This window comes from Pezoporus wallicus, unplaced genomic scaffold (genome assembly GCF_028554395.1).
Source record: "Pezoporus wallicus isolate ANWC-B61680 ecotype Strahan unplaced genomic scaffold, APGP_CSIRO_Pwel_v1 contig_7722, whole genome shotgun sequence".
In the NCBI taxonomy this organism is placed as follows: Eukaryota; Metazoa; Chordata; class Aves; order Psittaciformes; family Psittacidae; genus Pezoporus; species Pezoporus wallicus.
In genome coordinates this window covers 192,762-336,940 of record NW_026635420.1, presented here as the reverse complement: position 1 = coordinate 336,940, position 144,179 = coordinate 192,762, and positions in this window count along the sequence as shown.

The window sequence follows — 144,179 nt, the reverse complement described above, 5'->3', positions numbered from 1 at the left end:
TGAGGCCGCTCTCAGCTGCCTGTAGAAGGCCTCGTCAACTTCCTCACCCTGATCCAGTGGTCTGTAACAGACACCCATCTAATGCTATCCATTTCTGTTCAAATTTCTCAAATTGCAGGCTCCATATGCCCTATGAAGATTTTTGGCATACAGCCAATCTTTTCCATGCTCTCTACACACTGTCACTGCTAATTAAAAGAAGATAACCCTCTTTTCCCAAAGCAAAGCCAAGAATGTATTCTACAGCTGCTGATATTCCAGTTTACTCAAAAAAGCATACATGCCACTTAGTTTAGCCCATGCTCTTTGCATTAATGCACATACCATCTGTCATTCAAACCTCAGATTTTGTTTTCAGAAATCTCCATAATTCTCATCTGACATATTCACATGTATGAAAACCAAATTTCTCAGCCACAGCTGCAGATTATTTTCAACAGTTTTCTCATTAGTTTTTAAGTGTTAAGAACAATTTACACCCTGAAAGTGGACATGTTTCTACAGGAAAAATTATTTTAAGTAAGGATATGTGAGATTTGAGAGATATTATGTTTATTTACCAGGTGATGGTTGGAGTATGTAACTAAAACTGATTATATGGATTACATTACCTTCAGGTTTACCATGCTTGAAGCAAAAGAGTTTGGCCACGCTTGCTATATAGGGACAACCAGATCACCTCCAGTTCCCTCTGTTACAGGGTAGTAGTGGTTTTAGTTGACCTAGGCAATTTCTGTTTTCAACATCAAATGCCTTGAAGTAATTAACATTTAGTGTCTTGGTTGTTGACAGCTGCAGATCAACTAATGTTTTGCCATAATTAGACACAATTTTAGTGCATCCACTGTTCCCACCGTATGCTTAGCAACTTTTGTGAAGTGCATACAAAAAAGTATACAACACATGGTACTTGCAGGTATTGCATTGCCAATGTCACATTAAGCACTCAACTTGTAAGCAGCTCCTAGTCCAGAAGTGGAATACTTTTACAGTGTTCTGCATCTTTCCCAGGTCTGGGTAAAGACCATAAAATGACAGAGGTCTCTGAAAGTCCCTACTTCTCTGAAAAAGACAGGATTGAACCTAGGGCAGGGCAGTGCTACAGACACAGCAGAGCAGGCTTGAGGCTTCTCTGATGTCTAAGATGCATAAAAGCATCTCTCTTCCAAACATTCTCCACCTGTGCTGAGTTGGGAGTCTGGCCTTTATCTGGAAAAAAAAGTACCATTTGTGGGGTCCAGTATAATGCACGAAACTCTCAATTTTCTCTGTTTCATTTCCTAGTTTTAAACACAAATGTGCTAATGCATTGAATAAAAGTGATAGTATCAAATATACTAGGAGCTATAATTGCATGGTGTTTCTGCAGTGTAGCATTATAGTGCTTTTCTCATGTAACTTGGCAACAGCAGCACTGTGTGAGAGGGGTTTCAGCCAGTGAGCCCTATAAATCCCAACAGCATTGCCTGGATCTTTTGGTTAATATATCCCTCCCTTGAAAAATGAGAAGATTCTGTTCTGTAGGAGTGAAGTCATCACCAAACCAAGGTTTCCATGGTTAAAAAATATTTACAGTTCATTTGCTTATATTCAAATATACTACTTCTTCCCAACTAGTAAGAGATTCTGAACTAAATGATAACTTTCAGTACTAACTCCCAAAACCTGCAACAACAAATTTATTAAGAAAAGGGAAACAGTGAAAAGTGAACTTCCATGTTAAAAAATATGCTCGGAAAATTATATTTTCTATAATTTCATCACACCAAACTGCATTAGCCAAACAGTCCAAGGGGTCTCTGGGACTATAAATAAAGATTGATTTCTTGTTTATTGACTCCTTGTTTCTTTATGTGTTAGCGATGGACTGATAGATAAACTCTTTAATGGGTTATTCACTACAAACGTGACCCCTGGAGTGACAGAAAACCTCAGGCTGAGGGTAGCTTCAGGGAGAGGAGCAATACTTTGGAGGAAAACACTAAGTAGAGGATAAGGAGAAAGTGGACATTGAAAGGAACAAGGGATAATGAAACAGGGTAAAGGGAAAAGGCAGTGGGAGAGACAGGTTAAATGGAGGTGAGTCCATAGTACCTACAGGTCCAGATCTCTCCTGCATAGGAAGTTCTCCAAATGCTCGAAGAACCCTCCTTAGGCTACATCTGGAGCTGCCCTTGTAGCTGAAATTTCTTACTGCATCTTCCCTTTGAATTTCACCCTGGAGGATGGGTAGGAAAGGAGGAAGATGATCTGAATATTAATTTTCCCAAAAGTCTCTTGTATGGTTCTGGGATTAGAGTGATACTTAGCAAAGTAAAATTTACAGCTGGGGCCCATCATATCTCTTCTCCTCCAGGACAGATGCCCATGCCATCTGGTAGAAATGCTGTTTCTACCTCACACACATTCTCTCTCACCACACAGTTACTAACAAGGACTGTTTATTCCACTGTTGTAGCATATTCCCTCCATTGCATTTTTCTCTTCCCACCCATCATTTATTCATAACAGATGACATCGTTGCTGGACAAGTATATGGTGAAAGTATATTCAGCCTGTGTAAAACTCTAAAGCATGTGCAAAAAATCCATTGACAGAGTCTTCATATTTATTAGCCTACGTTTGTAAAAAGCTCTCCCCCTCTGCCTTTTATTGTTTCCTTTTGCTTTCCTTCCAAATAACACAGTCTACAGAGATGTAACCTAAATTTTAGGACCCCAATCTCTCAAATACAATCCATGCCTGTTCATTTTCTTTATGGAAAGTAAGGCTATTATTAGACATGAAATAACTGTAGCTAATAAATCTGCTCGCAAGGACTGAGTAATCTCATTACAAGTGGGAAATGGCGGTTTATTCATCAACATATGGAGTGCTTTAGAAATGTTGGAATAGCCAAACTAATGTGCAGAGGCAGGGAAATTCAGCTTGAAGAAAGGAAGGAACCTCCAGTGATATTTTACATATGTAGCAACTTATGTGAGAAAGAAAAATAATTTATCTTATGTCTACCCTGGAAAAAAGGCTAATGTAAAGTGAAGATCTTCAGGGTGCAAGGCCTGCATAAATGTTTCCCATTACTATAATATGTTCATTTGAATGTTCTTCATAGAGATGAGAACATATGTTATATGTGGTAGAAAGGAGGTATAAGTGTCATTTGGAGGTGTATTTTCAGTCTGCTTGGAAAAGTCAACAGACCTCTTTTCTGGCATTTCAGACCTCATGGTGAAGTGTCAGTATGGTGTTATATGAAATGCAAGATTTACTTCCAGAAATGGGATAACTTTTGAGCTAATTGTGTTTTTGCTGGTTTAATTCAGTTTGTGAGAAAATGAAAGCTCTGCAATTTTCCAGAGACAGAATCAATCTTAAGAGTTCATTTCTTTCTTTCATGATTCAATACAATGCCTATAATGACAGCTGTATCCACAGGAATGGAAGCTGCAATATCAGCCCAAAAGAACTTCTAACTGTTGACACTCAGCATGCTTTCAAGAACCTTGATTGCCAAACTAGCACGTTAAATTATCACATTTTTTCTCTTTTCATCTGAAAAATGTGTGTGCAATTTTTAAATTCACATAATGAAATATGAACAAAAATCAGGCCTTAGCTTTCTTTTGTGTATTTTTTTTTAAGGCTGGCTGTGGGCTGGTGCTTGCTTTTGGGGGTCAGAGGTCATATTCCTTCATCAGCTGTGCATGAATTGAAATGTTTAACTTTTTCATTGGAAAATAAAGTGCTATGAACGTCTCTCTTGGAGCTAAATTAAATGTCAGCTTTTATACCTGTCAGCTCACATCTTTCATACACTAATCACAAAGATTTTTTGGACAGCTGCCAGCAAATATGTTTATAAGCTGTGAATATGTGAATTGTTCTTTCTGGAAGTAGATGTTCAAATGGAAGAAGCTGTTGAGCTCCTATCCAGAATAAGACAACTGCCACTCTCAAGGCCAGAGTTCCAGATGTGTGTAAAGTCTCAGCAGAGGTTGTGCAATGTGGGTAAAGCTGTCTCTACAAACTGATGAGTGCACAGAACTGGGTATTTTTTGGTAGAAACGGGCTGCTTTTTCAGAAACAGATAGAAATTAAATTCTGGAAACAGTAAGAGAAACAAGTGTGGCCCTGAGAATGTGCTAAAAAAAGAAAGACTGAAGAACTGGAAAATGTGAGCAAGGAAATAGTCTCCGTTTACCTTTCCAAGGAAATGGAACTTGGTATTTACTGTAAATAGACTAGATTTTGTCAAAAAAAAAATCTGTCTTATGAAATCATGTTCTCTTTACTGGGGGGAAAAAAACCAACCCAAAGTTATGCAAAGCCCTGAATGTTGGCTAACTGCTCAGATTTCTTAGGATAACAAATGTTTTTACAGAAACTAGTCATCATAGAAAGTAGTAATGAAACAATGCTCTCTGAATTTGTACATAACATTTCTTACACAGCCAGAATAGGGAAATAAATAGAATATCAAAGGCCAAATGAAATTTAGAGAACAATCATCAAAGAAGCTCAAGAGAGCATGCAACTGAATTCTAAGAAAGTGAAGGAACAGAAACTCTTGTTAGGAGGGAAAGGAAATTGTCCATATTTCCACAGATCCACAGATCCACAGAATAGTTGAGGTTGACAGGGACCTGTGGAGATCATCTATTTCTAAACATGAAACTGCCAGTGGATTGTTAGACGCTAAAGGTGAGAGGAAATCCAAAACCAGACCCACATTTAAGTGTGCCTCATAAATTTTGCATGTGACCATTGAACTAACACCCACATTGCCTTTGAGTCCAATAGATGGTTAAATGTTCAAGACTTAAATGAGAGATTGCTGTTTATTCATAATAAGCTGAATTTGCTGTGAAGCTTGGAAACTTGGAAAGACCACCCAAAAAATCACATATGTCCACAAGTGCCTTGTAGAAACTGCACATTTCATTGCGGTGTGCTACTGATAAAATTTAAATTTCATCTTGTTAACTTTTAAAGCAAAAACTATCATTCGCCTTCTCAAGGATATGACTATAAAATGGCAGATACCACAAAAGAGCAAGGAAATTGCACAGGAGATTCAGGGCTCACAGACATCATTTTAAAAACTAAATACTAGTTGAAATTCTTATTTTCATTCATGCCATTCTTTCACTCTTCTCTATCTGACACTGCAGTGAGTGCAAAGATCTAAGATGTCTTGAGCACAAATTCAACGGGGGGGGGGGGGGGGGGGGGCGGTATTTTGTATAATTTACTTTTATTTCCTTTCTTTGGGATGGATCAGATCAATAATCCTAATCAGTCTTTGACAAACTAAAGAAATTATAAAACCTTTCACTCTTCCCTAAATCTGAAGCACTGGGTCTTTTTTACATCTACAGAATTTTCACAAGTTTGAACTTAGCCAAAGATATCTTGTGAGAACAAGCTGTGATGAGGCCCAGACTCAAGCACACCAAACACAAGAACAACTAAAAAATAGATAAATAAATCGTAATCCACATACTGTATCAACAATTTCCACTGGTGAAAAACTCCCACAAAAAAAGGCAGGGCCTCTTCCACAAACAATTTCTTAAGGCTTTTCCTTTGCAACGGAGTAGAAAGCAAAGCTATTTCAGAAATTTGGAATACTGAAGCAGTACAGAGGGAAGAAGGATATGATGGCAATAACAAATACAAACTCTCTTGTTTATGAGACAGAAAATATGCTAAAAATAAATGTCTGGGAAGTCCTGGTGCTTACTGCCTAATGCTTGAGCCAGTGTAGGCAATAAATAAATAAATATTGCTACACTTTGCCAAGCTGACGGGTAAAATGTTCTCACAGTGTTTCCAGTACTTTATGCCTATGGCTTGTTCATAGACCACAAGTAAAACTTTTCCATGAGCATTTTGGAATTTCCACTTCTGTGTGAGATTAGGAAATGTAGAGCCACCATCAGTACAGGAAAAAGGAGTTTCGGGAAACTTCTACCAAAATTCTGCACCAAAATTGTTTGAGTCTTTGAGTCATTTTGTTTTCATACAGTGTGTGTCACCTATAGCACTCCATAACTCATTATGGTGACCACACAGCCACAGAACCATCCATAGCAGGGTGATCCTGAGGACTTCTACCTGGATGGGAACTAAAACTTCAAGAAAAGAAAATGTCCAAGGCTGCTCCACAGAGGCCCCACACAATCTCAGAAAGTGAAGAAATCGTGGAATGATCAAAGTGGGAGCAGAGGGTAACATGTGAGAAGGACAGGACAGCTACAGTGGCACTGTAGGCACAGGTTTGTTTTCTCTGGCATCAGAGCTACTGGTAGGAGCCTTGGTCAGACTTCTTGGATGGCAGAGTCAGGGAGAAAATGGTCTTTCTCCTCCTGAAGAGATTTCTTTTCCCTATCTGACTGGCTATGCCCAGTTTCTGCAGTGCCTGGTGGGTGGCAGGGGAAGGCATGGTCCATTCAGGCTCCACAGGACTGCAGGACAACAGCATCCTACTGCTTGGCCCACCTATAGTGAGCTTCGCCTACACCACATACTTTGGGCAGCTGGGCTGCTGTGCAGCATGGTGCTCTGATGACCATCTTGGCTGCTTTGGGTAGCACCCTTTCAGTACTTAATTTCTGCTTAGTATCAGGTAGTGACATCTTTAGAAACATCCTTCTTGCATCACTGGCAGGTTTCAGGGCCTGTCCCAGTAATGTTTCTTAAGGCAACACCATGGAAGCAGGTGGCTGGAAGGTGCCTCAAGAGGTCAGATGTTCAGCCTATCCCCATATTTGGGGCAGCTTCAAGAGTATCTATGCCATATAGACATACGTGCATTTGAAATATATATTAGATATATATATATTAGATGATTAAAGGGATCCTGCAATTTCTCTAAGTAACTATATCAGTGTTCACCTAATCTGTGATCTAGATCTGTCTTGCTGCAAAATAAACCAGTTTCTGCAGGTCCGAGTCCCCATGATCCTGGAATCCAATCAGTCACTGTCCTCTGTGTGTGCCTTGGCATCTCTGTTATCATTTGCCTTTTCAACTCATTTCCAGACTAAACAGACCCAGCTTTCCCAGCTTTTCCACATCAGTCTTATTTTCCAAATGTCTGTTTAGTAGGAAACCACAGGCCAGCTTACAGGCTTAAATTTGAAATGGAGGATTAAGCTTCTATTATCTATGTACTACAAATAACAAGGTAATATCATATATTGCAAGATAACTGACAGGATATTTCAGAAGGGGATTTCACAGCTTGATAGCACCTAAAAAGCTCTTACGCATACAGGGCTATAGTGCTCTGGATAGTCTCAGACTGGTAGATGGTGAACACACAGGGGAACTCTGGAAATGCCATGTTTGCTACGTTGAAAAATAACCTCTCCTCCCAGGTTCCTGTCTCTCTCTAAATTCTGCAGACAATTTCAGTTGCACAGAGTAAAGGAAACCTACATGTAGAAGCAGAAAACTGAAAAGCAGTAGGATCTCAGAGGCTTTCCCTCAATCTGCCCTGATGCTTTACATGTTACAGTGTCTTGCTCAGCATTTGCAACGGTCACTCCACACTTTATGGCACCATTGCACTTTCTGCTTCACAGAGGGTGGTGCTTGTCATTGATGATGCAACCAATGTCAGCAATTGTCTGTACTGACAGGGTAGAGCTTTTACAACCTCATAGTCTTTATCAGTATGCGTCATTTTTCCCATGTGAGAACTCCTTTCACTGATTTTTTGATCTTGCTCTTGTCTAGAAACCAAGTGCAGCAAACAGCATGTGTGCCCATTGTCAAGAGCAGACAGAAGCCCTTGTATGAAGCTGTCAGTGTACGACTGCAGATGCAGGGCTGCTCATGACCAAGCCTGCTGTGTAAATTTTGAAAGTGGCTGCTCACAATAAGATTGCGTCAATCCACAAGGCAGCCCGTGATGTCTACAGAAGATTGCCACAGACATCCCAGGTTTTTATGAGGTTGCCATAGAGCTTCCTCCAGCCTGAACGGGCCCTCACACTGGATAGGAGCTGCTGTGTGTAGACAACTGGGGAGCCACAGCCGGCACTCTTGTCCCCTCCCTGCACTGCAGGTTGCCTCCACTGACAGCTACCATCAGTGCCACAGTGACAGCAAGATGAGAGAGTGTTTGCCCATTGGCCCCACATCAGCCATGGTGTGTGGGGGAAAGGATTCCCCCAAGTATGATGGAAAGGAATTTTCTAAACCCATCACAGGCTGTGAACAGCAGGAGAGAGAGGAGGTCCTACTGCCATGTTTTACATACATATGTTCATGCTGAGTCTTGGAAAGAAGTGCCTAGTTAGATGTCTCAAAAAAACTTAAAAGGGAAAAAAAGAAAGAGGTGTCTGACCCAGAAAATTTTATGAACCTTTTTAACAAATCTTCCACCTTGTGTCTGATTTTAAAAGAAGGTATGGATGTCCACAGTGCATCAGGATAAGCACTATTCCCACCCCAGAGTGCTCAGTGATCTGGAGGAGAAATCCCTGCTCTCACTCATGAAACTGATGTGTTTCTCCCATGGTGTAAATGCCTTCCATCATGCTTAATTCCCTGTTTCTTCAGGGGTCAGGGAGCTAATCTAATGTTTCTCTTTCTAAGCCACATGGTTGTTATTTGGAGTCATAATTACTTCTGAATCTTCCAGTACATTTTTTACTGTGGCAAGGGAGTGAGACTACAGGGAAACGCCAACATTTTGTAATTTCTAACAAGGTTTCTGAGATAAATCACAAACATGTATAGTAAATACTAGCTATAGCAAATTAAAATACTTGGAAGAAAACTCTTATGTGGGGCTGCCACACTTCTCTCTCGAATTTCCTCTACAGAAGTTCAAGTGTCTGTGCTGTGTGGTGCACCCAAGTTGTGCACATTTTACACTACTACTCTATGCACAGTAAATGTAATGATTTCAGTACACTAATAATGAGCATAGTTACTCATCTCTGAAGCAGATACAAAGTAGGTCCAGACCTTACCAGATACATGTAGGATCATGATGCAATACATTTCACCATGCAGCTGCTTAGGGATGTACCTGAGACATTTGGATATGTGTCAGTGTGGCTGGAGTTTCTGACCAAGAGCAATCACATCTCATCTGCCAGCACTATCAGGTGACTGCTCATCTGATAGCACATCTGTAGTACCCATATGAACATTTCTAGACAAATTTTCATTTTCTATGAAAAGTAAACATGGTAGGGAAAATACAAACATATACTCTCTCTCCCTCTTCATCTTTCCTTCCCTCCCCACAAGTTACCTGCTATTAGTCTATTTTTTTCAGTTCTTTAATCTCCTCCATCTGCCCCCTCCCTCCCTTGCTCCCTTCCTCCTTTTTGAGTCTGCAGAAGCCAGCTAGCACATAACACAGGTTTGCTCTTTATAACATCCTCTATTGTGGAAGATATAGAAATAACAGCAGCTTTGAGGTTTTCCAGGGTTATGGAGCTGTGATTCAAGCAGATCATGTCTAAGATATCACTGAAATGATATCCTGCACCTTTTTCAGTCAGTTTTCTTCTCTGCTTGGCCTATTTGATCCACGCACCTCCAATACCTTTGTCCACTCATGATATGCCAGCCAGGCCGACAGCATACTTCAGGTTGTCCATGCTTGACCTTTAAATTACTTCCTTTTCTAAAAATTAAATCCATATGATCTTTGTCTTTTTGCTCCTTCCCTAGCCCTAATTTCTGACTAAACTGGAGACAGGATGAAGGCCCTGTTGACCCATGACCAGGCTCTGTAACCCAGAACACATCTGGTAAGGAAAAGCAAAGCGATATCTGGTCCCAGCTATGCCTGACATCCCCCTACCTCCCTTGCCTGCTTCATTCCTCTTTCTGCTGTTCTGAACTTCTAACCCCATTTGCCCTTTAACTGCTCCCTAGCTTCTTATTCCATTTATTCTCCTCTATCCCAGCTTTGGGAAAGAGTCTCTCACTCTTTCCCAAAGCTGCTGCTTGATACTCCTCCATCACTTCCCATCCAGCTTGTACATGTTGCACTTTCTTTCTTTTCACACCCAGCTTCTGGTTAGCCAGTAGACTGATTATATTTCTTCCATAGACACACACCCCACTTTAGCAGAGCTGGATTTTAGTGAAATGCCTGCAGACATTTCTCAGATTTCAGCCAACAGCAAGGTTTAGATTTAGATTGCTTGGGTGTGACATGAAATCAGCAACCAAAGTATGTTCCCTTGAGCAATTAAGTTCTTACAACCCCCAGCTCATGGGCAGATACTTTCTGGGATATTCTGCTTGCCAACACTCACTCTAATTCATCTGGTGCCTGACACCTAGGCATACGTCTCTGTGAAAATGAATCTCTTTTCCTTCTTTAATCTTATTAAACAAAAAAAAAAAAACAACAACCAAAAAAACCCAAAAAAAGAACAAACAAAAAACATCTCTTTTTGGTCTTTCTTCTTTTTTTTTTTCCTATGGAAGCAAAATTATAAACACCTGAGAGTACACTGGGTAGGAGTGAAACAAAGCTTTGTGAGTGTCCATAGGAGCTTACATAGCTGTCCGCATGTACACACAGCACCAGATTTCACCTAAGAAATAGTGTTTTTTATACAGAAAGTTGTACCTTAAGAACTTCTTGCTTATTGAACCCAAGGTCTGAACCACAAAACCAATCCTGCATCATGAGCCAGCATGTACAGTTCTAGGCAAGACCAGCAAAAGTTTATGGTCTTTCATGAAAAAATTTGCTAACATCATGAGTTCTCCACCTTAGCTACAACAAAACTGGCAATGTACTATAATAAAGCATTTGAGGGCTCTGGCAGTTGCAAAGCAGAAACATAAATGCAGTCCTGCTTTTCTAACTTAAGCACTTTAAAAACAGTTCTGCTGTAATGGGTAAAAGAGCTGTTAGAAGAGAGCATCTTTGATTAAGAAATCTTAAACCACATCAGACTTACCCTATTGTCTCATAACAACTACATTCAGAAAACTCACAACATGGCTTGTATATGCCAAGTACAATGCCTAGGATGGCCAGCCACTATCACTGCCTTCCCTTTGTGATCTGGGACTGGGAAGATTGGCCTCAACCTTTCTCCTCTTAATGACTCACAGATGACTTTGCTGGCGTTTCAAGCAGTTCCTCCCAGAAGAGGTTTACGAAGTGTTTAGGGTTCAATTATTGCTGAATCAGTTCATCTTCATTCAACAGGAAAAGAGAAATTCACTTCCATTATTCTCTTGCACTGAGGTTAATTAAAAGCAGCTCTTCAGCTGGTTGGGGCATGTTTGCTAGTTTGACACATATTGCCAGTGCTTCTGAAAGCAGAAGTTCTGCTTGTTTATTGGGGTACTCACATATCTGGTAAAGGCGGCTCTGCATACGAGTGTTTAAAGCAAATGTCCTTGTGTCCCTGTGCTTATGAACATGTATATGCATATGTGCATGTATGTTTGTGTACACACACACACACACATATATATATATATATATATATATATATATATATATATATATATATATTCTGGGCCTTATTCCCTCATGTCCTGTAGTACACATAATCATTCTTATCAAGGACAGTGTATCTAGCCATATTTCCATAGTGGATGTGATCTAATTTCTGGTTGAGATCATGAAAACCTTGCTGCAAATGAGCAGGCCTTGATATTCAGATTTCACAGTTGTGGCACTCCACTCACTTTGAGAAAGCCACCTCCAGTTTTGCTCTCACGTCAGGCAGACTGGTTTAGAATACCCTCGAATACTTCCTATTAAATGGCAAGGATAAAAAAAGTATCACAAAGATTTTGCAGGGCTACACTCTCAGTCTTGTCAGTAAGAGCAAGCAGCCATAGTGCTGTGGTAGTTTTTTTCAGATGTCCTGCATGGGAACCAAAACTCCTGCTTGCAGAGTTCTCCCACTGCCTTCTGTATGGTTTTACATTTTCCTTGCAGATGGATATTTGAAAATGTCTGCTAAAACTCTACAGCTGCAGTAAACATGAAAGACTTCTGCAGTTAAATTGCACATATAACACTGATTTTGGTTTGGTTTTGTTTTTAATATGAAAGCAACAAACATCCCACAGCCAATTATACACACCTTAAGTAAAGTTCAGAGCAGAGAGAGACCCTGATCACCAATGCTGTTTAACTCTCTTCAAGCAGCCAACTCACAGAACTACAGATGCAGATAAAGAAAGCCTACAGATATTCCACAAAAATGCTGAAAACAAATGCTTGGCCAGCCCACTGGTCTAGCTTCAGTAATTCATGTCATAGAGTTAAAGGCTGCTGTTCATTCTTTCTCCAGAGTGCTGGTTTTACAAAGGGAAGAGTGGTGAAAGTTACTCAACATGCAGACCCTGCCTTCAAAGATATTGCTACTGATTTTGGCCCCAAGAGAGGTTCATCACCCCCTGTTTGATAGTGAGAAAAGTCTATTACCATCCAAGCTCATATGATGGAAGGTATGCAGAGCATCAAAGGAGTGGTTTCAAGAATGAAACGGAAAAAGATCAAAAGGACACCATTTGGATTTGTCTTTAGTTGAGGCTCGACTTGGAGACTGCTAACAAAGAACCTCTTTGATCTAGCATCTTTTATTACTGCACAGAATAAATGTAAGGAGCAAAATATTCACCTTAATTATTTTTCTCTCTTCCTCTCCCCTGCCCCAGGAAAGTGAACAATTCAGAGTCTGATGTAGGTTTTAGAAATGCAACCATGAACTGTATTTCAAAGTTCTCATTTCTAGCAACAGCCACAAAAGCTAAAGATTGTTAAAAAAAAAAAAAGGGTTTGGGCTCATGCTAAAATGAAAGACTGATTCTCTAGAAAGCTCTGAGGCAAAGTAAACTGTGCCAAGTGTAATTCCACAGCCTTGCTGATTGTCCACTTTCTTCGGCGCAGTCATTCATTTGCTCTGTCACATGTCCCAGATTATACGAACGTTATAAAGAACATTTATCAGAAAGTTTCTGGCCCATGACTGTTAATGACTATGTGGGTTTCTCTGGAAGTTTCCAGACTTTTTTATTCTTTGTTCCTAAAGATGTATCACCTATTTCTATTTTTTAAGAGGATCTGAGATGTTATTCCTGTAATTGCAGAGACTGTTATTGGGTTATTCATACTTCCTTTTGCATCAGCACAAATAAAAATCAGCTTAGTCAGAATAAAATTAATCTGATAATGTAGTGAAAAGATAGTTTATGCAGAACTACCCAGAACTTGTCTGTTTCTAGTTGACAAAATCTTTGCCAAGGGCAGCTATAACCTGCTAGTAAATTTAATAGGAGCTCCCTGGTTTTCCAGGGGCTTGAGTAATGCAAAATTGCATTTGAGGCTTTGACTGGGATAGGGCTGAGGTAGATGCTCCGCTTTATAAGTTAGTATGACATATTAGTCATTTTTGCCAGTAAAGCTTCAAGTGCAGAGCAGAATTTATCCTTTTATAGTTTTAGAAATTCCAAGAAATTGTATCTGGATCCTTTAGCTTCTGTGAGGCAGAAGACAGCTTGCTCTGAAAATAGATTCATGATGCTTCCACAAGGACCATGAAGTCATTAGAATTTACACTGCATAAAGGGGAAAAAAAATCCCGTTTTTTAAAGTAATGCTAGATAGGCTTTCTTCTAGCATTAGGAATGAGCTGGATAAAAAATCCAGAGAGAGATATGATTTTTTCAGTTTAAGTAACAACTTAGTTGTTACTTAGTGAACAAGACCTAGTTGTTCTCCAAAGTCGTGACCTTTTGCTTTATTCTCTATTTATTCCTCTGCTGACATTTTTCTATGATAGATGTCCAGATGTTACCCTTCAACAAAGTCTGATATTTTCATTATAAAAACTGCTGGCCTGAAGAATTCTCATACATTCTCACATCTACAAGGTTGCTGGAGAGGGACTATTCACTAGGGACTGTAGTGATAAGACAAAGGGTAATGGGTTAAAACTTAAACAGGGGAAATTTAGATGGGATATAAGGAAGAAGTTCTTTACTGTAAGGGTGGTGAGGCACTGGAATGAGTTGCCCAGGGAAGCTGTGACTGCTCCATCCCTGGCGGCATTCAAGGTCGGGTTGGACAGAGCCTTGGGTGACATGGTTTAGTGTGAGGTGTCTCTGCCCATGGCAGGGGGGTTGGAACTAGATGATCTTAAGGTCCTTTCCAACCCTAACTGTTTTATGATTCTATGATTCTAAATCGGGTCTTTTGCAGGATGAACCTTGGTATCATGTAATCTCTTATTCAGATATAAATGTAGTAGCAAACAAGCAAAGGAACTAGAACATTTTAGTTTCTTAGCTGTAAGAGTGGAATACATGACTTGTAGTTTTTTACTATATCCATTTTAGTGTTTGACTCAGTTGTTGCCATTGTAGAAGCACAACTGGCAGAGCAGCTGCATCCCAAGATGTAGATAAGACAACAGAGCACACTGGAGAGCAGCCAGCCAGGAGCTTTCTTACATGACTGAAACGAGGAACTCTTAACAAATATTTGGTTCTGATTCACTCCATTTTGGTCCTGACACTGGCTTACTGTAGAACTCAAATGAAGTCAAATTTTGTTCTTGTTCTGACAGCCACAGACTCCCTCTGTAAATGCCAAACACTTGCTGTGATGTAACTAATAAAGTTTGAGTCTTCATTTTTTCTTCTGCTGTTTATATAGCGGACTTTTGAAGAAATTCAGTTTAAAAGAAAGCCCCATGGATTGATCTTGGCAGTTAATCACAGGCTATGAGCAAGAAGGGAGCTTCTACTTCACATTTCTTTAGATCAGTTGCTGAATCCTATTTCCTAACAACTATGCAGCTACTGCTGTCAGTGTTATGAAACAGATATCCCAAAGAAAACTGCTCTGTAGAAATTTTTGAGGAAAATGTTCTTCTTTCCCCACCATGATTTTGAGACACCCATTTTACATAAGAAAAAAACCTAGTCTTTCCAGAACTATTGTTAAAAGTATATATATTTTCCTCCACATGCAATATAATATAGGATGGTATTAACATATGGGATTATTTCTAGAAGCCATTTCCATTAAGGACTGAATAAAGAGAAAGGAAAATAGGAATTTGGAGCAAGTTTTACTCAGTCAGATTTGAGTTCAGGCTTGCAGATTTTTGTGCTTTTCCAAATAGAGTTTGATGGCATCACTAATATGTAGCACACTGGGAGACAGAGACCAGCTGTGCTTTGAGAGTTAATCTCATAAACTGCTTCCAGAGAAGGTCACTGTCAGAGCCTCGAGGGCTTCCAATCTGTTCAGACTTGAAAGGTATGTCAAGGAGGAACTGATTTTAAACCATCCTATTTTAACACACAGTTGGGCCCCAGCACTGTGAATACCCTGTGCACACAGCAAAACACCAGTCTACAGAGCATGTTTAGAACCAGACTCCCTCTCTCAAATTTCACATCTCCAGGAGAATACATGTAATAACCAGATATCCACAAAACTTAGTGATTTATTTGTCACCGTACCACCTATGACCTTTAAAAGGTGCATTTCCTCTTACAGAAGTCATATTGTTTGCAGTGCAAGTACTCTCTACAGTATGTAGGTTCTGCTCTGATTTGTTAACTCTTGCACTTCACTGCTGTTTTCAAGCAAAAAGCCCCTAAAAATGTCAGGCAAAAGTTCACTTAGCCTCCAAATACTTGTCAAAAGGAAAAAAAAAAATAAGAAAGGAAGGGAAATTAAAAATTCATTAGAATTCAGGCAGTATATTATAAAAGACCAGCTGCCAATTTGAGATTTAGATTCAGGTACAGGCAAAAAATCCAAGAAGGTGCTACCCAGCCTCCTTTTTTGCTCACTTTTAGATCCCTTAGAATTTTAATAATGGTTGCATACTCACAGAGGAAAAATATCCAGAAAGATTCAGTAAAATTCATTCTTTCTAAGGTTGCGAGGTGCTTCTTACTAACAGTTAGTCCATCTCATTTGAGCCAGAGGAAAGCTACTAGTAACAAGATTCTTCTTTATGAATCAAAAGGAGACACTTTCACAGACTGAGAAAAATCTGAGCCTCAACATGGACCATGGAACCTGAACAGGGAACTGTCCCAGAAGAAAAGTCCATTGCTCACAATCAGATTTCATATCTTGCATTCATAGGAACAGGTCTGTATACCGGACTCTGGCCTTTTGGTGTAGAGCAGTATTCAAATGCCTGCAGTGGGTATTGCAATACAACTGCTCAAGGAGACAGGAAATATTCATTCTGCAGACTAAGATAGCTAGAAGTGCAGATGAGAGGAATTATTCCTCGTTCAAGGGTTATTTAGTTGTCAACTTGGTTCAGGTATTGCAGCAATTTAAAAAGAAACCAACCTTGTTTTCTTCTGTTCTTGAATATCATTGTGTAACACCTACATGTTTCATGTGGACATTTCAGGTCTGGGTTACTAGCAATTAAGGATGATAGCATTCTACTATTTGAGATTAATTGATGCTGCAGATAATCTCAGGGGATTTTACTTATTTGAAGGTAACAGCATAGTACAATTAGCGAGTGTAAAATTCACACTATGCAAAGAAATCAACAAAGAAAAAAAAAAGTTTAAATTACAGTTCCCAGCTGGCATCACTCTGAAATTATAGCCACAAAGATGTTTCCACAACATTTCCAGGTGTCTTCACTCATACCCATTTACAGAACTTGTCTCCGTATGTCAAAGCTATGTTAGAAAGATGAAACAACAGGATTCTTTGTCTATAAGGGATAGGATAAAAAACTGAAGAATCACAATGAAACCGAAGGACTGATTCCCCTTTCCCACCTGTGTTATCCTCGGAACAGAACAAGAAACTGCAAATGGGGAGTTCAAAAGTTTTGTCTTATGCTTTTCACAGCAACTGAGATACCTTGCTCACATGTTACACAACAGGAACTAGGTGGTTATGGCACTAAGGGGTGAGGAGTTTCATTTCATCTGATTTCCATTTTCTGTAAGTTGAGTGCCCAACATAATCAGTTATGTGTGCAGCCTCTCTAGTGCATGGACAGGGATAAGCAGTTATAGGAAGTGATTTACCCTGTTAATGATATAGACCTATATTAAGATGAATCCATTACCACATGGCAATGCAGTTTCATTCCACAGACCGCAGAAGAATAGATGGCTAGCTAAGGCTGGATACGCAAGATCCATAAATCACATTCCTTAAGTACCGGAAACCCTTTAAAATCTGTCCCTTGCACCATCTTCCCACCCAAAACAGCACTGCAGTGTTAAGCTACAAGGAATACTTGCTATTGCAATATCAAAACCCTGCAGCCAGGTCCCCCTCCCATTCACATACTGTTCCTTCCACATGCTGTACGTGCTCAGTGACAAGAACCATGCCTGCATTGATTTATAAAAGGAAGGCAGTAATTATACAACTCATCTGTCCAGGATCTCTATCCTTTACAGGCTATCTAGGATATCTAAGAACAATATGAGAATGAGTATTTTTACTTAGGGGTAGTGTGAGGTTGCTCCTTCATAAACATTCTTCTGCGAGGTCAGTTTACCCTTGTCTGTTGTAAGGAAGTGAAATCTGTGGCACATCTCTTAGATCAGTTCTCCAGAATACAAATATACTGTGTTTAAGCTCTGTTTCAAAGCTGTGCTTCATGGAATTCTCCATAATGAAGACAGATTCAGCTGTCAAACATTCTTCCAGACTCCAGAGACCTGCTCAAGCATTGGGTGATGTTCTGATTTGTCTTCAGACATTTCAAAAATATTCTAAACTATCTTAAACTTTATATATATTGAAATCTTTTATCGTTGACCTTAATGGCAGCACAATGGAGTCTTCTTCTGTTTCCATGTTGAAAATTTTGCCAGTTAAGCTGATCACTTTACTTTTTGCATTTTGAAATTTGCAAGCTCAGAAATACAGCTGCATGGAACTGAGTTTCTTGAGATTTCATAATGGTCCTAAGACTTCATAAATTTTCTCCTTATGCCAAAGAACAATAGGAGAAATCGCAACATCCCAAAATACTGACTTTCTGGAGAAGTGAGGCAGTAGCCTGTCATTTGATAAACCCAAGATGAAGTATCACTTGGGACTAGCCCTAGGACTAGCACAAAGCATTTCCATTCCAGTGTGTGTGCCTAACCACCAGGCAACTGAATGTGTGTGGGCTTTCCTGTTTCTCTCTTTCACACTTGATCAGCAATTCTATCCTGAACTTTAAAAAGGCTTTCTTAATAAATATTATTTAAATAGCACATTCCTGTGGAAAGGCTTATTGTCAGCAAACAATTTGATGACCAAAAAGAATATTAGGATATCTGTTTGTCAAAGAGGTTTTCTGACAGCTCTATTAGGACAAAGCAACCTAATGCCACTTTTCAGATTACATGAGTATGCTATCAGGAGTTTTCACTTGATATATCAGCTCACACTTCAATGGGTGCCCTCATGCTCTTCTTAAAAATTTCCTTTTGGGATCCCTAAAAGTAGGACATGAACATCACAGTTTTGAAGAACTGCCAGCTTTCATGATATTAATCTAAGCATACAATACTCGATGTTCTCTGCAAAGCCTCAGTCCAGTGAGTTTAATACGAAAGTTCCTTGAGGTGTCATGTAAGAATTGCATCCTATTTCTTAAGACAATTTGTAGGCATGCTGCTATTAAAAATAAAAGACATAAATTATCACTCAGGATCACTCTGAAAGCACAAAAAGCAGAAGGTAAGCATGAACTTTACAAGTATATCTTCCAAGTTTTTTCTACTTATTGCAATCTACTATGGGTTTTGACCAAAAATTTGGCAATTCTGTTTTCTTTTAAAGTAGATTTTTAACAAAGACCTTTGGGAACATTTTGTTCATGGTACAGACCACAGGGCATTTCACAATGTTTCTGAAATCTACGCAAGAAAGTTTGCGGCAGATGTCACTGTCCTCTGTGTTACTTTCCTTATTCTTTTCACACTTCCACTTCCTCTCTTGTAGTTCCTCATGTATTTAATCCTATCTGAATCTAATCCAACAGTGGATAGGATGCCAAGTCTAAGGAGGAGCAGCTATACATACATATGTCTCTATATGTAGCCACATTCGGAGATATCTGAGAGTGTATTTCCAAATTTCCATCCCAGCTCCTCTCAGCTTGCCTGAGAAACTAAAGAGTTCCTGCTTAGGAGTACACGGAAATACTTCTGCAGCATAATTCTGAATCTATTTTTGCCATGGAAATTCCAACAACACTGCTGTCATTGCTCTTTACTGAGTCTGCCCATACAGCGCTGGTTTTACTTTCATATGAGAAGACCAAGACCAGATTCCTAAGTCTAAAACCCAGCAAGTTATTTTTTTACCCTTTTGATTTTCCTTCTCCATAGTACATGTCTACTGTTTTCTTTTCCTGAGGTCCTCTCTGACATTGTAATAAACACAAAGCAGCATTTAAGAGATTAAATAACCAATACTTTCTTATTGTCCCGGTGTTAGCAACTTCACAGGAAGTGTGAGAAGGTTTCACTGGGCAGATGAGAGCTTAGTGAAACAGCATACATTGTAATTTGCTGTTGCTTTATGCAGTGCCAGAAAATACTTATAAAGCATGTGGTCACTGGGCTTGGGACAGGCACATGTGATATCTAACCAAAATTTCCTGGATGCTTCAGCTTTTTTTTAACCTCAATCTACAGAACTGCTCTAGAAACCAGAGCTATACTGTGCAGTCAGAGGGCTCATAGTTTATAATGCACTACTTGGCTTCTTAGGATCAAAAGGTAAAGGACCAGGAGAAAATAAGATTAGTAACTTTAAACAAGCAGTTAGGGAAAATAGGAGCAAATAGGGAAAACCAGGGCAAATAACACTTGTCACTGCATTAAGCAATTCAGTGTTTGTCCAGATGCTTTGTGTTGGCTGTTATTGACTGCCGCCAAACTGTTCTCAAAGCACTTTTCTGCTATCACTTTTTTTTTAATTCTCTTTCAAGCTAAAATAGGGATATATGGTGTCTGTTCTCCTTTGAGCTGGACTGAGATGAGATGCACTGAGATCAGTTGCTAGGCACTAAAAGCAGTAGCAGTGAAGCTGCTGCAAGAAAGGTGCTCTCCAATTTTAGCTTTGAAAACATGTATTTGGAGCTAATATTTCTGGCACCAGGAATTCTTATTATGAGCCTCCTAAAAAGCTCCCAAAGGCCAGGATGGTCAAATGCAACGCAGACACGGAAGCAGGTTACAAAAGAGGGGAGTAACATTGCCCTTGAAAATGTCTTGAACCATGGTGTTCCCCTTCAACAGATTTCCAAGGTGGAAGGACAGAATATTTTTCTTTTATGTTCCTATATTTATTATTATTAAAAAAGTTTATCCAAGCTTTTAATACTGCTTTACTAAAATGTCTTTCATATCTGTCTTCCCTCTTCATCCTGTATGTCAGGAGCTCTTGTCAACTGCTTTATACAGTCCGTAGAAAGACTCAAGGGAAAAAGCAGCTGGGGGCATGGGGTCCCCCTACATCAGTTTTGGGGCTTTCCCCAGATGTTGCCAGGATCCTGATTGTCTTACTCCATTAATGAAATAAAGAATTTTGTGAATGAAATTAATGAAACTTCATTCTCCCTAAGTATTACATTAGGGAGAAAATTCTGATGTTCTGCTCTCCCAAAATCCACAGTGAAGTTAACATGAAGAAGAAAATTATAGCCCTGGACAGGAACAAAAAACAAAACAAAACAAAACAAAACAACAAAATGGGCTTCTTCCACCACCCCTAGAGTATCTGACGGAAACAAGAGCAAAGGCTGTCTTAGTAAGGCTGGTGGAGGGGAAAAGGCGGGGTCCAAGTGTAATGGGCTGGAAACTGTTGAATAAGAAGGTTATAGCAGCACCTCAAAGGGCAAGCACCACGTGCAGGAATAACATGAAACAGATAAAGAGAAGGATGAACTAGGTTATATGCTCCTCCAGTCTCAGACAAGGCAATAGCCCAGCATTAGCCAGAGGATGCCAGTAGCAAGGTGCTACTATGGGACTTGCAGTTTTGGGGAGACACCCTACACCTCACTCCATCTCCCTAAACCCCCACACCCCTCAGCCTGTTTACAATGCAGCTGAGATACCCTGCAAACTGGGTTGCGAATATCACTGTACTGATTTATGTGTGGGCTAGGAGGTGACAGAACACAAGCGCGCAGAGCTCAGCTTTGTGGCTCCAGGCACTGCATCACAGAACATCCTGCAAGCACAGGAGTTGGCCACTGAAATCCCCACTGTTGAGCAGAAACTCAGCAACACCATTGCTTCTGAACTCATCAGCCAGGTTTATGTAGTGATGAGCCATCGGCTCTTTCCCTTCAAGTACTGCATCCATTTACGTGGCATAGTAGCAATCTGGCTTTGACGGGGAAAAATGTGAAGGAACGTGTTCCCTGGGGAGTAGTGCAATATACAGACAATGTGAACAAGAAGGTGGCTGTGCTACTAAAGATACGCATTTCCATCCAGAACATTCTTATTACTCTTGGAACTAAATTAAAGTTTCCATTCTCATTTGCTGAAGGTTAATCCTAATTTTTATGAGATGTGCCCAGATACAATCTCTTTAATGAACTGCTCTGCCCATTCATTTCTTCAGCTTTTCTGTTTTCTCCCTCATTGATGATACTAGAAACATATGGAAAAGAATGAAAAGGGCATTTGAAATTAAAAAAAAACAAACTCAGACTAACAGATAAAAATACTAGGATTGTCAGTTACAATTTAAATACAGGACTGCCTAACGTTTCTACACTAAGAGCAAAATGCAAATTATAATTTAAAAAATGCTTAATTGTGTAACAGAAATATCTTAAACATCTATTTTTCAATCTCTTTTCAATCTCCTAATTAAGAAATGTCTTTTGCTTTTTAAAATATTACCCTTTAGAACATAAAAAAATATAAATATTTGCTACAATCTAATTTCATAGTGTAGCAGCTGATATTATGCAGCTTGCATTGTTACTGTTTTTTCTGCAGCTCAGAATATCCACTGTTCAGTCCTTTCAAAATTTCTAGGTGTAGATCACTCTTTTTCTTTCTGAATTTGTTAATATTTTTCCCATTATTCTTCTTTTTCACCTCATTGATCTCACACTTATTTCCTTAAAGCAGTATGTCGCAGGCAACATCCCAACAGAATCAACTGGTAAAAACAGATGTTTAAAAGCCACCTATCAACTCCATAAACTTGTTCCCTTCCTTAAATGCTTATTAAGATTCCTGAGGCTCCAATACACCTGATTATTCTCTCTCAGACTTCCTGATTTTCAGACTGAAATATTTTGGTTCAGTGTCTTCAATAACTTTCTTAAACCCTCTTTATTTCCATCAGACATTTTATGTCTCATGACATACATTCCATTTCACTGACTTAATCTGATGGGATTTCCAATTTATGGAATAATATTGCTTTCCCTTACTGGACGTTTTCAGTGTTCCCATTATGTTTTGTTTCTGGATTTGGTGTGTTCTTTTTGTGTTATAATAATGAGCATGCTAGCAACATTTATTATCTCCCCATCAGACAAGACCACGACTAAACCAGCAGGGTCACTCCAGAGTTTCGCACCTCTGCTGGTAAGTGCGCATCAGCACAAGAGGGAAAATATTTCAAGAAAAATCTGACTAATTCTGAAAAAAAGAAAATCTAATAAAAACACAACTACTGCATTTGGAGTTTACTGCTGTAAATCCAGACAATCAAGTCATGTATAAAATGCACTAGAGATGATACAGGTCCTACAACATTATTAGATCTCCAGTTCTGGTTAGCTTTTGCAACCCTCAAGATCCTGTCAAATCCGTTGTTATTAAAGGTGTAACTGAGATTTCAGTTTTCCTAAGCATAAGGCTGGTCAGACAGCCGGAAGACTGAGTGTCCATGGCTGAGCCTTTCCCACTATTCAGCGGTATTTTTCCCATGAACTAACTGCTGGAGACAGAGAATCTAGTCCTGACAGCAGAGAAAGGTTTTTTACGTATCTGAAATTTAAGTTCCATGTTCGAGGTGCCTTACATTTTCAGAGGGCCTGATATTTTCATTAAAATATTTTCATTTTCATAATGTAGGTATCCCATTCAAATGCAGCTATAGAAAAGTTATACATCTAATCTAAGTTATTCATTTACGTTCTTCCTGTAACCAATGCAGAGAGAGAAACAAAGGTTCATCCCACCTGTCTTAGATAACTATCCTAGAATAAAATTAAATAAATCTGGACCTGGTCTCTCCATTGACCTTAAAGAAAGCTCACATACCTGTCTTTTAGATATCTAAAAGAAATGACTCCACTTAACCAAAATTGTCTAACTTGAGCAGTGCTACTACAAACCCAAGTGTAAAAAAACAGTTCAGACTTGTTTTTCTTGTTATTCTCCTATAAAAGAAAGGTAAAAAGAGTCCCACAGCTTTAGCTGGGCATCTATATTAAACGGTTTACATGTGGCCTAAAATTTTCAGCTGGTACAGGTGAGAATAGTACTGGGTCTGGAAGGTGAGCAGGGAAGATCCTGTGGACTCTATTCCTCACCAAACTCACATAATCACTTCTGCAGTTAAACAGAAGGGCCTCCTGATCCTGTTAAAAGGCTCCTTTGCTATTTCCAAATCTGGTTTAGGTTTGTTTTCTTTTTTTTTTTTTTTATTTGGGTTTTGTTGTTGTTTTTTTTTCTCACATATTTTCCCTTCTCTCCCAACTCCTGCATTGCTAACATCCACGGGAAGGAATACAAGGCCGTTAATGAACTATGGTTGCACTCTTATGTGTCACAAATATCCTCCCTAAACCCCTACCGGTCTCTGTTCCTTCTCTATATATTTTGCATCTCAACTTGTAGTTTCAGTTACTATAAAAAATATTCCAAGGAGGCACTGTCTTTAGAGGCTGCATCTGTTAAAATGGGCTATAGCCTGCTCTATGGGCCAACAGTCAACTGCAATGGCAGCTGTAAAATATGTTGTAGTTACATGTTCTGCTGAGGCCACACAGCTAAACCCTCTCTGGCCCCATCATCCAAACATCATAGATTTATGCAAACTATTTACCAGGAACAGGATTTCGCCCATGCTATCCCACAGGCTCTTGCACTGCTGGAGAGGTGCTTGTAGCTCATGTCAAAACTGTGCCCTAGACACTGACAAAGAAGTGGTAGGAATAAGTGTCTCTTGCAGAGTTTTAGCCTAATTTTACCAGTATAGGTATATCCAGAGTACACAGAAATGCCACTAAGTCATACTAACCCAGTTCTGCTGTCATACTAACCTCGAATCTACTGCCTAAATCTATAAGCATCACGTCTGTGTGAATGAGAATATGAGCTCTAACACTTTAATGTTTAATATACATACTGAAGAGGGATAGTCTTATCCTTTTATTCTAACCTTTCAGTAGGATGTATTCCTGTAAGTTCCTTGCCCTCATACATGTATGTTTTAATTGTGTGTCATTTTACAAAGATGGATGATGAAAACATTTCACCAAAATTTTAACATCACAAGTATCTAATGTGTAGGTGGATAAATTCTTTAAAAAAAAAATAGAAAAGCAGAGAGAAGGACTCTTTTCTCAACAGGAAGACAAAATGGCCCTAGCATTCTTGCACTGAATCAAAAATGTGGATAAAATGTGCTTACTGTGAAAAAGTTTCCATCAATTTGAAATAAATGTCAGGTTGTATCATGACCAACAATTTCTGTTCCTATTACATCACAATTTCCCTGTCCTAACTTGACAGTGTACATTAACAGGCTATTTATCAACATTACCGGTTTTACTTTATCCATTTTACTTTTTCCCATTTGGATTTCTTTTCTTTTCTTTTTTTTTTTTTTCAAATGCTCCATCCCTGGCAGTGTTCAAGGTCAGGTTGAACAGCCTTCGGTGAGATGGTTTAGTGTGAGGTGTCCCTGCCCATGGCAGGGGGGTTGGAACTAGATGATCTTAAGGTCCTTTCCAACCCTAACTATTCTATGATTCTATAAATCTATGAATCTATGATTCTTTCTGGAATATGATCAACATCTAACTCAGAAGCTCTCCCAGATTTCAAAAATTGACCTTAGGGTTTAATCAGGAGTGAAAACAGAGGCAGGTGGGAAGAAACTTTGTATTTTGTTTACAAGCACAGATTTTCAGAAACCTCATGTGAACTTAGTGGAAACATAAGTTTCCTCCTGAAAAGGATGGATCACATGAGGTTGCTGGAAAATGATCCACTTCAAATATCTGACTGCATGCTTTTGAGGCCTGTTAGAAGACTGTTAAGGTCACGACATCAATATGTCTTTGTGTTACAGTTCTTGCACCTTAATTGCATTTCTGAACAAAAGGAGCTACAGTCAAAAGTAGGGTCATACTTAATCAGTGCTTCATATCATGCAATCTTATCAGGCCCTGGAAGTCACCCTGCTTCCCATCAGAAGTCTTATAATCAAACACTTGCAAGAATGGCTGATACCAAAACAACAGTAATTCAAATAGTGCCCTATTCAAAACTTGGTGTATGCAGAGCTTTTTTATAAGCTTTGGAATAAAAACATGAAAGATAACAATGTAAGAGTTTGTATCACTTTAAAAGGAAAACTGCTGTAGTCCTAGCTAGGTGCTTTGTCTTTACTGTTTCCACCATAAACACACACTAGAGAATGATCCTCATTGGCTTCAACAGGGTAAACAAGCTTTTAAAGTTCAAAGTAATGGGTAATTAGAACTTACTGGAAAGGTGACTGTGGCTGAATCAGAACAAACAAACAAAAAAAAAAAGGTTAGAAAATCAGAACAAAATTATGCTTAGAAGGTATAGGGGCCCTACCAAAAGTTTCAAGGTTAAGCTTTGGGTAGTCAGGAGAATTTTTGATGCTTGTGTCAAGACTGGGTTTTTGAAGTTATCAGCTGCAACTCGTGCATCTACTTAAAACACAAAAATACAACAGATTTAACAAAATAAAGAAAAAAGTTCATTCACTATGATACCCTCACAAATTATTGTTTTAAATAGTCTAAAGTATTTTCTTGTATTGGTATATTTTGCAATGCCATGTCTCCAACAAAGTCAATCTCCTAGGGCTACTTACAGAATATCAGATTAAAGTGCTATAAAAATAATTGAAATGCATTCGAAACAGTGATAGAGATGCCAAAGCAGCACAGTTCTTTCAACATTTTTATATTATGATTACTTAAACAACTACACTGGCTAGTCGCGAGTGTAGTGAGTCATTCCTGTGTAGGTCAGTGTGATTATTTCTTGAATAAGGCATCATAAAGTACCCAAAGGGTGTTTTGAGCTAACCACAAAATTGAGCTGAGAACACCAGTAGTCTCAAATTAGAAAAAATGAAACAAAAAAAAACAACAATCCACTTTTATAGTGTGGCACATATCTTTTATTCCTAGCTATAATAAAAGCCTTTACCCTTACAGACCAAAATATTTGGCTTTATAGGTGTTTTCCATTTGCCCAAAGAACTGCCAGAGGAATAGGTAATGAAGACCTAATTTATCACTTCATTAGACCAACTGGGATCAAAGATTCCTTTTGTGGTTTTCTGAGACATGAAAAAGAAGTAACTATGAAAACTAACTCCTAACTTTTCATTATTTTTACGGTTGCTTTTTCTTCTTTTCATTTCTCAAATGTGCGTAACTATGCAGGTGATGAAAATAAAGTAACTTTGGTGCTTTCATATTCAGAAAAAAGAAATCAGTATTTTCCTGTTTTCAAAGTAATTGAAAAGGTAGAGGAATATAGTAACACGAGCCTTTTATATTTCTGTTGTCACTGCTGCTGTTGTTGCTGTCACTGTTATTGATTGCTAGCCAGTCAGCGTGGTGGGCCTATGTCATTTTCTTGAAATGAGACCTCAGGACTATAAGAAAGCCTTTTAAACTCAGAAGATAGAGTTTTTGGTGGGACGGAGTTGGAATGTAAAAATGAACTTTTCCTGAAGAAAAAAAAAAAAAAAAAAGGAGAGAGAATTGAAATAGAAGAACATAAATCTGTTCTCTTTCTCTATCCATTCCTTCTTTGCAGGACAAGTCTTTTCCTCCAGACCTTAGTGCAGCAACTCAGGGATCACCAGGGTTACAATAAACTCAAAAGTCCCTTTGAATCCTTAGGAAAAGTCTAAGGAAAAGCCTAAGGATTTTATGATCCCTCTTTGCCTGCTTCCAAAACTATTGCAATTTAATGTTTTTTGTCTGATTTTTTTTTTTTTTTTCTGTCCTTATATACAGTTTCTGACTAATTTTTCTCCATCCTCTTTCTGTCTTTTCCTAGGCCTTTAACTGAAGGCATGAAATACTCAAGAAAGAAACACTGGAACAGCTGTACAACAGCCTAGGGTCCCCTTTTCTGGGCACCTCATACAGGTAAAAGTCCAGTCCCCTATGCAAGGGAACTCTGTACTAGCATGACTATCCAGACATAGCCTATGTGGTAGAAGAAAGTAGATCAAAGGACAGAGGTGATGAAAATGAAGTTAATGCTTCCCAATTTGTAAGTGCCTGATATTATATTTAGGCATAATAAGTCTAGAGAAGCCTCCATCTCTTGTACGAAGTTCTGAAAGCTGGTAATATCACACCTACTGCAGAAGACTGAAATGTAGCTTTTCCTTAATTTCTCCTATTTTTCCCCCTGCACTGGGCAGAAGGGTATTGTGCACCAAAGGGGATCTGGGACAGGCTCTGCATCAGTGCCTCTTCAGCAGGAAAAATAAGCGCAGCTGCTCAGGTATGTTGTCTGAAATGCCCCTCCCCAATTTCACTAATCACTGCTTAATTGCTTCCTTTCCCCTGAAGCACTAGGGAATGACAGTAAATGGAAGACATTTATGAATCTACCAGCTTATCTTGGACTAACATAAAGCAAGATGACTTCTTTTGAAACATTGCAAGTGCGTAAGACTGCTGTGTATACAGATGCTAACATATCTGCTGTGACACGGAGAAGTCCATGGAGTAATGCATATTCTGTTTGTGGGAAGGACTTGTCCAGGATCCTGACTAAAGCTCATGAAAGCACTAAAATACTCTCTGGAAATCACATTTAAAACTTACCTTTTTATAATGAAGAAAAATTAATTCAGTGTTTTTAACAGTGGAAGCCTGACTGAAGACTATACAGAGCTTTACATAAGCTTAGACCTCTAAAGTAAACAAGGTACTATCTCTCCACATTGCCCATTGAGTTGAATAATTCATACCAACAATCTCATAGTATAAATGATCCTAAACATTCTCACTATTTGCCTTCTTTTTATTCTCATACCAGCCTCCTCACCACTAACTAATGCACCATCTCTTACTACCTGGAAATCCAGAGACTTTTTTTCATAGGTACAGGTTCAAACTCATAGGAGATGAGTGGTTCTCCTGCTCTGCTGTTGGATACAGTCACTCTCCATATACATTTTGGCTTGGAGAATTAAACTTTCATTTAACTTTTAGTTATGGCATTGGACTTCTAGATTTCTACCTTTATGGAGTAGGTTTACTTTATATCAGGAACCTAACATTAATTGCATTAGTCAGCTAGAGACTGAATGGTGTGACTGGGTGTAATCGAGTGTGTAGCTCAAGATCTTATTCAGCCTGATTTGGCAAGCCTGATTTACTACATACCTGAAGAATACTATGATGACCTCCACCCCACAACCACAGGCAACTTTAGCATATATCTCTGTCTCTCTGCTTCATCTTGCTTTTATTAGAAATGCCATCCAGTGGAAATGCATACCACTATATGTCTTTTTTCAGATACAGATCCACTTCCCGAGACTTTTTTAGCAACTTTATAAATTTAATAACAGTAATAATAATAACAATAAAAATATAAAAATAATAACCCCCCCCACAACAGTTTAAAAGCTTTTCAGTTGCCTTTAATGGTAAGAAAGTGAAGATTTATTTTTAACTGAAGCTTTTACTGAAGCAGCAATTCTTTTTATTTTCAACCAAGATAGGAGTGTCTGGAATGTTACTTTTTATTTTTAAAGTAAGTCATCATTTTCACCATCAGCACTCAGATAGGAGTCACACTGATCACAATGCTAGTGGTTGAAAGGCCTGAGAATTTTTGTGGTTTGTTGAATAAATATCAGTAATTCAATTTTGGTGTTCTCAAATTTGTGGAATGTGATATTTGGAAGGGTATGAGAACTGAAGATCATTCTAGTCCAGGAAACAAATGCTTTCAATCTATAACACTGAATGGAAGAAAGGCTTTTTGGTTTACTTTGTCTTTTCCAAGACAAGAACAAATAAAGTCTCTGTAACGCTTAACCAGCAATTCAAAAAAATGTATTTGCTGATTAGAAGATTTTTTTTCTTTTAGATATGCTGATCATCAATACTCTCTGTTCTGTCCAAGAGTAGCATTCAGTCCTGATACTGAAAAATGTCTTCTGTGAGGGACTCAAGTGAAACAAGCTTATAGAGCTGCTAATTTTATTTTTTTGGGAAGGGGATATGGGGGTTTCCAGCCTCACACTCTGGACTATCTTCTTTTGCTCAGTGTCTCCAATTCATACTGCAAAAATCCGGTCCAAGTCACCAAGCAAATAGTGCAGCATTTATTTTCTGTGTGGTGTCTGAAGACAAAAAAAAAGATCCTTTCAAAACTGAAAAAAAAGAAAAAAAGACCACACTTGGCCAGATCTGTCCTTACAGTTTGCACTGTGAAGCATTCTGTATTTTCTGTTACTCAGCTGGTGTCACAAGAACTCACCTCTGCAGCTCTACCTATTGCCAAATGGGATGCATTCACAAAGAAGCCACATTTGAAGAAAACAACATCTGGGAACACTACATACAGTAACTGTGCTGGTCAGGGGCAGGGTTTCTTCCCTTGGATGATAATTGTCATGTAAGTGCCAAGAACGCCTGGAGCTGGAAAACTGTCATATGGCCACAAAATAGGGTGACTAATGTTCTCTTTGGTACTGTTTAAAGGATCCAGGGCCCTTGAGACCCTATAAACACCGAAACCTACTATTTCTGGAATAGTGTCCATAGCATTTGATTATTTAATTACATATCACTGTTAAAAGTGTTGCTTATGAGGATTTAGTTTGCCCTAAACTGCCTAAAGCTGATGGTCCAAAGGGAAAGGAAAGAAAACTGGAAGGATCTGCTATAGTCATTGAATTTGGTTTCTTGGTACCATTGGTTATTCTCCATGCAGCCACCCCCATAAGTGTCTCTAGCTACAAAGAGTGATCAGGCTTTGCAGCCACTCCTACACCTCCAGAGCATTCATTCTTGTAACTATTCACATGGCATATTTTCATGCCCTGTTTTTGCGACTTCTTTTCTAGTGCAAAGAAAAAAAGTGCTGAAGCAAAAGAGGAAGCAGAGGGGAGTTAACAGAGGAGACAAACTCACATATACACACACAAAAGCAAATAAAAGAAAGAAACAGGGAAAGGAGAGAGGGAGAAAAGAAAGCAAACAGTGTGGAGATAACAGGGAGACCATACTTGCTCACAGAATGAGACCAAGAACTGCAGGAAATACCATACAGTAGCAGTTAAATGCTCAGTGGAGTTTGCACCACTGACATCTCTTCTTCTGTACAATGTCCAGATCCCTTTTGGAACCTAGAGATGATGTGAGAGATCCAAGTGGGTGACAACCTACCTTCCCACCCACCAGGCCTCACTGATGTGGCACTGGGAACCCTCTCCTGACCTGTGAGATGATCCGGACTACAGAGTCAATCAGGACACTCGACTTGTCAGTACCAGGAGTCAAGCATTCATCTGGTCAGCCACAAACAAGCAGCTGGCACCCTGCTTACCCTCTATAACCCCACAGGAGGATCAAGGGTGAAATAACTGCTAAGGGAAGATTTGAGAGCTTTTAAATTACATCTAACACCATTTCTTTCACCTCTAGCTACAACTTTGCTGTGTAAATATCATGCTGTGAAGATTTAAACAGACAAACGTGTTGACCTGACTCTTTTTTTCTTTTCAAAAAATGTGAATTCCTTGAGGAAGAGCCTCCTCCCTACACAGAAACCCAAGTCTATAGCTTTCTATTTCAATACAAAACCTGACAGTAAAATAAGTAGCAGCCTATATCCATTCCAGATAGGGGTTACTGGCAAATAAGCAAGTTAAAGGAAAACAAACTCAGAAAGCAGTAAAGACAGTGGGGTGGAGGATTATGGGTGGAGAAATACAAGATGAGAGAAGTCCAGGGGTGGGGGGTGTAGTTTTTGATGGTTAAACAAATTGGATTCCAGAATGAAGGCATGACTGTGAGGATGGATACTATCTGGTACTGATTTACTGATTGGGGGAAAACAGCAGCAGCAGGGAGATGAGGGGGAAAGGATATCTTTGTATATTTAGCTCCAAAAAATTTCTGGAACTAGAGCTACTATATGTTCCATTTTAATTGCTATCTTCCTTCTCAGTTTTGTAATTAGTTCTTTCTCATCCTTCCTTGCATACAATGAGAACTAGGATAAGCAAGTGTGACCATAGTAAAATTTTAGCATTTCACAGGTATTACACAGGTTCAGGACCCTCACAACCCCCTCAAGCCTCCAAAAAAGACCAAATAAAATGTCCAGAGTTTCACACACAGGTTACACAACATTACAAGTTATCCTTTCCTCCATCAGCTGCTTTATTTTCACAAGGGAGCGACACTGGGTACAAGGTCTGTGCAGGGCATTGCAGTAAAGTGTGAACCTGGGTTTTCAGTTGCTTTGCATCACTGTGAAACCAGTGCAAGGGGAACAGCTCCTAGGGGGAAGTCTGCACCTCCTTCTGTGGCCAGCTTCACAGTTACAGTCTGGTAGAAAATAATGTGCTAGAGATAGCCACTGCTATTACTGCTGTAGTAGAAACAGTAAACGTTGATGTGGTTTATTTTCATTCCATTTAAATTTCAAGATTCAGAACTACCTGGCTTTGATGAACAAACAGTATCTGTGGCTATCATAGCCTTTACACAGGGGCTTCCTTTTCTTGCTTCTATTTTAACAAAAAGCCTCTGAAAGTGATATTCCTCTGGCAGCCAAGTTATGCATGTGTGTATGTATGCATGGAACAAAAGGGTGGAGAGGAGCTCTGGGCTGTTACTACTTGGGGTATGTCTGCTTTGTACTTACTAACCTTATGCTGCTTCCAAGAACAGCTCAGTAAATCATGCCTCTTCCACAGAAACTGCATACACACCACTACATTTTCAGCAGGGATCCAGATGTGAGCAATTAGGCCACGCTGTGCTATTATGCTGCCTCCCATATATGAGACATGGCTAAATAAGAATAAACCAGCTCCATCTTAAAAATGTGCACAGTCCTTCCCAGACAGGCAGCGGTTAGCCCTTGCTGGCAGAGCCAGCTTTCCAAACTCATGGTCTAAATACATGCCTAGACAATGTCCTGACTGTGTTGGGAAAAGATCTTATTGCCCACCAGCCCTCGCTTCCATCTTGTTCTGTCAATGTGCATTGCTTTGGCTCCCAGGCTGGCAGGCAGCTACAATGTGCAGCACCCCCTTCCTCCTCTCACCCCATAGCCACCCTATTTGGAGAACCAGGAAAACAGAGCACTCCAAAGCATAATACACTCTAAAGTCCAGAGACAGCTATTTGGACTGAACCCACCAAGCAGTGTGTCCAGGGCTGCTCTCAGTCCCTCTTGGACATGAAGTTTGCCAGGATATCTCAGAGGAAGCCATCATTTCTACTTGCTGTCAGTCCTGTGACGAAATCCCAAGGAAAAAAAAAGCTCACAGCTAGAGAAAGCCAGTCCACTGGAGACAAAGGTTTAGGTCTTCAGTAATGCCTAAACAAATGGCAACAAGCCACTCATGTTGAGTATTTTTTCCTCGAGAGATTTCAGACTGTTCTGAATCCTGTAAACAAAAACTGCCACTGGGAAAGGCAGACATATTTTAGTTTTCTCTTGAAAAACATCTGTTGTAGATGTTATTCTATGTTCTGTGGTAGAGAAAATGTTTCTTGAAGCAACTGGAAGGTCCCCGTCAGTGAGATGCTGAGAGAAAGGCTCTAAGAAAGCAACTTGATTGCTCTTGAAAAAGCACTAGAGATGGATAAACACTACAGAGACACTACAGACAGACTTTAAGACATTAAAAATAACATTCCAGCCCACTTTCAAAACTGTAACACTGGATTAGCTCCTTTTTTGCTCACTATGATATCTAAAATGTTGTTCCACCACTGAAGTTATTTGACAAGTCCACTGGGCCAGACAGCCCATCCTAGCAGATGGCTATGGTGAGGCAGTTAAGCCATCCTATGTTTCTGTCCCTAGATTTATTTTTGCAGTGTGTAGACACACACAGAACTGTGAAAGGGGCAAAGCCAGCTATGATAAAAGACAGCAAAGGCAGAGAGAGAAAAAGCTATTTACAAGGAAGTTTTATATCCTCTAACTCTCTGTTGTGAAAAAACTACTTGGAAACCACTGAGAAGAAGGGAGCAGTCACAGGCTGCTCATGACTGCTGAGTATTTGGAGGGCAGGGGAAGAACAGTCATTTAAATGGATGCAATGACTTCAGTAGTTTGGAACAACTGTATCGATTTACTAAAACTATCACATACACAAAAGGTGTATTTTACCTATCAAAAAAAAGTTGGTCCTTTACTTCCCAATGTGTGTACATCACTTCCATACAGAGGCTGATGCACATTAACATCCTAAACATTTCTGGAGTTCAGACATCTTATACCATAGTCATACTTTTTTGCTAGATCTTCAAAGAGCTGGCTGCAGCAACGCCTTTCACTGTCTGGCTTGTGAAGGTTTTGGACATCCTTCACAGCTACGCAACAGAGGTTTGGCTCTACCTGCTGGCTCATCTGCCACCTGCCCTTTCCTTTTGGTTCAGATTCCTGGTTGAACCAATCAAGCAGCAGGGAGAACTCCTCCTGTATGCAGCAGGGAGAACTCTACAGGAACTTTCAGTTCCCCCACAGGAATGTCTGGGGCTGGTCCTCAGGAAACATCCAGCAGCAGGCAGCTGAGGAAGCAGGGAATGTGCTCCTGACAGCCAGCACACCCTCCAGAAACCTTAATCTCTAGGTCTGGGTGTATCTCTTTACTGCTTTGATCGGCCTCTAACAGTAGAGCCTTCTCAGTAATGGTGGATTTCATTTACAGCACCCTTTCACTGTCTAGATTCCTCTCACCCTTCTCAGCATTGCCACTCCACTAGGCCACTTAGAAACTTCAGCAACATTTTTTCTTGTGCTTTTTCGTTTTCTTCTTGTATCCTTGTGTCTTCTCTTTCAGATAAAGATGAGATGGTTATCCACAAGCAAATAACATCCACTTTGTTCCCTTTTCTTGAGAAAACGCAGGTTACTAACTCTAGGCTTAGAAGAAAAGAAATGTAGGCAGCCTCTCCCTTTGGCTACCATGCATACTGCATGTCTGTAGAGAGCAGTAACAGATGACTTTTCAAACCTACCTATGCTAAGGTCATAGCCAAAGGCAGTATGAGGAAATATTTTTTTTGACTCTTTCAATGGACCTTGAATCAGATGGACCACATAATCATGTCCATGGACATGGAGCATCTACAGCATAAGACAATTATGTCTATCCCTACCTATTCTGACCTTTGAACTTTCTCAACATCCACCAAGTGATCAGTAAAGAGATCTCCCCTTCCTGACTGCTGCACAACATGCCTTTCCAAAAGTCCTGCTCTTCAGCAGCTACTTGCTAGGCTGGTTCTTTTGTCACTGAGTCTCTAATTTCAGTTAACTTCTCAGCTACCCAGAGTTTAACCTTGTGGTGGCCCCTGAGGCGGGTTTAGCGGTTTTTCATCACATTCATTCACTTCCACACAGCCAGTCTTACCCCCCAACCAGATCTCTTTGAAACAGAGGAAGAGTTGAACCCAAACTTCAGGACTGAGCCCTGCCAAAAATTCTTCTTAAGATAAACATGAACGCCCCTCAGCTTCTGCTAACAGCTGTTACAAGAGAACAGAGTTCCTCATGCAGGGCAAGAGGACAAGCTTGTGTTTCAACTCTTCTGGCAGTATGATGAAAACAGGGGGCTGGTATGTTGTGGAAGATTTGTAAAACTGAATGTTTAACTACAGAGTCTTTCTTCATCTTTTTACATTTTTATTTCAGCTGCAAACTAATGAATAAAGAGGTAGTTTAAAAGCTCTCCAAAGCTGAATGCATGGAACATTTCAAAGAAAGAGTGTATAAAAAAGCATCATATTTATCTCATGAAGTTATAACGTGGGCAGTAATTTATCAGGAACCTTCCTCTGTCATTTCATGCACAGTTCTTTCCAGTCCCTGCTATGTGGTATATTAACGATACCTTTCTATCCAAAGCAGTGGTCAGACATGCTTCAAAACAGGGCACTTTTCTAAGACTTTGTGTGACCCTTCCATTTTGTAGGTCTTCCCAGAATAGGATGATGAATACAGTCTAGCTTGTTTGAATGTTGGAAGTGGTCAACAATGTTTCTGTGGCATGTGGTGACTGCAAAGCCTGCTATAAAATACATGGAAGGTTGTTGATATGAGAAGTTACAGTGCTGGTAAAACTGGACAACTGTAGCCCTAAAGAAGTCTTCTGCAAAGCCACAATAGGGGAAAAAAGCACGTATCAAATCCAGTTAAAACCCTTCTGATTGGCTTGGGAACCCTACCTACAAGCATAGTATCTTCTGACCTCACTTCTGCCAACTCAGACAACCAGGCAACTCAGTAAGATGCTGGGCACACAGCGATAGGGAGGACCACCACAGCATTCACTACCCTTTGGACTAATATCTGTGTTCTCTCTTCTCTGCATTTCATTGAGAGATCTGGTTTTGTTTAACCCTGAATTGCAAAGGGAATAATCTAGGTTTAAAACAAAACAACTACAGAAGACCCCCTCCTCCTCTGTCTTCAGACACTTCTGTAGCAGCAAACCTGAGTGTGGTTTTTTTCCCATTCAAAGCCACAAACTGGACTCAGTTTGCTAAAACCTGGGTTAGCACAGATGAAACTTCATCCTGCCTGTGTCCTGCCCTGCGGCTTGAGGAATTCAGGACTGTTCAGCCTATTTCCCCCTCGGAGTCCCCCAAATTTGCTGCCAGCACCGGTGGAGTGTTTGCGAGCCCCAACACCGCCCCTGCGTGGCTGGAGCCGTCCTCCTGCACGGGGCTGTGCCTCACACACTGAAACTGGAAAGCACTGGTGTGTTTATGGAAAGGGGTGGGCTCCGTCGGCCATCCCACCCTCTCCCCCTAAATTACAGTCTTGAGCAGGAGATCAGACCAAACGGGCTGTGTGTCCTCCTCCGAAACAGACTGTTCCTACTCCACCCTGCATCCATGCCTTATTCCTGAGACGGCAGGAGCTCCAGCTGGTCACACAGCCCTTTCGTGACATTTTATCAGCTTTCATTCTGTTCTCTGAAAACCAAAGCTCTGCTTATGTCTGCAACTGCCTTCTCTTCCAGGCAACGTGGCACAGCAGACTGAGTGCACGTGTGCAGGGCAGGGATGGAGCAGGGCAAAAGTGCACGTAACACACCTTTGCATCTCCTCACGTTCGTGGCAGGACCACACTATAAATTAAAGCACTTGCACAGTTGTGCTATGCTACGTTTTTCAGAAGCCAAGAATACTCAGCTCCTAGCCCCCTCCCAGCCTAACCATGACCATCGCCCATCCCTACCCAAAAGCTGCCAGAGGCGTGGAAAAGAGCCATTTTCCCTACCTCTCCCTGCCTAGGATCCCACTCTCCCTTCATCGATCCAAGTGTGAATCACCAAGGGCCACCACCAGCAGCACAGTCCCTTCACTCTGCTGGGGTGGTAGAAACACAGAGCACTCAATCCCTTATTTGGGGTTTCATTTCTCCATTGAAACTTGAGACACTCTGGCATGAACAGTGCAACCAGATGTGGCCAGGCTCTGAGATCCTCACATATCCCAGCACATCTCTTTAATGTAATGACGGGATTAATACCTGAGCAAACATGTAAGGCTTTGCTTTCACTTGCCTAGATGGGAACACCTCTTGCTCCCCATTGATGAAGTGAGGATGTGTTTCATGACTCCTCTGCTCTCTGAGGCAGGCTTTTGTTATCACGTTTATTCTTTTCCAAGCCTTCTGCATTTCCCCCGGCCTGAGAAGCTGATGGCTCCTTTATCAGAACCAGTCAGTGCAAACTGCTGGATGACACAAACCAGACGGCCTGCATCCGCTGCAGACTGGGACAAAAGATGGAAGCAAAAGATAATAATGAAGCACAGCTGGCTGATAAGCATGTTTAAATTTTGCAGATATTAGCTGTGAGAACAGGAAGGAGTTCTTTCTCTCCCTCCTGCTTGTTTAGTATTCTTTAATTGTTTATTTTCAGGATGGAAAACATGCTCCTTCGAAGTTATCAAGCAAGTTAAAGCAAGGCACAGGGAGAAATTTGTCTCATTAAAAACATGAAAGCCCCATCGCAGCCAAAAGTAAACAGGACTTTCCATTTCCCAGAGCCACGTAAGCCGCCTCCTGGCCGTCCTCGCTGGCGTTGGCCGGGAGCTGGGGCCGGTGGGGAGCAGCGAGCTCAGCCCGTGGGTCCGCCTGGCTCCCCTGGCTCCGCGACAGGGAGAGGGAGGGAGCGGGACTGCACAAGCGCCTCCTCACTTACAGACGGGATACAGCAGTGCGGCAGGTTTCGTAACTGCTCTCTGCACGGCAAAATGCTCCCGTTATTTCTGTGAGCCGTTGCGGCGCGCACTGTAAGTACAGGTTATTCAGCAGCGAGCCTCTGCTGAAGTCTGCGAGTGAGCGTCTGTGCCGGGCTTTCAGATGTAAAAACAAGTTCTGGAAATGAAGAGGTTTCGTGAGGGGAACGAGCAAACAAAACACATTTGAAGGGAGTGCTGCAGTCTGAGGAAATGAGACTGCTGCAGCAGGGTGACATGGAAGTTTTCCTGATGTGCTGCAAAGTGGGGTGACCCCATTGCAAAATGGGGTGTTTCACTGGCCTTCCTTCCGCTGCCTGCCTTGTGCTGAAAGCCCCGTCCCTAGATGTGACCAGCCTCTGATCAGTTCCCACACCTGCAAACCTGCACGCCTTCTGTGGATCCCCACTGGTGCGAAAGCTGCGGGACCAGATCAGTGTTACACAGCATCTCAGTTCTCCTTACTTTCTGACCAACAGCACACACAGGAGGTCCTGCGTAACACGCTTCTACAAAGGTTAAAGCAGACACTCTATCCAAGCTGTTCACACCTGGTAATGGTACAAATGAAAAAAGAGGCAGCAGGGTCAGCTGTGCTCTTGAGTGCCTTATGCTATGAGAAGGAAGGCTGTGGTGGAGCTGGGCTTCCCATGGCAGTGCATCTGTGGGGTGCTGCCAGGCAGACAGGGGTGCTGCCAGGCAGACAGAGATGTGCCACTGAAAGTGATCACTGGCACTGCTAATGCTCAGGAACTCATAACACTGTTAGAAGACTTTGGTTCAGACCTTTAGGACTCTTCTTTCACTGGTCACAAGGGGCTGAGACAACACCAGACCAGGAGGGTGAACCTGTGGTGCTCTCCTGTTACCTTACCTTTAAAATAGTACCAGCATGAAACGGAGAACAAAATGGAGCTATTGAGGTCAGATATGCATTCCCAACAGTCATCTTCAGTGGAAGAAAAATTTTGTTCTGTTTTTCAGGATATATTAAGGCTGTTATATGTGGACAAGGAAAGTACAACTGACAGAAACAATGTGTTTCTTGTATTTTAAATGATGTGGTTTGTTCACGAGCCATCCTTTCACATGGCTACACAAACCTGTTTGCAAGACTCACAGTGCAGAAGTACAGAAACCACCTATAGTCTTAATTTTGCTTAAAAAAAATATTAAATCTCTTGTAGTTGAGTAACATCTCTGAAAGCTGTAGTTGGCTCCAGAATCCCCTTCAGTGCAATGATGTTGTGAATTTTTGTTAATCCTAGCGGCACTGCAGCCTCCAGAGGGTTGTGCTGCTTGGCCACGTTGCAGAGCGAGCATGCATGCGGTGGCCAGGGACTGGGGGGGGGGGGGTCAGCTGGCTAACACCAGCACACACACACCAGCTCCCCCCAGCTGTGCACAACTGCCTGGATGCTGCAAGCACTGCAGACATGTAGCACATTGTTTCTCTGATTTAATTACAGAAGGATGATGAGAATGATGATTTATTTCAATAAGTATAGCAGCTGGTGGCACCTGTTGAGACTGAAGCCTCCCAGGTAATTATAAACAGCAGTAAAACACAGTGTTTGCCCTAAAAAGCTTCCTATTTAATTATAGATATTACTCAAAAATTATTAAAAGCTTTTTTTTTTTTTTTTCTGTCTGAGTTCATTTATGTAAATTACACATATTTTAATAAGTACCTTAAGTACATATCAAAGATTCAAAATGACTTGAGGAATTGCAGGTGCTTTGTACTTCCTGTAGAATCCCATTTTTATGACAGCTCATGTAAGATGGAAATATGAATACACCATGTAAGTAATTCGAAGGCTTGCACATTCCCAGCATTTGTTTTGCCATTTCAACATTTAAAAAAGTAAATCAGGATGGATCAAATTCTCACACTAGTGGTACTTATGTACTTTGCTGTAGTTGCTGCCTCAGAACCCAGAAGATGTGAGTTGGCTTGTATAAAGTGCTATTTTTCTTTTCTGGTAGTGGATGGGATGGAAAGAGCAGATTTGAGTTGCCAAAAGGTGAAGGATAAGTACTGCTGCAGAAAAACAAAGCTGCAACCAAGAAAATTACCAGTGGGTCCGTGTGGTTGCTGTGAGACCTGGTTTACTGCCTTTGTATGAGGTGTGTTTCCACACAGGAGAAACAGTAATAGGAGCTCTGATACTCCACAGCCTAAGATGTTGTAAATAAATAATTGAATTGGTAAGACAATGAGGTATAATACCTAATAATTGTGCTTTTTTATTTTCATTGTTTTAAATAGGTCACATCTTTCCACTCTGACTCTGAATCGAATTTTCCTCTGTGCTGAGGGCCAAACATGTGACTCTTTGTAGCTGTAGAAAAGAAAGCAGCAGCAGACCCTTAGGGTATAGAGATATTACAGCAGCCACGCAACACATTTCTGCATTCAGAAAAGCTTTAGTGTTGGGTCAGGCAACGGCTACTAAGCAGGGACATAAGATTATTTATTTTTTCATGTTGTCAGAAGAAAATGTGGAACTGATAAGAAACACCTGTGGAAATGGAAATCCATCTCAAAACCCAGGGTTTGTTTAGATGATGAAGAGATAAAATCTGAAGGCATGTGTTGCAAGGCAGGGTAACCTTGAACAGAATGTCTGTTTAAAAAAAAGTAAGGAAGAACAACTAGTAGTACATTTCAGGTAGTCGGCTTTCTGTGCAAAGAAAGGTCCTAGAGGATCATAAGGCATCATTGGTGCAGTGTGTAAAACTGCACGAGCTACACGGATGTTGTTCATTCATTTTTCTTCATGGAAATATGATTCCATTTACATTTTATTTGCATCTTGTAAATATTTTCTTAGAGCCCCAGCAGGACACTGGAAAGCATAAAAGCACACATTACCAGATGAGCATATGTAACCGAAGTTCTCTCTTTGCTTGCAGCTCAGCCTATTCTATGTGCTCTGATTTAAAGCCCTGTAATACATTTACCACATAGGAATTCTGTTTTGCCACATTTAACTTTTTTTGAGGGGAGATTTGTCAGTTCATTTGTTTTACTTAATGCATGTATATTTTCAGGCCTTTGTCCTCCTTGATGTGAAATAGGCATTTTGTAAAGGAAGTCAACTTTAATATTTCTTTTCATAGTCTGGAAAGCATGCGGTAGTTAAAAGATAAATACTGGGAAATGTGCTGTACGGTGTGGATTTAATGGAAACAGTGCCAAGATTCTACGCCTCAGTGTTGTGGCATTAAATCAGAAGACACAGGCAGACTGCCGGTGTGTGCGATGCCCAGAGGAGGAGGCAGTTCCAGTAATAATTTTAGAGACTGTAAAGTGACTCTAAAATGGAAATCTCATCAGCAGTTCTAGGAGGGCCCAGCTGAACAAGATTCACAAACACATGACCAGTTTTAAAGACACAAATAGTCCTAAAATCAATGAGACCACCCACAGGCTTACAAAGTCTTTAAGAATTGAGCCTTTAATTGCTCGGGAACGGCTGCAAAAAGAAATGAAGTTTCCTCTGTATTACTTATTATTAAAAAGGGCTTTGACAACATAAAACACTGAAGAAGCCCAATCCAAACAAAATGGATGAAGTGAGGAACCAGTCATGCAGGAGGGCCGCCTTTTGCTAAAATTCTCCTGTTTCAGCCCACGTTATGTTGTTCCTCCTGCTGAGGTTCAATTACAGTTGCTTTCCACTTTCTGTGATGAGCAACTGACAAGTTCTGGAGGTGTGGGGATAATGTTTTTTGGACACAAAGTCCTAATCAACTCCTTGTTAGTAAAAAAGTTGTACGTGTAGGCAGATTTGTTTAAGACCTACTGGGGGATGCCAAGCTTCTTGGTCTGAAAGGGCTTTTCTACAGCTTCTCAAACTGTGTTATGTGAGTGGCAAATGGACTTTAACAAGCTGATCCTTTCACAGTGTATGAGGCAGGGAAGTGTTAATATCTCTGCTTTACAGATGGACAACTTATCTGCAAGGGGTCAGAAACCTCAGCTGCAGAAAATCCAGAAAGCTGAGCTGACTTTATTGGAGTTGTGCTGATTTATACCAGCTGAACATATGGCCCCAGAAGATTAAGTAGTCTGTGAGAGAAATCTGTGGCACATCTGGAACACTCCAGTGTCCCAGTCACAAGATCATCCTTCCTGCCCATAACACTTGCAAACATGCCTCTACTACGCAGGAGCCTCTGCTAACTTTTTCTCTAAGCTCCTGGCAAAGCAATAATGAAATTGTTTGAATGACTGAGCCCAGGGAAAGTTGGGGTTAGTTTATGATGTTAATAAAATTGCTTTCTCTGGTTACTTTGTGCTTGACATAATTTTGTACAGGTAAGGCAAAACGATATAAAATATTGGATTATTGTATTTGCAGTCATATTCTAACCAAAGACATAGCAGAAGAAATTTAGGAAAGAGTCTGTCAAAATCTCACAAAATGGGATCTGTGTTTCCTTTTTGCCTCAGTCCTGTGTCATGCTGCATGAGAATACACCACTGCAGAGGTGTTTCTCTGCTTTTTTTTAATCATCAAGGGCTTTACGTAAGCCCCGCACTGGCATATGCACATTTTCTTAGCTATTTTTTGCCCAGGAAAGAGGGAATTTTTGGAAATACAAAAGGTCTGAATAAAATCACATGTATACTTTAATAGGCTATTGAAGCACGATCCTTTTGTAACGGGGACAGCTGTTGTAGCCAAAGCAATATTTATTTAACTATTGCTCCAGGATAGAAAAACAAAGCAAAAGTTAAATTACAAACCCAGTCTGTATCTTATTCAAACAGGTTTCCAAAGAAATATACTGGGGCAAAGCCTGCACAGTCTGTGGGGAAAAAAACAATGAAGCTGTTCACGTGCAGGCTTTGGTTGATGTGTAGGTTACAATGGTACTCCAGGCATGGCTTCCAAATGATACCCTGTTGACTGGTTGCAGTGTTCATGTTACAATGATAATTTCAGATAGTGGTACTAGTGAGAAAGGTCATGGCACCAATCAGCTAACAGTAACAGGAAAATACAATGAAAACTAATTTAGAACTTGGTTTATTACTACATTATATTTAATTAGCAAAACGTTTCAATATTGAGGGGAGCAACATCGCAAACGACATGAGGCAGTCATTCATAAATACACAGCACTACTCAGTGTTCCTAATTCCCAAGGAGAAAAGTAGAATTGAACTGTATTTAAAATGAAATAAAATAAAAAGAATTAATAAAAAAAAGGAACGATATTCTTGAATAAAGGAAAAGAACAAACACATACCCCACAACACTAGTTTGGAAAATGAATGAAAAATGTAATCAAACTATTCCAGAAGTTACAAAACACAAAACTTCTTTATCAGCTTCCACAGAAATATGACAGACATCTTGCAAGATTTTTAAAGGATTAAATACATCTTATGCAGTGAGTTATATTTATCCCAAACTCCTGAGTATTTATTTTAGCAGGATTTATTTTTAACACATACTTTCAAACATTTGTTAAACTACCTACTGAAAAGCAGTAAACATTCAGTGACCCTCCAATAAGGAGGAGGAGAAAAAAAAAAGGAGAAAAGTTTGCTCAGCATCTATTTCCAGCCTGTTATTCAACAACGAAGCAACATCTGCAAGCAGTTTCTCAGGCGTTTTGCGTAACCCAGCACCACCACCTGCTGTTTGGGAAGGAAGATTCAATTTCCCTTGTCTTGCACATTAAATTCCCAGTACCAGGCATGCAAAGAGAAATCGCCCATTTCAAGCATTCAGAGAAAACGAGGAGGACAAACAAACAAAACAAAAGAAAACGAAAGCAGAATTTCCCACCCCCAGTAATGTTTGGGAGAGGCAGCTCTGCCCGTTGTAACAACGGGGCGATCTTTCATCAGGTATGGGGTGAAGAAGCTGAGCTGGTCACACCAGCTGTAACAGCACACTGCTTCTGCTCTCTTGGCTCACGGTGCCTGTGTGATCTTTATAGATTTTGGCAGTGCATATCACTTGCCTCCAGTGTGCTACCTGTCCTCCCCAAAATCCCGTAGCTTGCTAGCAAAATAGATTATGTTAGCTGTGTTTCGGCTCTTCTGCCTATGGGGGCTGCTGAAATTTCTTTGCATGATGCTTTCGTGGAGAAGGTCAATTGAATGCTGTCCTCCCAGGTTTATAAACGTGGATTATGTTAAGGTCCAAAGCTGTTCCTTCAGTAAACCTGGTGAGGAAGCCCCTCACCCCTTCCCATTGGTGGGATGGAAAAGAGAATCTGTGCTGTTTCCTTTTATTTAGTAATGGACCAAAAAGAAAGAAAAAGGGCTGAGTAGGACTTAAGAAAGCCAAGGGAAGATATTCAATACTATTCTTCTATCGGTATCCAAAGATGCAGCTACAAGCTGTGTCAGTTGCACCTGAGAATTTGACCTGCCTCGGAACTGCAAAAGAAACTGAATTCAGCTGATGGGAACAGCTGCGGGGGAGCCATGTTTCACATGGGCTGCTAAATCACAGCCTGAGAGCTGCCTCTTTTTTATCACCAGCTTTCCCTTTAGACAGGTAAATCTCCAGCTAGCCATTTAGGTCTATTTACATATCTAATTCTTTCCAGGACCGATGCTCTGTCCTGCATCTTGTGCAGACACGCACAGTGCATGATTAAAAGGGCACATCACTGATGAATGGCAAACACTTCAATTCCTAACAGATAGTAAAACATCCCCTGCTGCTAAGCAGTACTGTCACTGAACTGTGATGTTACGCATGTGCATTTCTGTGTCAGAAGTTTGGTGAAACTCCACATTTGGCTGTGGTGTCCACAGTTCTCACTCACCCAGAAGAGGAACGGTTTGAGGTTTGAGGTTTGGGGTTTGGAGAAGGGGAAGAAGGTGGGGGATGTTGCGATTTTTGTAGTTGTTGCTTCCTTCCCCAAAATGATAAGTCTTGCATGCTCTAAGGCTGCTATTTCTGTATTGTCTGTTGCCATTCAGCTCCTAAGTCAAGGTGACTAGGTTCAGTTTTATCTGCATGCTGAGCACACACCTCATAGAAATAAGCCCATTATTAGGTTGGTGCAGGTTACATTTTTATCCTCTCCTGGTCTGTAATCCTAGAGCTGCTGCATGAAGCACAGCACAGCTTGACTACCTCAAAGCATCCAGACCTTGGAAGAGTTCCTGTTTGCAGATTCTGTCCTTCCTAAATTGTGCCTTTGTTTAAAACATTAAAAGAGCTAAAGACAATTTTGAAAGTAGAGTTTTGTTGTTGTTTGTTTGGGTTTATTTATTATTTATTTATTTTCCACAAAATGGAAGAGATACATCCTCTTTATCAACAAAAATGAAGTAACTTCAGCTGGGAGCTGGACAAGTTAGGTGGCACTAGACCTGGCAGAACAGGCACACAGGAGCCCGCCTGTTCTACCACCATGGAGGACAGTCCTGCAAGAGGAAACCTTGATAAAGCTGAGAAGTAAATATTGGACACACTGGTTGGAGATCTCTTTCCAGCTCTTTTCTGCCCCTATCCCTGCAGCAGGGATGCACTGGGAATGTTCTTTGTAGCAACAACCATTGGAGTGAGATGGCATACTGAGGGGGAAAGGCTTTGTATCGTGATAACTGAGATGTGATCAAGCAAGGGTTGCTTCCCTCAAACAGATACAGATATCTGAGCCCATGTTCACTTTCACTAACTCCAAGGACTTCTAGAAGGTGGTCAGATTTTCAGTACTAAACTGTTCCTGCTGGCTGCAGAAAGAGCTAAAGGCAATTGTTTTAAAGCTAGGTGCCCCTGTGAAGTTCAAATGCCCTGAGGCTGGAGGCTGCATCACTACTGGCACCACAAATGACTACAGGATCAGAGAGCACACACATTACTGTGTGTGTAAAATGAACATAAAACTAGTACCTAAACTTTTATAAGCACTAAATGCACACTGGAAATGCCTGGAATATTTCCTACTATAATCAGCAGTGGATTTTTTCAGTGGAAAATCTGCAACATTACTTATAGCAATAAAATAATTTGATGAATCCCTGCAATGACATGCGACAGCACTGAGCTTACCAGTGAATTACAATGTGGAAATTCGCCTTCTTAAGCATTTAGGATTTTTTTAAAAAAACGGACACCTTTTAACTGACACCCCCCCCCAAAAAAAAACAAACAAACAAAACCAAACAAAAAAAAAAAACAACAACAAAAACACCAAAGCCCTGTAAACTGACATTTGTATAACATGGACTGTAACATGATAGAGTTCTTACTTCCCTGAGCAATTAAAAGACCAAAGTATTTTCACTTTAGTAACCTCAAGGAGATACTGATTATAGAGATGTTTAAAACCAGTACTGCTAAATACTTTTAAATAAATCTGGTGTTTTACTCTTGTGTGCAATAATAAATAATTTAAATTATTTATTATTGCATCAGCAGAAGTCAAAAATTAGCATCTATCCATCCTTACCACCTAGAGCAAATCCCACTCTGACTTCTCTAGGTTCTTTCCCTCCCCTTTTAAATATATTGTTGATAAAAGTGAACTTCTTGGTAGCCTTATAGACCTCGAAGTGACACAAACCAACACCATCAAGGTTTATCTGGCTAGTCACTAACTGTGCAAGAAGAAACCGGCTCTCAACATTATGGTTGCCAGGGAAAAAGTCCTGTGCCGTAGACCGAATATAAGGATTAAAGAGAAAAAGAGACTTGTAATGTGATGGGGTTGGAGATGAATTTCTGGTAACTTTTAGGACTTAAATCTAAAGGAAAGAGACCTTGCAGGCCCTCGAATGTTCCATGTTACATGGAATCTTCTATTATTTCAGATATCAATCTAAGTGAGATTTTCTAGTCTGGAAATGTGTCTCACTTCACTAAAATCATTCTGCTTTTGTTAAGCCTGAGTTCTTTCAGAGATGAGGGCAAATTCTGAAGTACTCCAGTAAGCAAATCCTCTGCCAAGTTCAGGTTTTCCAGTTTAATCATATTACCGAAAGCTGCCTTCTTAATGCCCTTCTCAGTAGTTTGATTGTGACTGAGATCAAGTTTTTCTAGCTCTGACAGCTCACTGAAGACATCAGTAGGAATTACTAATATTTTACTGGCTGCTAAATATAATTCCTTAAGGGCAAAGTGGGAGAATTGGAAAAATGAATACTCCTCAGTTGACTGCAGTCATCTTCATCATGTGTCAGGGAGTGAAAAAACACTTTGGGGCAGGATTGGTGGGTTTACTTCCTACCATGGAGGCTCAGTGCTGCCAGGTTCCTGGACTAAGCCCAAGCCCACTCTGTGGACAGATCTGCTGGGATACTCCTAAAGTGAAGACGCCTGAGTCTTTGCAAGCCTTCATAGGCTTCTTTTATAGCTCCATCACTGAGTTGCTTGTTCTTCAGGATTGAGAAGTCTAGTGACAAATATTCCTTCAGGAGACCCAGCTGAATGAAATATATCCCGTTATTCCTAAGCAGTAACTATCTGGCACTAAAGGGGATACCTTCAGGGGATATCTGACAGTTTTTTGCCTAAGAACTAAACCAATCTGAAAGCAAGATGAGAAAAGCCAAACCACCACTGTTGTCAGCAAAAGAATAGTTTCAAAACTAGTTGTGTGAAAATTCCTTTCTAATATCCATTTAGCAGTGATAGACATCATTTATTTCTGTTTCACTAGTATGAACATAAGAATGTTACTATTTGCTAGTCATCTGTTCTCAATATCTTCTACAAACAAAGTTCTCTAGAGTTATATAATTTTTTTATTTTAAGCTGATTTTCTACTTCTCTTTTTTTGACTGTATGTGATGCAGATTCTGACACCAGTATCCCTCTCTAATGGTCCTTAAGCATCTGTTTTTTACATTTTCTTTTTTTTTTTCAAGAAAGGGAAAATTATTAACCATACTTTGATGTACCCTGATTTCCTCCTTGGGTACTCACATGAATGTGATGTATAACCACACAGAATCTATAGTAATGTGTCTCTAATTACTTATATCCTATGGTATGACTATTACTTGCCTATGACTTTCCACCGTACATCATCAACAATGTAGAGCTTCATACCTTACAATAATTATTTTTAAACAGCTTACACTGAGAGTGCGACTAGACAACTTTTTCTGGAGGGCTCCAGTGCCCGAGCAAGCACATGCTGGAGGGCCAGTCATCACCAAAACAGGCTGGCAATCTGATCATCTCATCTTCCGCATCCCTATAGCATGATTGTTTTCGGTATATTATTTCTTTGCCTTTCACTCCCTTTGCTAGGTTAAGACTTGTTTCTCAGCTCTCTTTGCTTTTTTGCCCCTTTAATAGCTCTTGGACCATACACCCTTCCTCTTTTTTATAAACTCTTTCTTCCCTTTGCTACGAAGAATGTTGGTGATCCTTCTGAGATTTCTTTCTGGAGTAACAGTCTGACTCTGGCATGCGAAAACATGCATTCTTGCTTGAGTTGTGACTTAACACTTCTGCCAGTTGGAAGGCACCTTTGCCTGTCCATGCTGGGAGAGAAGGCCTGCTTGGCACTTCGGTGTCAGTAGTGATGCTCCTACCCAAGCAGCATCAAAGACTGGCCTTGATCTCTGCAGGGGACACCACAGAGATGCGTGAGGTGTAGCAACAAACGGAAGATCACTCAGCACCACACAGGCTGTATCCTCACACTCTTACAGATGCAGTCTCACCCACGCATTTCAAGACTGTATTAGTGCCATTATGTTTCAAAGGCAAAACTGCATAAACTTCTTATTGAATATATAAACCAATAAGAATGTCTTCACTGCTATTTTTCCTGGTTTGGGGATTTTTCCCATTCCTCATACAGTTCTTAAGGAAAAGGCACAAAAACTTCTGGGAAAAAAGTCAGGAATACATAAAACCATAAATCATAAACCATACAGTATATTAACATCAAAGCCTGTGGACTGAGTTTTTAAATAACATGAATTAAGGAAACTTTTTCTTGTTTCCTTAACAAGATGCTTCTGCTTCTTTTCTAATTTATACCAGCTCTGGGTACCTGGATTCTTTGGTAACAGAGAACATAATCTCATCTTCTGTTATAATGCTTGTTGATTTTGAAGCTATGAAATACATTTGTTATATTTCAACACAGGTCAAAATAACATCACTCTTTAAATTGGAAACTGTATTTAACCCATCTTTTAACATACTATCAAGTAATTTCAGTATCTTTAGATATATGGCACATGAGAATTCCTGTGTCTGGGGACACAGATGGCCAGGAAAGATGAAATAGTAAAACCTTGTCAGACCAAAACAGTTTAGCCATATCTGTTTGAATTTCTGAATTAATAGAAATTAATATTCTCTTTTATAAGTAAGATGAACGTTCATTTTGTTAGCCAGTATAAAAACTAGAAGGATTGTCATTGATTGTTTTCCTTCTTTTAATCTAAGATACACATTTCTGGTTGTACAGTAATCACCTCATGATTATATCAAACAGATTTCCTACCACTGTGTTTTCATAGAGGTTTTTCATCACCCTGTGTTGATGAGTGGGTCTACTTTATGCATCTAACTCCAGCATTTATTTATTTATTTCTGGTACAGCCATTTACATGGCCACGAAAAAAAAAATTAAAAAAATCCCATATATTTCCATTTTCAGAGTGCTCTGAATTTTTTCAGCAGTAGTTTCAGTAATAGGACACCTGCAGGAGACGTTAAACTGTCACTGCTGCAACACAGCCCCTGCAGCATCCCACAGTACTGCCACAGCCCCCAACCACGAGAGGGGTCGAAAGCATGAGGTGTGGCATTTGATTCCCTTACCCCTAAACCAGAGATATAACCATAATGCTTGCCATCTTAACTCTTTAGTATCTGTAAACTGTTCTGGAACTACTGACCAGAAGGACTGCTGTCCAGAAGGTCCATGCTAGTGCTTCGACTGCTGAACTACCATGGCACAGATTGTCACTGAATTAAAAAAAAAAAAGAAAGAACAATGTGTTTTTTAGAAATTACACATCCCCATTAAAACAAAAAAAAAAAATTAAAAATCAATAAAACAAACACCGATTGACAGAAATAATTAGAAAGTAATTGTATCACTGCCTAAACAATTTTGATTTCAGACAGGTAAGATGACAATCCAGCAGTCATTTCCCTCCTGAATGCTTGAAACAGGAAGGATTGCCTCAAGGCTTTACATTACAATTATTCCATTGTGTATTATTTTTATAATCATTTCCACTCCAACTATGTGCTGACATTTACATATTATAGGTTTCAGCTTGTTCCCAGCTCTGACTGTATTATTTTGCACTGTAGGCTAAATTCTTCTGTTATTACTGGTGTTATTTTTCTAACGTGTCTGCCTGAACTGTCCACATAGAAGACACTCTGGTCTTATGATATGCTTTGTTGGGATTAAAACTGGATCAATTAATAATGGTCAGTGACCAGAAGGACGTCTCAGTTAGGTTACATAGTTTAACACGACAGCATAATTCTTCTTAAACAAATCACCTGTCCCTAGAATAACGAAGTTCATGATATAAAAAATACTAGAGAAAATAAACACATTTCATTTTCATAATGGTATCATTCAGTAAACATACTTAAATTACTTGGAATTCTCTATTATCTCTCACACCAGCACAACATTAATCTCTACAGAAGTCCCAAATACGAAAAAGAGAGTGGAAATTGAATTGTCACCCTTTAGCCTATTAGAGACAGACTATCCACTTACTATTCCTCTAGAATGGCTAGAATAGGATACAACTGTGTGGTGGTGGGGTGGCATTTTCACATAAGGTCTGTAAAATGCCACTGATACTTGAGGCATGGGCTGAATGGTACCTATTCTTTGTTTTCACTCAGAGGGGTTTCTGCCAATGTACAGATTCTCATGCAACCATGTCTACAGAAGAATGTCTCAAGCTGGAAGAGGACAAAATTTGGAAGTCTCTACAAGGCCTTAACATTGTCAGGGCACATCAGAAATCTGACTTCCAGTCCAGTAGCTCTGAAGGAGCTTAAACATAAGTATTATTTATCATTAAACTCTTCAAGACTTGAAACCTTTTCTTGTAAGATGTCTTCCTCTGAGAACAATATAATTTTAGCCTCTGATGTAAATCTGTTGAGTTTCAGGGAGAGGAGTAAGTGGGCAGGGTAAGGTTTCTGGTGGGCAGTAAGGCTGCCACAGAAATGTTAGTCCAACTCTCAAAAGTCAAGGTAGAAATCTGAAAGCCAAAGATGTCAAAAAAAGCTCATGAGAATGACTGAAGGACTAGGTCTGTCTAGGAACAGACTCAAAAGAGTCAGTCTGGTGAGAAATACTTGTGTGACAGGATCACAAATGTGTCATAGATACGGAGTAAAAAAGGTGATAAAAAACATTTTCCCACTTAGCAAGAGCTCAGACAAGATTAAATGGCTGAAAGTTGCAACTGAGGTAGCTTTCAGGGAAAATGCAGTACCCACTGATCTCAGAAGGTAATTAATTATTACAACACCTCATCAACTGTTGCAGCTCATTCAACAGTAACAATCTGATCCTGCTTGGATGTTTTCCTAAAAGGCATACCATTACAAGATATAATACAGAAGTCCCATTGCCCATGTAATAGAGTAACTCAGAAAAGATGTTCACAATGGTGTTATCATAGAATCATAGAATCATAGAATCGTTAGGGTTGGAAAGGACCTTAAGATCATATAGTTCCAACCCCCCTGCCGTGGGCAGGGTCACCTTACGCTAAATCATAAACCTGATTGCATGATCCTTGGCTTATGAAGCAATTTCTTGGGAACCTTTACATACTGGTACAGAGGAGAGTTGTGACCTATAACCCCACCTGTGACCTGCTCTCTTTCAGAGATATTACAGTATCACTGTGTCCACTTTCAGTTGTGTTTAGATAATAATGGTTTTCTATTTTTATTAACAATGGTACTTATTTTCACTAACTCTTATTTTACCTAGCAATTATGCATAAAGTTATCTGGGCTTTTATTCTTAAGGTGAGATAATTAATGTGAGCTGAAATTAACCATGAACTGCTTTCTACCCCTAACATCTATGTCTAGGCAAGCAGGACGACTATGCTTCAGGTTCCAAGCTTTCCCCATGTGTATTTTACAAAACATCAGTAAAAAGTGCTTTGCCGTGGAAAAGTGGCACAGGCTGGTAACATCAATACAGAGACCACCAAGTGGTTGATGGCCCTAAGATGAAATTTTGCCTGTTTGGTTTCTTCACCAAGGCTGATCAGACAACTGAATTAAGCAATAGCACTTGCCTCTGGCTGCTGCCTTAGCAGTGAGGCAGAGCAGCACTGAGGGTCTTGAGTCACTGCTTCCTGCCAGTACAAAGTAGGAGTGAGTTTGGTATGTGTGGGATGTGGTTTGTCACCTGAGTCACACTCTGAACAAATATTGCTAAAGCAATATATTTTCCTTTTTGCTTGCAGATGCTCCCTCTTGTTGCACCTCCCCAGGCTCAAGACCACGTTCTCTAATAAAAGGTTCTCTTTATTGTTATCTTAGTCTGCCTTTATACTGGTAGAGTAGATGTGCCCAAGAGAGCCCATGATTATTCAGCCGACAGTCACAGAAATGCCCAGCACCATACTGCGTAAGTGTTCTTGTCTTCCAAAGCAGGTAAGACACCCTTCCACTTCCAGACTGCCTGGAGGAATGGCTCCTGTCCCCTGCTGTCACCAGGGCTGCGGATCATCTGAGACAATGGAAGTTGGCCTTGGCCAAAATTGTGCCAGGAGCTGCTCTATCTCTATATCTAATTTTATTAGACTATAAACTATGAATTAGGAAAATTAAAAAATCATCTAGGAAAGGAGAAAAGTTGGGGTAATTAATGCTCAGAGAGCTGTTGGTCAGCCTTGCAGGGGTTCTTCTGTAGGCTGCAAATGGAGGAAGGAGGCCAAGGAGGGCAGGGACCACTGACCACCAACCACTACAACTTCATCTTGACAAAGGTTCTACGTCAGGAAGCTTTATCAGAATGGCTCACATAAAGCATATGAGTAACTTCAGTATATGTGGACTGAACTAAACTGCTGAAAAGGGACTCACAGAAAAATTATACTCAGGACTCCTTTTGTCTGGAGCATTGTGTTTTTAGGGAGGCAAGTGGGGTGTTAGACACAGGTTTTACATTGATCTTCCCCGAAACTTAATTTTTGGCTCAGATTAAAATGCAGTTGAATGAATCAGAGATTAGTCAACATGTGTAGCTTGGTGTTGTCATTTCCAGAGCATTCCTTCTAAAAGCAGCCCTTCAGAAATTTATTTGGACAGCATGCTAAGGTAGCTCATACACGCAAATTTTACATCAAACATTTCATGCTTGCTGGTTGAATCAAAAATTGTAAAAACAGACTGAGCTAAAACTTCTGATTAGATCAATTTTCCTTGTGTAAGCCACCCATTGCATCCAAAATCTGAATAATTTTCCGTTAATATTTAGAGCATGTCTATATTAAAAGCATTCACATGAGCAGTCCCAGAATGGGTTAGTAATACCTACTTTACCTTGGCAGCCACTCGTGATACCTAACACACATTCAGCTGTTAACAGTGCTGGTACCACAGTCTCTGCTTCTGGTCACCAAAGAGGTGTGAGAAGCCATGAATGATGCTGCCCCATCTCACCAACAAAGCACTCAAAGCATATCCACCAACCAAGCTAATAGCTTTTCCTATTCCTCTGTCACCATTTCCTGTTGTCTTACCATCTGGCAACACAGTTAAGGTACAAGACTTTGTGGTGCCGCTTCTCCAGTGAAAGCAAGACAAAGATGGGCCCAGGAGTCAGAGCAAGTCCTGCTCTAAGGAATGGGAGTATTAAGTAAAACTAATTTCACAGCCTGTTTATTGGCTAGGTAAATTATCTCCATCTCCTCAGACTTGTTCCAAGTGCGGCAATACAGGCACAGTGAAAAGCAAAGCGTTCTGTTTAAAAGTAGTTGCACAGTTTCCACCTTGACTGCCAGAAAGATACCACCACACTGTAACTGGGGAGTGCTGCAAGATTTTCTGAGCTGTGAAAAAAATTCAAGTTTCCAAAAAGGACATGCCTTTCCTATTACTTGTGAGAACTTTCAAGCACAGCAATATAGGTTCTTTAGGTTATATCCCAGTTTGAAGAAGGATAAAGATCCCCAGAAGTCATTTTTCCCTAACTAAGGGGCAATACTCTTTCCACGTTTCTTTTTATGAGCCTTGCTATAGTCACAGTAAGAAGTTCCATTTTCACCAATGTCTTTTTATTCTTCCAAGCCGCTTCCCCAAGGGACGAATGCTGACAAATCTGATCGTTTCCATCCCCTTGCCTATGTTGGTACGTAGCTGCCTTCTTGGCACACTGCTTTTGGACTGTCTGGTGCCAGCTGACGCTTGTCTTATTTGAACCTCTCTCTCCTCCTCTTGTAAATCCTCCCTTCTTTCACTTTTCTTCACTGCTGTTGACATCTGCACACTTTCCTCCCTCTCAGTCACATTTCCTGTAATCTTCGATCCTACCTCCCTTAGCCTCCACCCTACATACAAGTTCTGTCAAAATATTGCTCAGATACTGTTGGGGTTTTGGTTTGCTGTGTTTTGTTCTGGGTCTTTTCACACTACAAAAACATGACTCTTCACTTCTGTCTTACGATAATAAATCCTTTATGTTTTCACAACTTTGGCTCTACATGTTATTACTCTGTCCAGTCTAATGTTGGCTATACGGATGCCAATGCCCTCCAAACAGCTCAGGAGTTCAAAATTCAATCTCAGCCAGTCAAACAGGACAAGTTACCCTCCCCATTGTCTTTGTGGCCAGTTCAGTCTTTCATGTTACTCCATGCAATAAGTTTACATTTCTTAAACTTGAAGGTCAGTATATTGCAGACCAGCTGCAGATTCCTTCAGTCCTTATGCTGTCTCCAAAATTTCTTTTAGTTTCTTACCACAGCACAGTTTTTTTAGCTTGTTTTCCAAGATGTGCTAAAGACTCACAGTAAAATCATGTCTTACCACTTAGTTACAAAGCACAGCCTTCTCCCTGGCTTTCAGAAGGGACCTCTCTGACAGATGCAAGCCTTCGGCTTTGCACATTGTGAATAGTCTCAGGTTGCACAGAAAGGATTTAAGACCAAGGCTGGAACAGAAACCCAAGGCTGCCAGCCGAAGGGACTCCAAAACCCTAGAGGGATCTTCTAACTGAAGTTGTCAGCACTCAGATCTACCTCCCCCACTGACCAGTCCTCAGAAAATAAATGTCAGGACTCTGCTTGCTCACTTTCCACTCAGCACTGACTACATCATCCCTGTGGGTCACTCAGGAAAATGAAATCAAATGTAGTTCATGGCAACCTCTCCTGTATCATTCTGTGTCTGCTTTCTGCAGCATAAATGGTGTGTTTTACAGCTTTCTTGCCACAGCTGTCTATTCCAGCCCCACGTGGTTTATCATTGCACCTATTCTCTCCCATTAGACCGAAGTTTGTATCCAACTGATAAATCTCATAAAAGATTTTCTGGGATTTAACACCTTCTCAGGAGCCAACTAAGGAGAACTCTACTGCTGACAGAAAGACAGAGACACCCAGTGCAACCATACAGGGACTTTTGAGCAGAGGACCACCTGTATTCCACTTTTGGTTACTCACTCTCCCCTTTTTTCAAGCCAGAGTTGTCTAACCATGCACATCTGTGCAAATATAGCAGGCAAAGAGCCCCTGGCAATCTGTGTCAGATCACTCTCTTCTCCTTGTGGTTTTGGCTAGAATGGAGTCTGATGATGGACAAAGTCAGCTTTAGATAGATTTATCAGACAGCCTTGCATGGAAAATATATGCTGTCCATAGGCTTTCAACCAGCCAGATGGACATACATCTGATTTTGTTTTCAGTTCCAAAATTTAAAATAGTTTCAGAGGTCACACCAACGTCTGCTGTTCCTTTGTGAAGAAGTCACAGACATGATGGAAGAAAAATAATATTAAGCCTGACTCAATGCTAATATGAAAAAGTACAGAAATGTATCTAAAACCTCAAGATTATTTTAACCGTTTCCCTTCTGGGACCTGTGCATGCATATGCAGTAGGGTGTGATGGGGAGCTGGGAGGAGGATGGGGATGGTAACATGTGAATGAGTGAGTTTACCAGGAGGTACCCGTGGAAAGTCAGCATTTTTCCTACATAGGAAAAGCCCCTGAGAATTAGGTTCACAGTATGGGGAGGTGACTGGTAGCCAGAATGGTGCACAAGCATATACTCATTAGCTGTCTGTGCTGGTATTTGTAAGGGAAGACTGGCCTCAAGAAGTTCAGTTTGTTTCCTGGGGAATGGAAAACTTGCTTCTTTCTTTTATAGAAAAGGCTGTAGTGTGGAGCTCCAGGAATATTTCTGGTGTGTTAATGGAGGAAAGGTTTATCCATATGTCTGTGGTATTGTTGCAGTGACTCATAAACCACAAGTCTCCAAACTGCAACTGAAAGCATTGGTATGTTTAGCTTACAGAAGTGACTGCTTTTGTGGCTCCACGTGTGAGATACAGAGATTGACACAAGTTCCTACAACCACTTCATCAAAATGATTCAAGTGGCCCATCCTCACTCTTGAAGCCCCTAATGGTTTACTTCCATCCAATCCTTCATCAGATGTGATGTCCTTCCATTGCAGCCAGTCTCCATTGCCCAGTTGCAAACTTTCAAGCAAGTATTTTTATTTTTCTTCTATTTGATCCTCAACCTTGGGAAGAACTTCTGGTAATCATACATAAATTTACATAATTTCCTTTCCCCTTCCTCCTAAAAGCCTACTACCTCTGCTTCAAAGGCAGCTGAAGCATTGGGATTTCTTAGCTTGCTGTATGCTGAGGCCACTACATATCACATTAACAGGTAAGGTCTCCTTATTTGTCTCTTACAGATCTGTTTATATTTTTCCCTTGATAGAACTGCTTTTTTTTCTCAGTGTATGCTGTGCCTAACATCAGAGGGGCCTGTTCCAGGACCTGACTTTCACACAACATAGAAACACAAATAACTATAAATAAATGTTTGATTGTGCACATGTGAGTGTGAGGAGCACATTCCCCCACATTTCTTGAGTGTAAAGGAGTAAAGTATATCAATAGGGCAAAAGACAGTCATTTAAAATTAGTTTAGTTTTGGTTCTGTCTGTCAGATAAAGAAGCTGTCTGGAGTTCAAATTTGTCCCATTTGCCCAGTGTCTGTCAATGTCTCGCCAACAGTAGAATAGAGGATGAAAAATGTTATTTTTCCTCTTTCAGGTGAAACAAAATTGCTCTCCAACAAGTAAGAATCCAGAAATTTAACTCGGCTTCTTCCCGAGAAGGCAGCTCATTAAGCTTCCTGACAGGAGAAAGCAGTCTGTTAAATGTTGCTCAGCAGCGTGCCAGAGCTTCAAAGAGATAGTATGTTTCCTTTTCAAAGGGGCCTTATTCTTAAAGTATGCACTCATAAAAAACGAGGATTTAACACAATGAATTTGTATTCTTTAAGAGTTAGCTGGAGCTAAAAAAATGTAAATAAATCCTATCTACTAGACTTTGCTATCAGTTAAATCAGTACACTCACCATTGAGAACATGTGTTTAAAGTTTCTCTATTTATCAGGCAAACAAAGACCAGATATACCTTCTGTGCTGATGCTAGAAAGCAATAATCTCACAAGGGGCTTCCTTCCGCATATCAAGTTCAAAGGGGGGAAAAAAACCTTAACCAAAACAAACATCATGAACACAAAACATAAACTCCAGGTTGACTAATGAATGTGTGCACAGAAACTCATCTGTTAACAATATCATCTTACTAAATCAACTGGTTTAATGCATGTGAAAACATGTAGGAGGGATCACAGACTAGCAGAACTATTTAAATTAGAAAAACTTGTGCTTCAAGCAGACAAGTTTTTGATCTATGATAAAAAAGAGATTATACTGGCCATAATATGACTTATTTCGTTATCAGACCTCAGCTCAACTAACACATTAAATCATCTCTCTTGTACCTATTAGACACAGAACAAAATCAGATCCAAGCCTTAGTCCAAATTTTGGGAAACTTAGTTTAAGATACAGACTGCAATTTCACCATTCCTAATTATTTTTCAGGTTTTTCAGGTTTTGGCTTTAGTTTTTACTAACCGTAACAAATAGTTCTGATTTCATGAAAGTCCCTGTCCAAGTCTATTAAGCTTGTCTTTGAGTAGTGATTAAGGACCACTAAACTAATCCACTCTGTCTTCCCTTTCAGCTTTCTGCTCCATCTCATGTACTCTCATTGAAGTCTTTCTTCACTTACTTTATTCTCATCTTCTTTTTACCATGGGAAAAGCTTTATGGATGTCTTACAGAGCTATATTTACCTGTTCAGTGTAACCTTCGTAACGACATCCTGCCGTTTCCCTCTAGGCACTGAATGAATCATTATGAGCCGTATTAACTCAGCCCTCCCTTTCTCCTCTTTTTCTTGTCTGTCAACTGATCAGTACAAATGGCTCCTACAGAAGTCCACCAAATAATTCCAGGGTGGTTTTTTTTATTTATTCTTTGCCAAATGTCGAATCATAACCTTGGATGATGCCTACCATAGCAAGGCTGTCCAGGTCATTTCCCATCCAAGAAAAAGAGAAGATTTTGAAGCAGGCCTGCCTGAATTTTCTCAAAGGATGACCACACGAAGTGTTTATGAACTTCACAATCATGGGTTTTACAAATATCTTCCCTTTTTTGGCCATACCTGTTCTGAAAGCTGAACAAAATACCACAGGTATCCAATGGGTGACTGCAATTGCACCACCAAAGGTGAAACAGCTTCAGCAACTGGAACCACCAGAGGCAGTCCACTGATGGGGTTGTGGTCAGTAAGACATTGGTCTTTCAGGAACACCATCCTATATTTCAGCCAAGGTTGAACAGAGAAGTGTACGGGATCTATAGAGATATTGAGCAAAATTCCATTTTCACTAATAGCATGAGATATTATGATGTAGGTAGAAGAAGAGTTATTTCAATTATGCCTTTCTTTTAGATCAGACCTTTTATGCTCCTTTTCAACAATATTTTCTAAGAACTACAGTTAGATTTGTAATGGCATACACAATTATTATTTTATTCAAAGTTTGGGTAAAAACTTCTAGCAGCTTTCCATCACTGTGTCTTTAACCTTACATTGTCTTTCCTGAACAAAACATCAATTTAAATACTGGATCCTGCAGAACCTGTCTCATTTTTTCCCCTTTGGAAGAGTAAATAGTGTGTTAGTGCCAAACAAAAGGTGATGAAAAGTCTGTCTGCAGATGGCATTGTAAAAGCTATAAGCTTTGCTTTGTTAGAGACAAGCTCAGTTTGCCAAATCCACCAGCTGCATATAATGAAGTATTGCTGTACCAGTTTTCTTGAACCCGTGTCTTCCAAGGTGGGAAGAATTTATTGATCCTTTCTTGCTATTTCAGTCTGTCTGTTTAGCTTCCAGCTGATGAGAGCACATGTGCTATTTTTCATTAAAAGTACCAGAGGCACATTTCTCTGGACTAGGGAAGCACCACACATCTTTATTCGGTGGTATTCTGCCAAATCACTCCTTCACATTATATCCATTAAGTTCAGGACTTTCAGAGTAACACTGGATTACAGATCATGGCCAATTCTTTGAATGTGATTCATACCACATCTTACTTGTGCAGGCCATATACGATTTCAGTGCTTGTGATCCAAATATTAGGATGTTATTTTTAATGAATCAACGTAAGTGTAAAGAACATGAGACACCTGCTGATGATAAGAGAGTCAAAAGGCCATCTGTTTCTTTGGACTATTTTAATAGCCTCTGTCAGTATATCAGACTGAGGTACACTTCTTCTAAACATTCTCAGAAATTGGTTATTTCTGATCCAAATTCAATTTTAAATTAAATATTCTTGTATATATTGGTACTACCTGTTCAGCTTGTTCAGATGGGGAATCTTGAACAATAATCTGAATCATCAGGACAGAAACTTCAGAAAATAAACCAAATAAATATAAGAAATAGCAGTGATGCTGATTACTTTTTTTTTTTTTTTTGTCTGGAAAATACATTTACAAGGTCTTTTTCTCTTGTATTTCTTATGATTCAGTTCAATGAGACTACTCAGACAATAAGACTATAAATGAGATCGTCTCATTACTGTGAAAGCATTAATGCAAGCACAGTTGTCTTTTAACAATAGCTTTGTAAAACTGCTTTGAGCAGCACACGTTGTCCCACTGCTTAAAGGTAAAGTCATCAAATAAGCAACTGGTTCCACTGTGTCTTGGCTCATGTAGCAGGTCATAAAGAAGAGGAGAAAGAGAACTGGTGCTGCTGTCTCCTTGGATGGAGATCCCACTGGTTTCCTTGCCAATGCCTTGATCCTGTCAGTTACACTACACCACAACTGCATAAAATGATAGGCAATGTCTGGAGCCGTTTCAGCATTACTTGATCCACCACTAGACCCTTGGAAATATGAAGATGTCATTAAAATACATAAATATATATCAATGGAAAATTATCTATAACATCCATCCAACTCTAACAAAAGTATTTGAAGTTCTTTAAATTAATGGTACATGATGAATTGAACATACCCAATACAGGCAGATGGAAAATTAATGAACAGCAATGTGTATGTATTTTAAGGTGGTCTTGAAGTCTCTCCAACATAAAAAGGAATTTCCCAGGAGTGAACTTACTTCTTCTCATTTGTGAATATCATACCCAGGTAATATATCATGCACATACTTCCAGCTTGTGATGGTCAGAATTTTAAACAATTCTGACTTCAGCTGATTTTGTTTATTTGTTTCTCTTAGAGAAGTTTGGGTGCAACATTTAAGTGCTCATGAATTTGGGCTTAATTTCTATCTTATGTTCTACAGATTCACTTCCAAGAATGGCTGCAGTGCAAAAGTATGACTCCTGTGATAGACGGGTGCTTGTAAATCCCTTGAGCAAGAACATCTATGTCAGAGATATTGATCCAGTAGGAAATCCCATTTGGAATGGTTTTCTTTCTCCTAATGCTTTCCAGTAATAAGCTGCTTTACAGAAGATAAGCAAACAACAGTATAGAAACCAAGTACACTGTAGAACACTTAACACACAGAAAAGTAGCTATGTATAAGTTTATAATATTCCTGAAAGGAGTAATTATTTTGGCTGTCATAAACATCATGACTGCCACATCTCAAAAGGCAATTATCATCTTCATCTGAGTGACTGCTTCACCTTTAACAGACTGTAAGAATCAGAAACTGTTGCCTGGGTTCAAGTGCTCATGTTCTCAGAATAACATCCTACATTTACTTTTCAACTGGAAGGTCATGTCTTCTCTGATTGAAGGAACCTGGTCTCTTACTGTGCCACACAATCTGCTTCAATTTCTGTGCACAAGGCACAGCCTTCTTCACATCATTCCAGGCCAAATGCAATAGTTGCTCAGTGGTAAAACTACACAAATTAAACAAACCACAAGAAATGGATTGTGGCGTGGGGAGCATAGAACAGGGGAAAGTAAAGCATGGGCTCAAGTAAATGTTATGTTTGATGAAGTGAGTCATCTAGAAGAAGGTTATATCATGGATCTAACTTCAGGAAGAATAACGGACTGCAGGTCCATGCCCTTATGGAAGTATGATCCTTTTGGTTGCAAGTGTCATAGCTCCTCCATTACCACAAGGTGGTGACTATTCAGGATGATTCATGTTGGCTCCCGAGTTCTACTTTTTCCCCAAAGCTCACTACTGCTGAAAACCCCTCAGTTCCATTGCTTGAAATTCATTTACATGTATGATTATTAAAATTTATCGAAGTAGCTTTCACTCCTTTGATGAATAATTCTTCCCTAAGCAAGAACAGAGGATAAGGTTTGGTAATGACGGCTTAGACCTTATTCTTCAGAGAGCAAATCTGGGCTTCTTTTCTGCTAATCTCTGAAGAGTATCTGAGGAAACAGACACATAATCCATGAGCATGGGTATGGCAAGTAAAACAGACAATATGTACAGCTGTAAGACCCAAATATTCAGAGAATCATAGAATAGTCAGGGTTGGAAAGGACCTTAAGATCATCTAGTTCCAACCCCCCTGCCATGGGCAGGGACACCTCACACTAAACCATGCCACCCACGGCTCTGTCCAACCTGGCCTTGAACACTGCCAGGGATGGAGCATTCACAACTTCCCTGGGCAACCCATTCCAGTGCCTCACCATTCTCACAGTAAAGAACTTATTCCTTACATTCAATCTAAACTTCCCCTGTTTAAGTTTTAACTCATTACCCCTTGTCTTACCACTACAGTCCCTAAGGAAGTTGTCTTCCACACAATCAAGGAACCTCCTGGATTGCTTGTTTGACACCATCAGGTGAGACCATAGTTATAAACTGCATTCTAGCTACAACATATTGAATCCATTTAATAGTGTTTTAATTACTTGTCTCACCTTATTCACCCTAAGGGAATGCTTCTGGCCAGCCTGAAAAAGTGTCTGTCAGTACCATCAAATATCGATAACCTCCTTTCTTAGGTAATTTAGAAAAGTCTATCTGCCATTTTTGTCCTGGAGAGTTTCCTTTTCCAATTGTTCCAAGTTGATTCCTGTTTTCGGTTTTAGGGTTATTTCTCAACCCCCCATCTGCTGTACCGAGTTTTGTGGGGGCATCCCCTTACTTTTTCAAGTTTATCTAACATGCTCAGGTATTCATATTAAATTTAGAAAATTACTTGAAATTTCTGGCTACAAAATAGCACAGTTATGCTGAAAGGAGTAATGAATCCAAAATACAAATAGAATGTTCTTTCAACTGTAAGAAAGACATCTGTGGCTTTAGAGGTAATAGTGAATTCTGAGGAAGAAGTTGTGTGCAGCCAAAAAAGTTGAGTATCTTTAAACTGTGATGCAATGTACGAGTTTTGCAAATACTTATGTTTGGCTGAAATATTTCCATTTCATTTTAGTATCTGATGCCAATGTCTGGCAATCCATGGATGTTCCTACAGAAACTGATGTAAAATTAGTGGAGTTAAAGTGAATTTATGCTGGGGCAGCTGAAAAATATAATGTAATCCTTGATGCCTGTGATCTGGATGAAATGATGAAACAAAGACATCCTGTAATTTCAGCCTTGAATGTTGGATTTAAAGTGGACAGTACCATCTAGTGGGCAGAGAAAGAATTAAGAGTACAAATACAGGTTAACAAGAACCCTGAGAATCAAAGTATTATATTGAGATTAAGGAAACATGTCAATAAATACCACTTTCAGAGTATAAGATACATAATATTTCATATTAATGTGAAAAATACATTTAAAGGAAGACATTTAGGAAAAATTTAAAAGAATTTGGTATAATTTTTTCACTACCAGTGACATACTTCGGCTAGATATGATTAGTCTATAGCCTCTTTCTCATAATTGTCAAGCCCTATGTTCTAGTCCTTTAACTGCTGGATTTAGACTGTCTCGTAAATCTGCACAGTCTTATTTAACTTTGGTTTAGATACCTTCTTTTTCTTCATGAAAATCTACATCACAGTCCTTATTGCCTTATTGTTATTTTAATGTTGCTCAAGAGGAAGCACACAGATTTCAGTTTTTGAATTTATATTTTGTCTTTTTATTATCTGCTGGCTTAGCTGTTTTAGACTGCCTCATTTCTGGGAAGCTTCACTGCTCCTGGTTATTATAATATGTCAATCTTAAAAAGTACCGAATTCTTATAATATCGACTGCTCTGTACCCTTGGTACTGTAAAATCAGAAGGTAAAATGTTATTTTCAATTCTCCATCTCACTCTTTGTGTGACTTTGTGTAATAAAATGTATAGATTACTCTTCCCTTTTTCTGTCTTTAAAAATTTATGAATCTTTTTGTCTCTTCTGGAAATCAGAATTAAGTTTTATTACAAATTTTTCACAAATTAGTTTCCATTTTCAATTACTTCTGCTTTTCTTCCTCTTTTTCCCTTACTTTTTCTTCCTTTTCTTCCATAAAATACATTTATGCTTACGTATACAACTCATTATATAAAAACAACATTCTGCAACAACTAGAGTGCAAGTAACTGATAACTAGTTCTTCACTTGGGACAGTGTCTCACAGGCAAGGATAACCGCAGTATTTTGTGAACATTTCTGTGTGCCAGCTAATATTCTTCTTTGATATTTCATTTATGTTTTGCTGATGGGGAGCCACCAAATCAGTTCTCTCAAGAGGACCACACTCTTCTCACAGGATGATTTATGAGTGAAGAGTACGAAGAGTATGGGCTCCCTTTGAGAGCCCACCCCTGTTTGCAGTCAGGCTGAGAGGAACCTGAGAGGACTACGTGCTTCTGGGTATCTTTAACCAGGCAGCAGTGGATGAGGATGTTTCAGAGGCAAACTTTGTACAGGTTTACTTAAACTTTTTGGGGCTAAATTCTTAGCTCATATTAATTGTCATCTGTTCATCTCAGACCATTTACAAGGTCTATCTTCCTCTTCCTCCCTCTGCCCTCACACAACTTACACAGTTTTTAATAATGCCTATGTGGAACATTTTCCTGGGGTTTATGGGACTTTTTTTGAGAGCCATGAAAATGTAGTCAGTTATAAGCAAAAGCACAGAGCAGTGACAAGAGTTAAAATTATTTGGAAGGATGCTACTGCAGAAGTTGCTGAAACAACTGTGAATATCTGTATTGTTGCTATTAGACAGTATTTGAATCTGGTGGCAATGGCAAGAAGGTAGTAGACAAAGCTTTTCCTATAAAAAGCTTACAATCTATTCAAAACCTTCTGCTTAAATAAAACTCAGATTTAACTTACTGAAAATGCAGAAGTTTAGTATACTATAGAATCAATAGGTGATGACTCCCTGTCACCAGGGAATTGTATCGCAGATTTTGAATAGATTCTACAGGCTTCGACTTTACAGTGCCATTTTTGGAGGGACTAGAAATAAATCAGTAAATAGGAGTCTTAGCCTCAAGGAGTTCTTTATGTAAAAGGTAATACAAGCTCTTAATAGAAGGCCTTTCCAGGTGTCATATAGACATTATGCTACAATATATATTCTGGTCATAACCTGTCATTTACCACCTCATAGTGTATCCAGGACTTTAAAACTACATTCTTCAGCTTTTATTGCTGTGCGTTTGCTTCACGGGAGAGCAAGAGTGACATCCAGTGGTCTATTAACTTAGCTGTACAGATGGACTAAGCCTTCAGTGAAGCAAGATCTCACAGAGGCCTTAAAGACGCAAAATAATACCTATTAAAGCTTAGGTCAAACTGATTGCATGATTCCCCACTGCGTCTTATAATAAATCATTTCCATTTCTCCATACATTTTAATTCAGAATTAGGAAGCAAAGAGTATTAGTAAACAATAGGAGGCTAAAGGAATACTCTGAAAACTAGCTTTTGCTCAGATGAAGTAATAAGGTTACTCCCAAAATTCAATAGCTTCCCTAGGGTGGAGGGATGTTCAAGCCTGAACCATCACTGATAAATGGAATCTATGGATGTACCACTTGTATTTGTAGGGCTTCCCTTCCCCAGCTTTGCAACAGAAAAACAGTGAGAAAAAAAAATCACTATTTTCTTTGTTTCCTTCATTTTCCTGCTGGTTTGGGGTATTTCAATATCAGGAAAGGTATTATATAGTCATATGAAGAGGGAAGTATTATTTCATCTTAAATCCCTTAATTCTTCCAAACAATATTCACCAAGCTGCTAGAACTGGGGCACTTTACTGGCCAGAAATATGTAGTGAATATGTTTTTGAAACTCATGGCAGCATATTTTCAACATTTGACTTTGGGAACAGAAGTAAGCATCAAGTTTCTCCTGATGTTTCTTGCCTTCCAGCCCTGTGTATGTCTCAGGGATAGCCCGCAGCACCCCTAAGGCTGTTCAAGCATATATTATAGCATACACAAATGCTGGGGTGTTGTATGCTCTGCAGGGCATCTTCCAGCTGTATGTCAGGCTGCCTTTGGGAGTGTGCTTACTGTAGGTCTTGATGACCCACAGAAGGCAGACTAGGTATCATGCAGGAGAGGTAGGTTTCTCAGTATTAAGGAACTTTCAAAAATTAGACTTATGCCTAAAATGTTGGGGTTACATGAGAGCCTGCCTTTCACTGAAATTTAATATAGTCCCACTGAAACATTACAACAACTAAAAGTACTACTATTACCTTCCTTTTAGGGGAAAAAAAAATAAAGGTGCCTTTTAAATCTTAAATTGGCTTTGAAAAATTTACAGTGATGCCACAATAGAATTCTTTGTTAAGAAACAAAAAACAGCTTTGCAAATAAGTTATAAGTTAATAATAAGTTATAATAAGTTAATTACTGGAGAAAAATGGGGAAAAAAATTTGAAATATATTTGTTCATTCGAATATTTCTATTTATGTCCTCAGTTCTGTAATTTCAGGATAAGAATTTCTGTAACAAGTGGATTGACTACAATTTTTTTAGCAGTTAATTAATTCATGAAAATTTGATGGTACATTCATTCAGTAATAATCCGGACTGCATTCACTTTATCAAAATGTCTTTTGGGGTCATCTGATATTGTGATACACCTTCTGATGGCAATAAAAAGCAATTTTGATGAGGTCTGTAAAACCAAACCTCCAATAAAAGTGATATTGCATACACCTTCATGTACTATTTCTGTCTGATACTGGCAATGCCAAAAGAATTATGATGCAGATCAACAAAATTACCTCTGTGTCCAAACTGTCTGGTGATATCCCAAGCCTTGATTTAGGCAGGTAAGACCCCAATAAAGTGAAGATGTCTCAGAAAGTGAAGTAGGATCTTTTAATAGACCAGCTGATGCCATTAGAAGTAGTACATGAGCCTCAGAACCCATGACTTCATACTGAACTCAATGTAAAGATGAAAGCATCCTACAGATGCAGAAAACCCCATGGGCTAAGTGGGGATATGCCTGCACTTATAGAAGTTCAGGCATATTATCTGTGCTTCTTCTCTGTGAGAAGGTGTTAGCTGGGGTTGACAGGAGGTGCTGGTCTCAAGATGATGATTTTGAGCACTGACCTTGATCTCTATTTGACACACAAAGTCAAGGGGGAGGAAGGAGTACACCTCCTTCTTTTGCACAGTGACTCACTGGTTAGCTCTCTTGTCCAGCAGGAGGAAGACCTGGGCTACATTTCTCTTTGGTCCCTGTGGAGACCTGAAGGTTCATCCCAAAGACCCCAGGTGGATGCTCTAGCAAATGTGATATTCTGAGTTACAGAGGAGAGTCAATGCTCCCATCCCTGCTCTCACAAATGTCTTGAGTATTTTCCATTTAGTGTTCAACAGAGCTTGTGCAGGAGTCAAGCCACCCCCATCCTTGTCCCCAAGCCATAGACTTACGCTTTCTCTGCCCTAATAATTACTTAATTATTGCCGCATGAAAAAGTTTCAACAGATGGTCCGGAGCTGAATAAATTCTATTCCTGCAGGCCAAGGATTCAAGAAAATTTGGACCCCACACCCCAGTAAGCCCTTTAGCAGCTGAGCCGGTGGACCTGGCAACAAGCCTTGAGCCTTTTACCAGATGATGTATTTTGTGGCTATTCTCTGTAAGTGCCTATCAAGACTGTAGATGAAGGGGCACACGCATCCGCGCAGCAGCTGAGCAAGCATTTTATGGGTATAAGTTTTAGATCCACATACCAGTGAGGTGGTTCATAGGTACCTCTGTCCTTTATTGCTCTTAGTGGAAACTAGATCTAAACAGTGGGCATATTTATGGCTTAAATCCAATTGGTAATATTTAGGATAATGCTTTTTTATGAATGAATAGGAAAGGCTTGCCTCATACCTGATTCTGTCACTACTTTGTTTCCCCCATATTCCCCGTTGCTATCCCCACAGTTTTGGCCCTAGCTGCTCACAGCCTTGTGGCTCCTTCACAAGTCCTGTGTTTACAGCAATATTATAGTATCTGAACAAAGCAGGAAGTCAATCAATCAATTTTAAACCAAGAGGCCATTATGATCAGCTGCTTTGACAAGTTATACAAAACATGTGAAGAGAGGGGCATGTCATGTAGCACAGATCAGTCCTCTCCAGCAACACAGGAATATCTCAGGAGGATCTGACTGGCCAAACAAGGCTGTGGGAGGGCATCCCAAGCTACCAGAATAATACCATGTGGCAGCTCAAACAGCAACATTTATTTCAGGACTGGCTTAAACATCACAGATAGATATCCAAAAGGAATTTTCAGGCATGAAAATGAAAGGTGTCTTACATGCAATGTTAGCAACCATATAAAAAAAGATTGAGGGCCCACTGTACAGCTTAAATATGTTTAAATTGGGCTGTGATCTGGGGAACAACAATAGAGAAGTATTTGATATGAATTCTTGTTGGAAAACCCAGCACCATATTCTGTCTCTGTTGGTGCCATCAAAGTTACACAAGCTATGAGTGAAATCAACTCAGCATCATCTGGAAAGCACTGTGCAACAGCTAGGGACTGAATTTATATAAGTCGTCCAAGGGAAAAGCAGCTTATTTTTAGCTGACTGTGCATAGCAAACAGGCCTAGAAACTGAGACTGAAATATGACAAAACAGCATTATCCCAGGAAGAGAAATGCAGTTAACTAAAACCAAACAAACACACAGTGAGTAATGAGAAAAAAATCAGGACTGACTATACAGAGCAGGAAGTCTTGCAATGTTCAAAGGAAGGGTTTAAAATAAAATCTATTAAAATGAGCTTTGTATGCTGTGCTTGTATTTTTACAGATCATTGAAGAGTCATTTGCAGTGGCTTCACACCACATCACTGTGAGATTTTTACCTCAAGTAGGATTACTTTTTGTTTCTGCTCCAGTCCATTTTATCTCTGACTCCTTACACATCCACTAACCACCTCGCTAAGGCTGAAGGTCTGGAATACTATGAAATCAGTTGCAAGCTCTGCGCTTGGGCTTACAGAGGACAATTCTATCTTGTGGCAGTTAGAAAAGTGTAGGGTGTTATTTTTTCCGCTGATTTGTTGAAAACAAAACCTTTCAGTCCATGACATGAAAATGCAGTGTCAAAGTTAGTGTCCCCCCACCTCTGTAGCAGATGTGTATCTGGATCCTCTGGCATGCTTTGCTGAAGCCTGTCCCAGAACTGAAATACACGGGGTGGGATGTTTGGCTCCATCAGAGACTTTGCAAATGCCACTTCGACAAGGGGTGAGGAGTGTCACACTTAGCAAACAACAAGCAGTTTGCTGAAGTGGGCAGGAGGAGCAGCCTCAGGTTCTTTATCCCGACATGTGCTGCTTCACAAGCTTTTGCTTGCTAGATGCTCATCTCTACCCAAAACCTCCTTCCATGGGAAGAAATTAATGAAGAAATAAGAAACAAAGCTTTCAGGTTCAAACACTTCTGTTAATAAGAATCTCAATTTTAGTTGCTGCTGTTTCTGTGCAAAGCATCCTTTCCAAATAACCATTATCTAATTAAAGATAAACCATTCAGATGTGCTTGTATAATAAAATAAAACATAAGAGACACTTTAGACTCAATAAACCTCTAATAATAACAACAGCAGTTATTGAGGAACTTAAGAAACTTAAGAATCGTTGAAAGTTTTCCAGAGGAAAAAAATTCGGTAGGGTCAGCCTGAAATATTTAAACTCTAAAGCAATCATCCAAAACATGCTTTTCATGCTGTAGATACTGTTGGCACATCTTTCCACATCCTGCTTAGAGCTACGTGTGTAAGGCATGCATTAATTAGCTAGAGACACACAGGCAGTGAAATATATGTATGAATTTTATGTAAATTGTCTATAGCATACAGCTTGACTCTTGTGTCTTTGATCTGCTGATAATCTCCAAGTGTGGATTTCAGCAGGCCAAATAGTTTTTATCTCTGCTGGGAGTACTTTTGGCAAGTTTTCCATCAGTGGGAAGTGAGCTGGAAAACTCTGGTGAAACTTCAAAGCAACAGCTTAAGGTGATCTTTCATTTCATGAATTTCAGTCTGTCTCTGCTGTTTAAAAACATACTGATTTTTTTATCCCTAGAACACTTTTAAAAACTGAATGAGTTTATGAAAATCATACACAAGATTATGAGAGAGATCCTTTCACTTTAGAATACACAGGGCACTTTGCAAGCTATGAAGATACTAAGGGAAGTATTGAAGCCTCAAATGCTGTCTATTACTAGTGCATTCCTTTTTACAAATAAATAGACTTTAAATTCTTTTACACTTCAGAGTAGCATTTGCTGGGGCAGGAGGTGCATTGTTCATTTGTTTGACTGATTTCTGCTTTAATTTTTCTCCCCATTTTGTTATAATCATCCCACATCCTGTGGTAGTGGATTTCTGAGCTCTAGTAATGCCCTCATGTACACCTCACATGGTACAATAAATTAGGGACAATGTGAAGTCTGTTGTGACTCATTCTAGGAAAGGAGGCAACATAGCTAAAAATATGAAGAGCACAAAAGCAATCTCTTCCAGGGCTTAAATTGTAAGGTAAGGCAAGACACAAGCATATTTAATTAGGGAGAGAATGAAAAGAAGTCTCAGTAGCAATCACCTCAAAAATATCTTAAAAGGTCACCTGGACTCAGAGATGAATGATGTGTGGAGTCCATTTAACTGTGCCTTCTCCTGGAGCAATTTATCCAGTTATTAATTGTCCAGTCATTAACTGGGTTTGTGCAAAGAGCCAAGTGAGGCCATGATATATTTAACTTTCTGAACATTATTTGTAATTGCATTTCTCTCACTCTTGGTGTAATCATTATTCTTAAAACAGCCTGTTTCGTTCTCAGAAGTAAATGTCACTTCACAGCAAAAATGCTACTGAAAGTCACAGAAAAGAAGACTGCATTTACATAATTGTTGCTCCAATTCTTGGCTAAACACCTAGAAAGCAACACAACAGGATCTGAACTAACTGGTTGCCATAATGCATAATCCTATTCCAAGATAAAGTAGAAACCAAATAACCTCTAACAGTGACCAGTTAGAAAAGGAAACTAAATCAACGCTAACAGTTCAAATGTTTGTTCACTTGATGACAGTAATCTTGAAGAAAAAAACAGTGAGATGATGCAGCTCTGAGAGATCATTTATTTTTTCAGTGTGCTGGAAGAACATAGAATCCACTGACCTGGAACAGCAGCAAGATCAAAAAAAAAACCCCAACTCCAATGACAGTGCCCCTGGCAGCGGCTAAAAGCTGATGTTTCAGCGAAGGGGGAGGCCAGGAGGCAGCACACACCAGTGAGCTTGCCAGAGCCACAGCACCACCGGCAACAGGGATGGATTTCAGCTTCATCTCAGATGTTACCTTGCTGTACAGCTGCTTCTGCCGTATGGTACAGCATGATTTGTCTAACCCGCATTGGGTTGTGTGTCCTGATTCTGCCTAAAGCCATCTGCAGACAGAGTAAGGATATGCCCAGAGATCTGGTTACCTTCTCACTTCATAAAAGAATGCATCAAAGCAGTAAGAAAGCAGGGAGAGAGGCAAGGCAGGTTAATCATTCCCTGGTTAAAAGAAGCACTGTCAACAAAGAAAGGGAGGAATCAAGTCAGGCCCTCAATGCAGAATCTGCTTCTGCACCCTCCAAGTGAAGAAGAATAGAGTGGGCACTCCACAGATAACACATCTGTAAGTATCTTGTGAAACAGAAAAAATTCTCCAAATCACTCAACATAGGAATAGGCCCAAGTGTTATTCCTCAGGTCTACAGTACCATCACAGATAGCTCCATTGAACTGGCAGCAACACCAAGGAAGCAAAGTACTCCAGACACCACTGGACAGAGAAATGGGCCTGAAAAATGGCTGTGGCTGGGGGTGTTCAGTAACCCAGACTCCTTAACTTGGGTAAGAACTGACACAAAAGTCAGCCCTTGAACATGAGCTATGCCTGGAAAAGGATGGGATCAGTCCCTATCTTTACATTGTTCCACTACAATGATCATACTGTAAATGCTGAACTCATTCCCAGTCCCCAAGGCAAAGCACGTTGCCACATTCTCACGGATGGGAAGAATATGAAGCTGACCAGATGTAGACAGATACGTTGGCTGTGTATTAGGGATTGGGACTAAATGTGGATCACTGTATTTCCTCAGGGGATGCGCCTTCCCCATTAAAGAACTACATTTCAGAATTGGTTCAGATGTAGCACAGAGCAGAGGAAATTAGCATCTATTTCCAGTACCAAAATGAATGCTCCCTAAAGATCAATCTGTTCTTTTGATAAATGTTTATCAGTAATGCTCCCACCATTTGAGGTTGACATAGGCAGGGACATCCCACAAAACAATGCTGAAAATTAGTCCAGTTTGGTTAGAACCAAATTCAAATACTAATTCACTCCTAAACCTGCACTAACAACTAGAAAAAAAACCACCCTGTATTCTCTCTCTTCTTCCACGGCCTAGGATGCAGACATTAATAAGGTCTCATGGGAAGCTGTGGAGCATCAGGACTAGGACCAAGAGCCATCACCTTGTTGGTTCAACAGGGACTCCACTGTAGAAACTGCTTTCACTCCACTGACATTGTAAAGACAAACCATCTTAGGTTTGCGCAAGAAATGCTGTAATTAAGGGTGGGCCAGATTTATTCATCTCTTTACTGCTTAACCAGGAATGCCAAATAGGTGAGTTTGTTCTTACATATCTGAAACAATGCAGTTTTTCTTATGAAAATAGATATTATGCCTCCACTGCAAAAATAAAACAATCACAGTGTCACATTAGTTTAAAAATTTTATGATGCATTAATGTCGCTATGAACTTCAGGTCCTTTTAAAAGTGGCTTGGAGAAAAAAAGCAGCTTCCAGAGTGCTTCACTGACACATTAAGTTATGCATTCTAAGTCCTAGAGGTGAAACGTTTTTAGCATTTACGGGAGCTCTGGGCTTCCAGTCCTTGTGCTGAGCCAGCTATTAATACATGACAGAAAGCATCTGTGATCTTCTGCTTGCAGGGTTCAAGCCCCAAAGCATACAGAAAGCCTGTGCATAATCCTTCGCTCACACGGCTGAATGACCGCACCACATACAAGTCAATGTGATGTATACGCTCTGAAGTGACAGGTTCAAAATATAATGTACTCTGCAAATGATTTGATCTTAATTAGAAGAACAAGGGTCTTTTACATGACAATTTTCTTTTAGAAAAAGGCATAGGGCATGGAGAGATATTAATGTCAGCATCAGTCCTCATAAAACACAGAGAGAAGATCTATTTTAAGGCTTGTGGATACGAAGTACACATTAAAAATGAGATTATGCTGCTGCTAATGGGAAAATGATTGCCATTCTAACTTCCCACTAAAACAGACTGGGGTGTTATTATGAACATAATAGCTCTTTACAGAGAGAATAACAGCCCACTCTTCTGTTGGAAAATGCCTCACCCATTTCTTTGATGTCCAGGCTTCTGTTTTAGTCTCTGTGTGAGCACACGGGCCAAGTACATGGGTGCAGGACCAGGCTCAAGCAGTTGGCCAAAAATCAGCCAGTAACAGACCTTTCTGAATCATATATATAGCCTTTGTCACACAAATGTGACTGGGTTGGGGTTGGGGTACTCTGCACTGGGTTGGGGTATTTTTGCTGGAAGACTAGATCAAAGCTGTCTAGCTAGAAAGAAATTTCATTCACTTCAGTCAGCATGGAAATACGTCGGGTTTAGACTTGAATTCTGAAGACAGCATATTTTCACAACTTTGGTCTTCCTTGAGTAATATGATTACTCTTTTTTACCTGTTACGGCATCAGTGCCTGCTATCTAGCAGCTTTTCCCTGTTAGTGCAGTTTCTGCAATTCAGATGTCAAGCTGATAACCAGAGTAATTATGTAAGTGTTGTCTACGGGAGTTCTGACTGAAAGAAAACAGGGGAAAGAAAAAAAGCGTTATGATAATACCTGGCAAAACTATACATAAGTAGAGAAGTGTGTGTCCCTTTGCCAGCATGTCTTGGAGCACTGCATGGGAGAACAGGTTGTGTTCTCCAATGCTTTGCAACAAGGAAAGCTTTGGGAAGACCTGCAGTGCAGCCTGTGAAGTGGCTCATCACACTCCTGCCATGGGGATGCATCCCGGCAGTGTCTTTTGCTTTTCTCAGGCAGCTGCGAGTCAGGGTGAATTTTTTTCTGTAGGAGATCTCTGTATGAGGGAGTTGTGACTGCATGTCTGACGCACTGAAAAGCTTATAATGCTCATCTCCCTGAAAGCACAGCATGGCAATACAGATGTGAGACCCCATGATCTGGAGAATGACCAGCGATGGTCATTCCTTGCATTACAGGGGTGCTGACCCTGATTTTCCCAAATGTAGGTAACTCAGCTGCATAACTGTAGGGGGTGGGGGGCAAACTCAGACACAGTCTTCCCCGAAAACAAACAGCTAATACACACAGCCATCACATGCTCAGTTAAGTATACTCCACAAACTGCAGCGCCACTAGAGGGGGATGGGGATGCAATCTAGTTAGCTCACCTAGAAAATCTGTGCCTGTTCTCACATGCTCAAAATACATAGTCTGAAAGACAAAGCAGTACATTTGGGAACAGACCACAACAGCAATTTCCTTTACTGGCTTGATTTAACAATAGTGGAGAGCAGGCATTCATATCCCAGGTCCTGTTGAGAACTGTGGTAAATTTTATCATGTTTGGACTAAATTCTCTAATATGTAGTCATTTTAACTCACTTGCTATGGAAAGAGCCCTTGACTTGACTCCTCGCCTCCACAAAAACACAACACATTGTTTATGTCATTTGCACCCATTCCAATTCACCTCATTGCAAAAAGCAGAGCCTTTAGGTTGGGAAGCTATAGAAACTGCACTAAAAAAGTCACTGAGACAATTCAAAACCTACTGGAATTAAAACAAGACAAACATATAATTTGGACTCAGAGTGACCAGAGTGAAAACTGGGGTGCTGCCAGCCGCGTGTTCTGTATGGCCTCTGTGTGAGTCAGAGGTCATGACACTTTGAGAGAAAAATGCACATCAATTCCAACAGCACATTAGAACATTTTAACATCCACAGCTATGCACTGCAATGGTCTGCAACGTGTCCTAGTCACAATTCACAAGTCCAGTGCTGCTTGGATATTTTAGTCTTGCAAATGCATTTTTCTCCAAATGGGTTGCTCAGCAGTAATGATTATTCAGAGAAAAGTGGCAGACAGGGTCAGGCAGCAGCAGAATGAAAAGTGAAAACTTGAAAGATGCTAGATGAATATTTATGCAGAGCAATCTTCACTCTCGCATTATGGTGCATAATGGGATCAGCAAAGCTAACGAAATTCACACTGCATGAACTTCCTCTGTGAGAACTTAAGTTTAATCTGCATGTAAGACTGACAACCTGTGAACAGAGAGAAAAAGTTCAATGGCATGTAAAAATTTCGCTGAAATAATGTTTCTGACTATATCGATATTCTGGCAATGACAGAATAAACAGCTTTTTTTTCCAAGCAAATTTTAAATCCACAGGCCACTTTTTTTAAATGGTATCCAAACATTGTTGCAATAGACTCCGTTCTTTTGTTTCACTGCCGATTTGGTATATCCTACTGGCAACTGAAAAGCATCCATGGGGATCAAGTAATGAGGACAAGGATTTCGGAACAGCCTGACAATAACCGTCACATGGGTTGGTGACGACAAAGAGCAGGCAGGCAAATTTCTGCCCTGATACTGCAAGATTTGTCAGGGAACACTTTTCATTGTACAGCGAGTGGCTGTTGGATGACTTTGGAGGCGCTGTCTTATTTTGCAAGATTTTCTTCTCAAGGTGTACAATACTCTCTTGATGCGTGTGGATGCCGAAATCCATTCCTGCGCTGTAGGCTCACCACAAGGCCTGCAGATCAGTTTACTCTTTTTGGGGAGCTGCAGATTTACTGCACAGACAGGTCTGCATTTCATCTGCTCTTTGTATTTTATATGAGCAAGTCACTACAAAGCCCAAGAATCTATTACGATCCATCATTATGCACAAACCCCCAAAGAGCTGATCACCTGTGGCAAAATACCTGTGTATTTAGACAGATGTCTAAACTCTTTATACTTACAGAAGGGTCTTAGTAACTTACTTAGCAAGAAGGTTTTTTTCCTTGACATTTCTACAGTATACTGATATTGCCACCGCTTTAAGTAAATTTAAATATTAGAACAGTTTTCCTTACTGCACTTTACCCTTCCTTTCGCTAACCCAGGGGCCCTCCTTCATCCCTGTACTCCAGTGAATGCTTCAACACGTCAAATCCTTCAAGAATATACGAAAACACTGTATTGAATCTGGACCTCTATGAAAAATTGGAAACAATGCAATTCCAGCTACCTATGAACCCTCAAAAAAACTCAATGTTGGTATTATCTACGTTTGTACCTCATCTTGCTTCTCCAGAACCTACATATTCAGTAGTAACCGATGTGCCAGAAGCACATCAGTTAGAAATAACCAGCTACCTTATGCGTGACTTTGAGAATATACAAAATAAAACTTCAGGAGACGCAGAATTTAGCCCGTACTAGTAATCCTAACTTTCCCTCCTGCCGCTATACATTTCAAGAGGCTGCGCTCCGCCTGTGCGCAGGGGTAAAGGGAGCAGCCATTTCGCACGCAGCACCAGCACAGGGCCATCCTTTCCAGCGTTTCAAGCCAGGGGAAAGCAAAGCTGTGAAGACAGGGGATGGAGCGGTCCGCAGAGCCATCCTCGGCTGCAGCAGCCATTGATATTAAAGTATTATTTTAACACGAGACTTTGCCCTCCCCCGGGAAGGGGCGCGGCAGTGGTTGCTTCCCAGGACCCTGCCGCCCGCTCGCGCTTTAGCCGACAAGCAGCTCAGTGCCGCCGACCGGCCGCTTTACGACCGTGTGAGCGCGCTCTGCGCGGCTCTGCGCGGCTCTGCGCGGCTCTGCGCGGCTCTGCGCGGCTCTGCGCGGCTCTGCGCGGCTCTGCGCCCGTGCCGGCGCCTCCACGCGCCTCTCTTTGCTCACGCTAAAAATAGACGGGAGAGCCTGACAACTGCCTTCTGACTGGCTGTCGCTGAGGCGCCGCCAGCCTATGGGAGCGCGGGGCGCGGCGGGGCGCCCAGACCGACGGCCGCTTCGGTAGGGCCGGACCTGGCAAGCCTGAGTCGAGCCGAGGCGAGCCGGTGTGGGCGGACTGGCGGCTGTGGGCGTACGTGTGGGGGGCCACTGAGAGGGGCGAGGCCCCGCGCCGGGCCATGGCCGGTGGGGTGCCGCGGCTTTGGGACCCGCAGTTTGCTTTCCGTACTGGTCGTGCTTTTCCCCTCTGTGAAGCCTAAAGCCTCAGGATTAGCGAGGCCAGTGATGCTGACCCTGCCCACGCTGTAAACAGCCCCACCTCCCGCCTGCACCCCGGTAGTCGCCGACTGCTCGGCCTGTGGGGGCCGCTGCCCTCCCGCGCCGCCGCCGCGGCTGCCGCCCTCCCGCGCCGGCAGGGGGCACTCGTGGCTGTGGCGGAGCGGCGGGCAGGGCCCGGTGCCCGCGGTAGCTGCCCGCTCGTGGCGGCGGGACGGGGCTCGGGTCCGCGGGAGCAACGTGTCTCCGGGGGACTGCTTTCTTCCATGGGGCTTAGGACACGGGGTCGGTGGCACTCAGCCCGCTCTGTCAGGTTTAGTCAACGCGTCTTTCTTCACTGAAGTAACAAAGGCCGTTTGCTGCAAATTTAATCCCTTTACGGGAACCTGGTATCAAGCGGATTTTATGTATTTTGTAAAGACATTTCGTGGACTTCTGTGTATCAAGTAGTACCTGAGGTGACAAATTCTTAAAGCAGGGAAACAGCATCTGAAAGGGCCAAAATGGAGTAGAAGTATTTTGTTTGTTTTGTTTGGGGTTTTGTGTGTGTTTTGTTTGTTCGTTCGTTTGTTTTGTTTTGGGGTTTTTGTTATTTTTTTTTTTTTCATGGAATTATCAAGAAACAGTGGTAAAACAGTTGCAATGGAGAATTAGCAAATGCCCTCAAACCTAATTTCAGACGTATCCAAGTGCGCCATAAATACATCAAACCAGTAGTTTCACTGGAAAACCACCAATTTTACATATAAATACAGTTATATAAACAGTTTGAGACCTGCTGTATAGCCATATTTATATTATTAAGAAAAAGCTTGATATCTGCTAGTGCTTTATAGCCACAAAAAATGCATTTAGGGAACTTAGAAGGCAGAAGCAGGAGCTGATTAGCAGGATGATGTGTCCTAATGTATTCAAGCACTGGATAACACTTCTCGAACTGTTAAAAGATCTCACAGTCTCACGGAGTGGTTTGACTCCTTTATATCTCTTTTCCAGAACCTGTTTTTCTCATGAGTGCCACATAGACTGAGCATCACAGAGGTGCGAGTCCAAATGCAGTGAAGGTAAGAACTGTAAAGATGGGAAGTGAAAGAAGACTTTCTTCCAAAGAAATTTGCATCTTCTGATTTTCACTGAGCCTGTGCCTTGGTTCACACTGGTAGAAGGGAGCAAGCAGTTATGTGTTCTGATCCACCCAAAGATAAATGCTTTGAAGCTTCTAAAAATCAGTATTTTCTATTGATCATGCATTAAGCACAGGTAGTGTTTGGTTCATGAGCATTATCTTGCCCATAAGAGCTGTCAGTGTCGACTTGTAATTTACATACTAATTGGTTGCAGTCTTCAGCAGTAGAAAAGCTAACTGTCCACAATTCAAAGGATTTCTTAATTATAAAAGGAAAGTACTTCATGGCAAAGAGTGTAGCCAATAATTATGTACTGCCAAGTGCCAAAACACATGCAAAATGAGTGTTAACTTCTGGGAACAGAAGGAAGCTGATTTCTTGTGTAGCAGTTTGAGGCTTCTAGCATGAAAAAGAAAATCATTGTTCACATATTCTTCTAATGTAACAGCATTTTCTGTGTGGCGATGGCATTCAGAAAAAATAGCATAATAACTCTGGCACAGTTAATTCAGAGGTGGTGCAAGTTATATACAGAGGGGCCATTCTCCACATGGGTTCTAAGCACTTGAGAGCTTGTATCACCCCTTGCAGCTGGTGGGACTTGTCCAGTGTGCACACAGTCGTCCTTCCTGTCTCTGGGCAGCAGCAGAAATTCTGTGGTTTTTAACCAGTCCCACCATCTGATCATAGCCTAATCCTGTCCTGTGTCATTACCTCACAAAGCTAGAATGGAGGGGTTAAGGCTTTTTAGAAAGGTAAATGTGTTTCTCTTGGATTTAACTGAAGGATTTCTCATGCAAGTTATAATTGTGAAACTTCTTTAGGTTTACCCTTTCACTGTATAAGAGAGTCCAGCTGGTTTGGGTTCTGCTGTGTGCAGCTGCAGATACTTCCAAAGCTTAGGAAAGTGTAATAGCTTGGAGATGTGTCTAAATAAGTTTACACTACACTGTCTTTTAATATGGCATCTGCACACCTTCAATACCACTGCTTGAGGATTTATAACAACACTAGAGATACCTTTCTAGATTAGTCCTTCAACAAGAACATCTTCAGCTTTTATTATTTTTTATGCATTGATTAGTAAACTTTTAACTGCCTTATTTGCAGATTAATCCCACCTATATTTTTAATTTTTCTTCTTAATGTGTCACACATTTTATTTTCACCTTATTTCTTGTCATTTCATGTATAGCTTCAGTCTGTTGGAACTTCTGAACAGACAGATCACAGTGCTATGTCTTGCTGCAGGTGCTCTGTTATGTAAATTCTATGTTGATTAAGGTACATAGTTCTTAAGAGCATCTGTCCAGGGATGCATATGTAATTTATTTCCCTAAAATGTTTTATATAGTCCTTTTCTAAGACACCTATATTATATGTTCTTTACCTTTCTGCACAGCCAGTGCCTCTGGGCTGCTTTTCTGAGGGCTTTAATTATTGTGCTGTCTGGAAGACAATTGCATAATTAAGTGGTTTTCATTTTCATTCTGAATTTGGTAATCATAACTAAAATGCTGAGAAGTACATCAGCTGCAGTATGAAGAAACTCAATCATTAAAAGAAAATGCACCTCGAAGAGAAATGTGTTTGAGAAGATTCTACTAATAACCAATAATTGAAATGAAAATTAGAAAGAAACAGGGAGAATTGAGCTTGCTGAACTCCTTCAGTTTGTTGCTGTAAATGACGAACTTTGTGTTGCTTTGATGAGCACAGAAATGTGACGCTCTGAGGAAAATTTATGAGTATAATTGTAGTAGTTAAACATTACCCCGCGTATTAGAGTGCTGAAAGGACAGATGTTTTATTGTTTTGTAATGTTCCATGTTTAATATTTTAATGATAGATTCTTCATTTGCTCTCCCTAGTTCCTGGAGTGCCCCAATTACATGTGGGTTTGTATACATATATACTATTCATTTTTTATTGAAACAGATGGCATATCTACTCTTTCAAGGCTTAGGCATAGGAGTTACAATAGGATTAAAATCATTTTGAAACAAGAAGACATCTTTCTCCTATCCTATTTCCCATACACCTGTTAGTTTTTCAAGCAAGCAATGACAGAAAACACTCAGAATCAGGGACTGTGTTTCATTTGTGGTGTTCTGAAAACCGTGCCCTGTTCTTTGGTGTTCGGTTCCTATGACTACCTGTTTTCAAAACCAGATGTCTAAAAGTTAGCTGCTGAGCTCTGCTGAGCTCAACACTAATACTCCTACCAATGACAAAGGGAGCAGATTAGGCATTTTTTGCCAGCTCTCTTAGAAGACCTCTCACCTAAATCCACCAGAGTCACCTGAGGCTCATTGCTTTTAAAAATCAGGTAGTTTCTTAAGGTGTATAAACATGAGTTCAGAAACCTGATTTTCAGGTCTTCATTGTAAAAACATTAGACAAATTTAATTTCTGCAGAAATACTACAAAGTCAAGGTTTCTAGAATTTAAGATATGTATATGTGCTCCAGGGAAGACTTGGAATGCTATGAGTAAAATGTGTTTTTCTGCCTCTGGAGTCTGTATATATCATACATATATGTATGAAACATTATCCATGCAACTATGCAGTGCAGGACATGTGAGTGGAATGGTTGTGACACCTCTGGAAGTCCAGATTAAAAAAATGGCTTGAAGCAGTTAGTGGTCCTGATTCAGTCAGAAGTTTCACATACATTTGTGCTGCCAACTTCAGTGGGTGTTTAGGCAAGCATTTATGCTCTTTGATGAATTTCCACTCAGTCCTGCAGGAATGTCTGTTCAAATGTGTGTTTGAGATACTTACATTTCTATCAGAGTAGTGGCTGTGAGTATTTTGAATGTTAACAGCTACTGTAATGCTTACTAAATGAATAACAAGACTTACACAAAATGTATAAGACGCTTATTTGGGGACTCAGTCCTAACCTACTACTGGTAAAACAGATTTCCCAGTGCATAGACAATTCTGCATTTGTGTCAGCATGCTTTTGGATATAGTGTAGAACTTGATCACAGAGGAAGCCTGGACAGGCAATCAGTTAAAATTATCCTCTTTCCTCATGTGAATGTTAGCCATAGAATTGAGACCTTCAAAACATGCTTTTAAATATATTTTAGGAATGTAGTGATTCTAAAGCTATAATTCACATCCAGATTTATGATAATAAAAATGCAGAATGAAGAGCAAAGCCTGCAATTTAGCATTTAAGTCAATCATTGAGTTACACAGCAAATCAGAGTTCTAACCTATTGTGGTGGTCATGAGTGCCTACCTTCTTGAGTCTTCATGTTACCAGAGAGAGGATTAAATGGGTCAGGGGTCTAATTTAGTAATTCCTGTTTTCCCAGAGGTTTCCAGGGACCTTCTTGGTGAATACTGGGTTGTTTTGAAAGACAAAGTATCAGAAGTTTGAGTAGAGGAACAAAATCTGTGCAGTCCAGAGTTGTGTCTCTCGAACTCTTGAATTGTGTGGCTTTGATATGTGGGCCACAGCTAATCTGTAATGTTCTATTAAACAGCAAAATTGGTAGAATTTTCAGTTACAAGTTTGGTGAGCAAGCTATATGGCAATCCGTGAGAAACTTGAAAAGATTGATGATTGTCCTTTGGCTCCAAAACCTGGAGAGGTGGCTTGAAAAACTAAGGTCTTGTGTGATGTTTTAGGGCCCTAACAATGTGTGTGTCACACTACATTTCATATCAGACATTTAATAACCACAGTCAGATGTTTCTCTAGTTTTCCCTCAGCTACTTTTTACAGTGGTATCATAGTTTTCATAGTAAAGCGCACTTCAAATATCACATTTTAATTCAACTTCCAGCAGCCCACATTTGCCACTCAGCTTTCAGTGAGTAGCCACAGCTGGCTGAATGCTAAGAAGGTGTCAGTACTAATTCACATTTGAAAATGCAAAAGATCCCGTAGACATGTTAAGATTCATTATTGATCAGGACTTTGTCTCCACAAAGTAAGGGTATTATTTTCATTGGAGTCAAGAGTCACACTGCTTTGATGAAGAAGTAGCTTGGACCCTATCCAGCTATTGATATTTCTAAAGTGATGATCTGGCTCTAAATCTGGCCGCAACGATGCATTGCTTCACCACACAGCTCTTATTACATATGCCTGTCATTAGTAATGCTTCTGACTTCAACTTTTGAATGGCTTGAAAACAGAGCCTTGTGGTTTTAGTTTTAATAGGTTTTGTGTGTAAGGCTGTTCATCCTTTTACTCTTGTATAGTGTTGCCCATGGATTGCTTACTGTTCACAATCATATAAGAAAGTTGCTGTATCTGCAAAATGTGCTGCTTGGGGGAACTTGCACTACTGGAATACTTTTATATAAAGAGGTAATCTGCACTGGTTTTTACCACTGAAGTTCAGAATTTAAGATCAAAATGACATGTCATCGTCTTAATTCTGTTTTTTCATATTCATAAACATTTCTTTATGACTTATTCCGCAGTATTATGGGATAGTAAGAATATCTACTGCAGTACGTAGGATTTTGGAGTCAGTGGACCAGAGTTACTTTTTTCTTTGTTAGAGCTTGTATGATTTGTGGAAGTGTCACTGAGCTACAAAATGAGTAATGAAACCTGGATTTGATCTGGTAGTTTTGGCTGCAACAAGTGTGCCTCCCTTAGCTTATGTGGTGAGACAGGACCTGTAGCACTGCAGGAGTACCTGAGTTCCAGCAGAGCTCTGGCAGAGTAGCCACTGCATACCCACTCACGCCTCCTGTACTGTAACCCTGAAATGTAACCTAAGCAAGGGTAAAGTTATGGAGATAATGGAGATGGTCTGAAAGCCAGGGTATTTTTCCCCTTTTATGCAGATACACGTGCTGCCATCAGTTCAGTGGTCTTTGTCTGACTGCTGAGTCAGCCTAGATAATCAGATGCAAGGTGATGACTCCTTTCACACTGCTAGCAATAGGTTAAGTAAAAGCTTGACTACTGTACTGTATATGTCACTTCAGGTGAGATTCTTTCCACCAAATTTTGACACTTGCTTTACAGAGATCTGCTCTCATTTTAGTGTACAGCCATCTCATTTTAGTGTACAAAATGTACACTGTAGATGTGTATGTCTACTATTATAGACATTCATATTAATAGTCTGAATCCCATATTCCAAACCAGTGCAAAATATGACTGCCTTCCTCTTTGTATGCTACTTTACCAGGAATACTTTCCTATTTTGTTTTTATTCCTGTGAATCTATTTGTGATGAACAGGCTTGGTCTTCAAGCTCATTAGTAAAAAACAGAAGCACATGTAATTTTAAAACTAATTCTGTCTTCATAGTTGTCCAACTTAACTGGCTATACAGGAATCTTGTCAAAGCCTGGTACTGGAAGAAGTCTTTTTGACATTAGATTAATCCGATTAATTCCAGTTGGGATACATGTTATAATAGGCAAGGGGTATTTATTAACTTTTCATTATTTAAGGGTATACCCAGGCTTTCTGCTATGTATTTGCAGTCTCAAGATTTTGTGTATTTTTCATTTGCCCACATGTTTTGGTAGTAATAATAGTAGCTTAGCATTGCCTTTTGCCATTCGCCCTGTGCTCACACATATTTCATAAGTCAACTAGCAGAGTCCTCATTGTAAATATAGTAATTTTTACCTTTTTTATTATTATTATTTTATTTGGCATGATGAACAAAAGCCAAAAAAATTTTTTCTAGCTTTATATACCTTCATGAATACATTTCATTTGTAGTATGGATTCAGTAAACCCTTTGGCCTGGTTTAAAGGATTTTCTTGTTTGTTTTTCTTTCCTGATTTTAAACTAGAGTAAATTAATCCAATTTAAAACTGCTCAGTAGGAATATTTATTGATCATTATTTGGGTGTGTAATAACTACTCTGGCTTTCTTTAAAAGTATTGAAATATTCTTTAGATCAAACCTGAGCAAACTCAATTATAGCAATGCCTTGCTTCCCTGAGTCTTGCACTTCACCTGACGCAGAAATTAGAATATGGAAAAAATAAAAATCTAATACCAATGAGATAAAACTAGCACAATGCAAAAGAAGATAATTACATTGCTCAGCTGTCACAAGGCCAATGTAAAAATGGAGTGACTCATCTTCCTTCACATGCACAGCCTGCTCAAACACACATATATAATTATTTATTTGTATGGTTTTGATTCTTCAGCCAAATGTCACTACTTTATAATGTGGTTTAACCACTTTGGGATTTTGTTCAAAGTGTTCATTTATAGTTTTATCATTGAGCCACAAGAAAGTATTCTAGGCTCTGATGTAATTAAGTTGCATGCAAGTGTTGTATATCATTAAATCCTACTTTGTATGAGTACATGAGTTCAAAGACAGCTCTCCTGCAAAGATGAAGATACAATATACAGTGAACAAGGGCTGCTTTTTAGTGAAGACATATTCCTTACCAAAACCAGTGTATCAAGCAAGGGTATTCTCAAGACATAAACATCAATAAATCTCCATATGATGTTGTAATTTTTACTTTGGAGGTAAATGGAAAATTGACTTAGACCATTTCTTAAAAAAAAAAGAGACTAAGACTTATAAGTGATTGTGATCTTATGAACAAAATCTATAAAAATGTGCAATATACAAAAATGCTGGTAAGGAAGAACATTGGTATAAAACCTTTGACTAATAATCATCATTGATTTAAGAATTTTGACAAAATGTGATACCCCAGTTAGGTCTCAAATAAGGAAGAAATATTTTATGGGCTGGAGGTAAAAATAGACTTTTGCAGCAAGTTTTTATGCAGTTCTCAAGCTGAACAGCGTGTAACAGATTTGCCTTGTGGAACTTAATGTAAAGGTTAAGGCTGAGCAAATAGTATTCATGCTAATTTAGCTGTTTTTTTTTCCTGACTGAGAGTCGTTCCTGGTTTTTGGGCAGTGTGTTAGTGGTTCATGTTTGCTGAATTTACTTGGATGAGTTTGGATTTTCAGCTGCTGAGTTATTTACAAACTGTTTGCTCTGGCTGTTCACCCTGGTCTATTAAGTATTTGCTTTGGTTCATTCTAGTGAATCTGATTAATCAGCATCAGATCCAATATGTGCAATGTGTACCAGTGCAGATGAGAGGAATCCTTTGGCATCATGAGGTGCTTGAGTAAATCACACTGCAGTGACATGCTTCAGCATCTTTCTCTTTGTTGACACGAAAATGAGGAAAAGGGTAAACCTAGTACAAACAGATCTTTTTGTGATTTAGGAGCAAACCCAGAAAACTACTGTTAATATAGGAAACTTCCTGAACTGTATGAAAGCCAAACCATTGAAGATAGTAGGATTACAGAGTAAAAGTAACTGTAAACAAAAAACTTGCTGACTGGTGTCATTTTCTTGTCGATCTTGGCAAATATCTACTCGCAGGCAAGCATCCTAAGTAGTGACCCACTTCCTAGAACTGATTTTCCCTTCTTTTATTTTTTACAAATCTTTTGAAAAATATAGTTCAAAGGGAATAAAAAGAGTGACATTATGGTTGAACTTTCTATAATCTAATGTGACTGAGAAAATGGGGCTGTTTAGTCTGAGTTCCCTTCACAGCTAAAGATGGAAAATAAGCACTGTCAGAAAACAGCCAGTGCAATAAGAGGTCTATGTGATAGGTCCTTTGAGGCTGTATATTTTTTTCTGCAAGCTAGAGATGCAAGAAGAGCTTACTTAGACGTAGATCCTCATTATATGAGATGGAGCCAATGCTAAAAGAGATTGGGACTCTGGCATGAGTTCAGCAAAGACCCAGAATTGCAATCAGGGGCTGGAAAACCTACTCTTGGAGAGAGCCTGAGGCACCAGAGCTGTCTCACCAGCTCCAGCAGTGGCTTTGGGAGTTTTATGAGGCAGCGAGAAAATGGAGTCATGCTCTTCACAATGAGGCAGTGTCCATAGGATGAAACAAGAGCAAGTGAGACAAGCTTTTCACTATGAGGAAGGTCAAACAGTCCCTTCTAATCTGAATTGTGATCCTATTTTACTGGAAGGTCTGACTATGCAGGCTGTTGAGTGAGTTGTAGGATCTCCTCTGGTGTCTTCTGTGTCACGAAGCCATTAAAACACTAGAAAAGGAAGTGTCACATTGCTGCTGTAAAAACCCTTTGAGACAGTGAACTGCTTGAAGATCCTCTGTGTCATCCAGTCTGGTTGAGAGCCATTTATTGTAAGCTCATTTCACACCGTTACAAAATTCTGTTGTTTTCTCTGGTTTTGGTGTGTTTAAGGTAATGTTTGAGCTATATCCATCAGATTTCACTGTGAATTTTGTGAGCGTTTTAATAGAAATGCTGAGCTTTACATGATATTTTTAGTCCTTGCACCTGTAGAACTGTTATCCTCTCAAGGGCCAGCTGACATAATTCTTTGAACATATGTATCTTGACATGTCTTGTTCCCTGCTTTTCCGTCTCTCAGAGTTACCCTGTTAATCTCTGGTCAGTACTGCTAAAGTAATGAGTTTACTACCAACCCTGAAGCAGATCATAAATAAAGCAAAGCTCTTGTGGCCTCTGTGAATCGTATCCTCCTTTAAAAATTCGTAACTCTTCATCAAAAATTCTTTGTTACTCACAGCACAGAACTCATCCCATCATCACTAAAAAACAAAGAATAGATTGGAAGACTATCCAGAGACTTAAACCTATCCACTAATGCTATTTTTTCTCTGGAGTTTGTTGATTTTGTCCAGTTAGTTAAGTATGATATTTTTATGGCTTCCCCTCAGTTTCCACTTGAGAAACCTCATATGTGCAGCTTAGCATACAAAGATGCTAGCAACACAAACAAGCTGCAAGAAGTGTCAGACTTCAAAAGAAGGAACACAAAATGTACTCTGAAAGGCAAAATCAAAGTGACAACTCAAATGGGAATAGTCTATTCCCACTTACGGAAACGTGAGAGTTATCTGAGGACTCTACTAGAATCAGCTTCAGGTACTTACTGACAGCAGAGGTATGGCAGATACAGCCTGAGCAAAAAAAGATCTATAGGTTGAACTCCACCTTCCCTTTCAGACACAATACAGATCATTTCTTGTTTTGTGGGTAGCAGGGTGGCAGGGGATGGAGGAGGAAGACCTTCTCCTTGCATCGTTTTTTCAAGGAGATATGATGCCTGGGTTTCAGTACAAGGTAGTAGATATCCAGTTCATCTTATGAACCTGGAGAGCTGAGACTAGGTCCTAGGTCTGTGAATAACACTGTGTATTACGCAGGACAATTACACATTTTACATTGCTGATCTTCTGTTGCCCCTCTTACACTTTGCTTGTCTGCATTTGTAGGCATGCATTTGGGAAAGCATGATGGAGTCTGGCTATGTGTTTGTCAAGACCCTCTGAGGTTCTCTAAAATGTTTGAACCGTATTCTGGCTATTTCAAAAAAACTAACTCAAGTCATGACTTGTGTTCTCCACAGCTTTGTGGATTTTACCAGTGCTGATTCTTGATTTGATTGGCTTAGTTTCTAATCAATGCAAATGTGTTCCCATCATAAGTAACCTGTGCTAATTTCATGATAAATAGAAATGAAACACAGAGACTCTAAAGTGGTTAAAACATATTTTCATAATAGCTCAAAAGCTGAGTTTGGCACAGTAGGTTCTCCTTTCATTTCCTTCAAGGAATTGGTTATGTTCACAGTGTCATCAGCATGCTTTACGTGGAACAGTAAAGTTGCTTGTGCTAAATCTGCAGGGATTTACTTTGCTTTGTGGAGAAGGAGCAGAAAAAGGCATTTAGAACTGAGGGTAGAGATTACCTACTGCATATCTGATACTGAAAGCAAATATAAACGTAAACCATACTTTTCATTACCTTGTGTATCCTCAATGTGTGTCTTAGTACTAGCTGCTACAGCTTTTTTTTTACCAATGTCATCCTCGTATTTCTCAGAACTGCTGTTACTGGGAGTTATCTGGGGCTTGCTGCAGCAGCAGGATGCAGCTGCTGTTTTACGAAAAACTTCAAAAAGGCAACCATTGAAAGGTGACTTTAAGCCTACAGGAATACATCTGGTGGACTGCTTGCTACTGAATTAATATTTTGGAGGGCATATTATTGATGCTGTCAGGGCCTTCAGGTCAATGCCTACTGGTTTTTTGCTCATTTGGAGGATAAGCATCTAAAGAGATACTTTGGGGTACATGCTCCTTAACATGTGAAATTAAGGTCAAAAGTCTCTGTTATACCTCCTCTCCATAAGTTTTCCCACAGAGCACCAGTTGTATGAAGTCAGAAGGGAGAGGGGTGAGTTTCCAGTGTCTGCTAGTCTCTGCCACCCTCCAAAGACATCTCTGGATGCAGCGTGGCTGGATGTGTCCTGTCACACACTTTGGTTCCAGTCCCAAAGCTGTCCTCTGAGGTGGTATTATACAAGGCAGCTGTAGTCTGTGAAGCCCTCTGGGGGTGTCAGTAGGCAGAGTGGTGGTGGTTGGACATCAGAAGCAATTGGTTCTGGGGCTTTCCATGAATCTTGATCTGTAGCTGAGAGGGTGTAACACCTCCTTTCTGGCAAAGGAAATACTTCTTAGCCTCACAAAAAAAAAAAAAAAAAAAGGAACAAAAATACTTTGAGCTGGGATACAGATCAAATTTCTGTCACATCTGGGTTACTCATTTGCAGGGGAGGGAGTTGTCCATGATTATGGATCTTGATTTTGAGAGGAATGAGGAATACCTTTTGAATGAACGGATGTGGAGGGTTAGAAAGAGTGATACAGAAGGTTGAAGGATATACTTAGAATTATAAATTAGAGGTCTAAGCTAAGACTGGGAGTCAGATTTTAACATAAAGCTTAAAGCAAATCAGGGTTTTTTTTGGGGGGGGGTTAATGTTTTCTATTTTTATGAAAGAGAATATTGGATTTGGTACTGCTGGGCTTTGGAAGTTAGGTTTTGCAAGAAGAACCTTAAGAGAACATGGAAGTTTAAAAAATCCAATTGACAGAAATGCTTGCCATTTCTAAAGATCACCTATAGCCAAGAAATGAAAAGGCATTTGAGTTGGATAACAAAAAAAAAACAACAAACAAAAAACCCTTGATCATAACACTCTTCTATGGTATCTTTGTGCCACCTTAGAGTTTTTATTGTATTCCTGAAAGCTCTTTAGTTACCTTTCTGTAGTGATGAATTTGAGGGTGTACTATTGCCTTTACATCTGTCTTGTGCTTCAAATCTGTTACAGTAATGTGTTCCAAAGTTCAGTTTGTCAGTAGGGTTTCTGAAAAAAGAGAAACAATTTTTTCTTTTTGTTTCTCTTTTATCACCAGTCTTTAATTGAAATACACTACAGCACTGCTATATTGGGCAACATGAGTGCACAGTGAAATTAGGAAACTTAAGGGAAGAAGAATCACAGAGAAGGGAAAAGGGATGGGTCAGTGTGCTATGTCTATGTGTATTACATACAGGAGATTTTCCTAGCTTATTTTCCAGACAACCAAGTACTTCACATTACAGAATACACTATTCAATTTGGAATTAGCTGGGCAAACTGGGTTTTCATATGATGGGTGTCTGCCAGAGTGTGGGAGTTTTCTTCTTCTTGATGGTTTCGCTGCTTTTGTGAGATGTGCATTTTGCTTTCTGTTTAAAAATCCATCCATACTTGACTCTGCTATAAACCAGGTAGAATTGTCTACTTTTACTTGCTGAGCCCTGTCAGATATTAAAACTAAGGGGAGTATGGAGGGGGAGGGGTGTTTAAACATATTTGCTGTTCTCCTTTGCCCTGAAACCCATGCACATGGGAAGAAAGTCATTCAGATCTGATCTAAACTAACTGGGGAGAAGAAAATAAGATAAAGAAATTAAGACTAGAGGTTGTTGGTGCTGCAAGGAAAGGCTGGCTTTGAAGGCTGGCACTTGCTAAGAAGAGAAAGACAGACTGGTAACTGGGGAGGAAAAGTAAGCAGCACTGGGAATGAGCTGTGAGGAGAAACAGTGCTCAGATCAGCACCTAGTAGAAAACACAGGTGAACATATGCTTAAAATTGGTAAAGTCATTCCTTATCCCCCTGAATTAAGATGTCTCATTACATTTCCTTAACCTGTGAGCTTTAAATTGTACTGTTAATGTCCTTTTAAGGCAACTGACTCTAGCCCTCCCCAGAAATGCACTTTAAAATAGCTGTATGTTTTTCACCTCTATAAACATGCACTGCATTTTAACTGTCCACTGCCATTAGTGGTAGTGAACAAGCTGTAAAACATGGAGTAATCTTCACTAATATATCACACGGCTGAGAGTAAAGAAAATACTCTTAGCTGTTGGTAGTGGTAGGAGCTCTACAGAATAGTGCTTCAGTAAAAGCATTCCTTCTTCTTCCATTGTGTGTTTCTGTAGAAAGCTGGTGATACTTCCAGAAGTTTAATAGAAATCATTAGCATACAATTTGAAAATAAACCTAGATGATTTAAAAAATAAGGGGAAAGAAATATCATAGCAGTCATTTAGTAAGCTTAAATAAAATACAGTGACTAATAGGAATACAAATGTCATGAACTTTTCTGTCTAAAGAAATCCATAAGCAGCTCAGAAACAGTTGATGTAATGTGTTTGGTTCTTTCGTCTTAATAAAGACCTCATTTGTTTTACTACTAGGATTTTTTCATCAGCTCAAATATGCCGTTTGTTTTGACTTCTTTTCACGTGCTTTAACTGCCAAAGGGTATCTCAAATGTTCCATTCCTCTAAAGGGGGGAAAATGTCTTTAGAAACAAATTCTCAGTTCATTCAATGATAGTATTTGAAAAATACTGGGTACACTGAAACAGGAGTGTTTAAAACCCAAAAGCTCACTATGCTGCTTTCACCTGAATTCTCTTGTCTGCTATTAATGAGGAGGAAGTCTTGCATATTGTTGAAAAAGGGCCAATTTAAGAAACTCGGCTTACTGGCCTACTTTCAGATATTATCTTCTCAAAAGTAGCTTTAATCCATTTGTTTAGTGCATTATCCTCGAAATAAAGAGATGAAGAATAAGTAAGCCATTTCTGTACAAAAAATACTTGATGTGCCTGTAGCTTTCCATACAATACTCAATCACTTTAATCCTTTGCCACTGTTCCCTGGTGTTTATTTCATGGTTTAATTCAGATATTGCTGCAGTCTTCAGAATTCACTAATAAAAAAAACCTTTAAAGAAGCACATTTCCCTGTGCTGGATACTCACAGCACTGAGTATCCCCTTCAGTCTGCAGGTGGACGTGTTACTGAACTTCTTTCACAGCCTTCTCTAGCCCAAACCTCAAGTGGTTTCTCACAAAACCACCAGTGACCCAGTGCTTCAGACACAGGGCTAGCAAACTCTATCTGGTTTATGATGATGACATTGCTGATAAAGTAATTTTCACTTGGTTTAAAACATGTACGAGACCCACATTCTCCACCTGGCTTTCCTGCACAGCCTCCCAATGGAAGTGTCAGGCAGGAGTCATCTACAGGTCCGACTTCCAACTCTACTGTGGGTTTCCTGATTCCTCTCCCTTTATGCTTGCTGGTATATGTGCACAATGGAAAGGGTAACTTGTCTTCCCCCTTGCCTCTCGGCTCTTGTCTTTTCTGGTTATGCTGAGGTCTGTTTGTACCAAAGACCACTTGGAAAAGATGTCTGAGATCACTTCTTGTAAGTATCCCAGATTTTAGCTCTGGTGTCTGTTGTGGGTTTAGCAATATAAGGCTAGAAATGTCATCTTTAGCTTTTCTGAATCAAAACCTAATATGCTGAGCTCTGAGATGCTGGATATCTTCAGTACTAAGAAAATACTTGCAGGCAGCAAATGATTCAGACACTGTGAGCTAAAAGTGTATTGTAAAGCAATCCCATCCTTCTCTTTGAAGAAACTGTGTGTCCGTGCTTCCTGACCTAGTGATATTTTTTGTCTTTTTCATATTGAGCCTTGAGTATTGAGACAAGGCGGGCACAAAATCACGAAATGGAATATAGAAACCTTTAGAATTAGTTTTCTAATTAGTTTTAGAATTAATTTTCTCCGAATAAGTATACAAAATATGAACAATCTTTCTCAGTCTGGAAAGGTCTTTCAGTACACCCACAGACAAAAATCATATTATTCACAGCGGCCTTGGTGTTTGTTAATGTGAGGAAAAAATCTGTATAATTCCGGCTACCAATATACTGCAAGAAAATAAAGAGAAAGACAATGTTGTGTATGAACCCTATTGAATTGCAAACTGCTTTCTCAGCAATCAGAGCTGTACACTGATGCAAATCAGATACTTACATAATGCTGTTATGCAAGGAGGGTGACAAGAGCTGCAGTGATTAAGAAACTCTTTGTGTGTTCATACTGTGTTGTCCTTTCACTTCATAGGGAAAAAACACTGACAAATTAACTGCTTGAAATGGACCATTCTAAAGCCATTTAGATTCAAACATCTCTGTATGGTGCTGGCTTTTAGCCTATTTTTTTTCTTTATTTTTTTTTCTGTTTTGCAATTGTTTTTTCTGTTTGTTTTTTTTTGTTTTTTTTTTTTTTGGGGGGGGGGTGGGTTGGCTTTTGGCTTTTTTTTAATTCCCCAAGGTGCTTCTTCATGGCCCACACCAAGATGAACAGCCTCTTTTTTTATGCCGCATCCTGGGACAGCACTCTTGTCTCAGATGCACATGCATGTGCTGTGCAGAATGGCACATGGCTAAGATTAGGATGTGGTCTTCAGCTGACATACTGATGAAAAGGCAGCTTCTAATTTAAGGCATGTGCTCTGCATCATGGTTCATCCTGTCTAATACAAATTACAGCATGAGCATGGTCTTGCAGTAGCTGTTTTTCAATGGAGCCGTGTCACGAATCAAATTGGAATCTAATCTTTATTCTCTTAGTATAAATATAAGCATATATGTACTAAACACTTCTGGTTTAAATGTATAGTGAGACTATTTTTTTTTCTCTCTTGTTTGCCTTCCTCAACAACTATCCCTTTGCAAATGAGTTGAAAAGCACATCAAGGAGTAAAGACTTTGTTGAAAATCAATTTATTTAGAACTGACAAATGTGCTACCCTAATGGAAACTCTACTTATGGAATTTTGTGTGTCTGTATCTAACTACACTGTAAAAATGCAGTGTAATTCTTTTACATTTCAGATAGTAAGTGGTATCAATGAACTGCTTGTGCAGAGTCCAGAGACCTAGAATTGATGACAGAAATTGTAGAACTACTGTAACCAACTAATTAGAGATATAAAGATACCTCCCAGTAACTCTTTCTAATTTCTAGATGACATGCATAAACATCAAAGCTAGCTCAAATGACCTTAATCTTTTTGAACTGATGATTGTCTCCATGTTTCTTGGATTAAATTTACCATAGTATAAGATAAAGCAAGTAGCATTTCATGTGGAATTAATTCAGATAAAGTTAGTAGGGAATTGAAATAAAAACTTTGTGATACTAGCAGAAACAAAATGAAATATACTGAGTTTTGGGAAAAAAGCGGAGAACATTTTTATGCTAAAAAGGGTGTTTGTAAGGATATCAATCTGTAGATTTTTGTTTAAGTTCCTTTAGCTTACTCCTTTCCAATAAAACATTTTTTACAGCAACATGAAATTGCTGTGCAAGTAGTATAGCTAAGGCCAAGTCATGAATAAGACAAAATGTGAGATGGTAAAGAAGAAAACATATCAGTCATTTGGATTATGTCCTTTTCCCTCCTTCATTTTTCTCCTGAGATCACCAAGAACAAGAGTGTAGAGTCCTTTTGCTGCAAAAGGCGATGAATGAAGCACCGGCAGTCGCAACAAGAGGAAGAAGACAAAAGAAAAAACAATGGCTAAATAGTAACAGATATATTTGTCCAAAAGTTCATACTATCCATATGGTGATGGTACGGTGTTGCTATTATCTGCATCTTACCTGTAGGCTTCAGGTGATATCCTGCTGCATGGCTGTTATAAAAACACTTAGAAATGAGAATCTGTGTCTAAATATTCTGAACATTTGAGACAAAGCAGGTGCCTAACGTACCTTAGAATCTGGTTTTGATTGTGGTACTGATCTGGTTTTGATTGTGGTCTGACTGCTCTCTAGAAACAATTTATTTTAAATGTCTATTTATATATAAAATTATTCACCCCATGTCAGAATTCGTATCTGTGGCAAAGCCAGAAATAGATCCAGGTCACCTGAGGAACTAGTTTATTTCCTTATCCCATGATTAGTGTATTATATATAATGTAGTGATAACTTAGCTGACTCAAATCCTTTCCCACCTCCATTCCTTGTAAGTAGTTGGTGACATTAATTGCATTTCCACATTATCTGACCTTCCATATTTATTCCAGTATATTAACACTCTTAGAGAATTTAATCTCTTCCCCACAGGACAGCTATGTAAGATATTGAAAAAACTCACTATTAAACAACAGCAAATAAAAAGAACTTGTTACCATCTGCCTGATCTTGTGTCAAATGGATCCTCAAGCTCATAATGCCGTTAACTAAAAAAAAAAAAATAATCACTGATGGGAATTACATTATGTCTTTCAAGCCAGCTGCTATTGTAAGTGAAACTCAGATGAAAGAAAGTCAAATCAAAAGAAATAAAGATACTCCACTCTTCTCTGAGCTTCTGCTGCCATCAAATAACCATGTGAATTGAGGCATTTATCTTTTTTCTTCTTTTCATTTAATAAAATATGAAAACCAATTTTTTTTTATTACATGAAATAGATAACATTCAGTAGTGGAGTGCGTCTTAACATAAGGTACTATTGTGTGTAGCTTTCCTTTGGTATGCTATTGCTACATATTGTAAATATTTTTATGTTCAGGGTGTGGATGAAAATGCGTCCCTGATTACCTGGAATGCATTGGAAAATGAGTACACACAAAGGGTTTCCTTGTACATTGTTTGGAAATGGGAGGTACTGATGTAACAAGGTCACAGCAATTTATGCATTCCCTTTGCATGATTGCTTTCTTTCTGATGGGGAAAAGAAAGGTTGTCCTGAGAGGAGCCCAGCCTCAAATACTGGAGTAGAGCTCTGCTGTCTTACAGAGCCAGACAAGCCAAATGTAGAGTGTGAGCTCCTGCTTCAGAAACAAGATAGAGTATTAGGTATGCTTATAGCCACCAAACTTAAGTCCTATTTGTAGTCACTTATTCAAGCTGGATATCTTGGATGGAACTGAACTGTACACAGGAGAAATGTCATGAGTAAAGCTTTTGACACTTGGTTCTTAAGGAAATTCCAGATTTTTCCAATCCTTTTTTTTTGCTTTCTATTTGGAAAATCAGGATGCAATATTTTGCTTGGGATTTCGTATTGCCAAGTCAAATCAAACAAACAAAAAGCCTTTTGCAGTAAATTCAGTATGCTTCAGTATCGTGTTTGTGAGCCAGGGGCTTACCACACAAACTGGGTTTAAGGAAGTCATTTTGCAGAGGTCTTTCTGGGAATGTTACTTCCTGAGTTAGTTCTCAGATGAAATCCTGTCATGCATGCATTTAGTCATGACTGTCAGTGATACAGCTTTGATTGGCAAGGCTTTTTCTCTGGTTTTCAGGAAAATTTTTACCCTAAAAATGGATTATTTTTTCTTTATTTTCCTCACAACTTTAAGAATATTGTACAGCAGATTCTATTTTTTAATGTGTTCTTTATTACTTAATGTGTCCCCAAAATGAGCCTGTAACAAGAGTTGCTGCTGTAGCAGTGTTGCTGTAACTCACTATCCACAGACAGAAATGAGACCTGACCATGGCACAAGATGAATCTGTTCCCATCCCAGCACCTCCAGCTGTATACAGAAGAAGGCAGCATGGTTGCTCATTCAGGCTGTGACAGGAATGAGAAATAGGACAAGGGCAGCTCTTGTTCTTTCTAAGGGTATGCTTTGAAATGCTTTATGTCCTCAAAATCTCATACAACAGCTGGTTTATACAGCTTTTTCTACTTGCCCATCTTTGTAACCAAAATATTAACCAGAAGAAAAACTAAATACAGTTTTCACTAGGCCTTGATCCTACAAGAAACTGGCAAACTGTCAAACTGATTGTAAAAACAGCAAAAGTGACACAGAATGTGCAGAAAAGACCTCAGGATACAGGAATAATTTAAAAACAATCTGTAAAGCTTCCACGTCTTCTCACCAATGTGATGTTGACAAAGAAGTGTATTGGTCTAGGAATAGTCAAAGTTGGATTGAAAAAGAGCGCATTCTTGGTCCATTATGTGAACACCATCATAAGGGGTTTTGTGCATCTGTACATCCCAGATCATTAAGCTCTAGTTTGGAAATTTCCCTGGGAGGCAACACCTTTCGAACAAACCTATGTTGCTCATTTATAGTTGCAGCTACTTCTGAAGTGTTGTCCTAGATTTTTTTTACTTGTCTGTCATCTTGGCATATACCAATAATCATTGACAGTCCTATTCATACACCTCAGCTCTGTTCCCTTCATATGCTGTGTATTTCTGTGTTCTTTCAAAAGCATTACATAAAATGGGTCAATAAAAAGACATATGATAATAAGCATACATGCCTCAGGCTTCATGGTTTTAAAATGTCATGCTTACACAGAAAGTATTGTTTCTTAGAAGTCAGCAGTCTCAATAACCCATTATAGCTTTGTTTACTCAAGGGCAGACAATAAGCTCTAATTTCAACTCCCAGCCAAATGCTTCTTTGCTTAAACCCACAGTACTCCATCACATACTCAGGCTGCCGTTCACCTCACAGGCATTGGTTTAGGACATATTTTCCATAATATAAAGTTGCACCTCATGCCACCCTAAAACCAAAACCCTTCTGTGAATTAAGGGCACAGTTATTTCATTACTTTGGTCTTCAATTAATTAGCCCTGAAGTAGCATGTTTCTGTTGCTCTGGATCAAGAAAGCACAGTAGGTTCCATGCTCCGAGATGCTGAGAGTGATGGTGAGACACTGCAATAGCCACATCTTCAGAACTGCAGAGACCGTCCTTGCAACAGCACACACCAAAGGACAGGAAAACCTTGGAACTGGTTGTGGGTAGGGTGAATTGTGTCAAATTTGATAAAAGACTCATGCACAGAATAATATTCTTGCATCTGTGGGGAAAAAAGGAATAAAAGGAAATCCAGAAATTAAGCAATCAAGTTCCTTTGTTTCCTCCCCTTTCCTATTTTCAGGATAAAATGCAGCAGCCAGCTGTAAAGAAACCCCAAAACATAGGTGAAGAAAAAGTGCACTTCTTTCCCTTTTTAATGCCCTGTCAGTTCCAGTCTATGCATAGGATTATGTCTTCTCTACCTCTTCCAATAATTCCTTCAGTCAAGTCAGAAGTCAGCTGGGATTCCAAAAGTTTTGGTGGAAGACTTTTTGTGGCGTTCACATAATGACACTGAAACAGGTTCCAGGGCAGTTTTGGCACTCTGACCTCTAATTCCAAGAACTGTTAAGGAAGCAGGTGGCAGTTAAAAAATTAGCAAACTTATCTGAACTTTGTGAACCTCAGGTGATGTTTAGTTTGGGTGCAGACCAAGCTCTGGGCAGAGGTACCAAGCATTCTTATTTAGCAGGACCTGGTTTTATGCTGTCTGTAATGTGGACTTTGACTGGAGCCAGTTTCCATTTGCATTATTCTAGATATGTGTATTAAAGAAGTAACATTCAGGTTATGAATTTTGGCAACTCTGATCATGGCTTGAATTTGAAGGCAATTTGTAGTTTCATAACTACATTTTAATTTTGTTAACTGCTAAAGCAATTGTTTCAGGATTGTTTTTCCTCTAAATTTTATTAAGCTGCAAAAAGAATTTTTTTCCTTCCGTCCCCTCTAAGAGAACTGAAAAATCAGGGGAAAGTCTGCTCTCATACTCAGCTGGATTCTTTTGTGAGAGAAGTGGTTGTGGGACTGCCTATGGTGCTCCTTGAGGGTATGACAGCTGGTCACTTAAATCATGGATGACCTCTTTCCTGGGGAGGCTTCACAATTATGTTTTAGGAGCATGTCCACCTTCAGCTGTGTGTTAGGAGCAGATCTTTGCCTGATTTGACAAGCCCTTCAGTTTCTTGCTTCACTTTTGTGTCTCTGGGACAAGTTTTACCTCTTAGTATCTTCCTTTCAGCATTGAGTAACTGAGTATCTTTTAAGGTTTTTGCCACACTTTCAAGCAAAACAGAATCAAGGAAGTAGTAGGGAACCCTATACCAAAGCAATTTCACACGACAGTAGTGAGTGGCACCATAACCACCTTTCCTCCTAACCCACTGGGCATGCTGCAATTGCTTCTGTTGCATAGTCTACATCTTTCAGCATGTTCTCTCCTGGTTTGCTCTGAAAGACTGTTATTTGCTGCTTTATTCCTGCCCAGTTCGTGGCCTGTTTTTCTGGATGCAGACTGAAGTTGAACCACGTTTAGCGATGCAGTAATTTGCCTACAGTCTTTTATTAGAAATCATGGTCTTGGCTCTTCTGTTTGTTGAGTCATTGCCATTTCTATCTTTTCTTTTCCCCCTCTATTTTGTCTTTTTTTTTTTTACTGGTGTTCTCACTAGAAGTTCCAGGTAATACTGTGGTCCCTGTGCACTGGTGTGGGTCTTCAAATACCCAGTTGGTGTGGGACCCTTCCCCAGTAAGCTTCGAATTTAATGCCCATTTGGTAATGCTGCTGATTTTGGCTTTGTGCACATATGTAAACGTAGCAAGAGGCATTGCCTGCCTAAGAAGCATACAGTGCAAGCAGATGTACAAAACAGAAGGAATCCAGAAGGAGATAAGTAAATTCAGTGGCTCACTTTATTGCAGAAAACAGTAGTAGAAGAAGCTGTTCCTCTTTTTAAATACCAAATAGGCCCAAAAGGCAAGGCAATGTGCTATCCTGGCAGTGGTGGGATCTCTAGTGTGTGCCTGTAGAAAAGAGCACTTGCCTCCTGCTATGGAATACTCCAAGCCCCCAGCAGTTTGCAGCCGAAAAGCTTTCTGTGTCTTTGCATTCCCATGTTTTGCCACTGCCAACTAAATGGCCAGATATTACTGCAGCGATTTTAGATAGAGAACATGGAGCTGAGCTTAACTGCCCATGCAGTACAGCTGAGAGAGCAGTTCATGGGAACTCTTGCTTCAGTGCAGAGATAGTGGCATGGGCAAACTTCTTAGTGAAAGCCCTCCTGGGCATAAGCCTGGCACTTGGTATCATGCCCTCTTATGAGGGAAAAGCTTTTGGAAAGCCACCCCACTTCCAGTCACTTCCAGTCAGGCAAGCTGGGAGCTGATCTGTGCAGTATGGTTGAGGATGCACTCTGCCCTTGAGCACACCATGGCAGTACTCTGCTCTTGAAAGCTGATCACTGGTAGCCCAGTGATGGAGGTGTGCTGAGGACAGTGCAATTCATTCCCCTGCTGTCAGTAAGAGACGGATGTGCTCCCTCCATTCAGGGGTGGTGGGTGAACTCACAGCCTCTTCTTGAACTAGACTGTTTTATGGGCATCATAGACCACCGATGATGTGCTTTACACATCAGAGTATGAATATAAACATGAGTTGGGAGAGCATGCATTTAATGCATGCAGTAGTTCACCATCTTTTGAAAAGCTATTGCTTTGCTCACTGAATTGCTGGCAGGTATAACATTAATCTGTCTCTTTCAGGAAGAACACTGAGGACAAGAGGTGAAAAAAGAGTAAATCAGCGCAGTGCTGGGCTGATCTTGGATCTTTCCATAAAACATAAACCTGATTCCTCTACTTGGTAAAGGAACAAAGCTGGGCTGTGTGTCACAGCTCACTGGGTGTGACATTCTGAAAAATGCATCCACTCTACTCCTGCCAATTATTTTCAAAAACAATTTGCACTTTATCTCTGTGACACCACAAGATCACACATTAGCCAACACCGTCAGGTATCAGGAGTGAATCAATGGCTGGCTTACCTCCCAAGGACTGTCCCCTAGTTTTATTACTGCTGACAGTGGAACCAGCAGTTAAAGGGCGGCATGAGATGACCATTTTGTAGATAACACTCGGTTTGGTGCATCAGTTGAGCCTACTGGGGCACAGTTTCCTTCAGAGTGATGATAAATAGTATCAAAGAACTTCCAGAACAAACTTGCAGAGCTTACCCAGTTTTGCCCGTCATTTGAAGCCCCACAAATGTTCTCTTAGACAGCAGGATAAAACACAGCAACAAAAACAATAACAAAACCAAATGACATATACAAAATACAGCGAAAGCAATGTCTCAAAGAAACCATGCCTTTTAGCAACCAGAAGTAAAACCCAATATAAACACATGAAGTGGGTGTAAGACATGTGGTATGGGATATAGTACCGCATTTTCCATCTTCTTTAAGGAAGGCCACACATACTGTCTGTGAATGGGAAGCAGCTGGGAAGTAATCTCTATCAGCCTGAAGCATATACTGGCAATCTTCAGAGCAAGCTATATTTTTCAAATTATACTACTTTCATTGCCAACTGGAAAGATATTTAATGTGAAAAGTGCAATAATAAAGGATTTTAAAGTAAAAATAAAAGATCCACTTTTAGCTCATTATTATCTGACATGGGGACATTGATAGTTGTTAAGGATAGCTGAAGACTATCCCTACTTAAAATCTCCAGCAGAGTGGCTTTATGTGGTTCTGTTGAAACCAGCAGTAAATCCACTGACTTATGTAATTTCTCTGCATAGTATTCCATCAGCTCATCTGACTATGAAAGTCTGTCAAAACTTCTGTTATTTCAACCATTTTTCCATAATTTACTGCATTTTGTAACTCTCCACAACTCGTGCTCATCTTTGTTTCCCACTTGTTCTCTAAGTCTTTTTCCTTCTAAAAATTTTAAATTATCCTGGAGTCCCAATCCTAAATAACCTTGAGCATTAGTGGGGAAATGAATCTCTTTCAAATATTAGTACAAACTTATTCAGTCCCTTGCTGGCCATGACTTGAGAGCCATGGCCACATAGTTTAAATGAGTGAATGTTGTGTATGTGAATTAGCAAAGCTATAGTGTTGGCTCTTTGTTACAAATCAGAAGAAGAATTTTCAGCCAGGATGCATAAATGAAAGGAAGTCCTACAAAATCACTCAGCTTTTTAAAAATAGCTTGAATCATGGTGCTGTATTTTCAATGGACTCTTTCCAGTTTGATGTGAATTGTGTTCTTTGAAGTTCAAGAAGAAAGATGCCTCTGCATGTCAGTGCAGCTGCTTTTCCTAAATATGGGAATGTGAAGGATCTAAGGTGAAAGTGTCTGCCACTTTTCTCTCTACAAGCCTACTAGCTGTTTATCCTAACCTGGCTTTATCAAGAATGGCTTTAAAATAATGCTTGTAAACACACAGATAAAGGGTGGCCATGACTGCAGGTGGCGGAGACTTTGGATGATTTGTTAAAGAGGAGTCTAGGCAAGCTTTATGCCTTGCCTGTGGTATTACCAAAGCTGGGCAATCTGAAGGAGATGTGGAACAGTTGTGAGGTGTTTGTGAAAGTCCAGGGACAGTTAGTTAGAGCCTCAGTCCAATCCTGATGGACATCTCAATATTGAATGCTTTGTCATCTTCTCCCTGTCCCTATCTACTTTGTGCTTCTAATTTTGCACAGTATTTTTATTTTCTCCTCCTCTTTCTCCCACAGTTACTGCATTCCCTGTCTTCTGCTTTACACCCCATTAGCCTTAGATTTGACATGAAACTTGGTGATATCTGAATATGAGTCAGAACCCATCCAGAAACTCAGTTTACTTACCATGTTGATAGCCTTGAGCTTTTGCTGAGTTCTTAATACCCATTGTATTGAGCCACTTTTAATGCACAGTGTTGCCTTGTACAAATATTAGATCTAAAATCTGTCAGTCTTCTTACCAAAGGGCAGATAACAGGTTTACTCATTTCCTAGTGAAAAATCATTTTTACTGGTTGACTTGAAAAGGAAAATAATTTAAAATAGCAATACTGTAGCTAATTATGCAGTTTGAGTTCAGGAGTGTATTCTTAGCATTAGGCAGAGTATTGTTTAAATGCTACAGATGACAATGATTAAGGCGAATTGATAACCTCTTCAGGGTGCTGCATCTGTAACCCAGTATTCTCCTAGGCTACATTCAGGTGCATACTAATGAGGAATTACTAATAGTTGGTGGGGGGTTTGAGTGTGTGGAAACTGTGGAGGCAGCACATAACTGTTTTGAAGCATCAGACATGTTTGATTTTAGATAAACTAAAATTTCCTGGGAGGCACTGGGTATCTGTTAATAGTTTTTCATCGCTTTGGTGAATGGTCAGGTTTTCAGCTTTCTCTGCTTGTTTGGCATTTGTGCAATACTCATCAAAGCCTTCATTACTTGGTACTCAATTTTCTGCATGTGCACCCATACAGAAAAATAGACATGCTCTTATCTACGTATTTGTTTATACTAGGGATACATATGGATATTTAAACTCTTTACCACGGATGCTAATGTTACAAAATGGCTTCACATACAGTAAACTGCTTGATGGAATTTCTGGTTTTAAAAGACATAAAACAAAGTTTCTTGCAAAAATGTGTCGTTGTTACGCATTCGTGTAGGACCAAGCCCATGGTAAGCAGGTCAGAAATTTTGAGATGAATATATTGCTGAACAGCATCAAGACCTTCCACCCTAAAGTCATTAAAGCACACTGTAGGAGTTCCACTTTAAGGACCCTAAAAGGGTCAAAAAATACCATTCTTTGTAGCACTAAACATGATGATACTTCAAAAAGAAATTTCACTATGAAGAGATCAGTGCAATGTGCTCTTTTAGAGTGGTGTAATTGGAAAGAAACCCAAAGCTGTTTTAAGCTCATTCCAGATACCTTCAGGACACCGTTGAGAGTGAAAGAGTAGAAGCTGAGTAGGAAGTCACGTACTGGAGAAAAATAAAACAAGTGAAGACCTAGCCTAGTTGAAAGTTCAGTCTGACATATCAAAAGTTGCCTGTAGTTTTCTTCATGCAGTCTCCTAACTCTCAATTTTGATTATGCCTACAAAAAAACTGTGATTTCTCCCCCTCCCCCAGAAACTAGGGGGTCAGTCTGTGCCCTCAGAATGGACATCTCATAGGGACATTAGTCCTTGCTTTGCAGATGCCACAAATATAAAGTTTGCTCAGTGCAGTTCAATCTAACCAACAATCTGGCAGAGAAAGAAATTTCAACAGCACTGAAAAGATCCCTGGTGCTGAATTCACATTTAAATTAACTCTGAGGAATAGTGAGTCTAAAAAAGAATACTACTTTGTACTACCTCTTAAAATGGCCTCGATATTTTTTTTAAAGTATTCCATTTTATTGCTGGGATCAAATGCCCAAATCTTCCCTAGATTCCCGTCCCCAAAGCAACAAGCCTATTCCTAAAGTATTTGGAGCAAAAAGCTTCATTCCACCATACCTTGAATGATGTCTCTATGACCAGGAAACTTAGAATTCGTCGCACTTGGAGGATAGAGTCCCTTTATAGTTGAAGGAAAGAAAGACATTTCTAGGACATGGTTTCTCTCGTCCCGAAATAGATAGCTCAGATTAATCATTTCCTAAGTGTACCCGTTTCTCTTAATTTTCTATAGAAGGAACTCAAAAAGGAGTCAGGTGAATTGTAGATGCTTCCATGAGATCAGTCTCACCCAGACTGTCTTGGAACATCACACAGCTTCCATGGGAGCTGCCATTCAAGGGGATTCTTGAGATAACAGTGCTGAAGATCATGATGTGCTGAGATACTAAGTTAATAAAGTTATTAACAGCCTCATTAATATAATTAACAAATGATTAGCTTGAAATTAGTATCCTGAATATATCACTAACTCCTGATGTAGCCTAAAACACATTAACTGAAAGGTTAAGATCCTTATTTTCAGCTACGATTTTATATAAGAATATCTGGGTATAAGGAAAATTAACAGTATGTTTTAGTGTTGATATTGATGAAATTGGAAACTGAAAAATAGAGAAGTAGAAAAAATGGCAACTCAGCTTTCATGGTTTTTTTTACCCCAAGTCTGAATTCATTGCGGTGGTCTAAAAATAGTTAAAAGTGTCAAGAAAAAAAAAAGAAAAAAGACAAAAGAAGAAATACTATCTTTGACTGCAAAGTTGAGAGTTTTTTTCCATTTATATCTGTATGGTTTATTTTCGCAGGTAAAATTAATATGAAGATGTCTTTGTTCATTGGAGTTCCCTCCTACAAAGAGTGTGAATTTAGGCTGTAACTTTGTTGGGAACCTCTACAACCTTTTAAATTTTGATTTTGGATCTAATCTTTCGATTCTGAACCACTTTATTGACAGAAACAGACAAATCTAAGCCAAAAAGTTAAGCCAGAATGCCTTGCCCAAAGTGGTATTTCCACTAAACTAGAAAAAAGTGATACACCCTTCTCCCTATTTCCCCCAAACAATCATGAATTTCAACCACAAGTTTGATTTTCCTGGCTCAGCTTGGCTTCATTTCATGTCTTTCATACTTCCTTAAACCTTTTCATAGCTTGATTTCCTTTCTAGTGCCAAGAAAGAAAAAGCATCATGTTCCCACATGAATTCTTCTCCAGATTCTATAATGTGAAATTCTAAATTACATAATCAGATACTGTAAGAATACCTTGTCCACAGGTTTTTGTCATGAACCACTGACAATCCTATTTTCTTTTGATCTTTCTGCTTGAGAAATACCAAATTTTAATTCTGCAGATCGGCACATGTCCAATAACTCTTGTAGTAACAGAGTAGAGTTTATTTTTTGTTGTGGGACCTCAAGATTTCTTTGAGACTTCCAGTTCTGGGAGGACCTGAGCTACATCTTGCTCCTTGTGGCATGCCTGCACTGCTGCCATGCCACCCCTTGTGCAGACAGCAGGGCCAGGGGACGGTCCGGAAGGGAGCTGCCTGTATGACACTGCTCTCCAGCTGGGATTTTGGTCTGTCTAGTTGTGGGACTACAAGTACGAGTTGGGTTGTGGAGTATATCTTACCCAAAGTCTCATAGATACAGTCTAATCCTGCTGGATCTTTTACTTTAGGCATGTAAGTGATGTTTTGGATTACACTGTAAATCTCTGCATAGAGGATGCAGAGCCACAGAAGAACCTATTCTATTGTGTGGAATGGTGGTTGCCCAAGGCTATATTTCAACTGTGCAGTGTGAAGAGATATCAGGCTACAGTGAATTTCTTATCTCTCAGAGATTTTTTCGGTTGTAAAACAACATCTCAGACACTGGCTAATAAAATTAGTAGACTTGAAATCCCACAGTCTAAATCACTTGTGGGAAGTGTTAAAAAACATAGTTGAAAACAACACTTATTCATCTGATGTAACTGAATTAGTTCATAAATAAAATAAAGATGTGTGACCCTTATTGATTTTTTCCCTCTTTGAATATAATGGCTGCTGCTTGAAAGGAAAGAAAGAAAAGAAAGAAGAGGAAAGGAAAGAAAGGAAAAGAGGGAAGGGACATATAATAATGTGTATAATAACGTGTATAGCTACTCTATCATATGAAATGAACAATTTTCATTATGTTTTTGCTCATTCTTCCGGCATTTTAGATAAAATGTAGATGCTGAGTGTGTACACTCACTAGTAAGATGAGAAATTTAAAATTATGAAATTATTTTTGGAAGTCACTCCATTCTGCAACCAAAAGTTGGAGAAACATACATGTTTGTGTGTGGGCATCCAAAGAATAATACGATTGGACCACTTGTTTAAGTAGATATGACAACCAATACTGATGGAAATAGTCTGTAATCTGAATTATCTCTTGTTAAAAGAAAGGACAGACAAATTAATTGGTTTCTGTAATGCAAGGACTTCTGTGACTAGCAGGCTAAATTTGAGTGGCATATCTCATCTTCTTCCTACTGATAGTTGCTCTTCATTTCAATTATTGAAGTAATGAAAACTTAGATTAGTAAAAAAATGCAGTTTCTGGTGCTGATTTAATAAAGGTTATATACTGTGCTGATTGATTCTAAAACATATTTTTAAAATCCCTTATCTTGTCCTTCTTTCTTATCACCTTTCTGTTTATCCCATTCATCATTTAAACATTGTCTTTTCAAATGGGATTCACCTAACTTCAGCCATCTAGAAGTTAATAATCTAGTCTAAGTGAGAGTCAGTAGAGAGTGACAGGAACCTCCTGAGGGTGATTCAGTTTATACTATAAAAAGTAATTTAGCCAGATTAAAATGAATTGCCCTCTGGAAGTGGGCTACCCACTTACTTTTTAAAAGGAATGCAGCCATCTAGCATGGAGTAGACGCTCAACTGCTATATAGGTAAAGGTAGGTGAATTCTGTCTCTAGAGTGGAAGCTGTTTGAGGAAGAAATTCAGGGACACAATTTGAGTAAGTCTTCCAAATGTTCCTGTAGATACCCCTGGGATTAAAACAAGCCAAATCAACCAACCAAACAAAACCAAACTAAACCAAAACCCAACCAACCAACCCCCCAGAAACCCACCACAAAAACTAAAAAACACCACCAAAACACAAAAAGCTTCACCATTTCAAAACAACAACAGTAAACCTCCTAAACACATATAGATATGTTTGGCTTCCACCAATAAAAAGGCATAAAGATCTTTGGGCTGAGACCTGCTGAACTATTGGAAAGTCCAAATCTTACACTTCCAATGGTATTGCACAGTCCTTGTGAGCTAGAGCTCTTTATATGTTGACCTGCCGAAGTTTATGGTGTGCACACCTGGTTTTATATATTTCTAATTATTTTTGTATGAAACCAGAGATATTGCATCAAATATTTTGGCACTTCAAGAAGCTTTTTCTTATAATCTTTTGGTTTCCGTTTAAAAAAAAAATAACCCAAGAATCTCTTCTTCCTTTCCTTGTCCTTGGTTCACTTGGTTGAAGAGTTATAAAGATGCTGTTCTGCAGTATTGTTGTAACTGATGTTTATGAGTGATTCTTTCAGGACTTGCTTCCTTCTAGATTCTGTAAATAAGAACTACTAATCAGAAGGTTCTGATTTTTGTACATTGAAACTTTTTTTTATTGAAACTGTTTTTCTTTTGATCCTCAAAAGCAAAGGAAATATTGCTAATCACTTCTTCCTCATATTTTAGGGAACATCATTTAATCCTTCCTTAAACAGAAACCTCTGCTGGAGCAAGAAACAGGTGCTAAAGCCAAGAGCAGATAAAAATAAACATGTTTATGTTAGTCATGACGAACTAGTATAATCCACCGATATGTGCTTCTTTGCTACTAAGTGCTTGTAGGCAGTCAGAGGCTGTGTGCAGTGAGGATCTCACCCAGCACTTCCCAGGACCTGCAGGCATGCCTGGCTGAAGGAGCAATGTCACCCCTCTGCAGGGGGCTGGGGAGAATCTGCGGGATGGATGTTCACTTTCCCACTACACTTCTAACGTGCTGTGCCTTCCAAACCTGAGGTCTCTTTAAAGGACTGAATTAAGGCTCTTAAATACCAAAATCAGGTTTGAGTATTACAGCCCCAGATCCTTGACTCAGCTATTTTCTTTTTCTGTAGGTGCTTCTCAGACATCTAGGATCCCCTGGCAGCTAAAACTCTGTTTTCTATATGACCATGAGTTTTGAAGTTGGATGTTTCAACATCTGTCTTCCATTCAGACTTGAAGTGAATCCAGCAACATGGCATTTTCCAATGTGAATCCCCTCAAGGGAGTAGCTATCCTCACGACATGGCTAAAATAAGTCAACAAGATGTGATTCTTCATAAAAGGTAGTTGCAACAACTTATCACTACAAATTACATCTAATGATACAGCTTAGTGGCAAGGACAGTTTCCCAGGATGTGTAAGGCTGCTGGGCTGGACATCTCAGTCTAACAAAGACTTTTTACACAGGCATCTAGGGATAGGACAAGGGGTAATGGTTTTAAACCAAAAGAGGGTACATTTAGATTAGATATAATGAAGAAATTCTTTACTATGAGGGTGGAGAGGCACTGGAAAACAGGTTATCCAGAGAAGTTGTGAATTCCCCATCCCTGAAGTGTTCAAGGCCAGGTTGGGCAGCACTTTGAGCAACCTGGTCTAGTGGAAGGTGTCCCTGTCTGTGTCCGGAACCAGATGATCTTTAAAGTCCCTTCCAATTTTAACCAGTCTGTGGTTATGATTCTGTGATTCTATGATTCTATGTTCAAGGTCTCTCCCAAGCAAAGCCACTCTATAATTCTATCAAGTTCAAAGGCACAGTTCTTGCTTCTGATTTGGTGGCCTTTCCCATCAGGTTAAAAGCAATTTGTATAGGACAAGCTCTTCACCTCTCCTTCTGGAGACATTACAGCCAAGACTCCAGAAAACCATAAGCAAACAATACCAAGAAGCTAAATTTGCATCTTGAGTATTGGGCTGTCATCTTTAACTAAAGCAGCCTGTGTTGTGATCCTCTCATTTTAAAGTCAACAGCTGTTTTTAAGTAAAATAGAGAAAAAAAAAAAAATAATGTTGGGATCAAAATCTAACACTTGGTCAGAACCATAGACATTAGTCAGGACAATTTACCACATCAGCTTTTCTTGTATCCCTTTTTTATCCCTTTAATCCCTTCCAGGCTTGAGCCTTTTGAGACCAGATTTTAAAATGAGCTGTTTTTCCCTTGGAGTTTTCTACATGAATAACACCTTTTCACAATGCACATTTAAATGTTGCTTTCTGTAATTACAGTGGAAAACTGCTTAAGGAAAGGAAGAAGAATCACATTTTTAGACTGGAGAAAACATTTGATGAGATCTGAATGCCGTAGAAATAGAAAGCCAGCTTGACTATAAACAAAATTAAGGGGATGAAGCCAGCAAGTGGAAAAGCTGCATTCCTCATAATAACTCTGCCAACAAGGTACTGACAGAAGAAAACGTTGAAAGCTACAGTTTTTAAGAGCTGAAGCTGTGTTCAGAGAGAAGCTCTGTTATTTCCTTGATGTAAGAATTAAATGTTTCAGTTCGGGCTTTTTGGAATCTGAAAGTTACTGATAGGCTTTTATAATGTTGCACAAATGGTATCTTAACACTAAACCAACTCCTGAATGATAAATCTAAGCTCATCATATCAGACCATTCCTTGGCCGTAATTTTGTATTCATTCACTCACTACATAATTAAGATTTATTTACATGAGAATTTTGTCATCCATTCCGTTTGAACTCAGAAAAAACTTATGCACGTTGTGAGTAATGTGTGTACATGAATCCCTTAGGTGAACTAATGATCTCATTTACCACGTATGTTTTTCAGACACAACAGCATTACTAGTACTTTTGATTAGAATTTGTACTTTAAAGGTTGAAGGTGATTAAGGCAATTTCTGAAATTACATCATCCCAACTCTGACAGGCCAGTGGAGACTGACATTTTAAAGTAATACTGTTTAAAAGCAGAGCAGTAAAAGAGCATTTGCCAGGTTAAAGGTTTGTAAAAATAGAGTGCTCTTCAGATACGAGTGACTGGATAATGTATCAAGAATATGTTTCATGAAAATATGACCTGCAAGTATTTGCCTTCATTTATTGACTGTGTGCTGAAAATCCTAAAATTATTTACCTTTTCTAACCCTGGGGTGTATTTGATGCATTTTGCCTATTTTGCCTATTGTCACAAATGTTGTATCTTACAGAATCACTCATCTGCAGAATGTCATCTGCCCTCTTTCCCACCACCACATTTGGCCGTGCTAAATTGCCCTCACAGAAGTACCTCCCCTCCTTCTTTCATACACCAAAACATACAAGTGCCATAAACAGCCTTCGCACACAGGCTAAGACACAAACATGCTGTCAATGGAGGGAGTGTTATACCAAGTAACCCGTGAAAGTATTTTCTTCCCTTTAGCTGATGCTAAATGGGTGACCTCATCCATGCAGACCCTCCAGTTTAATTTCCCAAAGCATTTATAAGCTTGTGCTCTTAGAAATATTTTTCATATACTAAAACAGCTGTGTATACTCTTGTAGAATGGCACTAAGGTTAATCTAAATAAATTTGTGAGGCTTTTTTTGGGGACTTGATTTTGATTGAATTTCTAGAATCTGCTGTTAAACAAGGTCTCCTGTTTTAGCATCTGGCTAAAAGACCCTCAGGTGAAATCCTTCAAGAATCCCATAGTTTATACTTAATAAGATTTAATTATTTTACAAATTATCTCTTTCACATTAGTGCTCCCCCTGCATTTGCCACATCCAAAAGAGCAATACAAGTGTCGAATTATGAAAAACAATTCCAGTGTAGAAATATGGGTAATACACACAAGGTCAAAAAACAGGCAAGAGTAATTTGCAACAACTAAATTGCTTGATGTAATACTTTGGCTTGATAGTCTTTAAGAGGAGACTTTACATAAGTCAAAGGTCTTTGGAGTAATTTGCAAATCAAAATCCTACCACTCTCCTAAATCCTTTTAATCCAGTCGTTAATCTCAATAATGACCTAGTTTTTGGAACCTTTACTGTGTTCAGCCACTTAATGACATTACCTAGTTTGCCCTTTGAAACTTTTAGAGGAGAACTACGTGGACATAAATAACATCCTGCTAAAATGTAACTGAAGCCATCCTGAGCAAGTGCAGTTTTATAGAAGAAAATATCCTAGCACCTGCTGAAGTCTCATAAAGCTTCTCTCTTTACCATAACACTATGATTTTTATTAGGTAGTAGAGCTTTGCATAATAGAATGGAAGAACGAGGTGGATACCAAATACCTGACAATTGTTAAAGACATCAAAGTGAAGAATGAGCAGCTATTATATAGTCTGGATTTTTTTCTCAGTATCGACTGCTGTGCATTGTATGATCACTGATATACCTGTTTTTCTGCAAAAAATAGATCATGGAGAAAATCACTGGATTTGTATGAGTTTTGAAATTATAGAGGAAAGAAACTATCAAACATGAAAACACACAGAGCAACTTTTTCCATGTGACTCTCTTACAGAAAGTAAGAACTGGTTCAGTTTTAGTGGGAGACACTTCATTAATACCGAAATTCCTTAACAAGAGAAGGCATAGACCAGCTAAACCACAGCACTGTACAGCACTAAGTGCTCTCCAATGCTACACACAGGAGAAAATTAAAGCGTGAAGTTCACTTACAGTCATTGCTTAGCTGGCATATAGGCTCTTCACTGTGTCTGGGGCAGTATGCCAGAAGAGTTTTACACAGTAGGATAATGCACTTTCTGTGTAATTCCACCACAGAGGTAATCACATACCTGTTGGATTCCCAGATATCTTTCAAAACTGTTAAGCATATTTTCAGATGAAGTGCTAGAACAGTGGGTGGGGTTTATTTGTTATTCTATTCTAATCTAATCTAATCTAATCTTCATTTTATTTTACTTCTGAAAGGAAGTTCTTAAGCCAATCATATTTTAAAAAAAAAAGAGAAATAGTTCTTCTGTCTCTGATCTTTTCATAGCCATCCTGCACTGGAATTGAAGTTAAATAGTGGTTTTAGCTGTTATGCCTCAGAGAGGATATACCAGAGAGTAAAAAAGGAACTGGACCCCCATGAAATGTATATAAAAAGACAGTAATGTATGCACTCTCCATAAAGAGTCACAAAGGCTAAAAGCATTTGTTAGGTTTCTAAGGCCAAAAAGCCATGACAGGTACAATGCATGCTCTAGTAACTAGGCACAACAGCTCTGAATTGAGTTTATTATTATTGGGAGTTTTGGGGTTTTATGCGGTGAAAGTAAAAGAAAGCCAAAAATAGTAACAATAAAATGAATGAATGTTCACACTACTGTTGAGCATCTGAATGATCTGAGGAAGACAAGAGTCTTCTGTAGAAAAGTAATATGGCTGTAGAAAATTACATTAAAAATCTTTCATGTTTAATAGAAAATGAAAATCTTTGTCTAGGTTTTCTGAAGTATCCCATAGAATTCTGTGGAAGTATATTTTGCACATCCTAGTGCAAAACCTTTCAAAAGGTATTTTCTATCATATAAATGTATTTTGTGGGACTTTTCTTTTAAGAATTGGTTCTTCAGCTCATAAATTCCCTTCTTGGTTTATGTCTTTTTAGCTATTATATGAGAATAGAAACTCATATGTAATGAGTTTCTACATTAAATCACTTGAACAAATAGTTACGGAGTTTTGTATGTCCTTGCTTTACCTTCCTTTTTAAGACTATCCACATTCTATTTTTAAAAAGAGTCTGCTTCACAGGTCTGTTTTGAAACTCAAATCCAACTTTTTAGTGAGCATGCTGAACAATGGTTTGCCATAATTATTCAGTAAGTAACTTACAAGATTTTTGATAATTTCTTTATTGTATAGCCTGAGTTTATGACTATGCCAGCCACTACTCTTGGATATTTATGAAATAACAGAGAATCAGAGACTGGCTGATGCTGGCAGGGACCTCTGCAGATCATTTACTAAGACCCCCTTGCTCAAAGCAGGATCAGCTCCAGCAGATTACTCTCAGCTGTGTGCAGCTGGGTTTTGAATATCAGCAAGGATGGAAACTCCACAACCTCACTGAGCAACCTGTTTCAGTGTTTGATCACTCTCATAGTAAAAAATATTTGCCTTGTGTTTTGAGTTTTCTGTGTCTGAGTTTGTACCCATTGCCTGTCATCCTGTCAAAGGGCACCACTGAGGGAAGCCTGGCTCCATCTTTTTACTTCCCCCACAAGGTATTTGCATGGATAAGACCCAATTGAGCCCTCTCTGCTCTAGGTTGAACAGTCTTGGCTGTCTCAGCCTCTCCTCATATGTGAGATGCTTCAGTCTCAACCATTTTCCTAGCCCTTTGGTGGACTTGGTCTAGTATTTCTTTGACTGTCCTTTACTGCAGAGTCCAGAACTAGACCTGGCCCTCCAGATGTGTCTCACTGGGGTGAGTTGAGCAGAAGAATCATCTCCCTTGACCCATGGGTCTTTGTAATACAGCCCAGGATGCTGTTGGACATCTTTGCTGCAAGGGCACATTGCTGGCACCTAGTCAGCTTGCTGTCCATCAGAACTCCCAGGTCCTTCTCTGCAGAGCTGTTCTCCAGCTAGCTTGCCTCCAGCCTGTACTGGTGCATGGGATTACTCCTGCTGAGGTGCAGGACTTGGCATTCACCTTGACTGAACTTAATGAGGTTTCTGTAAGACCATTTCTTGTACCTGTTGAGGTCCTTCCAAATGGCAGCACAGCCGTCTGGTGTATCAACTGGTCCTCCTAGTTTTGTGTCATAAGCAAACATGTCGAACCTATACCCAGTCCCACTATCCAGATCATCAATAAAGAGCTTCAACAGTATTCTCCCTAGTATTGACCCAGGAGATGCATCATTAAATGACTGGCTTTCAGCTGGACTTTGTGCTGCTGATCACAACCTGCTGAGCTTGGCAGATCAGCCAGTCCATTGTCCTGTTATCTGCCCTGTTCTGAGTCAATAAATAGTATCAATCGCTTTGCCTTCCCATTCTTTTGAAGGGAAGAAGAGCATGTACCAAGGGTAAAATTAGACACACATATATGGATATATTTTTATGACAAGAGCATGTGCAGTCTCTTACAGTTAGAATTCACAAAATTGTATGCATTGGCCTCCATATAGCTGAAAATATCCTTTCTACTGAATTTGTGTAGCTAAATAAATTTAACTTAGACCTGCAAGCCTCTGCAGATTTTATCAGAGGCTGTATGGATTTTTTACCACCCCTGATAAAAAGTTTTTGTAACATTTAACCTAAATAATACGCGTTTGACCATTTGAGATTCAGTAGTGAAGACAATTTGCATGGAGTGTAGTGTAGGAGAGCACAACGGTAATATATGAAATTACATCAAGGTAACATTTTAGTCAGTGCATTGAGAAACAGAAAAGGGAATAACAGCTTAGTGGCATTTTCAAGGTTGTATTTGCCAGTTCTAGTGACTCATCTTTGAGGCAGTCTCTGAACATCAACAGATACCGCTCAAACAGATACCTTTCCTAATCAAAAATTGCAAGCCACTTCTGAGACTCTAAAAATAATGTGGGATTTTTTTCCCCATCATTTTTAAGACATCTTCTTGATGAGCATCGAAAAATATCACAGGATTCTTATTTCTGTCAGTGGCAACTGCAATCCAGTGGAAGCAAGGTAGAAATCAGAAAGATAAAGGGCTATAGCAATATGCCAATGTGACAACTGAAGTTGGAGTTGACAAAAAAGAAAGTTTAAAAACTCTTGAAGCATTTGTGGAAAGGGGAAAGGTAGGATACAAAAAAAAAAAAAAGATTGTACCAATATCCACATCTCTATATAGCCATGTTCCATGAATATGCTTAGGTTTATGCATACAAATACTCTTAGTGAAATCGGTGACCAATTATACAGGATCAGTACTAGTGTACAAAGAGGAAGGTTTGGGATGAGGGGTGGAGGCAGAGTACCTAAGCCAAGAGTACACAGGACCATAGACTGAGGTTGGGTTTTAGTTGGAGGTCTCTAACCCAAACTCTAGTCTGATTACATGCTCAAAGGAGTGCTAACTTCAAAGCAAGGTAAATTTGCTCAGGGCCTCACCCACAGCTTCCCTGCGCAGTCAGTTCCTGTCCTTAACCACCCTTATCCTGAAGAGGTTTTGTGCTGTAACCCAACTGGATTTCCTTTCTTGGGACTTTCCACTGTTGCCTCTTGTGTGTGTCCTAAATTCTTTGTGGGAGATATGGGAAGCTCTAGAAGGCAATACAGCATATATGAGTTGGAGCTGCCTGCTTGCATTTCTTGTCTTTCTCCATACAAGGAGGTTCAAGTGATTGTTCTTCTAAAGCTCGCACTTCACTGCACTACGTAAATGTCTTCACTACTGCTTTTCCTCAGAAGGAGAAATAAGTGAGCTACATGTAAGAATTCTGTCACATGCTGTACTTTATATACCAATATCTTAAACTCTGTACTTGAAAGACTCTTAGTTGGTCAGCTGTACTAATTGTACCTGCCATGCTTTATATTGATTTATATTGTAGAGTATCTTTATTTTTTTCTCAGCCATGTTTCATAACTACTTCATTAAAATACTTCTAATGCATGTTTTCCAGGCTTGATAAAATTAGAGTCCTCCGTACATTTCTGTCTTAAAATGTTGACACTCATGGATGACCCCTTTAAAATAACAATATAAGACAAAAAATTGCTAGGTAAATAACATAACATGCTGCTGGTGAATCAATACTGCATACTACTGTGTGCTGTGTGCACATCCCCACTATGAGGATCCATCAAAGGCATTTGCATTTCCACATGATCACACTGTGGTGACTCGCCTTCAGGTTTAACTGACAAAATGGCACTTTAAAATGAGGTTGAATGCTGCCATGTTTAATTCTTTATGTGATCCAAACCTAAAAGTCAGAGCCAAATTTCCCTAAATGTGTTCTCATTTAAATCAGTACACTTGTATCAGTAATCCTGGAGCACTTGGTTTTCATACTTGTTTATCATAGAAGCACAGGCCTGAAACAGACCTCAGGGTCACTTAATCTTTCCCCACATACACACCTGCTGTCAGAAGAGGCTCAACAATGTCTGTGTTAGTTCTGATGGGCATCAAAGACAGAGTAGTTGTGGTCCTTTGGCTAAAATCCTTTCAAACAATGGCAGCAGAGCTTTCCCCACAGTGCAGAAGGTTCTGTGTCTCCACACTGGTATTTATGAATGGAGATGTCTCTGGCAGAAGGAGAAATGTCTGGTTAACAGCAGAGTCAGTCTGCTGCTAATCAGTAACCTGAGGCCCAGTGCTACGTGCTTCTAATGCAGTCTGCCAGAGTGAGAAATCTGTGCTTGCTCATAATTCAGATATGGAAAGAAAAGATATGGGGGGAAAGGGGATCAATATTGGGAAATCTCATCTATAGCTGTCATCTGAAAGCTCCAACAATTGAGTTTTCTGTAACCTGAAACATTATTCTTGATGAAGTGCAGGGGTTGGGAAGATGAAAAGGGAACACTAGATAACAGAATGAAACCTCTTAATGATTTTATCAGGTTCAGCTTTCACTGTGACTCATAAAAGTTGAAAGAACAAGCATAAAGATCTGCAGCCTTTCAATACATAAGGCTCATATTGTTCAGGAGAGTTATTTTTCTTGGCCAGCAAAATAACAGCTGAGGGAGCCTGAATTTAAAAACAGTTCTCAAGAACATCCTTCTGAACAGCCTAATACGATGATACTGGTCATTCCACCACCATCAAGAAAATGCACACAGCAGTTTGATTTAAAGCTTTTTCTTTTGTGAACACACAATTCACACATACTGAAAAAGCAGTAAGCTCTTGTCCTCATTGGAATTCAGCACAGAATGAGCCTTAATAAGGCAGCTATTTATACAAAGAGTGTGGTGAGAGCCATCATGGTTTAAGACAGAGGCAAGATTAATATATTCAAGATATCAAACTAAGTTAAAGCGGAAAAGGGGCAGCGGACCTAAATTTGTAATAATCTCAAACCCTTTCTAGGTTGAAATTCACTCACTGGAAGAAAAAGAAAAAAATAGATGTTGGCTAATTTGGATTGTCATTTGTTTGATTCAATTTTGATTGCATCAGGATTGTCCGGTTTTTACGTGCAAAATTTTCCTCTTTTGATTAGTGTTCCTCTGTCCTCTGGATATCAGCTATAAATCACACAATAATCATGACAAAGTTTGGTTTTGTTTGAATGCCTATTATGATTCCATTTTGTCTCATTTATATCCTAATCAAATAAATCCCACTGGAAGTTAGCCAAGGGACAGAGATAAAGCAAATGACAGTAAATCAAGAACTCGTTTTCCTGGCATACAAAGTTTTAACCTTTGCGGGACAAGTATGAAGTCTGTAATGAAGAAGAAACGTAGCAAAAGAAAAGGCTGAGCTATCTGAACAGTTTTGAGGCTGAAAGCAGCTCCCCTACTGCCTTCAGAGCCCAGCACCAGGCCTGGACATTGACTTTCACATTGCAGACAAGAAAGGGCAGAGCTCATTAGGAATTAAATGCCAGATGGTTTCATGGGGCGAAATCAATATTTGTGTGCCATTATCTACATGTCCCATTCCTCAGTTGTGAAAGTGTGCTACTGGAGGTATAAAGCTACAAACAAGCTATAAAATTACTAACAATGAGTATGTGCCTTGAGGTTCTCCCAAGAGCACAAACTGGTTTGCAAAGGCAGCACAGACCTGTAGCCATGACCGTGCAGACGGCTGTGAGTTCATCTCATGTGCCTAAGTGCCCATCAGCAAGTAAAGCAAGCAATAGCAGGTTGCATTCCCTTGAAGTACTCAGCTAAAAATTTACCATCACAAATTAAACTTCAGGCTACCTATGGGGCGTAGATGCTGCACCACATGAACAAAGCCTTGAAGTAGTCTCTATTGTGCCAGGCTCCATACAAGCACACACAAAAATACATGCCTGAAAGAAGTTTCCATGTGAAAAGCCATGTTGACTCCTTGTACTAGAGGGACGGACATGCAAAAGGAGATTTGGGATGAGATTCATTTCATCTGACTTTAGGCACCTACAGTGCAGATCACGTGTTTTATTCATCCACGGTTCCTTCTTGCACCTTGTGCAGCACTGCAGAAGGCATTTTTTGGCATGATTTGTCCATCCTGCTTGGGATGTCTATTGTAGGATGAGAAAAACTGCTCTCTAGCAATGTCTATTTCTTTCCATAAATCTAGCAAACAGCCTACATGGCAACTGTGTTGTAGGTACCTACACTTGGTCAGATGAATTTTCAGCCTTGTTGCTTTCTCCTTCCCCTGCATACATAAGCTGAGGCAAATACAATCTGTGCTTAATGCTGGTTTCCAAATTTCTGTTTGTGAGCCTACAGAAAACTGTCACCCAATCTGGTTAGAAAAAAATAAAATAAATCAGAGATTAAATGTTTTTAATGACTTTTTCAGCAGCAAGGCATCTAGTGCGTACTATATAGGTGCCTCCCCCCCCCCCCCAAGTGGTGCTGACTTTGGCCAGAAGGAGGCTTTGGCTGTGTAGCAGCTGCAGCTTGAAACCTGAAAATTCGAGGATCCTCTCCTGACCTCCGCATGCTGTTAGGTCACTGGTGTTCCTTATAGGCTAGCCTATCGGCTCCATGTTCTTTCTGTTCTTGAAATAACTTACTTCACAAAGGGCAGGGAATAAAACATGAATAAACAGAGCCTTTCTCTGTACCCAAGCCAGGATAACCAACCTATGAACGTTTAAAAGGCCCCTGGTATTTGCTTCAGTTATATACAGCATGTAAGAAAACCAAATCAATTTTAAAAAATGGGCATTCAATAGTATGTAAGATACTAGTCAGAATTATTTTTTGTACTCAGGCATTTGTGTCTATATGCTAACGTTTTTTTCAAATAGAGTTATCTGATTTTGGTTTGGGTGCTTTTTTAAACCTAGCCAGAAGTATGAAGAGGCATGAAAGCTAAAATAAATCTGAACTAAAAATGTTTACTTTGTGTAGAATTTATTGTGTACTTGAGCATATATATGCCTCACTTTAGTCATAACATGAGAAGAGGCGATCCATGTGAATGTAGAATCATAGAATCATAGAATAGTTAGGGTTGGAAAGGACCTTAAGATCATCTAGTTCCAACACCCCTGCCATGGGCAGGGACACCTCACACTAAACCATCTCACCCAAGGCTCTGTCCAACCTGGCCTTGAACACTGCCAGGGATGGAGCATTCACAACCTCCCTGGGCAACCCATTCCAGTGCCTCACCACCCTCACAGGAAAGAACTTCTTCCTTATATCCAATCTAAACTTCCGCTGTTTAAGTTTTAACCCGTTACCCCTTGTCCTATCACTACAGTCCCTAATGAAGAGTTCCTCTCCAGCATCCCTATAGGCCCCCTTCAGATACTGGAAGGCTGCTATGAGGTCTCCACGCAGCCTTCTCTTCTCCAGGCTGAACAGCCCCAACTTTCTCAGCCTACCCTCATACAGGAGGTGCTCCAGTCCCCTGATCATCCTCCTGGCCCTCCTCTGGACTTGTTCCAACAGTTCCATGTCCTTTTTATGTTGAGGACACCAGAACTGCACACAATACTCCAGGTGAGGTCTCACAAGAGCAGAGTAGAGGGGCAGGATCACCTCCTTCGACCTGCTGGTCACGCTCCTTTTGATGCAGCCCAGGATACAGTTGGCTTTCTGGGCTGCAAGCGCACACTACCAGCTCATGTTCAGTTTCTCATCAACCAACACCCCTAAGTCCTTTTCCGCAGGGCTGCTCTGAATCTCTTCTCTGCCCAACCTGTAGCTGTGCCTGGGATTGCTCCACCCAGGTGTAGGACCTTGCACTTAGTAATGGGATGCCTGGCTAAACTGAAGATTCCTCAGTGACAGAACAGAACAGCATCATTGCATTGGTGTCATTCTGAGCCTGACAATACAGTGAGAGCTGAAGAAATGTTTCTGATCAGTAGGTTATTCAACAGAAAAAAAAAAAAAGATTTTAATGACATTTTAATGTTTTTTTTGTCTTAAGCTTACTGAGAAAAAAAAAAGTTAATTTGTTTAAGGAATCAGTAGATTCATTCAGATATGCTGGATGCAGAATGTTTCAATTTCTTAAGACAAAATTCCAAAGTCAGATTTTAGTGAAATGCAACTTTTCACATTCTACCTTTTTTTTTTTTTTCTGTTTTTCAGTTTCATCATCAAAAGAATGAGTAGTTCTCACAGCCATGTTGCTATGCTGCCATGTGCTATCACAAACATGTTTCTTTGGAAGTTTTAAAACAGCCCAGGCTTGCTTACCACTATGTGGCTTTATTCCAAATATGTAGGGTAAAGGCAGATATTGAATGTAGAGCAAAATGGTTAGTAGTATCAAGTAGTATTTCTACTGCTTTCAGTGTGCCAATGTTTTCTTTGACCTTTCTGATGATGGTACGATGTCACAACTCAGCAGCTTTGGCCTATTTTCTGCATAGCTTCCACTGGGCTATATTTGTTGGAAATAAACATCTTGCATAACAGCCCGGCTGTGCACTCTATATTTTCTTCTCTATATTTTTTTTCTGAAAGAGATTTTCCTAACATGAATTCTGCACGTACAATTAACATTTCCCAAATTTCATCTTCAGAATCTGTTAGGGTTTATAAGAAGATTAAGAGACAGAGCTGATGTGCTTCATCACCCTTCCCCTGTAATCACACAGCTTTGCACTAGGAAAAAGAGTAAGAGGCAGGTTAAAACTGCAGTAATTCCCTTGAAAGGAGAACTAAAATAGAGGACTGTGAATGTGAGAATCTGTACTACTGGGATTATTTAAACAAAACCCTTTCAGGCAAGAGCAAAGATCAGATATAGACTACACTCAAAGATATAAATAATACTCTGACCTGATAGCTTTGGCTGTTACATTAATAGCAAAGATGAACAGTTTTGCACAGCAGAATCTTTAACTCTTTTTCTTGTTTCCTGTTTATTTTGACTGAATATGTAGCAGGTATGTATACAGACAAGGACTGGATAGGAAATCTTCCAAAGGAGTAAAGGATGAAATACGTTTATAGAAATATTTTTAACCAGAGTAAACACAGAAATAGGTGCATATATGCCGAAAGGAAGAAAAAAACAAAGGCAGAATATGTACAATGAATTGGCATTACATAAACAGGTTTTCAAAATTAGGAAAGTTTGCAGAGAACATTTTGCACAGCTTTCAGAGCTGTTTACTTTTACAACTAAACTCACAGGAGATACCATTAATCTCTGCTTTCAAAATCATGAACAGTTTAAAAATAATGTCAATTAAACCCCAGTATTTTCAGCTTTTTTATAGTGTCTTCTGCTTTTACAGCCTTTTGGCTTTAAGTCATCACATTTTACTCCACAAAACACAGGCAGGAGAAAAAGCTTACTTAAAAGAACATGAGGAAGATGAAATTTGTGATAGTCGTTGGGCACCTTAAATAGGTATGGGGTTTTTTTGTATTGATGGTACCAGATCTTCTCTCTCTTACACTGATCTCACACCTCATCTCTCTCTTGGCATTAGTGGGACAGTAGGATGACCTGATCAGATATATAGCGTACTAAATGATCAGGCCTATGATTTTCAAATCAGAGGTGTTAAACCCACTGTTTTAGAAAAGAAATAATTGACATGCCACAGTGGAAATTAAGTAGCTTCTTTTTGGTTTTTATAATTGAATAATACCTAAGCCTATATAATTAATCTAATCACTCGCATGCTTCAAGAACAGCCTGTGGTACTACAGAACTCCATCAGCAGACTCACCCACCCTCTGTAAGTTTGGGAAGACCCTTTCCAACTGCAAACTGCAGGATAAATGTAAGCTGACTTCCTCCACTGGCCAACGCACCGCATAAACAACTGTGCAATCAATTTACAGCACACAAGACAGGTTTTTCCAAGCATTGTTGAACTCATTACCTCTATCTAAGGGCGTGTTACTATGTTTAATAGACCTCTTAAATATTTACATTTCTCTGGAAATAACACCTCTTCACCTCAACATTCTGTTTACAGTTACAAGATTTTAGGACTGATTCTTTAACTGGTATTCTTCCTTCCTTAGGAAAAACTGTGCAAGTACAATTTATCCTACAGTCCTCACTATATCAGATTGTTTAAATGCTCTTTCTCAATCAAAAATCCTCTACTTCCTGCTTTCTTTTGCTCTTTCTTTTTCACTGTAAGTTACATCACATTGGAAGCATTAGAAATGTTATGCAAAGGGAATCTTTGCCTGTCTTCTAAATGGCTTCCCAGCTTTTGAGTTGAAGCAAGACAAAGAACTGGGAATGCAAAGACAACCTAACATTTATATTATGCAACTTGCCTTCAAGTTATGTACATTTTTATGTCCATAAAACATGAAACAATAATTTTAAGTTTGGTTTAGTGGATGTTGGTTTTACTTAACTTATCCCATGGATCTAATACCTATAAAGCAAGAACACTGACTTTAGTCTTTAACATGTTTTTTGCATTGGATATAAGCCACACTGCAAATCCTGAAGTTACCAGAAAAAATGGTAAACTACAGACCAGTACATCACATTAATTAAGAACATATCACTGGACTTCAGAGTTGGCAGAGACATTTACCTCTTAATTCATGTTTAATTTCAAAACAACTGCATTTAATGAAGGGGTCCCAAAAATAAGTAAAATTAAATTAAATCCAGGTGAGTAAAGGAGCATTCACTGTCTATCAAAATAAACTTCTTAATTTTCTAGAGCCTTCCCAGACTATTGGCATTGCATTGTTTTTAATCTGGATTTGTGATGGCAAGGTAGAATGGCATGGTGGAAATGGCCTAAAGGCTGTAAACTGACAACCTTTGGTTGTAATGAATGTCATCAGCAGAGTGTCACAGCCAAGTAACACCAGAGCCAGTCCACAGAGGAACCGCTTTTAAGAACGTTTGATTTCCTGTTGAGAGGAAATTTGGACAAAGATGCTGGAAGAGTAAGCAGGTAAACTTGACAAGTGTGTGCTTTTGGCAGATTGATCTCACAACTTCTGTCTTGTCTAAGCTGAGGAGAGAAAAGGTTTTTATTCTCTGCTGCTTCTGTATGTCCTTGATCATAGACTGGCTTTAGTTTCTCAGAAAATCTTTCTGAAAGACAATTAGCTGAAACAGAAGCTGCTACTGAGTCTTCAAAGTAGGAAGAGGGGAAAAAAAACCCACCTGCTAGTGGTGTTTATAGAATCACACTGCCCTGTTCAGTCATATTCCCTCCCTTGCAAACCCTGATTTCACTTCTACCTGTGAGCTTGATTTCTGCAATTGAATTCTGCTTGGGCTTGCATTCCTTGTAAAAGTCACAAATAGAAAGTGACAAGGTGTCATGACTTGAGGTCAGGACCATAATTCTGGAAATACTAGTTTAGAAAGAACAAGCGTAGCAGCTCAATAAAACATGATCATTGTCCTACACCAAAAAACACAGCTACTTCTTAAAGCAGGAAGTCAACCTCCACCCATACGATGTATATTAGAGGTAAAAAAACATTGGTTACAGCATTCAAGAGGTTAAAAAGAAATAAAAAAATCAAAGAGCACACAATCATTTCTGTGTGAAATGGAAGTGAAAGTTCTTAATGGATAGAATTCTTTGTATATAAACTACTGCAGTTTTATGAGCCTTCAACCAAACATATATAAATTTGCCTTGCAAAACCAGGTCAAAGAAATCCAGGTACCAGATCAGTGTGCTGTATATATATGAAGAGCTCATAAAACATGGAGGAACTCCAACAGTTGATTTGCCTTTAAGAAGGATTTTTTTGAAGTTCATAGCTAACCAGTAAAAGGATTATTCACTTCATGGGAATAAGAAAAAGTAGTATCTTCAATGTCTTAAAGCAGCACATAAATTTAAGATAATCCAAAATCCAAAATTTAAGTTGCACAAACCTCAAATGCATTATCAGACATGTTTTGTTTTAAATTAAAGCACTATTATGTATTTTTTATTAAAACTTTTAATTGATCCCTCCTCAAAATATTTTTTCAATACAACTTTATTAAAATGCTTTGATTTTTCCTGACAGTTTTGGTGAGTTCTTAAAAATTTCAGTAGTGACCATTTTTCCTTCAGATATGCACTAAACATCACACGTGTTTCAGAAGGCTGATAAAATATTTTGTTAGCAGTGATGAAACCAACACTGCTTCTGTAAAAGAAATGTCCCATTCGTCCACAAACAACAGAAATATCAATTCAGTCTCAGAAATTATGGTCAGACCTGGTCTGTGGGTAAAAACTGTCCTGGTACAGACAGAGAGCTGTCATATCAAGGATATCTTCCTGGGAGAAGATGTCCTTTCTCCAATACCCACCCTTAAGAGATCTGTACTGGTTTGGTTCCTGAGCAGAGTAATTTATAATTCTCAGCCAGTGAAGTTTTCTAAAAGTTGCCTAAGGGATGAGAAAACTGTTGTGAGAAAAAACAAACCCAAAAGAATGATGATATAACTTGGGTGCACCTAAATGCAAGTTGATACCACAACTCTGCCAGAAATCAGTTGTGCTGCAGTTTTCAGGTTCAAACTTCCATAGCTAATTTAGGAAACTGAATCTTCCCCTTAATCTCATCTATGTTGAGCAATATTGTCCTCTTTATCAGTGTAATCAAAGATAGAGAAAAATCTTTCAGGTTTAGTAATGCTGGCTTTCTGAGAAAATTAATAAATAGATGCAGTTCATGACCTCTGTAAATCAGATTTTAAAGTTTGGTCTGAGGCTTAATCAAAGTTGGAGAATAATAGAAGTGGAAACTGTATGCCCACATTATTACAAGCCAGGTTTCCAGGAGAATTTATGAGCTGAAAGGAATTCATGTCTTGGACATCTGTGCCTTTTCCTCTTAAAACTGATACATACTCTGTATGATTTATGAGAAACTGGATAAAAACTGAATGCCAAATTGAATCTGTTCCTTAAACCAATTTTATGTACATCTATAAAAGTGACAGATACAAGATACAATATCAAAATGGAAAGGATAACCAACCAAAAGTATTAACAAAATTTAATGTTTCACCTCCCGATTCTCCAACTACTGTTCAAGAAAGCAGAAAAACACTTAGTGGTGGGGGATGGTACCAGTTCTCAGACTTTAACAGCACTTCCTTCCCTGTGACAGCACACAGCTTTGGAACATATAAGCAGGAAGTGAAAACTTGAAAGCATCTGCTTGTAAAGGAGCATACTTTCGGAGGTTTTCACCTTAGCTATTACTTAGCTATTGCGAAGTTACATAAACTCTTACCTTATATGAGGATTCCCAGTTGGATCTCAGACACCAAAATACACTGATTCTGTCAAACTCAATGGCTATAATTCATGATTAAACAGTAAGAGTTCCAGGCATCATTTAGAAGGTGATATAAAAGACATCCTCCTTTCCCTCATGCTGCCCAATGGACCACAGTGTCACTCAGTTCTGCATCGCTAATTGTGTCCTGTGCTGAGCATACCCTTACCATTTACAGGGCCTAAGGGGTCTGCTCCAGACTGAAAGTTTTTGACTGCTTTCTGTGGCACTTAAACCAGAGGAATTATACTCCTTTGAAAGCAGAGGCTTAGCAACGCCTACATAACATCTCCTGCTGCCTCACCCCTTTCATATCATGGGAAGAGGCTTCAACATCTTCAAAATTAATTCAAGCAATATTCTGATTTGTTCTCTTTCCTCTTATTGGTGTTCTTCCTTTTTTTTTTTTTATGCCTTGTATGCACACTCATTACACAAAGATATTAAAGGACAGGTAACCCAGATGCCATCATCCTTTTGAGTCAATGGGAATTCACATAGGGAGTGAAACTGGTTTCATCCAGATGGTGTTTAAAATCTCTTTGGGGCTCCTTAGGTTTAGTATGAAACCAGGTGAATTCTCTAGGTTTCTTGTATTTGTTTTTACTTCTGTAGGGACCTACAAAATATTCCAGGAAAAATTATGAGCCCCATTATAACTTTTCTAGCAAATAATTCAGAAGTTATAGAATACCTACAATTACACAAATATGTCTACCTTATGAAAAAACTCATTTTATACTTTCATGACCTGCAATTGCCCTTGACAAACATGTGGCTAGCTTTAGTTCATGTCATTAATGGCAGTATGACTACTCATGAATTTGCAATTAAGGGGATTTTTGTATCAAGTTCGGTGCTGACTGTATCAGATGCTTTTGTGGGAATATGGGAACACAAGGTTCAAGAAGATCATCTCAGCCTTCAAATCCATTTCTCTGTGATCTTGGTAGCTTGATGTGTGCCCCATTAGATAAAGAAGCTTAATTTAGAAGGGTTGCATCTTTGTTGCACCACCTCACAACTACACAGATACCTTCAAGCATCTAAACAAGTAGCATCTAAACAAGAACAAACCCAGCCAGAACTGTCATAAAGCACAGGAACTCGCCAGGATAAAAGGAGAGCAGAGGTGAAAATATGGACACATGTAAGAGGAAGAAAGCTCAACTAAAACTGTTCAAATAAGCCTGGAAGGAAGGGCAAAATCCACACTTCACAAAGAGCAAAAAGTCCCAAAGAGCTTGGTTTTGTTAGTCAATTAAAATAGAATTCATCAGATTAAAGGTAGATGCCTACTTACATTATTGATGGTCAGTAGAAAGGAAGGACAAATTAATTTCTTTGTAAACTAAATATCTAAAATGGGTTGCAGTTTTGCACCTTAAAAGTGTTTAGTTCACTCTACTGTTTGGAAAAAAGATAACTGGCTCCAAGGTAGGTGCTTACACTGTAAAAGATCATTGAATTATCTGAATCCCGTGCTTAAACTGTAAGATATATTTTACTGATTTGAATTGGAATTGCTGGCTTTTTTCTTCCAATAAATTTCCTTGCTTTTTTCCTTTCCACTCTGAGTGACAGGCAAAACAGATACATTTCCTGAGCACATATATATTTTTGTCTTATTCATTCCAACAAAGATGAAAAAAGCCCTTCTTACTGAAAAGCAACAGAAAATCACTGCAAATAGTATTTTCTACCTGTGATTTAAGCCCAGATTCAATTGTTAGAAATACAGAAATTGAATTTTCTGAGTGAAGAATGATATTACTCATTATAATATATATGATTAACATGTGATTATTTTGAAAGGAAAATACCTTGTAATTCCAGGGTATTTTCTCCAGGCTTAATTGTAAGGCAAATTCCTAAAGCTGTTATTTGAAGTTTCCCACAGACATCACTAAAATCTCTTTTCAGCACCAAATACCAGCACAAGCCTGAACAAGCTGCACTTAAACGTTCATTCCCACAATCCATCTACTGGTGTTTCAAAATGGCTTGCTGCTTGCATTAATCTCTAAGGCAAAATTCTTCCTTAATAAAGCTGACAGTGGCTTATCTCACAGAAATCCAATGTATTGTGTTACTGCATAATGTAGGCAGGCTGGACAAAGAGGATTCCTGACCTGTGAATGCACAAAATATATACACTGGTTTGGGTAAAAATCTTTCTCATTCCTGTACAAGCAGAATCTGGAATTTTTTGACATGGTGGAATCTGGAGAGCAAAAACACTGATTCATCAGAGGTCACCACAGTTTTATGGACACCTTACTGCATATCCATGACCACATCCTCTGCTGTGACTGGCACTGAGAAGATCTGGCTCTCCTATAAACTGCTGCTCCACAACCTTGGGCAAGTCCCTTGGGGCCAACTCTAATAAGGAACTTTAGTGCCTAAAACAAAAGGGCTACAGAACAAAATCATAATCTTGAAAATAAGCATTATAATTACTACCTAAACCTAGATGTGCATGAGCTTGCCAGGGCCTCCTCTTTTTGTAATGTGGAGGTCTCCACATGCAGAGAAGTGCCAATACATAGAGCTGATTCTGGCTTCTGAGTGGCTCAGCACCTCCTTGTACCTGGTCATGGCTGTTCCTTGGCTAGTTTACCCAGCAGGTCTATTCAGCATGCTGAACACAAAACTAGCAGGACAGAGCTCCTTGAAAAATGCAACTGTGCTACCAACTTTGGCGGATGCTGAAAGTCTCCTTGAAGCAGAGATCATCTTCTTCAATGCAAGTGCCCACTACACCAAGCTTGTGAGCAGCACCCTCTCTTCCCTCTCTTTACGTAAATCTTGAACATCTTGTTGCACAGTCACCTGGCTTCAAAGGGAAGGGGTGTAGCATGTCTCTCACTGCAAGCCCACATCATCCAGAAGCATCACCCAAAAGTTTAAAGTGTTGACAGTGTTCACAGTGGGACCTACATGAATGGCAGGCAGTGCATGAAAGTGGGGGTGAAATTTACCCCTGTGCACCAGATTTCCTACTCTAGCTCTGTGAAGTTGTCTGCTAGGCAGCTTGCTTTAGACACAGCCCCCTCCTCAACAAGATAGCCTGCGGCAGCTACTCCTCCCTCATTGTACCATCCTGTGAGCTTTAAAAGACTTAAAAATCCAAAGTTCTGCATCTGCTCTAGGTATTCAGTTTCTTTCTCACCAGCACTTCCATGCCCCTGCCAACATGAATATCACAGTACTCCAGTGACATATTCCTGCTTGCCCTTTTTGTCTGCAGTGAGGGAAGAATCAGGATGTGTCTTAGACCTACTTGGTAAGAAGACAGATTAGAAAATGGAGGCTGCCTGTATTTAAAAACTGTGTGTCACCAGTATGTTTCCTGCCTATGTACACAACTAAACTGAAATAATTTGAAGACAGGCATCTGTGTACCCATAAGGATATTGTCCTTTGTTTCTTCCTGTTCCTCCCTTAAAAAGAGGGGATTGTTGTACTTTTTCTCCTGATCCCCTATATACCTGGTTGCTACAAACATTGTGGCAAAGGCCTGTCTTCTTTGTTTTTCTTTCATTTGATATCTTATACAACGTCTCTACAAGTCTTTCTGTTGTGCTTCAATGGACATGTAGTAGGAATAAGAGATAATACTCCATGTCCCTCTGAGGCTTATGTAAGAATTGCTCAGAAGCATTAGTACCTTCAACTTCTCCTGAGACATTTAAACACATTCCTTAAATGAAGATTCCGCTGAAAAATATTTACAATAAAAAATCACTTCCTGTATTCCCCCAAAATTATTTTCTTATTTTCACGTTGCTGTTCTGGATTTCAGTCTGCCCATGATAAATTTTCTCAGCCTTGAAATTTGTATTCTGAAACATAAAACTAAGCTTTGCTAGGACAGCTGAGAGATTTAGATATTTTGCATTAGCTGTGTGACACTTAGCAGTAAATTTCCCTAACCTACTGAATAAAATATGTTCAGCCAAAGCAAAATTTCTTTAGAGTTATGTTTGTTTTAACACAATAGTGATGCCTCCCAGATGCTGCAGCAATAGAAATAAAACCAGTACTCATTCTTTTGCCAAGCTTAGACTGAAGGACATTTTATTTAAGCAGGATATTATATAAATATATAAAATATGTTCAGCTTCCTCAGAATATCTTTGTTTTATCCCTCACTGTTTGGCTTTTTGTCTATCTTTTCTGGCTTGTCTAAGGTATAAAAATGTAATGCTTGGAAATATTAGATAGCACGTGCTATGTCTGCATGTTTTGGAAGTCTAGTTTTGGCAAAGCATTCTGCCTTTGTTATATTCAAAACTTAAAGCATAAGGGGACCCAAACTTAGTTTGATTAATTCAGCAATAGTTTAAAGACATCCATTCTGCTTACAAGAGGACTTTAGCATGGTGAAACAATATTTACTAGGAGAAAACTTTATTGTCATTAAGGCACTGGCAGTCTTCTCTCAACCTAATTGTAGGCTTTAAAGCAGGTACCCTCAGTCTGAAACTACGCCCTGTGCCCTTAGTAAGATGCAGCGAGATAACACGTTATTGTAATATTGCATGTTGCACATCCTTGGATAATATGAAAATCAGAGTTTCCTAAATGAGCAAATGATTGCCTCAAAAATGCTCAAAATGCAGAAAGAAGATTACATTTGTATAGCTGTAGGTCAAAGTGGTCTTAGAATCATAGAATCAGCTAGGTTGGAAAAGACCTTTAAGATTGGAAAAGACCTTTAAGATCATCAAGTCCCCAGTACTACCAAGACCTTTAAGATTATCAAGTCCCCAGCACTGCCAAGACCACCACTAAACCATGTCACCTAGGGCCTCATCTACATGCCTTTTGAACAATACCAGGGACAGTGATTCCAGCACTGCCCTGGGCACCGTCTCCCAATACCTGAGCAGCCTTGGTGAAGAAACTGGCCCAGCTTGGGGCCATTACCCCTTGTCCTATCGCTCGTTATTTGGGAGAAGAGACTGATCTCCATCTCACTCCATCCTCCTTTCAGATAGTTGTAGAGTGTGATAAGGTCACCCCTGAGGCTTCTCTTCTCCAGACTAAACAACCCCAGTTCCTTCAGCTGTTCCTCATCAGACTTGTTCTCCAGGACCTTCACCAGCTTTGTTGCCCTTCTCTGGACCTGCTCCGCAGCTCAATACTCTTGTAGCAAGGGGCCCAGAACTGAACGCAGGATTCACAGTCCAGCCTCACCAGTGCTGAGTACAGGGGGATGATCACTTCCCTGGCCCTGCTGGCTACACTATTGCTGATACAGGCCACATATTCAAGATTATAATTGATCCAGGCCAGTTATTTAAGACTATTCAAGATTATAATAACATGAATAGTTGCTGCAGTCCTGAAGGTCATGTTTCAAAATTAGGGTAAATTTATGTGGTCTAAGAGAATGCCCTAGACTTACTATGTTGATTCATGCTGTTGATTCATGTTTGTTCATACTGGGACTGTGTTTTTGAAACAGATTTCCCAGTCATTTCACCTAAACATGCTTTGGCCTGCATGTTGGTATAGTCTTGAAGCATCTAAACTAGAATCCTTTAAGATGAAACTAAACCAGAAGCACCCAGCACTCTGTCGTATGCTAACCCTCGAGCAGCACCTGTATGTATGCCAACTGCTACTGGGTTTTCACTCTATGGGAAAAGCTGACCCAAAGTACAACACAGCATGAGCACTGGTTCCTCTGTATCCCTTCTTCACTCTGTAGATTGAAATCCATGCTCTTCCTACCCCATGCACCATACTATTTGCAAATGTAAATAGAGCCTCTGTAACATAAAGAACAGGCCTGAATCTCAACAGCTGTTAGATCCAGGTTCTTTCTTTAAGATCAGTGGTGAAGCTGCACTGATTTATATTGCTTAAGGATCAGGGTCTAGTGAAAAGCTTTTGGATGAACTTGGAAGATATTGCAGGAAACAGAAGTTTCCTGCAAGAAATAGAGTTGACCATTTTGGGGTTTTTACTCAGGCATTTCTTACTTTTTAGATGGCTGAAGAGTAAATCCAGTGAAAGCCGCAAAGCAGGTGCTGATCTCCAGCTCAAAACCCTTCAGGGACCTTCAGTAACTGTAGGGATTCTTGCTAATCTGAAGCTGTGACCCTTTGAATCATAGAATCATAGAATAGTTAGGGTTGGAAAGAACCTTAAGATCATCTAGTTCCAACACCCCTGCCATGGGCAGGGACACCTTATGCTAAATCATATCGCCCAAGGCCTCATCCAACCTGGTCTTGAACACTGCCAGGGATGGAGCATTCACAACCTCCCTGGGCAACACATTCCAGTGCCTCACCACCCTCACAGTAAAGAATTTCCTCCTTATATCCAATCTAAACTTCCCCTGTTTAAATTTTAACCCGTTACCCCTTGTCCTGTCACTACAGTCTCTAATGAAGAGCCCCTCTCCAGCATCCCTATAGGCCCCCTTCAGATACTGGAAGGCTGCTATGAGGTCTCCACGCAGCCTTCTCTTCTCCAGGCTGAACAGCCCCAACTTTCTCAGCCTGTCTTCATACGGGAGGTGCTCCAGTCCCCTGATCATCCTCATGGCCCTTCTCTGGACTTGTTCCAACAGTTCCATGTCCTTTTTATGTTGAGGACACCAGAACTGCACACAATACTCCAGGTGAGGTCTCACAAGAGCAGAGTAGAGGGGCAGGATCACCTCCTTCGACCTGCTGGTCACACTCCTTTTAATGCAGCCCAGGACACGGTTGGCTTTCTGGGCTTTGAGCGGACACTGAAACCAGCTCATGTTCATTTTCTCATCAACCAACACCCCCAAGTCCTTCTCCGCAGGGCTGCTCTGAATCTCTTCTCTGCCCAACCTGTAGCTGTGCCTGGGATTGCTCTGACCCAGGTGTAGGACCTTGCACTTGTCACGGTTTAACTTCATGAGGTTGCCATCAGCCCACCTCACAAGTGTGTAAAGGTCCCTCTGGATGGCATTCCTTCCCTTCAGCACGTCAGCGGAAACACACAGCTTCGTGTCATCGGCAAACTTGCTGAGGGCGCACTCAATCCCACTGTCCATGTCAGCGACAAAGATGTTGAACAAGACCGGTCCCAACACCGATCCCTGAGGGACACCACTCGTTACTGGTCTCCAGCCGGACATTGAGCCATTGACCACAACTCTTTGTGTGCGGCCATCCAGCCAGTTCTTTATCCACCGAGTGGTCCATCCATCAAATTGATGTCTCTCCAATTTAGAGACAAGGATGTCATGTGGCACAGTGTGGAATGCTTTGCACAAGTCCAGGTAGATGACATCAACTGCTCTACCCCTGTCCATCAGTTCTGTAGCCCCATCATAGAAGGCCACCAAATTGGTCAGGCAGGATTTCTTGGTGAAGCCATGCCGGCCGTCACCAAGCACCTTGTTGATTTTCATGTGCCTTAGCATGCCTTCCAGGAGAATCTGCTCCAGGATTTTGCCAGGCACAGAGGTGAGACTGACTGGTCTGTAATTCCCTGGGTCATCCATTTTCCCTTTCTTGAAAATGGGAGTTATATTTCCCCTTTTTCCAGTTGTTGGGAACTTCACCTGACTGCCATGATTTCTCAAATATGATGGCCAGTGGCTTAGCAACTTCATTCGCCAGCTCCTTCAAGATCCCCGGATGGAATTCATCAGGTCCCATGGACTTGTGCATGTTCGTGTTCTTAAGGTGGTCTCAAACCAGTTCCTCTCCTACAGTGGATGCAAGATCTTCATTCTCACAGTCCCTGCATCTGCCTTCCAAGACTTGGATGGTTTGGTCAGAGCCTTTGCCAGTGAAGACCAAGGCAAAGAAGTCATTCAGAACCTCAGCCTTCTCCAAATCCAGGGTAGCCAGTTCTCCTCAGAGCTTCCTGAGGGGGCCTACATTTTCCCTAGTCTGTTTTTTATTTGCTATGTACTTGTAGAAACCCTTCCTGTTATCTTTAATACCTCTAGCTAAGTTTAATTCTAACTGGGCCTTAGCTTTCCTAACCTAGTCCCTAGCTTCCTGGACAACATCCCTGTACTCTTCCCAGGCCACCTGTCCTTGCTTCCACCTTTATAAGCCTCTTTTTTCATTTGAATTTTCCTCAGGAGCTCCTTATCCATCCAAGGAGGTCTCCTGGCCCTCCTGCTGCACTTCCTTCTGGTTGGGATGCAACACTCCTGAGCTTGTAGCAGGTGATCCTTGAATATCAACCAACAGTCTTCGGCCCCTCTGCCCTCTAGGGCTGTATCCCATGGAACCTTCCTAAGCAGATTCCTGAAGAGGCCAAAGTCTGCTCTTTTGAAGTCCAGGGCAGTGAGCTTGCTGCACGCTCTTCTCACTGTCCTGAGGATCTCAAATTTGACCATCTCATGATTGCTGCATCCAAGGCTGCCCTGGAGAGTCATATTTCCAACAAGCCCTTCCCTGTTGGTGAGCACGAGGTCAAGCATGGCACCTCTCCTTGTCGGCTCCTCTATTACCTGCAGAAGGAAGCTGTCTTCTACACAATCGAGGAACCTCCTGGATTGCTTGTGCCGGGCCGTACCGTCCTTCCAACAGATGTCAGGGTGGTTGAAGTCACTCATGAGAACAAGGGCCTGCGAGCATGAGGCTCTTCCTATCTGTCTATGGAGTGCTTCATCCGCAGGTTCTCCTTGATCAGGCGGTCTGTAACACATCCCCACAGTAATGTCTCCCATAGCTATATTCCCTTTAACCCTGACCCACAAACTCTCTGTGGACTACTCACCTGTTTCCAGACAGAGTTCCATACTCTCCAGCCTATCCCTAACATAAAGGGCAACTCCCCCTCCCCGCCTGCCAGGCCTGTCCTTCCTAAAGAGCCTGTAACCTTCCATTCCAACACTCCAGCCATAGGAGCCATCCCACCATGTTTCTGTGATGCCTATTATATCATACTCCCGTAGACGTGCACACATCTCTAATTCCTCTTGTTTGTTCCCCATGCTACCGGCATTTGTATAGAGGCATCTGAGCCGAACTCCAAATGAAGCTGGCTCATTGGCTGGAGTGGCTGGGATATCTCTACATTGCTCTGAGCATTTATTATAGGTTCTGGCAACTGACTGGGTGTGTTGGGATGGAATGATGCCCCCACACATCTAGTTTAAAGACTCCTTGACCAGTCTGGCAAGCCTCCTACCAAAACTGCTCTTTCCCTTCTTTATCAGACCAGATCCACCAGCCCCCACTAGACCTGGCCTACAAGCTTGGGTCCCGTGTTCAAGGCACCCAAACCCCTGACTATGACACCACCCTTTTAACCATTTATTAACCTGGCTAATCCTCCTAGCTTTTTTAGGTCCTCCCCGTATCCTGGAGAATTGATGAAAAGACAACCTGAGCTCCAGAGCCCCTAACCACCTCCCCCAGGGCTCTGTAGTCCTTCTTTATGTTCCCCAGGCTACTACTATCTATATCCCTAGCACCCACATGTATCACCAGGAGTGGATAATAGTCCGTGGGACTTACTAGAGCAGGCAGCCTCTCTGCCATATCCCTGATCCATGCCCCCGGTAGGCAACACACCTCCCTTGAGACGGGGTCTGGCCGGCAGACGAGTGCTTCTGTCCCTTTCAGTGTAGAGTCCCCTACTCCTACGACCCGCCGCTTTTTCCTGGCAGCACCAGTAGAGATCTTCTTTACCAGTGCATCAGCCGGCTGCTTCTGGCTCGAGTGCGCTTCCTCATTAGCCCCCTGCAGGACAGCAAAGCGGTTCTGCGTGGGGACAGGGGATTTAGGGGGAAGCCCCTTGCTTTTGTTTGTCCTTTTCCTTCTTTTTTTTTTTTTTTTTTTTTTTTTTTTTGTCACTAATTCCCAGCTTCCCAGGTTAACGGCCTCCTTCTTTCCTTCATGAGGTAGAGGTGAAGCTCGAGGCCCCTGCACAGTTTGGGCCAGGAGCAAGCATTCCTGCTTCCTCTCAGCTTCCCTGACATCTCATAGTCTATTGACAGCATCCCGCAGCTCAGCCCCTGCTGCAGGAGCACCTCCACCAGGGAGCTCCGAGTGCAGCCCTGCCCATTGTGCACCCTCCCCTCACCAGACCAGTGCAGGCACTCTCCTCTCTACACACCGAGCTCTGCACTGCAGCCTCCCCTCTCACCGGCTCTGTCTGGGTGCCTCCGCTGGCCACCACCGGGGCAGCCAGAGCAGAGCTCCCGGACCGGGCCCTGCTCATACGCCGAGCGCTCACCATCCCGCCCGCCTGCCCGCACAAACTGCCTCCACCCGCTCCGTTCGCCGCGCTCCCTGGGCAGGTTTTTACCCACTCAGGGCTGGTGCCGCTGCTCCTGGCTCCGCCCCGTGTGAGTCAGCTGCTCGCTCTCGTCAGCTGCCCGCTCTCGTCAGCTGCTCGCTCTCGTCAGCTGAGCTGCCGGCTCCCGGGCAGGTCCTGTCGAGGACTTGAGGCTCCCTCGGTGGCTCTCGCAGCTCTGAGTTGAGGCTCCCGGACGCTGATCTCTCCTCCGCTCCGGTGTTGAAGGCGTCCTCTCCCGAGCTACTCACCTCAGCAACTGACCAATTAAGAACTTAAAATCTGAAAGTAGTAAAGCAGATCGAAGCTGTGTACAGACAGAACTAAAAGTTATCTAAAAAATTTAGTTTGTTATCTAGAGTGGGGTCTTGGACCTACCAAACGACCTTGGCTTCCTAAACCCATGAGTTGGGCTTTCTCCCATTTCTCCCACCAGACCCATCGAATACAGACTTTCAGATGGAATCTGGGTGTATAGCTTTAGTTTAAAGACAATTGAAAATAGAGCTTGATGTGACCACAAAATTTCATACAAAACCACTGCTGAGTTTCTGAGCATTAAATGAAAAGAAGTAAAATATATTTCACTTGCTTCTGGAAATACTATTCATTATTGTTATTAGTGAGTGGCTTGGAGTTGTGGAATGAATACAAAAGGATTCATATTCTGCTCATTAGTGATGAATGACTCCGTTATGTAGGAAGCCATTAAACTCCTTCCACTATATAGTTCACATTTGTTTCCAAGCAATGAGGACTTGGATAGTCCTGAATTCTTCCCATTTTGTTTCGGAGATCAAAGTGGGTGATTACAGTGTATCTATTGGCTTTCAAATATGGTACTTGTTTGTATTTACACCATCCTCAAGACAAAACCCACTGTGCCAGGGCAGCAAAAGAGACATGGTAAGAGACAGCCTTTGCCCCTGGAGGACTCACTATCTAAATAAATATATTCATTTTGTATTGTAGAAGTAAGCAGAGAATTCCCCTGAGGCTAAGAACAAAATAGTCTAAAATACAGTTACTGTGAATTGTTAAATAAAACAGCACTGGATGAATGCGAAGTGTCGCCATGATTCAGGTATGTTTTGTAAGGCTTCTTTTTAATTTGTCTCTTCTTGTACACCAACTTTTTCCAAGCCATTAAAATACCCCTGGCACAGCCTATTAGTGTTGCAGAACAAAATGCGTGTTTTCTCTTCAACATTATTTTTACAAATATTGGGCTTCTACCAGCTATGCAAACTGGAGAGACATTAAGTACTGATGTATCTCTGTATCTTCTAATTTGAAACCTGAACTGAGTAGGTCCTTGTCAATTTGGTGGACTGCTAGCACTAAAGTGCTAGAAATGGATTTGGAACAAGCAGGATGTGTAACTCTAAAACTGATGATGTCCATCAACTTCTCCAGTAAGGCATTTTTTTCCATGTATTAGACTTATTTATTGACTTTTCACACTGTGTATTCCATGCTCCTGCCAACTAATGACAGCCAAAATTTTCAATTAGAAATTCAGACCATCTGAAGAAAAGGCTGTTTCTTTTCACTGGCATTTCTTCCCCATTTATTTTTGTATGTATTCAAGGGCTCTGGAGAGCTGCAAAGACTACATTATGCCCAGTTAATTTACAGCCCTCATTTTTATTGGGTTACTGTGAATTCCAGTTTTTAAATCAACATTGCTATGTCACAAAAAGACATGTGTGTACATCTTGTATGCAAGACTCATTTTGCATGAAAGCGAGTGCTAGGATGAGGTGCTAGAATTGCTAATAGCATATTTGTAAGCTACATAGCAGCAGAGCTGACACGCAAACATTTTGGCATGCCATTTCAGACTATTTTGTCATAAAATTATCTTTGTGAAAATGTTTTACAGTGCTTTGGGTTTTGGGGCGCTTTTTTTGTTTTGGTTTGATCTGTTTTTTCCTGAAGTATTCTAAACCGAAATTCATTGTGTTAAAGTTTCAAGTTCTAATAAACCCAGATCACTTTTTCCTAGTTCTGTATTTACAAATGTTTCCTAAGTGTGAAAGATTTGAGAGGCCAGGAAGGACAAACTCACAATAGAAGATATTTGATGCACTAATTTGTTAATCCTTTGTACCTAATTTCTGCTTTGATTTTGCCTGGCTTCAGTCTCCAGCCATTTATTTTTTTTACTTTCTCTTTGCAAGGTCCCATTACTTTCTTTCTGTGCAACACATGTTGACTAGTCCTTAAGCAACCATCAAGTTTTGGTCTGTTTATTAGTGAGGTTTTTTTTTATCTATTATGAAGTCCAATGCAGAGTCACCTTTTAATGGGTAAACACTTTTTTGTCTGACAAAAGACAGACACGTTTCACAGACATACTAGCCTGGAGCCTGGATAAGCACAAAAAGTGGCAAAAAGCCAGTCACCTCAGTTGTATTATGCAGCTCTCTGGGGTCACTAAGGACTTGTATCCACATGCTTATTATCTCTTTAAGTTGCTGAAAGCATGTAGGGAGTTATTTGGAAAAGTTGTAAATGAAGACATGCCAGCCAGCTTAATTATTTCTGTTTCAGAGCAAGAAGCAGAGCCCAGTGTGAAATCTCTATCCCCTTGAAGCTAACAGGGGATCTCATGATGTCTGCCTTGGTCACCTACGTTTCTTTTCATTGTATTCTTCCTTTTCAGTAAACCATTCTACGTCCTCCAAAAGATCACGGGATCCCCTTGATTTGCACCAGCCAAATGTTTGCTTTTAATCAGGTCTGAGCAAAGCAGTCAGGGTTGGTTGGCTTCCTTACCCTCTATCATTTTACTTAACACTGGTCAAACTCAAAACTAAAAATTGAATACCTGATACGTAGCCTTTAATATTCCAAAACATCAATGACCATAACATTATCAAAGTTGCCTGAAGCCATAGTTAAGGGGCAGTGCAGCTTTAGAAGTTATCATAGAATCATAGAATATTAGAATCATAGAATCATAGAATCGTTAGGGTTGGAAAGGACCTTAAGATCATCTAGTTCCAACCCCCCTGCCATGGACACCTCACACTAAACCATCTCACCCAAGGCTTTGTCCAGCCTGGCCTTGAACACCCCCAAGGATGGAGCATTCACAACCTCCCTGGGCAACCCATTCCGGTGCCTCACCACCCACAAAGTAAAGAACTTCTTCCTTATATCCAATCTAAACTTCCCCCATTTAAGTTTTAACCCATTACCCCTTGTCCTATCACTACAGGCCCTAATGAAGAGTCCCTCCCCAGCATTCCTATAGCCCCCCTTCAGATACTGGAAGGCTGCTATGAGGTCTCCACACAGCCTTCTCTTCTCCAGGCTGAGCAGCCCCAACTTTCTCAGCCTCTCTTCATACAGGAGGTGCTCCAGTCCCCTGATCATCCTTGTGGCCCTCCTCTGGACTTGTTCCAACAGTTCCATGTCCTTTTTATGTTGAGGACACCAGAACTGCACACAGTACTCCAGGTGAGGTCTCATGAGAGCAGAGTAGAGGGGCAGGATCACCTCCTTTGACGTGCTGGTCAAGCTCCTTTTGATGCAGCCCAGGATACGGTTGGCTTTCTGGGCTTTGAGCGCACACTGAAGCTGGCTCGTGTTCATTTTCTCATCGACCAACACCCCCAAGTCCTTTTCCGCAGGGCTGCTCTGAATCTCTTCTCTGCCCAACCTGTAGCTGTGTCTGGGATTGCTCCGATCCAAGTTACATTCATCTCCCATCCATCCTGCTGCTGATTCCTCTCCCTCAACCCCTCAGTGATACAGAAGGAGTAGCTTATGACACCATACTGCACACATATGGTTAAAATAAGGACCCTCCCCAGAATAACCCTTAATTTCAGTGACTCTGCAGTGCCATGGGTACTTATGAGCCAGTGGAAAAACAAACTGGGAAGTCAATGGGAACAAACAGCTCAGATGAGGAAAGCAAACCAGTCGGCAGCTTCTTCAAATGGCTTCTCTTCCCTCATCTCTGTGCCATTCACATGGCCTTGCAGGAGTGTTGAACCATGCCTCATAAAAGAAAACAGTATGCATGCATAAACTATGAACAGTGGGCCCAGGATATTACCTATGAGATAATAAATTAAGAAAAAATAATTTTATGACAGCTTCACAGAAAAAATATACGGCATAGGAAAAAGGCCTGACCTCTTCAGGGCATATTATCAATATTTCATGAGAGTGTGATGAAAGGAAACATTTAGCAACACAGTATTAAATTTCTGTCTGGCAATGTATAGCTATGGCGGGCAACAGAAATAGCGGCTTGGATGCTTAATCTGTGAAATTTTTCAAGGAATTCAGAAATTACCTGTGTGAAACTTACATAAAATTGAGATGAAGTGTTTAAAGTTACTGAGTAGAGTTTTATTGAATAAAAATTTGTCTGCAATAGCTTAAAAAAATACTAATTTCAATAGCTTTCTGACAAGGAATGTGCACAATGTGCTAAGAAATATTATAAGTAACTCTAAGTTTAACCAAAAAAAATGCGTCTGGGACTTGAGCTTTTCCCTCCATTATGAAAAGATTAAGCAATATGCTTTCAGGTTTAACAAAATACTGGAAAGAGGTGATTAAAAAAAATGAGGAAAAAGTGTTTCCATCAGAAAACACGATTTAATTGAAATGGGAATATTTTGAATGAATGAATCTGTTCCACTGAAATCCTCTGGGGTAAATATTTCCAAGGAACTGTTCTGATAACATAAAAATACTTTCACTTCTAACTTCTTTTGTTTAGACTTTTCAGGCCTATTAATATATCATCCTCTATACAATATACCACAATATATCATTTACTACATAAAATAAGAAGACTGCTTTTACCTGGGAAATAAATGCTTCTGCAATCTTTAGTTGGTATTTATTTCTGAACTTCATATTCTCCTAGAATTTTCTGGTGAGAAGTAAGACATATACGGAAACATTAACATTTCCCAGAAATTTTATTTCATGACTCCCATCATCTTCAAATCCTCACTCAGTCTTTCCTTAATAATCCAAGCACCATGTTATCCAGGATGAAGTTTGTGGATTTTTACAGCAAATGACTCTTTGAAGAAGATACCTAGCCACATTTAAGAGCTTTTCCGTCACTAATACATGGGGTTAGGGGAGGGCAGATTTGAGGAGGGAATGGGGACTCAGCCAGATGAGATCTCTATTTGCCTGGGAACATAATTAAACAAACACATTGCTCATGACAGTGGATGGATTAACAGCCTCTCAGCCTGAATGCATTATGTCTGAAGAGATGTTCTGCCATAAAAAATTCACCACACTATGCTCATAATGTGGTCTGGAAATCCACTCTTGGGGCTAAAGGAGCTGGTCAGCTTTTATCTTACCACAAAATGCCCTCTCTGCCAAGGTTACAAGATAGGTTAGTGGAGTGAATCTGTGATGGCCACAAAAAAACGCTTTAAAGTAGTAGCCTGTTTCATACAGATTACTAAAAACTCACAAGCATTCAGCTGCCAGACAAGTGCAGCCAGGATGGTGACTTCAAGCCCTGCACCATGCAGTTTTCCACGAGAGCACTCTGCCAAAGAGGAGTGGCACTCTTATCAGTAGTTTAGGATTTTTCCCCATCTGCATGGCTTTTCATAGCTTTTGCTTAATTTGCATTTCTTAAAAGCCTCTTTGACAAATACGGTGCATCTGCAGTGATGAGTGAAAATGCCTCATTTGTTCCTGAGGCTGGATTGTGGAATCCCATCAAACAAAAATGCTAATGAAGAGCAAATAGTTACTTTTTTTCCTGAGGGCGAATTTAATCATAGACGTATAGCACTTCTAAGTGCATTAACACCTGCAGTACAGCAAAGCGAAGTTGGCAATATCCAGTGTTTCCCTCTAAACAGTCGTGGAGAGGTTTTTTTCATTACAGAGGCATAATAGATACATTTACCAAAATTAATGAACTATGTTGTGATTAGAGCTGAGGTATGTGTATATATTCATATATATGCATTTGCTTACAGATATATTTGTGTGTATATATAGGAAGTATATGCGTATATTCATGTAATGTATAACATGATACGTATGATCATATTATCATACGATTACTCTCTTGTGCTAGCTCTTCTATACAGAGAGAGACAGTGTATATAATAAGACCATACAATATCTTCTTATTCAGGTGTCCCAGTGTTAATTTTTCACATTTATCTGGCAAAGTTCATGCAAAGATCTTCAAAACCTTGAACTGGTCCCTGTCAGAATCAAAATCAAGTTTGACTGCTATAATACAACTTCACCTTCAGTGCAGATGAGTCTTGTAGTTATTAAAAAAATTCTACTTCAACAGGAAAAGAGAAGCTGTAAGAAAATCTAAGTGGAGGTGAGGGAGGAAGTAACGAGGGAAAACTGGAGTCGTGTAATAGACTTAAGAAGGGCTTGTAATACACTCATCTTGAAAAATATAACTTTGGCCACCACAGATAATATAGAAAATGGGAAAGTAGTGAATGGGCTAAATGTTGTGACTAAAGATGCAGACCCACAAAGGGGTTTCATTCTTAACCACAGAAGAATTTAATTTAGGCCAGGAAACTATCAGAGCCAGATATATGTATGGATACAAATGTTAAAAAAAGCTTTTAGGAATGTAGCAGAATTCCCAGAAATTCACACATGGGCTAAGTATTTCATTCCTACTGATTTCCACAGGGGAAGCAGTAGGCATCTTTGACACCTTAACATTATGTCCTTTAGAACATGGTCTAATTCCCTTTGAAGTCTATGGGAGCATAAAGGGAACTAATCACAGTCCAGGCAAACAGCAGCACTGATATAAAGGTTTAAAGTAAAAACCAACTGGAGGAAAAGAAAACGTAACAATCTTCCTAGCTCCAGGCCATTTGTACTCATGGATCTCAACTTTCGTCCCTGCAGCTCTCAGGTGTCCATCTGGCTTACTGTAGAATTAAGCTCCTTTGAGAACACCCAGTGAAGGCAACAAAATATAGAAGAATACTTTGTGCTGGTCTTCCAAATATGATTTTTGCAGTACCACTGTAAGCAAAATTAATAAATAGTGCTTTTAAACAGCGACTGGCAAGCATCTGAGCTTTTATTCTCTGGCAGTGCTCTTTACACTTCCTGGAGATGTCAATTCTTGTCATCTAAAAACTTGATACTGTTGGTTAGCTACAAAGTACACTAGCAAAGTTTGCTTCACTACTGGGACAGTTAGAAATATGGCATTAGTAGTTCCCATGTCACTTTAATGAAAATTGAGAGACATGCAGCTGAACACTTTGAAGAACCCAGCCATCATAGTGTACCCATTTTCAGTTTTTCATGAGCTGCACTAACTGGCCACGTGCATGTACTTAACCAGTCCCCTTGCAAAGTGAAATGTGATCAACTCAACCTCAATAGAGGTGGTTTAAAGTGCTGCATATTCCTTTGCAATCAGGACAGCTATGACACATACAGGGTTTATTATACCAATTTATTAACCTGCCAAACCCTATAGGTTTTATTTCACTATATGCTGACATACTAGTATTTTACTAATATAGCTTGACTAGGATGGGCATAGGTTCAGCATCGTAGTAAACTACTCTAGTAGTTTATTCTCCTCCCAGTATAGGAATAGCTTTTAGTGATAAGTATGTAAACATACATATAATCATGTTCACATACCTCAATGCCATTGTAACCCTGCCCAGACCAGAAAGGGCTGCTGCCTTACTTCAGTTTTATCAGTATAGGTACAGGACTATAAATTTTGCCCTATCTCTTTCTTTTTTTTTTTAAGAAAATGGTGAGGAGAATAAGAAATTGCCAACCATCTAAACCACTGTCTAATAGGTCAAATTGAGACCAGTCTGTTCATGAAGAATAACTGGTGACTGATGAAAGACAGGTGGATTCAATTTATGCCTTTGGCAGATATATTAATTCATGTATGTTAACCATATGCGAGATGTGACTGTTTTCCAAAACTCCACTGCATCCAGTCCATGAATGGCAAACCATCATAATAATGTTTCCACAAGAGGGGCCAAACATGTATATGAAGAAAAAGTGCTTCGTGAATGTGGTAAATGGCTCATGCACTGCTGTCACAGTGTGCACACGGGAGAGGACTATGTAGTGTTCATTTGCAGTTGTAGAATGTAGAGCCTGTCCCCTGTGTGCAGCAGTGCGGCGAGGAGAATAAACAGCTTCATTGCTCTTCAGCCTTTCTGTGCTGGGACAGGTACATGGGAAATCCCTAAGAAATTCAGCGGTAACTAAATTTGTCTTCTGGTTTGCTGCTCAGAAGATGCATCATTTTGGAAAGAGAAAGAGGGAAGAGGAAACTGTCCTTGTCTATGAAATTACGGATTGGTAATTTAAAGCAAAAAAATAACATTCTTTCATTTTCCTTGGCATAGAAGATATCAACATGTATTTATAAAAGACTGAAGTAGGAAAGGGCACACCAGAAATAATAATCAGAAAGTAATGAAGTTTTTCAGAGTAATTTCTCTTAAACATACATTTCTTGCCTTATATTTGTTTAGTAACATGAATTACGCTAACTGCTTATATCAAATGATTTCATCTGAAAGCACCACCATTTGCATAATGCCCTTGAGCTTTGACTGTGAAAAGATTTATGTATATATTTAACTTAAAGTACCCTGGGCCTTATTTTTAGTCAAACTGAGGCCTTTTTACATCTTTGCAATGAATATAAATGCACTTGATGACAACTTTCAGATCAGTCTCACTACCAGAGCGTTTTAAAGAAACAATGTAGTAAATAAGTCATAGACCCTGTGAGTAGTCAAATTGATTTCAGTTATGCCATTCACAATGGGTTGTGTGTGTCTGTGTGCATGTGCATGTGAGTGTTTATATATATGAGTCAGAATCAGGTTACCCTTACATGTCTGACCTCTACTATTGTCTGAACCTAAGTGAGAACTCTTGGTAATTATATCCTCTAACCCT